At 45.0% G+C, this 142,679-nt stretch overlaps 4 protein-coding genes across 5 annotated transcripts; 2 read left to right on the top strand and 2 right to left on the bottom strand.

The window, feature by feature from the left end:
- The first annotated feature begins 21,618 nt into the window (after window positions 1-21,618).
- On the top strand, window positions 21,619-40,615 carry OPTN (optineurin). 2 transcript variants are annotated; one of them, XM_069869840.1, is made up of 14 exons: window positions 21,619-21,680; window positions 22,955-23,134; window positions 24,533-24,732; window positions 27,327-27,485; window positions 28,767-28,843; window positions 30,848-30,982; window positions 32,136-32,220; window positions 34,366-34,481; window positions 35,161-35,310; window positions 36,354-36,447; window positions 37,104-37,262; window positions 37,942-38,072; window positions 38,995-39,074; window positions 39,306-40,615. In XM_069869840.1, exons 2-14 carry the CDS (start codon window positions 22,969-22,971, stop codon window positions 39,425-39,427), a joined length of 1,674 nt encoding a protein of 557 aa, XP_069725941.1. In that variant the 5' UTR covers window positions 21,619-21,680; window positions 22,955-22,968; the 3' UTR covers window positions 39,428-40,615. The 2 variants fall into 2 exon arrangements, with proteins under 2 accessions (XP_069725941.1, XP_069726021.1); XM_069869920.1 differs by having other exon boundaries at window positions 30,851-30,982.
- A 6,043-nt stretch (window positions 40,616-46,658) lies between these two features.
- On the top strand, window positions 46,659-64,249 carry MCM10 (minichromosome maintenance 10 replication initiation factor). Its single transcript, XM_069872275.1, has 19 exons — window positions 46,659-46,707; window positions 47,519-47,839; window positions 48,612-48,716; window positions 49,295-49,429; window positions 49,957-50,131; window positions 50,949-51,114; window positions 51,876-52,043; window positions 53,439-53,555; window positions 54,349-54,548; window positions 55,558-55,658; window positions 56,694-56,795; window positions 56,902-57,019; window positions 57,855-58,083; window positions 59,028-59,187; window positions 59,866-59,984; window positions 61,025-61,138; window positions 61,862-62,007; window positions 62,219-62,261; window positions 62,648-64,249. Exons 1-19 carry the CDS (start codon window positions 46,701-46,703, stop codon window positions 62,729-62,731), a joined length of 2,610 nt encoding a protein of 869 aa, XP_069728376.1. The 5' UTR covers window positions 46,659-46,700; the 3' UTR covers window positions 62,732-64,249.
- An 11,022-nt stretch (window positions 64,250-75,271) lies between these two features.
- On the bottom strand, window positions 75,272-88,824 carry PHYH (phytanoyl-CoA 2-hydroxylase). Its single transcript, XM_069868461.1, has 9 exons — window positions 88,613-88,824; window positions 85,827-85,882; window positions 85,321-85,431; window positions 85,051-85,216; window positions 84,311-84,392; window positions 82,562-82,743; window positions 81,620-81,769; window positions 78,806-78,937; window positions 75,272-76,300 (listed from the first exon to the last, which is right to left on the bottom strand). Exons 1-9 carry the CDS (start codon window positions 88,784-88,786, stop codon window positions 76,247-76,249), a joined length of 1,107 nt encoding a protein of 368 aa, XP_069724562.1. The 5' UTR covers window positions 88,787-88,824; the 3' UTR covers window positions 75,272-76,246.
- Window positions 88,825-98,386: 9,562 nt separating this feature from the next.
- SEPHS1 (selenophosphate synthetase 1) lies at window positions 98,387-124,160 on the bottom strand. The gene is made up of 9 exons (XM_069868581.1): window positions 124,055-124,160; window positions 120,075-120,334; window positions 116,765-116,868; window positions 111,928-112,035; window positions 110,893-111,047; window positions 110,027-110,117; window positions 106,591-106,690; window positions 104,904-105,116; window positions 98,387-99,731 (listed from the first exon to the last, which is right to left on the bottom strand). Exons 2-9 carry the CDS (start codon window positions 120,265-120,267, stop codon window positions 99,517-99,519), a joined length of 1,179 nt encoding a protein of 392 aa, XP_069724682.1. The 5' UTR covers window positions 120,268-120,334; window positions 124,055-124,160; the 3' UTR covers window positions 98,387-99,516.
- Window positions 124,161-142,679: the final 18,519 nt, after the last annotated feature.

The raw sequence follows: 142,679 nt of genomic DNA on the forward strand, positions 1-142,679 counted from the left end.
GTGAGGGGACTGGAGAACAGGCCTTATGAGGAGCGGCTGAGAGAGCTGGGGGTGTTTAGCCTGGAGAAGAGGAGGCTGAGGGGAGACCTCATTGCTCTCTACAACTACCTGAAAGGAGGTTGTGGAGAGGAGGGTGCTGGCCTCTTGTCCCAAGTGACAGGGGACAGGACAAGAGGGAATGGCCTCAAGTTCCGCCAGAGGAGGTTTAGGCTGGACATTAGGAAAAAATTTTTCACAGAAAGGGTCATTGGGCACTGGCAGAGGCTGCCCAGGGAGGTGGTTGAGTCACCTTCCCTGGAGGTGTTTAAGGCATGGGTGGATGAGGTGCTAAGGGACATGGTTTAGTGTTCGATAGGAATGGTTGGACTCGATGATCCGGTGGGTCTCTTCCAACCTGGTTATTCTGTGATTCTATGATTCTATGAACATCATATGGTAAAACTATAGAAATAGTGACAAGAAAGAAAAAAAGAAAAAGGAGCTACTAGAATCCTAAGGCTCTTTTTTTTTTTAATGTGGCCACTGACTGGAGGTGTCTAGTGCAAACACCGTCAGAAACACCTACATTTCCCAACAGGAGCTGTCAGCCCTTCTATAAAACCGGGTTTCACTCACCAGTCTCACACTGGCCAGCTTGCATCACCTCTTGTCAGGCAGAAAGCTGGACTGAGCATAAGCATCACGTCCTGCCTCTCAGCTGGTCCCCACACTCCTGAGCTGCCTGCAGCCAGAGAGCTGCTCTCCCTCTTCCCCCATGGCCTCGCCACCATTCCCCCTTTTGTTTCATGAGCATCCCCACATCTACTTGGTTTTCAAGGCAATTTTAATACCAAGAGAACAAGAGAGGTGGACTTTCTTGTCTGGGGTGACTTTAAAAGTTGTGTCCCTGGCAGTGCAGGGTTATAGGCTTCCCACCAGCAACTCACATGAGATGTGCCTGCTCTCCACAAACCACCTATTCCCTGACCACCAGGCATCAAGTTGCTCTCTTTAACTGCTACCAGGAGGGCATCAAACCATGTAGACAAAATTCATGAAATGACTCAAGGCCCTGCTCCATTAGCACATGGGCTCTGTATTTTTCTGCCTTGAGTAAGTCTTTTTTCTTCTCGTTTATGCTTTTGAATAAGGTTTTCCAGGTCTTTGACACAGTTGCTCTGTTCACAGAGCAGCTGACATGAAAGCACATCCCCCTGCCATTGTACAGGTATGTTTGGATTTTAGAAATTGCCCTCAGCAAAGGATAAAAAACCTACGCTTAACACAGTGAGTTAACCCAAGCACGCAGCCAAGGTAATGAAATGGGCTCTAATCCAGCTCCCTCACTGGAGATTCCTCCCTACTCTCATGGCAACAGTTGGATCATTGCTGAGCAAAACTGTTCTCCTGATTCAAGGGAATTTCTTCACCTAGGAGCTGGGTTAGCAATGCCACCTGCATTCATGAGGGATTCACTTGAATGCCAGTGATGAGGACCATGCTGCTAATGGGGAATTGCTGGTCATTTCGTCATGCTCCCAACTTCCTTGGCAATAAGATTCTCCCACACACCATCAGCAATATTTCAATATTTTTTTCACCATGGAAGGCAAAAAGCAATATCTTGTTTTAATTGTGTTAAAGATTGTGGTCCTGTGGGTAGAGGCAAGATCTTTACATCTGGCTGAAAAGTGGGGATGGAGAAGGAGATTGACTGGAAGGATAAGGACCAAAAAGCTGAGCCTGGTAGGTCACATAGGTACCAGCTTCTTACTACCTAAAGGGATTGTGAATTCACAACCATTAACAACTTTGTGACACTCAGACAATGTGGTGACAAGCATCACAAGAAAGCCCATGCAGGTGTTAATAGTTCTGCCTCTTATATCCTTAATGATTCCAGGACAGAGGATTTCAGGATGTTTGCACACTGAGGAGTGAAGACAAAATGTATCTGCTCCCAGGGAGGGCACAGTCCAAATTGCCACTAGGGGTTCGCTGACCTGAGTGAAGGTTTAGGAGACAGCTGTCGTTCTTGTGCTGCTGAAGATTTACCATTACTCATTTTTGTCTGTGTGCATGTAGCACTTGTTGAGACACCAGTTAAGACCTTCTCTGCTGTTCCCAGTACAGCTTCTGTACTGTTCCCAGTACAATAGTTAGAGATGAGATGTCTTCTGGAGACGCCCTGCTAAAAACCCTGCTGTGTCGAAGCTCACTGGAGCTGGGCACAGGCACAGCCTAAGGTCTTCCAAGGGTGTGAAGCACTTAGGAGGGGCTTTCACAATGTAGATGGCCCAAAGAAGTTGTCCACATTACTTGGAGGGCCAATACATTGCAGGAATTACTAGACATTGCCTTCCCATTGCAGCCCCTCCATCCTTTTATCATGAGGTTCAGCTTCAAGCCTTGTCTGCTGCACAGGTCATAACACAACCAAAGGAGGAAGGAAAATATCTGTTTCACAGAGATGCACATTAATCCCAGTTGCTAGGAACAGCTGAGAAGGATTTTTTTTTTTCCTTTGCCTTTTTCAAGTGTGATGCATTCCTGCTCTTCCCCATCCCCTCATGAAGAGGAGAAGAGGAGGGTTGGATAAAAGCCTTGCTCCAGGGCAAGATAAGATCCTAAGGGCAGCTTTGCATAAATCTGTCACTTTGATTCCCCTAAGAACAACTGCAAACTTGATAAATGGCACAGTGAAGCCGGCACAGGTGTTAACTCCTCTTTATTAATCAGTAAAAAAAAAATAAAAGCAGTGAGAAGAAATTGTTGCAAACAGCCCCCATAACATGACTTCTTTCACTCAGCTTTGCGATTCATTAGCTCTTGCAGGTCTGCCTTTGTGTCAATAAAGCCTTATTTCTACATCAGAAATGGAATGGGGCAATTGTCCTCTATCAATACATGCAGCAAAATCCACATTAACTGCACTGTGCTGCTTTTGTTTTTTTGTTTTATGCTCTCCCTAGAACAAGTTGTGTAGGGGGTTTTACTCTCTCACTTTTAAGTGCTAATGCATCAAAGATTTTCTGGGTTTGGCTTGGGGGTGGGAGGGCAGCCTCTGCGGCTCAGTTATGTCTTTCACCCCAAGGTCAGCTTTGTATCCTGCATTAAATTTGGCTCTTTTATTTGAAACAAAGAAACATTGTTGTTATAAACACTTCTCCTCAACCCAAGCACTTCCATCCCCGAACACTTCAGCAACAAGTGGACAGGTTTTGCTCCGGGAAGCAGAGGCGTCCGTAGGGGCTGAGTTCATCTTTGCTTGGGCTCAACACAGCAATGCCCTGGTTGCACCCCAGGAGGACCCACAGCACCTAGGAAGCCTGGAGGCAGGGGCCACCCTGAGAAGAGTGGAAGGAAGGAGAACCATCCACATTAGGGATGTGCGGTGGGACCCCCAGCTGGCAGGGGTGGCACAAGCTCCCCTTGCCTTGCCTAGATCTCCTCTCAACCCCAGCCACCCCACAGACTCCACCCCAGCTCCACACCCCTACCTTTGTCCCTTCATCTGTCGTGCTGTCATTAACCTGGAGGAGTTTTCATTAAGGCTCTGTTGTAAAGAAGGAAATTGCTTTTGCCACTGCAGTCCCAAGGGCTGTACATTTCTCAGGCAATTAGACCTTTATCAGGCTCTACACTGCAGAGATAAGGCTTGCTGAATATGTGTTGGCTGACACGGACTGACACAGACACAAAGCTTAAATAATAGAAATTAAATGCTTTGAAGTCCTTTTCTTCTTTTTCCATGGCTGTTTGCTTGTTGCTTTAAGTCCTTGCCCAGTTCACTGCTGAAGCTATGTTTGCAGTAAATGAAGTAAAAATATTTAGGACTGTGTTGGGTACCACCAGTGACAGTGTCTAAGCCTGGCAAGATGCTGTCTCCTGGCGTGATTGACTTGGTGATCACTTCTCTCCTGTAACTGTCTTGGGAAAACGACCTGATGGGACTGGAGAGACCACCAGTTTTCCCATTGCTTTCTCACACCACACCACTCCAGGACTTGTGGCACTAAGCCAGAAGACTCTTGCTCTGACTGTGGGGGAAGATGCCCACACAAGGACAGCTCTAATCCTACTGAGGTATAATCTGAGAGCATATGGAAAATGGTTTTACCCACCAAGGCAGTTTTGCATTTCAGCGCTGCACTGCTTGTGTTGGAAGCCAAATTAATAATAAGGTTTGGCCAAGTTGGTCGGGTTGAAACCTGACTTTTGGCTCAGCTTCTGTCTGACAAAGAGCAAGATTTCAGCATTCTCATCAGCAACTTTGCTTCTGAGGCTGTCACTCCCATTCCAGCAAACAAACCATGGGCAGCTTGCTTCCAGGACTGAGGCTACCTGTGCATCTTGTGAGTTGTGGCAGGAGGGTGACACAGGGTTGGGCTTGAATAAGTGCAGAGCCAGAATTCATGAGGGTTTTGCAGCTTATGCAATTAATTCACAAGGACAGAGCCAGCGTGAATTCCACCACTGCAGGACATGGCTGTGCTTGGGGACATGCAAAAGTTCAAGCTAACAGACAGCTCTACCTGCTGTGTGGTGACTGATGGATCACACCGAATCATACTAAGAGTTGTGCTGGATTGTGCTTGGAGTTTCTCATTTTAATAGTCTACCAGCCCTCACTGAAACAAAAGAGAGGCTGAAACTGATGTTTATAACGTGCAGTGGGTTGGCTGTTGAAATTTAACGTTATTTGAGATAATTTCTCTTACATTCTCCCCCTGAGATCCAAGAAATTTACTGTGGATAAGTGCTATCATATGTAGAGATAATGAATATATAACAGGATTAATACTCCACAGTTCAGATCAGAGTTCAGCTCTCTCTTAAGCAAAAGGTCTTTTTCCATCCAATATACAGAAATGCCAAAAGAAAATCCCCTGAGAGGAGTCCTTGATTCTTCAAACCACTTTCCTCTCGGTTCATCTGGCCTCCATGGCATTTCAGAAAGTGATGAGTCCTGCATGGACTGGAAATTGCAGAACATTTTCTGAAAGGCAATAGAAATGCACCGGAAGACAGTAAAACCAAGCTGGCCGAGCAAGCAGGAACTTGAACTTGGGACACCAAAGTGTCATTCCCTTTTCTGCCACTGGCTTCTTGTGGCACCTTGGGCAAGTAACCAAAGGCCAGATACTTAAAAATGTGAGTCTTGATTCCATTTGTAAACTAGGGATAATGGATAACACAATTTTCTTTGATGACAGTGGAGTGGTGGAGCAGAGATCCTGGCACATCACCATATTGCAGTAATGGAAACTGCACAAATAAAGCTCATGTTGTAGGAAGGGCTACTAACAAAGAATTTATAACTAGCAAATCAAGGAAAAGAAATACAGCAGTGAAATGCTCAGTATTGCTAACTGTGTGTTTAAAGGCTTGGGAAAATGCCTAGAGCTCCAAGTAGGTGCCAGAGAAATTAATTATGATAATAAAACTTCTGGGAAGAGGTGGAAATGCTGGAATGATCAAATCATGTGTAATTATAAGGAACATTTTCTGTCTTCTTGGTAACACAGAGCAGTGAGGAATGCGTGTGTTGCCTCCAGAAATGTTAGGGGCCAGGATGTCATTCTTGCAGGAACAAAACAGGCAAGAACCAAAAGGAAAAGGAGAAAAAAAAAAGGGGGGGAGAAGAAAAAGAAGATAGAAGCTAAACCAAAAAATGCCTCACAGGTCATGATGCAGCAGACAGAGCTTTGAGAGGCAAGCAGGGGAAATTCCCTGAGAAGCTTCCCTCTGCTCAGGTAGGAATTCTTCACCCCTAACCTTTGTTCAGATCAGCTGAATCATGTTATATGGCTTTGTTTCTCCCTACAGCCACACACCTCCAGTCTGCACACACTCGAGTGGATTATCAGTGACAAAAAAGCCTCTGCTCTTCCTTCCTTTCCTCCTGCCCTCATGTTCATAGTTGGAGCTTCTTTTCCAATGTAGCTACCTCGGGAGGCAGTGCTTGCTGCATCAGTCAGCCGTGTGATCGCTCCTTCACTGACATGTTTAAAGGCAACGTTTGACAAGCTCATTGCAAAAAAATATTCATAAAACCCCAGCCCTGATGGTAAGTTGGCAGCACAACTACCTAAATTCTCTGTATAGAAACTCCAGGTCACTGATGACTGTTTAAGGCTGTGCTGTTTCAAGACAAATTAATTGCCTTCTTGGCTTCCACTAGCTCTGAACGTCTTTTCCTGGATTCATATCCACTGCCAGCTGCTGCACAAAAAGCCGGTGGGGAAAGACAAGGCTGGGAGAAGAGATATAGATGGGACCTGTCTAGCAAACCTTCAGTTTCGTTGCGTTCTGAACCCCATGGTCTCTTCATGCTGCAGCTCTTGTGGCACTGCTGGCCATTCAAAAGAAATAATGAAAATAAACATTGCAAGACATGAAAAAGAAAAGCTTTGATCTTGCTCTGTTGTTTGGGAGAAAGGCTAAAGGCAGCACTAGCTGAGCTTCTTGGAAACTCACAGATTTCATTGAAACTACAAGCGGAGTCCACAACTGCAGTCTGTGCTGTCCCTTTAAAGAAGGCTTGGATACACAGTAGTGGGATTCCTGCACACGTCAGTACAAAAGATTCTCTTGATTCTTATCCCTTATAGAAGTGGCATGTAATTCTTATTCCTTATAGAAATAGCATGGAATTGCCTATGAAATACTTGCTTTGGTGCATCAGGTAGCTTGCCCTCAACATGGTATCTATAAGCCCTAACACAGTGAATGTTCAGCATCATCCCAGAGCAATGTCCTTGTAGAGGATCCCATTGCTCAGCAATATTTAAACACCTTTAAATCAGGCTGCCTGCCTCCTTGTACTACTTAGGATTCAGAACAGTCTTCCTGGATGCTCTGCAGAAGGATCCCTGGAGATCCCACGAAAGAAAGGAAACCTTTACATTGTATTTTTTCTCTGCTAGCCTTGCTATGATGCTATCACATATCTTCTGGATTGCTGACATCTTGACATTAATTCTCATTGTATTTCTTTGCCTGCTATATCCCGATGCGTCAGATATGATTTATGCCTTTACTGACAAGCCACTGATAGACAGTCTACCCAATTAAAACAAGAATACAAACCTGAAAGAAGCCTCCTGTTCTCAATATTTATAAGCAGGCTTGATCTAGAGATTCCCACACCTAGCACTTTCAAAGAACGCACCAGAACACACCATGCAAGCAACTGCCATCTGTGAGCTGCAAAAGCCATTGGGGTGGTATGACAATCTGATTTGTCATCCTAATTGTGCTCCTTCCCGATGGCTGACTGGGATTAAGAAAACCTATCCCTTAACTACTGTGTGATTTCACCAGGGGTGTTAGAAGTTTATGGCAGTCTTTTCCAACAATGACAGCATTTCAGCAATGTGATCCTGTGGAGCATCATATTCTAGTAGTGTTCTCACCTTGCACTGTGAGAGTGTTCAAATGCCCTTCAGAAATGCCTCCAGCAGTGTGTTTACTTCCTTTCTCCTTTTCATTCCCCAAGTTAAAAGCTATTGTTTGTCAGCTCTTTTCCTCTTCGTGTACTTTATATGATCAGTTCTCAATAAGTGCATCATTTAATCTTCAGGATGAAACCTGCAAATAGCACTTAGACCCCTGGAGAGTTCATTCTTACAAACTAAAGATGCTTTCAGACCATTCTGCCTGATTGCATCCTGATACCAAACGATTCAAGACAGCAATCCTTATCCACTTTTGTTGCTCCTTTGGTGAAAGCCATGACAGCACGGCAGAGAGGGGAGCAGGCTGTTTGGCTTTTTTTCATTTTGGTGGTTTTATCCCATTTTCCACCTCATTCTACACGTAATTCTCAGATATGTTAGCTCAAGCTAGGAAGTAACTGCTCTGATTTCAAGTGAGATGGGGTTTACTCAGCTGGCTGCCTGCTTTGCTCAAGTATTAATGTTGGAGCACTATTGATTTTGCCTCCCTGAGCCTTGTGGCAAACAAGTGCTGAAAAATGGAAGCATCACACCAAGAAACAAGGAGAAAACAGCACCCACTTCCAACACTATTTAGTCACCTGAAATCCAAGTGGCCCATGAATTATGTTAAGCAGTGAAAATTAATTCCCTCAGTAGTTATTTTTTCCTTCTTAAATTCCTCTTGTACCTTCCACTCAACAAGGTACACTATCAAAACTCTTCGTTTCCTGGGTTCAAGGATGAGGTGCTTTGTGGTAATGGCCTTGGGCAAATGATACCTTTACGTGAGCTGGCTGTAATCTAGGAAGCTCTTTGAGATTTGGTATGTAGATACTGCACTGAATCACTTGCAGGCAAAACAAGTTAGAAAACCTAAGTAACACATTAGCCCAGCGCTCACACTCAAAGACAATTTTCACCTTCTTAAGCCCTAAGTGTACTTTACTGGCTGCAGACTCAGGCAGTCCAAAATCTTAGATAGACCCCTGGCTTTCAAAGAATAAAGAAAAGAAAATGCCTCTTAAGAAGTTTGCCTTCATGAGCTCTCCCTGTCCCAGCCCTAAGCTGCCCCCATCTTACACATTCTACACAAAAGTCCTCCAGGACTCTAAAGCATCCTCCAACGTGGCCTCTCTGCCCCGGGACACACTACTGCTGCCACCAAAACCCACCTTGTCCAGCTGGGATTCCAGCAGTGCCTGTGTTAGAGCCTAGTTTTGGCCTCAAAGAGGAACTACTGGCATTTTTCAAGAGATTTATAGTAAATACCCCCCCAGAGCAGGGGTTGTTTCAGAGGGAAAGTTATCAGGTCAAGCAATAATCTTTGCAGAAGTCAGAATTGGCCATGTATGTATAGATCAATAGGGGTTTACCATGCTGTCAGGGGGAGCTCAGATACTACAGTGGGGCACTACAGAGAAAACTGCAAGTAGAAGCAACCGCTGAAAATGAAACCCTGTTGGGAATGGTGCCAGGTCTTTGTGATACTTGACCCTGGGCTTGATTCAGATTTTTTTGTCACAGGTTCATTTCCTGGGGCTAAATCAAAGCAATGAGACCTGGACAGGAACTCTGACTTTTGAGCCCTACTCTGACATTGCAATGCTAATAAATGCATGAGGTAAAAATAATATGTCAATCTAATAATATCTTAAATGAGTATCCAAACACTTCAGTGAGAACAGATTCCTCAAAATCATTACATTTCCTTCCCTTTCCAGTGTCTCTTGCATATATAATGCCCATTTAACAGACAGAAGCTATGATTGCATTAGCAACAAATATGAGCCTAACTTTTCTTTTTCTCCAGTGCACACAGCTGAGGCCAGGTACCCCTTCTCTTTTGTACCTTCTAACCCAGTGGCCAGCCAGTAAAATCAAGCAGCCAGGGAGAAAGGAAAGATATTAAAGAGATGGCTGCAAGTGAAACAGTGAACACCATAGGAATGACTGCAAAGAAGTTGGCTGAGGTCCCATTCGGGTCTCCATCACATCCTGTGCAACTCTGTTCACTGTGGGGGAGCTTAGCAAACAGAAGTGACCACATGTGTTTACCACCTGTACACCATATTCTCAATAAGTGACTCAAAGAAAACAGTATTTCTTTAGACAAGAAAGCAGGGGAACAAGTGAAGTAGGAGGAAAAAGCAAGAACCAGCTCTGAGGCTACAACCTTTGGGCTAACAAGATCTTTTAATAAGTTGTTTCTCTCTCCTCGCAGAACTCTGCATGTCTAAAAACACATTTTTTATAGCTGGCTTTCTGTAACATCAGCTTGTTCTCATCTCTGTAACTAGTTTATTGCAGCTATGATAATAACTGATCAGCTTGTAAACCTAATTATAAAGTCTGCTCCCTCATCTGCTTTGTTCCTTGGCTGACTCTTGCTTTTGAAAGCAGCAAAGATTTACAGTGGTGGCTGTCTGCAGCATCCATCCCCTCCCTGGTTTGCCATTAACACTGCCTGGTTCGGGAAGTGCAGTCTGGCTCCTGTGGAGCAGCTGAGGACGTCTGGTTACAGAGCCTCCAGCCATTAACCCCACCTGAATCCGGTCCTGGCTGAAAAACAAATATCAAAAATGTGGAGGGAGTCAGAAAGGCTGGCAGAGGAGAAGAAATGCCTCTGTCTTGTATTCTAGCATCCCGTGGTCCTCATGGCTTGTACTTGTGAGACATTGAACTGCAGAAGTGGATGCCCTTCAAACAGTCTCTGGATTTGACAGTGACACAGCTGCCTAAGGCACTTGAAGGCCAAAGATAGACAATATATTAAGTAGAAGATAGATATCTGAGAGGAATCACTTGCTACTGGGGATATCCACAGGCTATTCCTTGAGAAATCCAGTCTGAATAACCCCCAGCAGAGTAGGCAGGCGGAAAGTGGATTCAACAAAGGTTTTGACATCTGGCTATCAGTCTGTATCTCGTCAGGAATCTTGACCTGATTTCTGCATGCACTGATGTCTCTCCCTTTAAAGCCCAGGTACATCCTTCTGTGGAGAAAGCAGATGGTTACTGCACTGCCTGGCTGTGCTACAAGGAACTTATGTGTTGCCAAAGCCATTTTTTTTATCTCATTGGAAATGCTGAAATGGGTTGGGAATTACAGATTATGAGTACTGAGAAATTATGTTTTCTCAGCACGAGAGCACCGGGACAGGAAAGGAGAGCTTTGCCATTTCTCCGCTGCACTTCAGCCCTCAGCGGGGAAACCATGGGGTTGGGTAGCCCAGGAGCCAAGTCTCATGTTCAAGCGTGAAAGGGAAATCCCACCTAAAGGCCCCATGCCAGCTACAACCTGGATCTGTGGTCAGACCCCTCATGCAGACCAAGGAGAGGAAGACATTGTTCCACAACACAACAACAGAGGGTCTCAGGTGTTGGGGCAGCTGAACGAAGTGAATGAGTTTGCCCATGTCTTGAGGCTCTGCACAGCTCAAGTTATAAAGAACTATTACATTCACATTGACATAAATTAACCTTAAATTCAGACAATTTATTTCCCGATGGGAGGAATTCACCATGCACACACATACCTAAGAAAGATGAGATAGATGCCCAATGTCAACTGCCTTTGGAAGTAACGAGCTCTTTAGTTTAATTAACAGTGCTTGAAAACCCAAACCAAAGTATCTGTGAATGAAAAACATGACAACTGACTTATATCAAAATCCTTAACTTTCTAAGCCAACATGTCCCTTCAGAGTTGAGACAAGTATAGAAAACATTGCTATGATAACTAGAGTGATCTTTCTTCTCAAGGACATAAGGTATCCAACTAAGCAAGACTTGAGTAACAGCAATCACTTGACTTAAATAAAATAAGTGTATGTATGAAGTGTATTTCAGCAAAATACATTGGTTTTCATTCATACCGTTCGTGGTAATAAAAATGCTTAACAAATGAGAAGCATTGTTTCATGTTCTGAAGAGCTTTAGAAGCACTAAGGAATTAAGGATTTGCTAATAAAGATTGGTGAATAGACAAAAATTACAGAAGGATTTCAAGAAGCCTGCATAAGTTACAGAAATCAGTGGAAGAAAAATGAGAGAGAAACTCAGAGAAAACTGGTTTGTAGTAAAAAATTCCTAAAACCAATAATGTAACATGGTCTGGATGAAATGAGGTCAGTGTATCTCTTTCCAGAACTGAACAGATATACCTACAACACAGAACCCAACACAACAGAGGTCCTTTTCTTGGGAAATTCAGGACATATATTGATGATGATCCTGGGAAATGGTGTCATGCCGAGAAGCAGATCCCAAAGACAAGGATAAAATCAGGATGAGAGAAAACTGCAAGAAGACAATCAAAACATAAATGTCCAGGTATATTAGACTAACATCTTTTTCCACTTCTACTTTTGTGGAGATATTTGAAATCATAAGAAATAAATAAAACACTGCTGCTTCAGAAGAGGAAATCTGTGATCAAAGAGTTCTTTCGAGGCATTCTTAAAGTTAAGGCATTAAATTTGTGCTCGTACTGAAGCACTTAAGCAGCTATTTAACTAGTTCTGAGCCTTTTATTTTTCAGCTGTTGGCAGTGTTAGAGTCTAAGCCCCTGCCCAGGCTTTCCTCACTAACAGCACTTATTTGATTCATGCACCAGTACATTTTACTGCTGTGTCTTAAGGCTCAACCCTGTAAAACCCCAGCTTCACTCAAGAAGCGCTGAGCGCCCTCACCTGCCTGAGAAACAGATTGTTTTCTGCCAGAATTTCAAGTCTGCGTTTACTGCCTTGAATACGCTTGGAAAAACTCTCTTTCTGCTCTTTTTCTTGCAAACCAAATTCTTCCGAGTGTTCACCACTCTCCCAGGGACAGTGCAATGGAAGGCCTCTCACTCTAAATCCCTGTGATCATAACAGCCTTTCTTGATCCCACGAGTTGTCTCTGCCTTGGCATTCAAGGTCCTCAAACACTCCGTAGTTTCATGCAGAGTTTATGGTGGCATAAATGAGCACAGCTGCTGAAAGAAAGAGCGCCTTGAGTTGGAAGGGCCCTTTGAAGATCATCTGGTCCATGCCTCCTGCTGTGGGCAGGAATATCTTGCGATAGGATCTGGTTGCTCAAAGCCCCATCCAACCTGCACTTGAACACTTCCCATGATGGGGCATCTACAGCTTCTGTGGGCAACCTGTTTCAGTGTCTCCCATCCTCAACATAAAGAATTTCTTCCCAATGTCCAATCTAAACCTACCTTCCTTCAGTTTAAAACTGTTGCCCCTTGTCACTGAATCACAGAATAACCAGGTTGGAAGAGACCCACCGGATCATCGAGTTCAACCGTTCCTATCAAACACTAAACCATATCCCTCAGCACCTCATCCACCCGTGCCTTAAACACCTCCAGGGAAGGTGTCCTGTCACGACAGGCCCTGGTAAAGTCTCTCTCTACCTTTCTTATAAGCCCTATTCATATATTGAAAGGCCTCAATATGTTGTCCCCAAAGCTTTCTCTTCTCCAGGCTGAACAGTCCCAACTCTCTCAGTCTTTCTTCACAGGAGAGGCATTCCAGCCCTCTGATCGTTTTCATGACCCTCCTCTGGACCCACTCCAACAGGTCTAAAAGCCACTTCTTCAGTCTTCTGCCAAATTTGTGTGAGCATGTGGTGAGCCAGCAAAAGAGAAACTGATGCAGGTAAAAACTGATCCAGGTTAAAATCTCTGGTCTGGCTCCCTCTGTGCAGGCTGTCCATGTATCTCCACCTGGACTTCTTTCAATGGCAGTGCTGTCTTACACAGGTTCAAACACTACATAAAAGGCACCCCATTCCTCCACGGAGGAGATACATTCCTGGGTATGCCGGGGTATTCCTACAGCCATAAAGGGACAAGCCAAGGCTGCAACGTGAGAAGATTCCCTAAGTGATCAGAGAAATGCTGCAATTTGTGAGATGTACTTGCAAGCTTCATTTCTACTCAGAAGCAGCCACGACATCTCAAGAGCAAGAAGAGGATACAATCCCATGCTGCATCCTATCAAAAATGCCAGTGCAGCTCAGTTCACCACAACAGCAGTACCTCCCTCCTTCAGGCTGTGTGAAAAGGGAAATAGTGATGAATGCACTTACGTAACCCAGGAGAAGTAATATTTCCCACACTTACTAGGAAAGCAGCTTGTGGAGTCAAAGAGCCCTTCGACCAAAAATCACAGCAAGACATTTGAGGTAAAAACAAAATAAGGGGCATGTATGATTAAAAATATTAAAGGGGGATTTTCTAAAGGATTTCAGTGGTAAAATTTATGAAGTATCTATTTGCTGGGCTTTAGTTGAGAGTTATGCCTTATAAAATAATATTACGCTTCCACCAAAATATTTCTGTTTTGACCATCTTTTTGTAGCCAGAAAGTAATGTTTCTTCTATGTTAAAATGTTTGATGGGAGCCTGGCTCATGTCTCCCCATGGCCCATCTGGTTGGGCAGAGCTGCAGACACTGTTCTCTTTTAATTATGAACATGGATGCACTTCAGGATAAAGAAAACAGTACTATCTGTGAGAAATTTTTGCCACAGAACTTTCAGAATAAAGTCTTCCTCAGCCCCGTTCTGCCTTAATTTACTCTTCTTAATTTACTGCTTTACAGAAGCACTGCAGATCTTCCCTACATGGAAACATTGAGTCATTTCTTCTAAGGGGAGCATGCTGTGTTTGACAGACCACTGCTTTCCCTCAACAAGGTACATGGTCATTAGTCCTTGGCTGTCCAAAACTTCTCCATCTGACCTGGAATCCCCATGTTTTATTTTTCTCTCTCCATGGCTCTCTAATTCCTTCTCAGTAATCCTCTAAAATAGTCCCACTTTCACTTTTGACCATTCCTAGGCAAAAGTAAACCTCCCTCCCTGGTCTCCTAGCCCTAGGTCATGTTTGCTGGTTGATTTGCCTGTGTTTTCCCAGCATGGCTGCAGTTGGCAGCAACGCCACATTCCAAGGGCTTCAGACATTTTCTCAGTCTGATGTCTTCTTGGTCCAAATACCACACTCAGAAAGAGCAAAAGAAAAGGGCAAAGATGCCTGTGTTTTTCAACAGAATTCTGGAGCTCCTGACCTGTTCAATCCATGATGAAAGAGAATTGGTGCCATCTATTGGAAAGAGAAAACAAGGACAGTTGTCAGTTTGGCTTTCAGCTTTCCTACACGTGTATCCATTTTATTTTTTCCTTGTCCTTTATCATCGAGGTTATAAGGACAAAAACACCTGCTGGCATGGCAAGTGCTGCTCCCCAAGTGGACACCAGTATCTGTTGAGTGGTCAAGAAAGAAGACAGCCCAAACACGGATCCTATAGTACTGTCAATGGCTGTTATTTCACAGTTACAAGTCAGTTCATCTCTCCTGAACTGCCAGAGACAGAATCACGAGACCACCAGCCTTGCGGTTAACATTTTGCTCTTCTTCTCAGCAAAATGTCTGAAGCATCCTACTGACAGGCAGAAAAATACTTTGTCATCAGGGATCCTAACACAGGGCCATCTACCTAGAGGAAACAGCATGGAGTGCTTTTCTTGGTTGTAGTTGCGGCTCTTGATAGACTGAGAATAAATAGGGACATTTTTACCAATTTGTCTCCAATCACTAAATTTATTAGAAAAAATAATGTTGTTGACTGGTGACAGAATAAGTTTGTTTCAAGAAAGAAATCAGAGCTGCTGGTGAGGAATTCCAGCAAATTGGCACAATCAAACTGCAACTTGTTTGAGAAAGGAAAAAGCTGAAAAGGAAAATTGTTACATTACAATTTCTCTACATATCAGCAAGCTCTGAACTATATCATCTACAATCTGTGCTAGAGGTACTATTTTTATTCTTCTGTGTCATTGCATAGGGATGTTATATAATTGCAGTTGTAAAAGAAGTTATCTGTTAGGCTGTATGTGGGAGGGAAAGTGGTACACGACACACTGTATTAAACTGTGCAGAACGGGCCAAAAGCAATTAGACACATTCTTTGGCACTACTTTTGCTTCACATATCCTGCCCACAACAGGGTTATCAGACTTAAAACATTATATTGGGTCACTTTTTTCTATTTTATTTCTGTCGTCTCTTGGCTTCCTGGATTTCACATTTCATGATTCTCCCCTTTGAAAGCAATAACAGTACTGATAGCAATACGTTCGATATTGGACTGATAATCAAAAATCACGATGATCCCTAATTTAACACACTATATATCTGTTAATGGCAGACAAACATTGGTATCATACACCTGACTTTCATGCTCTTTGTAGTTGTTTTACTGTAGATGATAATCTAAGGCCTGACACTGTTTAATGTAAATTTTTACTAGCTGGCTCTGAGCCCTCTCCAGGCCACAGTAGCATTTAATTGTTGGAAGAAATGAATGCATTTCATTATCTTACATCTCTCTAGGTTATGGTGACATTCATCACACAGTACTGCTGACTACAGAATTTGGATGCACTTCATAACATCCCCTCTCCTCCACTTAATCTGCTCATGGCCTGCAAAAAACACATCTATGTGGTGTTTTCAAATTACCTGTCAATTGGAAATTAAGCTTAATCAGCAAATCTGAAGTCACAGCAAACACTCCAGCATTTACATTGGCAAGAAGCCCAGGTATTAACCAAGGGTAGTACTCCTTCCATGGACCTGCAGATACCTCTATGGACAGAATAAAGCAAAGTCTCTTTAGGAACCTGAGCTGCTCAGAGGAGTCAATCTGGTGTTGTGCATATTCACAGGGTCCTGAGACAGAAGTCAGTCTTTGGGCTACATCTGTGCAGCACCTATGGGATCAGGAGTTTCCAGCAGCTACCACAGCAACAGTCAGAAGCAAAAGACAATGCTGAGACTAGAAAGACAGGAAGAGCAGAGCCAACTTAAGAAAGTCAAAGGCAGCTTGAGTTCCACATAATATAAGACAGATAAAACTTAAGCCCTATGTGTATATACACAGACATTCTTTGTATCAAAGCTTTCTGAAGTTCAAGCCTTTCTCCCAGCTTTGTTAGATTCTCAGGGTTCAGTTCCTGGAAAAACAGAATCCAAGCTGTTAGCCCAGGGCGATGTGAAGATAATTCAGTACAACCTTCCACCATTTCAGACTAAGCTAAGCTGCATTATCTCACATTTGGTAGGGAGTAAGGGTGTACACAAACACTGTTTCCATGGTTCAGCTGCCACAAGGGAATTTCTTAAGTAATTTTACTGAAACTGAGCCCTCAGACCCAGAGCTGATACAAATGCTACGGAGTGGCTTGGGGAAAGCTAGACACTTTTATACCTCTTGCCGCCAAATATTTACCATCTGTGCAGCACAGCATAGATAGACGAGCTACTCATAACTCAGCCCAGCGGCTCAGATCACTCACAGGGAGAGTCAGAACAGAAGTTTCCTTCCTTCACAGAGCCAAGACACTCCACGCCTGCATGTTACCCGTGACTTACAGAACGGAAAAAACAAATTCATCATGACGGGCTGTTGTCAAAAAGAAGACTTGAATAGGTGGGCCCAAACAATTGTCTTCTCCGTTGTATTCCCACAACACTGATGTGTAACAAAGAGTTTTGTGCAAATACTTCAACATTCATAGAATCATAGAACCACTAAGTTGGAAAAGACCTTTGAGATTATCAACCCCAACTGTGCCTGTCCACTACTAAATCATATACCTAAGCACTTCATCTACCATCTTTTAAATACCTCCAGGGATGGTGGCTCAACCACCTCCTTGGGCAGCCTTTTGCAGTGCATGATAACCTGTTTGGTGAAGAATTTTTTTCCTAATGTCCAATCTGAACCTCCCTTGGCCATCCCTTCTCATCCAATTACCTATCACTTGGGTGAAGAGACCAACACCCACTTCCTTTCAGGTAGTTGTAGACCGTGATAAGGTCTCCCCTCAGCCTCCTCTTCTCTAGGCTAAACAGCCCTAGTATATAGAAGCAATTTTTCATTTTGTGTAAAAAACTTATACTGTCTTATTTTTTTATTTTTCACAAGGCCTCTTTGGTTATTTCTCTCCCTCCCCTACCTGCAAGGACTTGAATTTTTCTTTGGCTTTTAAAAAGCAAAAAGTTTTCCAATTAGAATCAGATGTACCGCTTTGGATTCCCAGGCAGCCCCTCTCTATCTTATAACTGCAAGCAAGGACTGTTCTGGCATTTAGATCTCTTCGAAGAACTGTGAGATACATTGATTTTATTGGCAGTGAAGCATACATCAAAATGTTAAATTGCTCCCCCCAAACTTGGATATTTGCTGTCTAAATAAGATCTGTTTCCAAAAATTAATTCTGTGTACTTAAACCAGATCTGGGACCACTGTGGGAACAAACAGCCATCAGAAGTGTAATAGAACAGCAAATGCTTCTTTAAATTGCTCTGACAAGTAGAACTGTTGATCTTTCTTGCTCTTTTGCCGTTGCTGCACACATGGCAAGGTCTTGCAGTTTGCAAGAATTTAGCTCAGAGCTCAAGTAAAAAGCCATGGTGAGCTGCTAGTATTTCTGCTGCTTGTTCTCAGAGAAGTTAACCCGTATTGTCCCTCTAGGTCCCATGCATTCATGTCTAACACATCAGCCACAGATGCAATGATGGGAGATGACAGTAATTCAGAGACCTCACTCCCACAATCGGAGAACTCAGTGTACCTGTAAGGAGATGCATTCTGTTAGCAGTGTAAGCAGAAAGCACATGGACGGGCTCAGCATGCATAAACCTGCTATCAGACCTGTTCTTTACCATGTAGGGAGTCCCAAATGTTTCCTGGTTTTATTTCTAGGGAGATTTGTAACCTGAACACTTGGCTTGAATGGTGAAGTTCCTCAGCTGTAAAAGGATTGCTCCCTGCCACTGTTCACCATCCACCATGCACCTCTCTTCTCTCTTTCATGCTGGGGAGTTTATGGCTGTGGCACTCTGAGGGTAGCTGGAGAGAACATCCACAGAAAGGCGTGATTTCATTAAACAGCAGACAGTTCTCAGCTCCTAGGAGATACCAAAGCAACATTTTCAAATCAAAAGAGATTATTTTCAGGCCAGGCATTTATTTAACAGAAGGTTGGTATTTTCCACATAGAAAGATGACATTTTAGCTAAAATGACATTTTTCCCATCGAAAACAAAGGCACCAAAATATCATAGCTGGCCCCGTTACCTAAGAGCAGGCACTGTGGGGTACTTCCAGTCCAGCATTCTGCTAAGGACAGTTACTAGGCACTAGGACTGTGTGGGATGAACTAACTTAATTCCTGGGAACCATGTAGACATCCCAGTTCAGACATTGCATCCAACCATGACGTTTGACAGCCATTAATGGACTACAGCACCATGACATGGCAAACGCCATCCTAAATGATCTGATCCCATGGCAACAATCACTAAGAAGTCCTGCCCTGTGGATAAAGTGTTCCCTTTCACTTGCCTGACATCTATTGTGTGATCCTGACTTTTATGTCTTTTGATACTGCTCCCTGCTCCACCATATCCTCTAGTCTTACTTTCTTCTGCTATGGAGACCCATGATTTTACATCTTAATGGGTGGTGTGCTCCCCACATCACTAGTGACTTTGCTTCTTCTTAGAGGATTTCCATAGAAGCATAGAATCATTTAGGATGGAAAAGATCTTTAAGATCATCAAGCCCAGCCATAAACCTAACACTGCCAAGTCCAACACTAAACCATATCCCGAACCACAACATCTACATGTCTTTTAAATATCTCCAGTGATGGTAACTCCACCACCTGGGCATCCTGTTCCAATGCTTGATAACCCTTTCAGTGAAGAAATTTTCCCCAATTCCAATCTAAACCTCCGCTGGTACAACTTGAGGCCATTTCTTCTTATCTTATCACTTGTTATTTGGGAGAAGAGACCGATAGCATCTCACTACAACCTCCTTTCAGGCAACTGTAGAGAGTGATCAGATCTCCGCTCACCCTCTTCTTCTCCAGACTAAACAACCCCAGCTGCCCCAGCTGCTCCTTGTAAGACTTGTGCTCCAGCCCCTTCACCAGCCTTTCTCTGGACATGCTCCAGCACCTCTGTCTTTCTTGTAGTGAAGGGCCCAAAACTGAACACAGGAATCAAGGTGCAGACCCACCAGTGCTGAATAAAAGGGTACAGTCACATCCCTACTCTTGCTGGCCATGTCATCTCTGATTTAAGCCAGGAGGCCATTGGCCTTCTTGGCCCCCTGGGCACACTGCTGGCTCATGTTCAGCCGCTGTCAACCAACACCCCCAGGTCCTTTTCTGCTGGACAGCTTCCCAGTCACTCTTCCCAAGCCTGTAGTGCTACATGGGGTTGTTGCGATCAAAGTACAGGACCTGGCACATGTCCTTGTTGAACCCTATACAACTGACCTCGGCCATCGATCCAGTCTGTCTAGGTCCCTCTGCAGAGCCTTCCTGCCCTCAAGCAGATCAACACTCACACTCAGTCTGGTGTCATCTGCAAGTGACTGAAGGTGCACTCGATCCTCTCATCCAGGTCATTGACAAAGATGTATTTTTGCCCTCTTCTCTCATGAGACCCCTCCTGGAGTACTGCGTTCAGTTCTGGAGTCCTTGGCACAGGAAGGACAAGGACCTGATGCAACGAGTCCAGAGGAGGGCCCAAGAGGATGATCGGCGGGCTGGAGCACCTCCCATACGCGGATAGCCCTAGAGAGTTGGGGTTGTTTCACCTGGAGAAAAGAAGGCTCGGGTGAGACCTTATAGCAGCCTTCCAGTTTTTAAAGGGGGCTACAGGAAAGCTGGGGAGGGGCTCTTTGTCAGGGAATGAAGGGACAGGACAAGCAGTTATGATTTTAAGCTGAAAGAGGGTATATTTAGATTACATATTAGGAAGAATTTTTTTACTGTGAGGGTGGTGAGGCACTGGCACAGGTTACCCAGAGAAGTAGTGGCTGATCCCATTCCTGGAGGTGTTCAAGACCAGGGTGGATCCAGGTTGGATCCTGGTCTTGAACTAGGTCTTTGAGCAACCTTATCCAGTGGAAGGTGATCCTGCCTATGGCGGGGGGGGGGGGGGGGAACTGAATGGGCTTTATGGACCCTTCCGACCCAAACCGTTATATGATTCTATGATTCCATTACTTTATGGTTTTGATTACATTATTCTGTTTCTACAATTCCATGATTCTATGTTTCTATGACTCCACGATTCTACATTTCTACAATTCCATGATTCTGTTATTCCATGATTCGGCCATTCCATGATTCTAAGTTTCTATGATTCCAGGATTGTATTCTACAACTCCATGATTCTGTGATTCTGTGATTCCATTAATCTAGGATTTTATGATTCTACAATGCTGATTCCATTATTCTATGTTTCTACTATTCTATGACGCTACTATTCTACAATTCCATGATTCTACACTTCCATGATTCTATATTTCTACAGTTCCACGGGTGCTGGCCTCTTCTCCCAAGTGACAGGGGACAGGACAAGAGGGAATGGCCTCAAGCTCCGCCAGGGGAGGTTCAGGCTGGACATTAGGAAAAATTTTTTCACAGAAAGGGTCATTGGGCACTGGCAGAGGCTGCCCAGGGAGGTGGTTGAGTCACCTTCCCTGGAGGTGTTTAAAGGACGGGTGGACGAGGTGCTGAGGGGCACAGTTTAGTGTTTGATGGGAATGGTTGGACTCGATGACCCGATGGGTCTTTTCCAACCTGGTGATTCTATGATTCTCTCCAGTTCCATGATTCTAAGATTCTATCACAGAATCATAGAATGGTTTGGGTTGAAGGGACCTTAAAGATCATCTAGTTCCAACTCCCCCTCCACGGGCAGGGACATCCCACCAGCCCAGGCTGCTCAAGGCCCCATCCAACCTGGCCCTGAACACCTCCAGGGATGGGGCAGCCACGACTTCTCTGGGCAACCTGGGCCAGGGCCTCGCTGCCTTCAGAGTGAAAAAATTCCTCCTTATGTCCAGTCCAAATCTTCCCCCTCTCCAGTTTATACCCACTGCCCCTCAGCCTATCGCTACAAGCCTCTGTGAACAGTCCCTCCCCAGGTTTCTTGTAGTCCCTCAGGTACTGGCAGGTCGCTCTAAGGTCTCCTCGGAGCCCTCTCTTCATTCCATGAATAAACACAACCACGGCCAGCGTCGCTCCTGCCCCCGCGGGGCTCGGTGGGAGGGAAGGGGGAGGAGGAGGAAGAGGGGGAGGAGGAGGAAGAGGAGGAGGAGGAGGAAGAGGAGGAGGAGGAGAGGGGGGCGGGGCAGCGCGGTCCGTGAGCCGCTGCCATGGCCGCGCCGTGACGGGGTGAGCGGGGCCGCGGGGCGCCGGGCGGGGAAAGCGAAAACGAAAGTGGAAAAATCAGCTGAAACGGAGCCTCGCGGGGAAAGGCGGCGCAGGGGCCGGGGCTGGGGGGACCGGGGGGAGCTGCCGGCGTCCTGCTGTCGCGGAATCGTGGGATGGGTTGGGTTGACAGGGACCTTAAAGCCCATCCAGTCCGTCCCCCCCCCCGCGCCCTGGGCAGGGACACCCCCCACAGCCCAGGCTGCCCAAGGCCCCATCCAGCCTGGCCTTGAGCCGCCCGGCTATCCGCAACTTCCCTGGGCAACCTGGGCCAGGGCCTCACCACCCTCATCGGGAAGAATTTCTTCCTAATCTCCCCCCTTCCAATTTAAAGCCGTTCCCCCTCGCCCTCTCACTCCATGCCCTTGTAGAAAGTCCCTCCCCGGGTTTCCTGTAGCCGCTTCAGGCACTGGAAGGTCGCTGTAAGGTCTCCTCAGAGCCTTCTCCAAGCTGAACAGCCCAAACTCTCTCAGCCTGTCCTCGCATGGCAGGTGCTCCAGCGCTCTCGTCATCTTTGTAGCCCTCTGGGCCTGTTCCAACAGCCCCGTATCCTTCTTATGCTGGGGGTTCCAGAACTGGACACAGGACTCCAGGTAGGATCTAAGGAGAGCAGCGTACAGGGGGAGAACCACCTTCCTCGACCTGCTGACCAGGGAAGAGGGGGAGCGTGGGTGAGACAGGGGTTCTCGTTTCATCCCTGCTTCCCACTGCCCTGTGGTCAGAGCTGGCCGGGAGAAAGGGGAGTGAGACGAAGGTTCTTGTTTCAGCCCCACCTCCCACAGTCCTGTCCGGCTGCCCACGGCCAGGGATGACAAGGGAAAAAGGGGAGTATGAGAGAGTTTCTTGTTTCATCCTCACCTCCTGCAGTCCTGTCTGGCTTGTTTTGCGGAATCATTGCTGCCCATTGCTAGGGCTGGTGAGGGAAAAGGAGGAGCGTAGGTGAGACGGAGGTTCTTCTTGTTTTGTCCCTGGAGAAATGGGGTTGGAGGAAGGGTTGGATAGCCCAGGAGATGTCTTGGGGATCAGTTTCTTTATTTGTGCAGTCCTGTGTGGGGTGAATGGCACATGGAGACTCACAGATACTCCTGAGTTGCTGGGTGAGGGGGGTTGGAAGGTGCCTCCATGCTAGGACAAGATGTGTGCCTTACTTTTCTGAATCAATGAAGCTAGGATTATATTTTCCTTGTAAGCATTTATTAGGGAAGAAATCAAGAATTTTCTCTTTGTGAACCTCATAGTAGATGCTTCAGAGATGTCCAGGAAGTTGAAAAGCCATTCTGCTGAAAATGGAGAGCATCCCGAGAGTAAAATGGAAAATGGAACAGACAGCATGGCAGCCCCTGCTCTTAGTACCTACACCCCAGAAGAGATGGTGCAGCAGATGAAAGAACTAATCACTGAGAACAATGAGCTAAAAGGTGAACGTGAATGTGAACCAGAAATGCCAAAGTCTTGAGGCTCTTCTACAGGGTATTTTGTCCTACAAGTATGAATTTAGTGCTCATTTGCCCTTGCTGGATAATATTTTGTACCGGGGTAGCAATTGCTGTGTAAATGAGTCTGCAAGTGGCAAAGCCAGTTTGATAGAACACATTAAATTGAGTCAGTATGGAGGATTAGGGGGAGAACATCGATAAGTTTCCCTGAGAATACCTAATGAGTTGAACCTTTCAGATGAGACAGCTTTAGTTCTGGATCTCAGGAGTTTGTGTCAGATATGCATTTTACTTTCCAAATAGGGCAAAACCCAAAGGATTGGGGAATTTTCTGTGTAAGACAAAGGTGCCTTACTGTTTATATGGCAACAGAGCATGAAGTCATATACTTTTGTGGCTGTGATTTTGTACTAGTGTTTAAATTCCACCTGAATAATTTTTGAACCTGGTCCAGGCCTTGGAGTCTCGTGGGTATCTGGCAGAAATGTTTCTAGAAGTGCCTCTGGTATTTTGCTGAAAGGTCCTATATCATGTAATATAATGTTTCAGGACCATAATTACAGCTGCCATAACTCATACCTTGCAGAATCATTCTCCACAGCTACATTTATTTACATAGCCTGAAGGATTTGTTGGCAGTTTAATAGATGACATCAGGACATAATGGAAGTTAACGGAAAATACAGTGTATAAAAGATTTTCAAGCAACTGGCTTTGAGTTTGTTGCTTTAAAAAAAAAGCAAGCCTGAAATAATTTCATTGACTCTTCCTAAAAATCTTGTAAGCATTTTACAGTGATAAGGCTGATGTCATTACATACTTAGTTACATACGCATGACTTCCCAGCTAGAGGAAACTGACTTTGCTGTAAGTTTGTTGGGTTTTTTCGATGTTTTCAATGAAATCTTAACCAGCTGTTCAAATAGAGCATTGTTGGGCATATTTGAGACTTTAGAGTTTATGAGATCTGTTTTCATGCAGCAATTTACCAGTCTCTGCAAAGTCTCAGTAGTTTCAGAATCTCAGTTCAGCATTTTCACTTGGGCTGATCTTGTAAATAATAAATGCATCAAGATACTAAGTGCCTCTCATGAACAATACTTCTTGCTTGTACTTCTTGGTTTAGGAATAGGTCAAGAAGTGAGACTACAGGCATGTGATTTCAGCGGTGTATTTAATGCTCTTTATTGTAGTGCTAACGGACTAGGATAGGTTTGGTATTTAAGGTATACAAGAAGGAGGTTTGCATTTCCTACCCAGTTATTGCTAACCCATTTCCTTACCCACTGGAGAATCCTGAGCTCAGTGCAGTGGAAATCTGATGTTTCATTGACAAGAGTATTAATGTGAATCAGTGTCCTGTTTCTTGCTGTCATTTAGAAGCCATGAAGTTGCATAACCAAGCTATGAAGGACCGATATGAGGAACTTTCCATCTGGCGAGAGAAGCAGAAAGAAGAAAGAGAATTTTTCGAGTTAAAGTTTAAGGAAGCTAAGCAGTGCTTGCTAGCCAAGTGCATTGAAAATGAACAGCTACAGCAACAACTTCAGAGCTTAAAGGAAAGAGAAGGAGCTGAAATGGTAAATAAGGAATTGGTTGGGTAGACATGGTTCTAAATTGAAAGTCTGGAACATTTGTGTCCCTTCAGTACGCTTGGAGGTTCAGAGATTTGTCAATGTCTAACTGATGTTGGCCTGACTTAGTTTATAAAGTGAGTCTTCTCAGAGTGTGATTGTGCCACACCTGAGGTAATTTACATTTTAATTATTATTTAATTAACAATAATAATTAAAATTCTTGATGTAAGAAGAAACTAACATTTCTTTTAACTTTTCATTCTTTATTTTGTTTAGCATTGGGTAACTTTACTTTGTTCTTCCCTTTGCTTGTTAGCTTATCAGTCTCAAGATCATTTAACTGCTCTTGTATTTGTGTTTCCAGGGAGGAGTTGTCAAGTTAGCAAAAAAAAAAAAAGACCTGCCATCTATTTTTATTCTGTCATTCTCCTCTCCTGAAAGCTCTTTTGGTGAGGTCAGATTTGATCGGTACTTCTGCTGCCCCATTTGAGTCTGACTTTCTCCCTCTGTATTGCCTTTGGCTCTGTAACACATCATTTCTAATGTTGCAGGTGATTGCTTAGCAGCCAGGCAACACTTTGCAGGTAGTACTGAAGACATTTATGGAGCAAGCCTGTTAACAAACCCTACTTTGTGTCGCACATGGTCATGTGAGTAGATGTTTAACAAGAGGTTCCATACAGAGCCAAACTGATACATCCTGGTATCTGGTACCCATGTGGATTTTTTGTTGCTTGATGAAGGATGAGTGTATTAGTCTTTTTCTCAACGGAGTCACTAGTAGACTCTCCTTTCCTCTCCCAACTGCCCATTTTATGGAACTCTTTTTCAGCATCTAAATCAAAATTGGCCAGTGAGTTCAGAAGTTAAAAGGGGAAATAAAATCTTGTATAAATAGTGTGATTGTGGTATTTTCAGCATGTAAAATAAAGATTGTGTAAGTATTACTTAATCTTTGCTTATTAGTCTTTACAGGCTGAAAGTTGTGTTTCAGGATTGTCAAGGAAACTCAGAATTTCGTAAATCTGGAATAGTTCTTATGGGGAAGTAAAGGATTTGTTCTGCCTCAGCCTGTTTCAGAATTTCTTGTGTTTTGAATACTTAAAATGTGTTATTGACAGAGGTATCCAACCTGCTTGAGTAATCCAGCATCTGGATAAGTAGAAATAATTATCTTCTAATTACCTCTTATCAAGAGATTCATAGAGTAAGCCTTGGTTCTTCTGTGATTCTTTGCAATTTTATCAGCCAGTGGTAACTATTATTTAGACAGCAATTTTTTAAATTTCTGTTCACAGCTTTCAGGCTGACTGTCATTTAAGCCAAAATTACTTTCTCTCTTGAATGCTTTAGTTCTACTTTAATCTTTTTTTTTTTTTTAAATTATTTGTTTAGAAAGAGCAAGACAGAAATGCCTCTGACAGAAATACTAATTTAAAATTAGTCCAATTTCTCTCATCTCTGTGTTTTCCTGTTAACTGAGATAGACTATATTCCATTGCTACCATTAAGTGATACCTCTGTTTCACACAAAGCAAAACACAGGCATATTGTGTTGCCTCCCTTAGTGGTAAAACAGCATTTATAGGAGGGTTTCTCTCAAAGCTGTATCACTGTTAGCACAGGTTGCTGTAAAACTCTCTCCTCTTTACTGGAGCTGACTCTTAATTGCATCTTCTTACAATCTTAAGCACAAAAGCAGAGATGGCAGCAAGTCAGGTGCGTAGGGAGGTACTGCAGGGTGAGAGACACTGTCAGCATAGAAAGAGTTTGGAGATGTGGCATGACTGATAGGTTACAATGTAATTGTCTGGAATTTACACTGATGGTATGTGGTGTAATAAAAGGCATTACCAAGAGGTGGAAGGCTTGGATTACAAAATGAAGAAGAAACAAACTCAAGGGGAAAGTTTCTTAATGGAGTGAGGCGTCTAAAAGAGAGAAAAAAATGAGGCTTCCTGGTTATGTAGAAATTTGAGAGGGTTTTGAGTATTCTGGGAATAGGCAAGAGGTAGAGGGTGAAGGAGGCAGGCATGACTGGAACGAGAGATTAAGTTTGAGGAGAATCTCAGAGACAGAAGCCTTGCGGAAGGGAAGGGATATAGGGAGAGATCTGAACATGGAGATGGGGAACAGAGGAGTTGTGTATTGGGGAAAGGCTGAAAGTGAAGTTTGTGGAAAAGCTCTCTGCCCACTGGTCTTTTATCCCTAGAATGTTGGGTACATTTGGGGAAAAAAAGGAATAAGGATATGGGTGAAAAAATACAATAATTCTGGACAAGAATTCTGTAGGTTGGCTGAGAACCTGTATGGGAGGCATAGATTCAGGCAAAGGTTTACATCCCCCGTTTCTGTGCATTCAGAGAAGCAGGACCATGTTTTCCAGAAGAGTGATGCTCATCATTTGATTTACTTGGTTTCATGTTTTAGACCTGCTGCCGAGTGGACCAAAGCATGATTTAGGGATCTGTGCACTGGGTCTTTCCAGGCAAAGCTAAACAGAGAAGGGATGCAGGGCACCATTCTTATGTTCTTGCTCTGTGCTCCTTGGCTGCTGTTTCATTTTGGTTGGCTAACGCAGGGTCTGTTTATCCCAGGAGGGCTGTGTGGCTCCTGAGAAGGAAGTGAGGCAGCTGAAATCCCAGGTGCAGCGGCTCCAGGCTGAGAAGGCAGATCTGCTAGCTATCATTTCAGAACTGCAGGTCAAGCTGAACATATCCTCAGCGGAGGATTCCTTTGTGGAGATCGGGATAAACGTAAGTGAAAAGAGCACAGTGACCCACAGCCAGAAATTTTTGTTCCATCTTGGTCCTCCTTTTTGTGCAAACTGAATTTTCTTCTAGGCTAAATGATGGGGAAAGCAAATATCAGTGTAATTAGGGCAACAGAGTTTTCTTGGTGACATTCTGCTGTGAGGTAATTAGCACTCCATCTTCCTTTTGTGGAAAAGGTGAATCTATACCTATGCCAATGAAAAGTCCATGCCTTTTTGTGAAGAAACAGCAAACTGCCAGCAACAGCAATAATGCAGAGAGGAGTTGCATGGTCTCTTAGATTACCTGACATGGAGCATTTGTGTGCTGCAAGGTGTAGCGGTAAAGGACTTGGAATTTATTTTCATCCTTCCACTTCCATGCTCAAAGTAAATTCATATCATAGGTGGCCTTTATCACGCTATGAATTTTTTTTTGAGAAACCAGCGTGGTCCAAAAGGTGACTTCTGACTAATTCAGTATATTAAGACTCTTGTCTTGGTTGGAACTCCTAGGAATATCTGTGCTATATGTCGTTAAGGGGTAGCACCTGTGCATAGAGGGGGGCATTTTCTTTGGAGAATGGGACTTAATTTTTACTGTCAGGTATGCGTAAGACATAGGCAAAAAAAAACAAATGCAAAGCCGAGTATTCCCTAGAAGCACAAAAATCTGCTTTTTCTACTGATTAGAAAAATCTTCGTAGGCAAAATGTGAAAATGTGGATCTTTGCTATCCCTGTAATAGCAGGTCCCTCTTTGGAAAGTACAAGTGCAACAGAAAATTAAGAGAGTTTAATTGCAGCATGTTTAGAGTTGTCAAGGGAAGCTTCATACTGCAGGAAACCCTCAAGGATTTGTTCTCTGGGGGGTTTTTGCTACAAAGATTCTCCTTTGGTCTACAGATATCAAAGAGTGAGTTTTGTAGTGGGAAAGAAAAGTGGTGTTTAGATTTATACTTGAAGTCACCTGCAGTGATGCTGGTTGTTGCTGTGTGATGCCCCATCATCTTGATAAGAGAGAATGGCTGTGAAGTTGCTGTTGAAAGGAGGCCAAATCCCATTGTTGTTCCTCTTCTCTGAACAGTCCAGAAGAGATACAGAGAAAGGCATGTGAAATATTTAAGTTAAGAATTTCCAAACATGAAACTGATCTGTAGGAATTTTGTGATTATTTATTTTTATTACCATTATACTAGTTTTCCCTGCTTTTCTTCCTTCATTAACTCAAGTAAATAAAACTGCTTCATCCGGATACTAAGCTAATAGTGTTTTTTCTTTCCTAGGAGGGAGAAATAAATAGAACTGCTAAGGAACATCAAGAGAGTTCTGGTGAAATGACCAGTAACATTGCACTCTACGTGTATGTAGGTTCTTGTGTGATGTGTGTGATTAAGAATTTTGCAGTGTTTTTTGTTTTCAGTGTGAGGGAACTTTTTTTTATGAGGAATGCGCTAGGAAATCCTGGGGTTTTGTGTCCTTACATCCCTCTGTTGCACTAGTTCTGGTTCCTACCATGTTGGAGAGATCTTCAGCTCTCTGGCATTTTTCCTTCCAATTTTTACTAGCTGGCAAGAAGCATATTCTGGCCAGTTGGCCAGGCGTTTATGTACCTATTGACTTGCCAATTTTTCGGGCTTTTAAGGGAGGCCGAACAGAAAAGATAAAGCAAGAGGCTGCAGGGACTGCCTCCCTTCTTGTCACTGGAGACCATCTAATCGAGTATCTGTCCTCCACTCAATTATAATGACATTGGTAAAATCAGAGGTCTCGTAGTCTTTCAAATCTGAACCCTGTCTGTTCTATTTGTGTGTGGTTGGTATAAAGTGTATCACAGTGGGGTAAACAGGCAGTGCAATAACATAGTCCTTATTTTTTCAGGTTACTTGGCTTAAGATACCAGCATTCTGTTTAGGCTACTTATCAAAATTTGATCTTTACATCAGCACAAGGGACTTTCTTGCCCTTAGCTGAACCTTAACTCCTCATAGACATAGACAGCTGATACTGTTAAACTCCCTCTTTTTGGATACTGCCCAAGTTAGCAGCTAGATGGTTGTGGCTGGACTCTTGTATTTACTTTGTGGACTTTGCTTTTGGAAGGAAAGAATATAGAAAATGGTAAGTGCTTAGCAGGCCAGAAAGCTGTGCTCCATGTGCAGGTTTTCTCTTAAAACTCTGTCACTCCCTACGTCACTGCAAGGCAGAACAACATGTTAATGTAATGACACAGAAAACTTGTCCCTCAGAATGTAGTTAAGAAGTTGAAAGGTGAAAAAAACCCGCTATGGTCAGGGATGAAACTGAGAGAATTGCTGACCACAGACCAGGCTGCAAGTATTCAGCTTGTCATTAGCAGTGGCTTGTGAGAGCCCTCTGATTATGAGAAGACGTTCTCTGTGGGACCTGCTTACCTTTAGATGGGTATCTGGCACTTATCTACAAGAACAGGGGTATATGTACCTTTTAAAATATTTTGTATCATCGCATGTCTTTGTCCAGCATTGAAACTTTAGACTGGTGCTTGTTAACAGGTTCAGAGAAATGCAATCCGCTCAGGATGGGTTTATTTCTGTAAGAGTAAAACTGTGCGCTAAAAATCCCCTGATAAAAGTTATTTACTTAAAATATCCTGGCTGAACACTGTCTTTGGGTATTGAATTTTGCTCAGTACAGATTTCTAGCTCTCACAAGCACATAAAAGGCTGCTTTACTTTCTGTTCTGAACTACAAAAGCAGTTTTAAACACATGCTGGAATGGAATGCGAGATTTTATCATCAGGAAATTAAATTACCTTATTTTTCTGGCAGTTTTGTATTTGGTTTTGATTGGCTTCTACAGGAGCATAACATGATTTTGAAAAGAGCGATAGAACATGAGGGAGCTGAAACACTGAGATTTTGTCTGAAAAAGAAGGCAATTTCTGATGACGGTTTTAGTGGAATGTGCCTTTTTTTTCCTGGAAAGGAATGAGGCAGAGATAAGAAATGTTGCATGGTTCATCAGAAAAAGAAGTTATTTTGAGAACAGACAGCAGCACTTTGCTGAAGGGACTGCAGAGTAGGTTAGAATAGATGCACTGGAGTTTGTATCATCTTGACTACTTTTCTTTTCCTTGCTTAAGTACTAAATTGTTCCCCCAGCTTGACAGGGGAACACAGTAAGGACTGCATTTACATACACAGGGACTGGGGCTGGTGGCTTGTAGGCAGGTCTTGGTTCTTGGGAATGAGCCATTTGCTCAGAATGTTGGGTTGCACCACTGTGTAAAATAGTGGCCTCTCAGACTGGATCACAGAACTAAGGATAAGGAAGGGCTCTACTAAATTCACAGCTGTTGTTATTTACATCTGATTTGGTTTGAAGCAGGAGCAAAGCTACAGATGAACTGAAGAATTTGGAGTCTGAGGAGCTAACTGTGAGCCAGCTGCTCTGCTGCCTCAGAAATGAAACTCAGAAGAGGGAAGAACTTGAGAAGGAGCTGCAGGATCACAAAGAGAGGTGTGAAGGACGTGTACTGTAACATTTGGAGCTGTTCTCTTTCGGAGCTGTTCTCTTTCAGGGCTGTTGCAGGTACCAAGTCCATGGCTGAACAGAGACAAGCTGAAATATCAGTGTGACTTGGATGGGGAATTTCCTGAGCACTGAGTAGCAACAGACTATTTTTGTGATAGTTCTTATGGGGATAAACCACAGGTTCTCTTCTGTGGGCAAAAGAGTTTCCATGTTTTTATCATTATTTCCTCTAGCAGCACAGATAAGACTATTTAACCATTTCCTCTTGGGTTTGGACTTTCCCCAGGTTATGTCAGAACGATCTGATGACTAGTTGAGGATGTTCTTTCCACTTACTCCTCCATAGTTATTTCGTTTTGTATGAATCATCTGCGTGTGGGGCCTTAAGCAAATCACTGTATAAAACAGGGATTACAGTCCTCTTTGTGATACTGGCAGGCTACATTTAGCAATGTGTGAACTTGGAAGAGCTCCTTAGAAATGGCTATAATAAGTTTAATTCCAAACTTACCTAAGAGTTTTTCCAGCAAGAGCTGCATAAGAGTCTGTCTCAGCTCAGTTTTATGGGTATAAATCAGAATGACTGTTTGGGTGTGGAAAATTGCCCAAACAGCAGCCATTCCAAATCCTCACTTCGCAGAGACAGAGTAAGATTTCCTAGACGTTACCTACTCTGAAAGGTTGGTGCCACGGTAATTGCTTCTATATGGTATTCCTAGAAGAGGTAATGAGCCATAGCCAAATGATTCTTAGAAATTGCAGCCTCTGAAAATATTGAAGGAAGATAGAGTCAATGTTAATTACTGGGTTCAGGGGACAGACTGATGCATGCATTTCCAGAGGGTTAGCAGTTTTGGACTTTACTAAAGATCAATCACTGTGGACTGAATGTTGCTGTCCTTCTCCACACCTGCAGACTTATACATCCATTTTAATTAAATATACGTGCTGGGTGTTCTGTGTTCTTCAGGAGCCCCACTATTGTGCTGGCTTTCCTGCATATTGGTGCTTTCAGTGCTGCCTCTCATTTGTGGCTGTGATGTTAGAGAATACATCACTTGCATGAAATCCTTGAATAGTCACGATCTCACTTTAAATATAGGCCAAATCCATATTGTTGGAATCTTCTGTTTTCCAGACTGTCAAAGCTGGAGAAGGAAACCAGCAACTGCCTGGAGAGAGGGACACAAACTGAACAGGAAGAAGTGGAGAGTTCAGATGCTGTAAGTACCTGTGCTCCTGAGGTCAGATTTAACAACATACAGCTTATTTGTTGAGGTCAACAACCTCGGGGCATGGATTTCCCCTTGTGCAAAGGGAACAAAGGACAAATATCTTGAATAGGGTATGGAAGCGAATTTTGAACTCTCCAATCCATATCTTAGAGGTGGTTCCAAATTATCCCAGCCAACAAAAAAGGGTGAAATTGGTCACCAAGAATTAAGGAAGCACAGCGTAACTGCAGGTTAACGTCATTACCCTGGCAATGCCCACTACACAGAGAGAGATGTAGCCATTTCTAGCTGCAGAGAGTCTTCTAGACTGGGTGAATTTCTTCAGTGCTGACTAGATCGCCTTTTAGATCTGGATCCAGTGATACCATATGGTAAAACAGACTTTAAATGTGGAGCTCATATGGCACGTGGTTTGGGTTTTTTTTCATGTTTTTGATGACATGTATTACAGTGGTTGGGCATAACTATCTTAGATTGAGATACAGTCCCAGGCAAACTGTTGACTGTTGTTTGCGGTTAAGATTTTGGATAGATGCTGGGATTCAGCCAGATTCACCCACCTAAACTTATGTGCCTGCCATCTCTTTGTGTGGTAGGTAAGTAAGTTCCCATAGCAGTGGAGATCCATTCAGTTTCAGTGCAGCTGCATAATACAGGAAACCAAGAATGCCTGTAGATGAGGCAGCATGTGTTATCTGAGGTGCTGCATGGGGCTAGCAAGTATGCTGTGGGATCTGCTGGAGACCTGTGGCCATTGGAAGGCCAGGACAAGTATTTTAGGACAGGGCTGATATAGTTAAACAAGACCAGTTTGTGGTCAGGCCAAAAGATGTTCTTTCTGATGACAGCAGATTTAATTCAGATTTAATTCTCATTTAATTCTTTCTAGTATTTTTATCTCAACATTGCCTGAGTTACAGCTTGAGCCACATGCTCCTGATCTAAGTGCTGATATTGAGCTCAGACTAGTTACATGCTTGTGATGGCAGCCATTTCCATTTATATGCTGTTGGATTTCTTTGGGGGGCTCTTATCAGCAGAGGGGAGCTCTTGTTATCTTCTCCTATTGTAACGTGTAGATCTTTAAAGAAACAATGTGGGTGTGCAGCGTGGATCGTTTGAGGGCTCTGCATTTGAAGACATCCTGGGAGAGAAGGAAGAGTTTTTCAAATTTGCTTTGACTCTGGAGAGTGAGGAGTGGCTGAGGGAAAGGAGGCTAGAGCACATCCTATGCCAAAGAGCTGCAGGATACTAACACCTCCCACTGGATCCAGTGGCTCAAGGCCTCACCCAGCCTGGTCTGGAACACCTCTAGGGGTGGGGCATCCATGACTTCTCTGGACAACCTGTTCCAGTCAAGAACTGAAGTGTTCCAGACCTGTGGTTCTCATGCATGTGGTATGAGAGATCACTGTGTGTAGGGAGAGTGTCACTGGCTGGATGGGTTGCATGTGTAATAAAAATAAATAATAATGCATAAAAACTAGTTTTCTGCTTTCCGTGCAAAAGCAGAATATAAGATATTAAAATGGAACAGGTAATGCCAGTACAGGATATAACTGGGAAAAGAAAGGTTAAGGTTTTAGTCTGCCTCCTCTGCTTCCCTACTTTTAAACTGTTTCTTCTGAGTTCTAACTGCTGTCACACCTCTTCCTAAAGAGCACACTGATGCTAGTGGACTGGTAGCCTACCTAGGGACAGATCATTTGTTTCTGTCTCTTTGACATCCTAACTGTTGCTTAGACTGGCAGTAATCACTAAGGCTGCCCGCTTTGCTTATGTGTGTTTTAAATTGTGAACTCTGAGAAAGAAACTGTAGATGTGTTTCCCATCTGCATGAATTGCATTCCAGCCAATGTTGGAAAGTCAATAATAGTTTTGTCTTTTGAGTCACCTGGATTTTATGAAAGTGTTAAGTCCAAATGAGATTCTGCCATATTTAGGAGTAGTTGGTAGCTGTGAAGCCTTGTGGACAGGACTCTATTAATGAGTATACAGTGTAACAGTGCAGACTGACTTGCACTGTTTTCTCTAGGGAAAGAATGAAGCTTACTGGTTAGATCTCTTAGTTAGCCTGCAACTTTCCTGTCTGGGATTGTCCATATGTAATTTTCCTTATTTTTTCTCTGAAAGGTTGGCAGTGAAGTAGCAACCCTGAATATGCAAGTTTGTGCTCTGTTTAAAGAGCTTCAGGAAGTCCATGAGAAGTTAAAAGAAGCACAACTGATTCAGAAGAAGTTTCAAGAAAGGTAAGGTTCCAAAGAACAAAAGTTCTGCCGTGACACCCAGTATATAATTGTATGACAACTCCCACCTTGGGGAACTCACCAGCTCTACAAATATCAACCTAAATACCTGTTTCACAGAAATGCTGTAAAAGATTGCTCCTCCTTTGTTAGTGGAGAGGAAAGGACAGACATACAGTTACTGTCAGAAAAGCTGAGCTGCTAACCCAGTTCTACAAATAGAACTCCAGAGCCTTGAATTTTAAGATTTGGGTTTTAACCCCTCCTGATGTAAAAGGCAAATGTTTCCTGTTTTCTGCTTCATATATTTAATCCCTGCTCTAGTTTTACGGAAGGAAGCTAAGGGAGCTGGTTATGACCCTTTTCACATGAGCTGTCTGTGCTTTTGAAGACTAATTGTGTAGGTTATAAAAAGTGGTTACAAGACCCTCACTTCATTTGGTTCTTTTTTGTCAAATTCCAGTTCTTTGAGATTCATAATAGTAAGAAAGTAAGTGTTCGTTTAAGTAGCTTTGTTTTCTGATGGTTGTGTGTAGATTATTTTTTTCCTTTCCTTGTTCTTCATCAAAATAAGCCTTTAAAGTGAGCCACACAAAGATTTTTCTTGTAATATGTCTAGTGCACCAAATCCATCAGGAAAACATGAACAGAAGAGATCAACCTTTTTTCCTTGTTCTGTCAGATGCCAGGTACTTGAAAGAAAAAGCTCGGCTGCTGCATCAGAATTGGAGGAGAAGCAGCAGCTAATATACACAGTCAAGAAGTTGGAACTTCAGGTGGAGAGTGTGCAGGCAGAGGTCAAGCTGGAACAAGCCAAGACACTTGAAGAAAAGTGAGTATGACTTGGGTTTATATTCCAGGGAGGTATTGTTGGTGAGGAAGGGAAATCCAAGGAAATCTGGCCGAAAGGGAATTGCATCTGAAGTACTAGTCTAAGTGTTCTGCACCCTTTAAAATCGCATTGTGTCTGTAGTGTCTGAATTAGAAACTTGCATTCGCCTCAGCATCTATGTCACTTGGAACCTGTATTCTCCACATTAGGCCCAAACTGTTCCTTTTGTCTAGTGAACCCCTCACTTGGGAAAGTTTGAGCTTATAAGCTCCGACTTGTATCTTCTGTTTGTCAGAGCTGGAATTGGGTCAGGTATAACATAGAAGCAGAGGAAGCAGGAAAGTGACAACAGCTATCGCATTGACTAGCAGGGGTAAATGCGTATGCATCTTGGAGGGTTGGCACAAGTCAGGTGGTGACAATGATGGAAAGCTGATATTAATGAAGAGGTGTACAGTCCCTACAATACATTTGCAAGTGGGAGAGGTAAGTATGCAGTGAAGCTGAAGCGAAGCGACTCGCTGTTTTGCTCTGGCTCCCTACTTCCTTTCATGTGGAGTCCGCCTAAGGAGTGAAGATGTCAGTCCAAGCTGTACAGAGAGGCTGAACTGCCTGAAGGACCTGGCTTCAACTGCTGGAAAAGCTGCTTATTATCTTTGGAGTCTGGTTCTTCTGCTGATGAATTCTTCTTCACTTGAAGTCTCTCAGTCAAGGCTTGGATATCTTCCTAAGAGAGGTGTTACATTTTGAACAGAATTTCTGAGCTTGATGTAAAAATACTGAGTGATGGATTCTTCAATCTGAAATGCAGACAATCCTTAAGGACATTTGTTTGGACTCAGTCCAAGGATAGTGGCAGTGCACAGCTCATGGGAAGAGAGATGTTGGGACGTGGAGCATGATTTTTTCTCATTAGAAATGCAGATTCATTTGCAAGGAGCTGGAGGTGGTTGGAGTTTTTTTTTCTAAATGTTGACATTATTTAGATTTCAAATAATGTTTTAAGTATTTCAAACTTTCGCCGCTTTTCTTGTCATAAACAGGGCAAGATATAATAGTTTGCAGGATACATATAGCAAACTCGTTCCTGAACTCACTGAGGCAAAGAAAACAATTGATGAACTGAAACTCAAAGAGGTAAACTCATCGCAAAAAGAAATCATAATTAATTAGGGGGAAGTGGGAAGGGATGGTGGAATGTATCTAGAAACAAACTTAGGCAGTAAACAGCTGTCGTCCTTTCTAATATAGCATGCAGCGTAGCAGCAATGCTCTGATAAACATGGATCCTGTGCTGCCCCTTATAGACGACATTATCCAAACATCCATACTTCCATAGTATTTCTAGATAAGATCTAATCTGCAGTGCAGTATGGAGTCCAGCCCTTAGTGATCAGTGATGTGCAAAGCCATACAGGTGTTCCTGCACCATATTTTGTAAATATGAGAAGGTGGACCTCTAAACATTTTTGTAATCTTGAATATAATTGCCTACCACAGTGAGGTCCTGCTCATAACTGAGGCTTCTTGGAAGTGCCAGATTCTTCTGTATAATTTTGAGAAGTTTGAGAGTATCTTTTGCAGGGTCTGTTTGGGAGTTCTCTTTTAACATGGTACAGTGTAGTTTGAAAGCTAATCTTTAAATTAAAATATCAATCACCACTGTTGTCTAAGTCCAAATTCCTTTGATGAAAAACTGGAAGCTTTTCTAAGGGCAGGAGGAATAAGAAGCAAGTTTTCAGTTCAAGCAGTGTATTCTGAGTTCATCTCATAATCGTAGTTCTTCCTTGCAGCTGAACAGAGTGGATAAAGTTGTGGTAGAACAACTGAATGCAAAGGTGGAGTTGGCAGAACAAGCCCTTGCTGCAAAGCAGCTCCAGATAGATGAAATGAAGCAGATAATTGCTAAGCAAGAGGAGGACCTTGAAACCATGGCTGTGCTCCGTGCTCAGGTATCAGCTCTTCTTCAGAAATGGGCAGTTGCCCCATCCAGGCTTCAGAAAGCAGATGGAACTAATTAATGGCTCACTCTGGCTTACTGAATACACTTCCTCAATTCCAAAGCATAATTCCCTTACTCCGCCTGCCTTATGGATCCCTGCAGAGCCTTTACCACCATATCCTACGGTTCTGTAGGAGGAACTGTGTATGCTAGAGTCTGGCACAACAAACAAAAGTTGGGAGTAGATGTATTTGTATATTTAAAACCACTGCCTTAAGAATCACTGCATCTGGTTTAGGGATGATTTTACTCAAACAGTGACTAAAAAGGTTCTGCCTCACATTTAAGTTACAGAACTGTCATCTTGCCCAGTTCCAATCTCTGTGCCGCAGGCTTGACTGTCATCAGTCAAATTCCCTCTTCGCTGCTTGTTTGTACCTCATTTGTGCCTCTGTGCACCAGAGGGCAATAGCACTGTCCCAGATGACAGACTTAATATCTTATACAGAAACTACTGAGTCTTCTCTGCCTTGTAAGTAGTGCAGGCCTTCACTTTGCAGCATGTAGGTGCTGCAGGAGTGTTCGAAGTAGATGCAGGCTGTGATACAGGTGGGCTATTTTGTTATATAATACATGACTGATTCAGTGCGAGATAAAAATTCTCAGGATAATTCCATTTCTCTGATCAGATGGAGGTTTATTGTTCTGATTTCCATGCTGAGAGGGCAGCAAGAGAGAAGATCCATGAGGAGAAGGAGCAGTTGGCCACCCAGCTGGCATACATGCTAAAAGAGCAGCAAAACCTTGAAGATTTTAGCCGGTAAGAACAGGCTTCAGCTGAGCTGCCTCTAGACAGTCTTGTTACCTGGTGTGCTGAAGTTGACCAATGTTGTCTTGGTAGCACCTCAGTAGAAAGGCAAACAACTTTGCAGACATTTATTTCTTGGCTCATTTGAATTTTAAAAGAGAAAAAATAAATTACTTGGCTGACTTCTCATTTTAATTTTGTGGTAGAATCTCGGTAAGGTGTGTTAGTTCTTACTCGGTTGCCTTAGCCAGATTTCACTTTGGATGATTCATATTTGGTAAATTTTCCCTGCTGATTCATTTGAGTTTCTTTGAGTTCTCGCCTTAGTTTCAGCGGTGAATCTGCAGCTAAGCTTGCTCTGCCTGTGCCTGCTGATTCTCCAAGTGTCAGTGCTAAGTGCTAAGTTGAGTACCTGCAATTTCAAGTACTGTGATACCCTGGAATTGCACCATTTTAGCAGTCTTAGCTGTAAAAGAGAAAAACAAAATATTAATTGTGTCCTCCATTCACCTTGTGGAAGCCACAGGTATGAGAAGAGTGACCAGAGTTTGAAGAATCAAGTTGCATTTCATGATAAGTGTGTACTGAACCATTTTTCTGGTATAACTTGCTTTTCTACTTTAGTCAAATTTGTGGTTTTCCCTGAGAGTCCTTGGGGTTTTCCTGAGGAATGTGCCCCAGGTGCCTAGGTGTGTGGCTGCCCAAGTCCTGCTGGTGTCAGTTGCATGACACTGATTTCAGCAGGACCTTGGCACAATCTCTCAGTGCAGCAACATTTCTCTGAGCAGCAGTTGTGAACTCCATGCATGACCATTTGACATGATTTACCTGCCAATCCTTTGATTTATTTTGACTCCTTTTACCTTTTCTGGAGGCAAAAGGAAGACACCTCTTGCTGAGTCTTTGGAGCCCTTAACTTATTTATTCTCCGCAGAAACTCTTTGGCGGAGATGCAGAATCGCCATGGAGCCAGGCCACCAGACCGGGAACACTCACCTCGCCTTGTCCAAAGAGGTACTGTAAGCTCATGAGGCCAGGCCTTGCTGCAGTCAGTTTAAAATAACTTTGCTTGGCTACAAGCAGCTCCGTAGCTTCCCTGTGGCTGTTCTGGCTGCTGGGTAGCTGCAGAGAGCATGATTCTCTGGCTTTTAGGAGCGAGCCACCAATCCTCTTCCAACTGCTCCGCAAAAAGAGTAGAAAAATCAAGTAATACAACAGGTAATCAGTTATCTTCTTTGCTTACAGGAAGTGGTAGTCAAGACTGGCCAGAGCAGCGGAATATCTCAGTTTATTCATGTCCCAAATGTGAAGAAATTCTACCTGATTTGGACACATTGCAGATTCACGTTATGGACTGCATTAATTGAGTGATGCCCTCCACTTCTTTAGTTTTCTAGAATTTCACCTGTCAAACAGATTTTTTTCTTCCTGCTTGAATAATGCTCACCTCCTACATCCAGTGAAGGAGGTTTTCAGGGGTTTCCCCATTAATTCAATGGGAAAAGGGTAAAACTCTACCTTGCCCTGTACTCACTAATCTTGTTTTAATCTGCTTTAGGAAAAGAATTTTTATAGGTTAACAACATGGATGCTTTAAAGAACTCCCAGTGTGTCTGCTGCTATGAAATCTTTAAGGAACATTCCGCCTAGTGTGCTGTGCTGGTATGGCTATCCCACAGAACGGAGCTGAGTCACTGAAATTAGAAGGGGGATGGGGTTGTTTAGCCTGGAGAAGAGGAGGCTGAGGGGAGACCTCCTGGAAGGAGGTTGTAGAGAGGAGGGTGCTGGCCTCTTCTCCCAAGTGACAGGGGACAGGACAAGAGGGAATGGCCTCAAGCTCCACCAGGGGAGATTTAGGCTGGACATTAGGAAAAAATTTTTCACAGAAAGGGTCATTGGGCACTGGCAGAGGCTGCCCAGGGAGGTGGTTGAGTCACCTTCCCTGGAGGTGTTTAAGGCATGGGTGGACGAGGTGCTAAGGGGCATGGTTTAGTGTTTGATAGGAATGGTTGGACTCGATGATCCGGTGGGTCTCTTCCAACCTGGTTATTCTATGATTCTATATATACTGATCAATTACAGTACTGTGACCCTGTAACTATTTCATCTGTCATATACTATAGAGCAGGAAACGAGTACATTAAAAAGCTGTTTGAGAAGCTTCCATCAAAATGGAGTAGTGCTGTATTCATCAAGCATTTGAAATGCAACCTGCTCTTTCTCCAGATTGCGGATTTATTGCTGCCCTTTGTGACCATACTAATCTGATGTTAAATTTTTGGTGGCTTATGTAACATCTTGCTTTAGGCAGATGGGGGTTCGATTTAAAACAGATCATTGAGGTCTGATATATGTAGCTCCGGTGTATCGAAGTCACTTGGTTTTATAGAACTGCTCATTTTTAAGGTGTTGTGTTGATTGTTCTTGATTGTAATGAATTCATGTGAACCTGTACAGTACTGTGTGAGAAAGAGCTGAGATGGATGTAACCTAATTTAAATAGAAGAGTATAATGGAGTTTCACATCTCAAAATAAATCTATTGCAAGTATAGAATTATCTAAGCCTGTGAATACTTTAAAGGTTGAAACAGCATTGCTCACATGTCTTTCAGCAGACCCAAGCTCAGTGCTGTGACTGGTGAGGGGAAAGGGCATATTCATGCATCTGGAGGAGGGGTTCTGTTTTGGTAATGGCTGTTATAGCATCATTGAGTACATGGAAAACTCCACCGGGCCCCCTGGCTTCAAACAGGGTAACACAGACCATTCCCAAGGAAAGTAAGTCAAGCCATGGTACAAAGTCCAAGTGTTACTGGTGTGCATCAGTGCTGGCTGATGGAGAGCAGCACAGCTTTCCAGGTACGGCGGCAGGAATGCTTTTCTTCGAAACGAAGGTAAAGATTGGGTCACATGTGGCTGATCAACGTGCTTCTGTATTCTGAAGTTGGGAATATTGAAAGGATGGTACAACCTGTGAGAGATAGGCTTCTGCAGTAAAATTAATATCTATAGCTCATAGCGTCTTGTGATGTTGAGCTAAGGAGAACAGAACAACTCTGTAGGAGAAAGCGTCAGGGATGTGCGATACCACAACTGAAAGTGTAGAGTCATAGCAGATATTTTGTACTTGCGCATGACAAATTCTCTTGTCACCCTAGTTCTATAAATAAATGCTTCTCCAAATTGTCCTGTAGTTGAAATCCAAATCACAGAGGAGAAAACACACTGAGCAGATCAATGGGGGAATGAGAAATACAAAAGTTTGGGGACTCAATATTTTGCTTCAAACTTGAAGTAGAAACTACTCAAGAGCTGATTAATTCAAAGCACCAACCTCAATAGTGTAAGATTTATATTTCATTCTCAGCAGATAAGTATTCTTAAAATATACACAAAGAAAATACCTGCAAATGTTTCTTGAGCAAAAGAAAATCTTCCTTCCCTGTGTTTTTCATGTCACACTGTCAGTGAATTCTCAGGTACCAATATCAGGAGAAACAATCCCTTTTTTTGCCCTTGTAATTAAAGTGAGGAGTTGATTTTATTTTGCTTGTTGCCATTGTGTTCTAATTGCCTCTTGTAAACTCTGGATTCTACTTGTCTGTCGGCTGTAGCTCATGTTCTCACACAGCTTCATTCATTATTTCAGGTAATGCAAGAGCTGACTTAAATCCATTGTGAAGAGGTATTCGTCTGCTTGGTTGCTACCTTCTTCATCAATTACAAGCAGTCCCAGCAGATGCAATCTCTTATTAGCTTTTAATTGGTTCCTTGCGATGATAGGATTTATGGGCTTTTTTCCCTGAATCCAATTTTATCATGGAGCTTTGTGGTAGTTTTTACAGCAGCTTTGTAGATATGGATTCTGCAATGATCAAAATCTGATGAAAATGCGATGAGGCCAAAATCAAACTAATATAATGATAATAGAGCTGCTATCATCTGAGGAGCACTATCTTTAATGAAAACACAGGAAATCAATGTGAAAGGCCAAAGGAGGAATTACTTATGCATCCACCAAATAAAAATTAATCATTTTAAGAGGCTTCAGAAAGAGAGGGGAATGTAGCACAGGAATACTAATAGGATGGCATGGGCGTTAGCTGAAGTAGATCTTTATAGGAAGATACGATACTAGGTCTAATTGTGCAAATCAGGAGGGACAAGGAACTGCACAGAATAAACCCATAATGCACTAAAACCTGTTCATGCAATAGGGAGGATTATTTTTCTGTTGTTGTCATCGTTAACTGCAACCCTGAAGATAGATGAGCTATCTTAACAGGCATCCACGGCCAGCAGACGCTCATTAGCACAGGTTTAAGAGAATACCCCCTTTGTTTTCCCTCAGACAAACAAGAAGATAAAATGTATTTGTGTTTTAAAGTGACTAGAGGTTACATGTCCATGAATTACTACTTGCCTGCGTTTTTAACAAAGGACATTCTTGGTGTAGCAGCATGTCCCATGGTCAGCACCCTGCCTTGATATGGAACAGAAACCAGAAGCAATTCATTCCCTTTCAGATTTAAAATCCAGACTGAGAAGAGGTCAGAACAGTCGTGTGGGGTGGGCTTGAGATTTGCGAGCAGGAAGCTATCTCTGGATTTGGTCAACCATGGGAACACGCTGCCCAAGGAAGCGGTGGAGTCACCATCTCTGGAGGTCACAGAATCATAGAATAGTTCGGGTTGGACGGGAGCTTAAAGATCATCCAGTCCCACCCTCCCTGCCATGGGCAGGGATGCCTCCCACCAGACCAGGCTGCTCAAGGCCCCATCCAACCTGGCCCTGAACAGCTCCTGGGACAGGGAAGCCACAGCTTCCCTGGGCAACCTGGGCCAGTGCCTCACCACCCTCATTGTGAAGAATTTCTCCCTGATGTCTGATCTAAATCTTCCCCCTTCCAATTTAAAGCTGTTCCCCTTTGTCCTGTAAAAAAGCTGTTCCCCCATGTCCTTCTAAAAAGTCCCTCCTCAGGTTTCCTGTAGCCCCTTCAGGTACTGGAAGCTGCTCTAAGGTCTCCTCGGAGGCTTCCCTTCTTCAGGCTGAACAACCCCAACTTTCTCAGCCTGTCCTCATAGCAGAGGTGCTCCAGCTCTCAGATCATCTTCATGACCTTCTCTGGACCCGTTCCAACAATTCCATTTCCTTCTTATGTTGTGGGTTCCAGGACTGGACATAATACTCCAGGTGGGGTCTTACAAGACAGGAATAGAGGGGCACAATCAACTCCCTCGAACTGCTGGTGATGCTTCTTTTGATGTAGCCCAGAATACAGCTGACCTTCTGGGTCATGAGTGTACATTCACGGCTCACGTCGAGCTTCTCATAAACCAGCACCTCCAAGTCCTTCTCCACAGGGCAGTTCTCACTCACATTGTCCCCTGCTCTGCACTGAAACTGCAGATTGTCCTGATCCAGGTGTAGGACCCTGCACTTCACTTTGTGGTGATACTAAAAATACTGTCAAACTCTCTGACTCATTTTAGAATTTTAGAAAGCAAGAATCCTTTATCAGGCCTGGGCAACATGCGGGAATGATCTCTATCAATCATGTGCAGTGAGACAAGAATTGGGGACAGGATTTATTTCCCACTCACATGTATATGCATAAATTTTACCAGAAATGTTATGCATATTCTATTGCTTTCCAAGGACTCATTTTAATGTTATTATGAACTTCACAACAGTCAAATCTCTTGCCAATTCGGAGCTTTGGAGGCAGCTCTGCCTGACCTTGCATTGGAGACAGGGATAGACCTCAAACAGAGGTGACTGCAGAAGACACACCTGCTCAGCACAGATCAGACTGAGCACAAGATGTTACCATCTCCAAAGAGTGAACAGCGTCTGGAAAAACACTGTTTGAAAGAAAACACCCCGTCAGGGGGACATTCTAACTTTCAAGAAACATGGTTACTTAGATTAAACTTAACTCTGCCTTAGCTTAAATCAAAAATATCATCGAATCACTACGCTGGAAAAGACCCACTGGATCATCGAGTCCAACCATTCCCATCAATCACTAAACCATGTCCCTCAGCACCTCATCCACCCGTCCCTTAAACCCCTCCAGGGAGGGTGACTCAACCACCTCCCTGGGCAGCCTATTCCAGTGTCCAATGACCCTTTCCGTGACTTTCTGTGAGAGTAACCGCTTCCTGTGGCAGTGGAACCTCTCGAGGGTCACACAGCCCCCTCTGCCGCCCCCTCCCCGCGGTCCCACTCAGCCCGGCCTCTCCTCCCTCTCCTCCCCGCCTCCTGCCCACAACCAAGATGGCGGCGGGCGGCGCCGCCTCTGCCAGGACCGGACGCGCGCACCCACCGTCGCGGCGCCCGCGCGTGCGCGAGAGGGGGCGTGGCCGGTTCGGGGTTTTGGCGGGAGCGGCGCAGCGCGCGCCAGGTGGTGAGTGGGGGGAGGATCGTGTGTCCCTGTGTCCGTGTGTGTGTCCCTGTGTCTGTCCGCATGTGTGTCCCTGTGTCCGTCTGTCCGTCCGTCTGTCTCTGTGTCCCTGTGTCCGTCTGTCTCTTTGTCCCTGTGTCCATCTCTCCGTGTATGTCCCTGTATCCGTCCGTCTGTGTGTCCCTGTCTCCGTCCGTCTCTGTGTCCTTGTGTCCGTCCGTCCATGTGTGTCCCTGTGTCCGTGTGCGTATGTGTCCATCCTTCCGTCTGTGTCCATCCGTCTGTGTGTCTGTCCATGTGTCCGTCCGCCCGCCCATGTGTCTGTCTGTCCATCTGTGTGTGTCCCTGTGTCTCTCTCTGTCCTTGTGTCTCTCTCTGTCCTTGTGTCTCTCTCTGTCCCCATGTGTCTCTCTGTCTGTTTGTCACTGTCTGTGTGTCTCTGTCTCTGTGTGCGTGTGTGTCCCAGGGTCCCACTGGGAGCAGGGATGGGGCCAAGGAGGGAGGGCAGCTGTGGGAGGAAGAAAGATCCTCTGTCTGTCTGTGTATCCCTGGGATCTAGTGGGAGCATGGTTCAGGTCTGCTGTAAGCACAGGATTAGAGCTTTGGTTTGTGAGAAATCCATGCCCAGTGGATTTTGCTTCCATTTTCCCGTTGGCCGGGCCCAGAGAGTGGTGGGAAATAGAGTTAAATCCAGCTGGAGGCCAGTGACAAGTGGGGTTCCCCAGGGCTCAGGGCTGGGTCCAGCCCTGTTCAATGTCTTTATCAATGACCTGGATGAAGGCATCGAGCGCACCCTTAGCAAGTTCGCGGACGACACTAAGCTGGGTGGAAGTGTCGATCTGCTGGAGGGTCAGGAGGCTCTGCAAAGGGATCTGAACAGGCTGGACCGCTGGGCAGAGTCCAATGGCATGAGGTTTAACAAGGCCAAATGCCGGGTCCTGCACTTGGGGCACAACAACCCTGTGCAGTGCTACAGACTAGGAGAAGTCTGTCTAGAAAGCTGCCTGGAGGAGAGGGACCTGGGGGTGTTGGTTGACAGTGACTGACCATGAGCCAGCAGTGGCCCAGGTGGCCAAGAAGGCCAATGGCATCTTGGCTTGGATCAGAAACGGCGTGACCAGCAGGTCCAGGGAGGTTCTTCTCCCTCTGTACTCAGCACTGGTGAGACCGCTCCTCGAATCCTGTGTTCAGTTCTGGGCCCCTCACCACAAGAAGGATGTTGAGGCTCTGGAGCAAGTCCAGAGAAGAGCAAAGAAGCTGGTGAGGGGGCTGGAGAAGAAGTATTACGAGGAGCGGCTGAGAGAGCTGGGGTTGTTTAGCCTGGAGAAGAGGAGGCTGAGGGGAGACCTCATTGCTCTCTATGACTACCTGAAAGGAGGTTGTGGAGAGGAGGGTGCTGGCCTCTTCTCCCAAGTGACAGTGGACAGGACGAGAGGGAATGGCCTCAAGCTCCACCAGGGGAGGTTTAGGCTGGACATTAGGAAAAAGTTTTTCACGGAAAGGGTCACTGGGCACTGGCAGAGGCTGCCCAGGGAGGTGGTTGAGTCACCATCTCTGGAGGTGTTTAAAGGACAGGTGGATGAGGTGCTAAGGGGCATGGTTTAGTGATTGATAGGAATGGTTGGACTCGATGATCTGGTAGGGTCTTTTCCAACCTGGTGATTCTATGATTCTTCCCTTGGCCATTTCTGTCTATGCTTGTTATTTTTCATGGACGTGTGTCTGTGAAGTGGAGGAGTTGTGAGAAATGTAGAACATAAGTTTTTAAGAATAAGAACTGTGCTATCAGGAGAGAGACAAACTCTGCCACCTTCTTCCATGTGCAAATGAAGACTGAATCCATTTCAGAACATTTGGTTTATTTAAATGCTAATTACAATTATAGCACAGGACTGGTGACGTGGAAATGTTTATTATAGAAGAACATAGCGGTTGTTTCTTAAAATGTGAGTCTATTATGGGCTTTTTTCTAAAAGTAATGTCCTTACACTGCAGTGAGCTCAGCATAACTTTGGATGTAGAAAATATACATGAGGGTTTTACGTTTAATGGAGTCCTCATGTGCAGCTGTAAACAAAAACAAGCCAATGGTTTGCAAATCATTAAATAAGGACCCTGAACACAACATGTGTTTCTAGATGAGCTATATCTCTTTTAACGTTATATGTGTTGGTTTTTTTCCGTAACAGAATATTCTTCCTTGAGGAGGTCTTGAAGAAATCCTGGTGAAGTCATGGATGGTAAGAGGGAAAGTACTCTTCTACTTTCAGTAGCAAAGTTGTCTTCTGACCAATATGTTAGTTATTAAGTTCAAATCAGGAAACTTGGTAAATACTTTAGGAAAGGAAATTATGTTGCACTGACTTCACTTGCAGAGGCAATTAAGGTTGCCTTCATTGTCCTTACTTTTCTGTGAGGCTGCTCTGTCCTTCCCCTGGTTCAGCAGCAAAGGCTAAATAAATTTCCTGTTTTGTTCTGAATTTCAGTTCTACTCTGTCAGCCCCATTCCTCTCTCTCTTTCCTTGTTTTTCTTTTTTCCATGATTTGTCTCCATGATCTGTGTTTCTCTGTTCTTTGGTTTCTTACTTGAGCAAACCATATCTGGGAATATGCTCTACTGCCTGCCTTGCATTTTCCTCTTCACCTTCCATTGGGAAAAGTCACCTGAGTGTTTCTGTAAATGTCCCTTCCAACTCAGCACATTCTGTGATTCTATGATTTAGAGGTCCCCAGGCTTTTCTTTATAACATCAGCTACTGTTCAAGCAACTGCACAGGAGAAAAAGCCAGTAGACTGCAAGTTTTCTTCTGACTAGCCAGCCTGAATCACAAGCTGAGAGTGTCTGTAGCCGCATTTCCACCTGACCAAACAGCAGGAAGCTGCTCTGTCTTCCTTTAGCCAAAGCTGAAGTGTGTTTTGAAAATGCCACTTGCTGCTCTGGTTTGGTTTCAGTTGCCATTAGCTTGTAATTAGAGTATTTTGGATGTTTTAATACATGGCAACTTTTTTCTAACTGGGTGAAAATAATGCTGAGTTTAATTTTTGCCTTAGCTGATGATGACTTGGATCTGTTGGCCTCCCTCCTGGACGAAAGTGAGGCAACTGAGGAGAGGAATTCTCCTGAGGAGGAAGATGCTCCAGACGATGAGCAGGGAGAACCAGATGAATATGATGAACTATTTGACGGAGAAGATGATGTATCCTACACTGAGGAGGTCAATGCTGAGGACAGCATGATTGATGAGCAGAAAGAGAACCTGGCTACACTGTTTGGAGATGTACATGACCTACTGGAAGAGGAGGAGGCAGAGGAAGCTCTCCCCGCTTCACCTCCCAGTCAGGCAAAAGAGAAGACCAATGAAGAACTGCAAGGTTTCTCTAACAGCATCTTTTATCTGTTTTATTGTATATATCTTGCCTCTAGAGAGCTGACACGCAGAAGGTAGGGCCTGCAGCTTCTCAGTTTAAAATGGTGCCCAGAGGAGGAATACAAAAAGTTCTTGTGAAAGTTTCTAAGTCTGGTTTTCAGGGCTCAATGGCTAAACTCACTAAAGCTGCTTTCCTAAAAGAGAGAATCAAGGGAGACTGGACTAGCTCTGGTGAGCAAGGTAGGGAAGGTTGCCTGTCTATCTGTGCCTTGTCTGATGAACAGCAATGTTGTTTCAGTCTTCATGGCTGTCAGCCTGACATCTTTTACCAGCACAGCAATCCCTTGCTCCTCAGAACTTCTTGGCAGGAGGTTCTGCCATGCCAGTCAGCATGGAAGCAGTGCTGGCTTTCCTGCGTCCAGGCCACATATTTGATTATATTAGAAGCATTTATTTATGCTAAGGGTTGCAATAATCAGCCATTTAAATTGTCTTATGTTCAGTAGGAAAGTTGTATTCAATATGGCAAGGAACATAACACAATCAAGTAAAATATTCACATATAAAACAAGTCAGCTCCAGGCTGCATGGAAAAGTCTCCCTTCACTGTCAGCTGTATAGAATCAAGTAAATCTGTATTGTGGCTTAAGTCTTTGCTTTCTAATTTCCTGTGATGTAGAAAAACTGCCAGACTTCCAGGGATCTCATAAATCCCTCTTTGCAGTGGCTTCCCACTGTCTTCATTATTATCCTTTTTCCTCTCCTTTCTTTCCTAGCTGAGCTGAGAAAATTGCAAGAACAGATGAAGACATTACAGGAGCAATTACAAAAGACTGCTATTGGGCAGAAATCCAGCCCAGTCCCTGAGAAGAAAACCCCTGGTAATGAGACTAATTAAATGGGTTTATGAGTTGTTGGCCTACCAATGTGCAGTTTGTAGGCAAAGCTCCAGATAATACTAAAGTGGGCACTGAGCAGCAGGAGGGAATGGTGGTGTGGTGTATTCCCACACAGGTTGCTTCCTGTGTGCAGTTTTGGTATCTGCATCATAGGTTGATTCTACATGGGACAGCTTTCATGACCAAAGTGCTCCAGGGTCTTCTGGAAATGTCCTTTCTTACTGGCAGATGTTGGTATACCCAGAAAATGCAGCTGTTTGTTGCTGGAGCACATTGTGTGTACTAATGAAATTACATTGGAAAACTGAAATGGGGATGTTCCTACCTTCCACAGCTTTATGGTTTCGGTGACATCCAAAGTTTTAGATCATCATGGGGGAGAGGCATTGGGGTTTTTTTTCCAGCTGTTGCATTTCAGGTGCTGGCAACATAGCTGAAAGGTTTCTATGTGGAACACTGACTTGAGCTTGTTACTCAGAGAATTACACAGTTTGGAGCAATTCTTAGTGTTTGAGTCCAGATCCTGAGATCTCTTTTTTTTTTTTTCTTTCCTTGGACAGGTAAGTCTCCCTGTCCACCCTTAAAGGAAAGGAAAGTTCAGAAGCTGCAAGAGTCACCATGTTTCTCAGCCCAGCTGGGCAATCCTTTACCACCAGCCAAGCGAGGAATCCAGAAATCAAAACCATCCTCAGCAGGTACCATTCTTGGTCTGCCTTTCACTGAATCGCACTGGGCTTTTATCAAAAGCCTCTCTAGTTCACAGCAGTGGTGTAGACACATCCAGGATAGACTTACACTGGTCTGTGGACCAGTAGTGATCTGATCACAGTGGGATGGAGCTTATCACTGAGTTCATTATTTTATTCTTTGCAATGGGTGCTGTGCTCTGTACTGCTACAGTTAACTTGGACACTGACAGCAGTCAGCCTTGCCTCTGTGTATTCTACAGTTTAGCTTGCCTGTAAAATGAAAATTCTGGAAAGCTCCTCACCAGGCATAACTCGTTGCTTGAGTTACATGTGAGTGATCTGGAGCTGTCAGTTAGTTCCCAGCTGTCTGGAGACCAGTTGAGTACAAATAAGTCAATGTTATGCCTTTTTCTTAAGTGTGTTATATGAGATTGCTGTCTCTGGTCAGGTGAAAGTTAGTGCTATTTTCATTTAGAAATTTTCTTTCATTATAAAGATTTTTTTCTTGTTTTTCTTTTTACCTCCTGCTGAAGAGAACACGACTCCTCCTCTACGGCAAGTCCTCAGTCTGGCATTCCAGCCTCTGAAGACTGCCACAGGGAACACGCCCAGTAAGGTGACCAAAGACAGGACTCCTCACATGCCTACGTGCTCCAGTGCAACCACTCAGCCAGTGTCTGTGGAAAAGTTCTCAGGACTGAGATTAAGGTCAGCAGCCCAGCACGGAGCTCTGTCTGAGAATGTCACCTTCCAGTAACGGGAGAGAAAGTGCAATCAATCCAATGTCCTGTGATGCTTGTCACACAAGTGGTGAGCAGAGGACTGGGTTGCTGATTTGCTGTTTACATCATTTAACCAGGTCGGATTAGTCAATTGTCATTAGCGGGTGAAACACAAAGCCGCAGCATTGGATGGTTGGAATGTAAATAGGGTAACATTGACTTTTGACTTAGTACTGTGTTTGTTTGTATATCTGTTTTCATCTTTGCTCTTTCCTAACAAAAAAAAAAACTTTCATCTCATTAGTGCTGCCTTCTGTGGAATGTCCTCAGTGATGGAGGGAAGCCGTGTGGATGTGCAAAGTCCGACTGTGTTCAGATTAAGCAGATTTTGCTCGACACCCAGAACCCTCATGAGCCATTTTTGGTCCCCATACTCGATCTGGCCACAAGAGGTCCCTGAATACTCACGCTGCCTTTCCTCACCAGAAACCATGCTGGATTTCCATGCAGTGCTCAGGCAGTTGTACTGAATCATTGCTGAAATGAGCGGAGTTAACACAGGCTGGGAGCTAAGTTGCCGTGTAGCTTTTTGGACAAAACCCAGCGTGATCAGTAGCTTTCTGGTATTTGTACAGTCTCCTCAACTGAAGGGTTTTGTTTTGAGTGAACTCAAGGTGAAATATAGCACAGAGAGAATTTGCAGTGAGACGTAGTCTTCCCAAGGAGAATGCTGCATGGTTTTGTCTCTGTCCATTTATGCCAATAGAAATGTTCTCTTTCACATGTTTTTTTGCTTTATCTAGAAAACCCCTTGTTTCATCGGCTGAAATGGACAGGAAAATGGCTAATCGGAAGCTCATCAGACTGTCCCAGCTCAAGAATAAACTTGCTACTGAAAATCTGGAGGAAGTGGACTGGGTGACGTTTGGAGTCATAGTGAAGAAGGTCACTCCTCAGAGCACAAGTAACGTAAGTAACTTCATTACATCCCTTGCTCAATTCAAGTGCAATGCTGGTCTTCTTCCCTGATAAACTAATTAGGTCTTCAACTTAATCAGCCAACTCAATGTAGTTAATGAAAAGCCACTATATTAAAGATCTTGACTCATCTGGTTTCATGCATTAATGCTGCTTTTAGTCCTCAGGTTGAGCCCTTAGATTATCTGGCACAATTGCCCGGGCAAAAGTACTGGCTAATGTAACCATGGCATAAATCTGTCTTAAATGTGTTCATCCACTGTTATACGTTAAATGCCAGTGTGAAAAAAAGACTGACTCTTAGTCTTCCTAGACAACCCTTTTGTTTTAAATATGCCAACACATTGTATTTACATCATTTCCCTAGAGGTCATTCTGCCCTAGATGGTCTACGTGCCCTATAGGAAGTCACTGATGAAACAGAAGCCTGAGTATGCCTTAGTTTTGTTTGTTCGGTGGGGTAAAAACCTCTTTATTCAGCAAGCAAGAGTGCGGTCCAGCTTTAACATAAGCAGGATTGGTGGTAGCAGTATTGTTGTTCTATTTTGGCCTTTAAGAATCCCAGAACTGGTTGTGTGGCATGGCTGCATATCTTGTATCTAACATCTTCTGAAGTTACAAGTGGTGCTTTTCTAGATCAGGAAAACCCAGGGGAAAAAAAAGGCAGAATAACTCTTTAAAAGCAGAAGCAAGAGGGGATACAGTCTGTATCCTTGCTGAGAGCTGAAAGGAAAGCAAAATGTGTGTTCCAGGGCAGAACCTTCAGTATCTGGCGTCTGAATGACCTACAGGATCTAAATCAGTGCGTCTCACTCTTCTTGTTCGGTGATGTCCACAAAGAACACTGGAAGACAGACCAAGGCACAGTCATTGGGCTGCTCAACGCTAACCCTATGAAACCTAAAGAAGGCTCAGATGAGGTGAGAGGATTTTTCATGTGCTTATCAGCTGTAGATAAAAACCCATAGCTGAACTTCGCATCTGCTTGAGATCTAGCTGTTACACAAGTTGAGGCTGGAATTACAGCAGTCTGCCTGAACAGTTTGAATTGCATTCAGATATTCATGTGGTGTGTATTTGTTCCTGGCCTTCTGGAAGACCGGACTTCAAGAAGTCCTATTAGGCATCTAAAACCAGAGTTTATTCAAGTGTTTAATCTGCTTTCAGCAGCAGTCTGCTCTTCCACAGATACAGGGAGTGTAGTTTCATTTCAGTTTACTGTTTACAGTTTACATTTCAGATACTTCTGTGCAATACCTATTTCAGCTTTGAGGTCTCTCAAAGATGAAAAAGATAGGGAAGCTCATTTCCTTCTTCTAATTTAAGCATGAGATGTGATTCCAAAATGTTTTCTGGTTCCAAAATGTTTTCTGCTTCCAAAATCATGATTGAGAAGAAGGAATATTTGATTGATTAAATAAATGATGCATAATGTATAGTAAGTTGATACATAGTAGTTTGCTTGTTTAATTAATTACTTATAAATGCAGAACATGATTAATTATTTTTCTGTGTGTATAAAAACATTTAAGGTGGCTTTATTTTGCTAATAAATTCTTTTTTTTAATATCTTTTTTAATGGCACTGGAATGGAAACCATTTTTACTGCCTCTGTCAAGGGGAATTTCAATCTAGTAGCTAGTGACATAGTGTTTTGCATTTTAAATTTTCCAAATGGATAGATTAAGAATCTCATTAATTGTCTATTAAGTTATATAATTGCTTAAATTAATAAAAGCAAGCAGTAGAAAGTCCTGTCGGTAATTAGAAAGGCATACCAGATTTAATGTAAGGGCTGTGTTTAACTCTTAGGAATGACTCTTAGTTAAATGTACACATTTAGAACTACATTAAAACTGACTTCTGAAAATGTTAGCTATACATACAAGTCCCAGTATCTTTGGGTGGTGTGAAGATTATACTCTTGTTGTATCCCAGGCATCAGCTTTGATTGAACCTAGGGACAGATAGCTCTGTATCTCCTCTGCCCATCCAGTGCTGAATGTGATTGCCAAACAGTTGTACAGGACCATGATTTATAGCACAGCTAGATCTGCCTTTGCTGGTCCTTGGTTTCCTGAGGCTCTAAGGATATAAATCCAATGTCTTTCATCTCTTCCTCTCTTTGGGGAAAGAAATTAACTCTTTGTCTTTTTAACTGAACCTCTTCCCAATCTGAAAAGGACTTGTGGCTTTCTTAAAGTGCAGGCCTAGTTTAAAACTACATTGCTAATACCAGCTACCAAACTGGACCAGAGCCAAACTAGTGACATCTAGAGGGAAGCCCATCCAGGCGTGTTCTGATTTCTTTCTAGGTGTGTTTGTCTGTTGACCATCCCCAGAAAATCCTTCTCATGGGTGAAGCTCTGGACATGGGCACCTGCAAAGCCAGGAAGAAGAATGGTGATCCTTGTGCACAGATTGTGAACCTGGTCTGTATCTCAGTAGTCAGGACATCCTTAAGCTGTTGGTAAAAAACTGGCTGCTGATTTCATACTGATGCTCTGACTCTTACTTTTTTCTGGATCTTAATTTGTAACTCACTAAAGTGGGTGGGGAAAGAGAAATGAAACCCAGAGGAGCTGCTTCTGTGATGACACTGTAGCAGCAACTGGGTAGTTCCCTAAACGCAAAGCTTGTGCTGCAATGAAGAGAGATGGCCTCGACCCATGACTGCCACCATCTCCACACCCTTTCATGTTCTGCTGCACTGGTGCAAGTTTCCATGCGCTGCACTAGAGAACTCAGCCAAGGGGAAACAATAGCAAGTTAGAAAAGTTAGAAAAGCATTACATACCAACAAGTGAAGTATCAGTGTTTTTCTTATAGTAAACACAAAACACAGCACTATACCAAGCTACTAAGAAGAAAATAAATTTTATCACAGCTGAAACCAGCCCAACCAGTAAGAAAATTGCATGAAGTTCAGAGTCAAAGTTACAGAATCTGGGCAAGAGGACCTGGGACATAGTTGACTTGAGCCAAGGAATAGCCGTGAAATTCCTTGACACAAAAGTTTTTTCCCAGTGAATCAGTATGGGCAGCTTTAGGTTTGTTTTTTGTTGCTGGAGCGTGGGTGTATGTTTGCTGAGTTCATCAAGTGCTGGAGTACTACAACAGGAATGTTACTTCAGTATAGCTGTAGAAGGATGCATGTGGGAGACAGGTATGAAGTAAATTGTAATTGTTAGTGTTCTGCAATAGGCTTCTTTCATTTCTTTGCAGAATGACTGCGAATATTGTCAGTATCACATACAATCCCAGTACAAGAAGCTGAGCTCAAAGCGGGCAGATCTGCAGTCCACCTTCTCTGGTGGCCACATTCCCAAAAAAGTTGGTCGGAAAAATCAGAGTTTGAAGGAAAAGCTGTGTCAGGATGGATTTTACTATGGAGGTGTCTCTTCGGCAGCATATGCAGCCTCAGTGTAAGATAAACCACTTATTTTCCTTGCTTTTGAACAGAAATTCTTTCCAGTATGAAAGTGACTGAAGCTATCTGTAAGGTGTCTATTTAGTTAGGCATCCCTTTGACTTAACTGTATTCACCAAATAACAATAAATGCCCTGTGTTTGGTGTAATCCTCCTGGCCCCATGGAGTGACAGAGCTGCTACAGAAATTTTCCTACAAAAATTTCTACAGTCACCGCTAAGATGTGATAAGGGATGTTTTTACATCTAATAAGGGGTGTTTTTACATCTAAATTAGTACTGTGTTGTGAAGCCAGGCAGCATTGTTTCAGTAGGTGAAGTGAATTTTATCATGAGATCCCAAGCATTTGGGTGTCAGAGATGAGTATTTTTCAGTGCCATTCCCTTACCATATTCTGTTATGGCTCATTGCATTTAATCCCAGACTCAGTGTATTCTGTATTTCCTTCTCCTGTCTTCCTTGACTGAAATAATACAGTATCACTATGTGTTAATGAAGAGACAGTATTAAGTGACCAAGGTCAGTAGATCAGTATGCATCTCATAACAAGCATGGCGGGGCCAGGTCCTTCATCCAAATCCCCCTGAAGGCAGCTGAAGAAATATGAGTCACAGCTGGATCAAGCTCTGTGCTTGCACAAGGCTTTCATTCCCTTACCACTGCCCTGTGATAACTGCTGTGACTCCACAGTAATTAAACAATTCCGGCTCATCTCCATCCCTGGAACTAACCGTGAGCAAAGCTTAGCCACTACCTATGTTTAGTTTTCTCTCAATGCATAGGAAATACATAGCTCAACTCAGGGAGAAATGGGAGATCCTAAACATTGTGCTAGAATTTTGATTTAGATCCACATCCTTCCCAAAGATAGACAGATTACAGAATAGAGGCACCCCTTGGGGTGGCTGGAGTTTTGTTGAAGCACTGGGCTAACAATCAAGCTCCTGCCTTTGCTCTAAGCATCGGCAAACTCTAATGTTCTGCTTTTGTTTCCTCTTTCTAGTGCAGCAGCTGCCGTGCCGAAAAGGAAAATTCAAACCACTCTCTCCAATTTGGTCATGAGAGGAGTTGATGCAATTGTCCAGGAAACCAGGCAGAAAATTGGTACCTAACTACCCATGTAGTCTTGTTACCCTCCAGATACCGCCAGCTTGATGTGTAGCTGTGTCCTAGGACCCTGATACTCACTGAATGAATCTGGCAATTGGCTTACTACAGGGACAGCTGTTTGCAGGCTGCTTTCTCAGTTGATGAAAACTCGTCTTCCCTCTCGAGACTGCAGCTGCAAGGCGAACGTAACTAAGCAACTGTGTAGCTCCATGCATCTTTTTTCATCAGTGCCCCTGAATTAAGTCTCCTGTTCTGTCTTTGGACAGTGACAGATGATCTTTGCCAGATTAATGGGAATTGAAAATTTTTAGAACTTTGAACCAGAGAGTTTATTTTATTTGATTAAAATAAATTACTTTGGTCGATCTTGAAATCTTCCAAGGAATAACAAGTATAAATCAGTAATATGTGCAATGCAGGGGACCTCCTGAGTACCCAGACTGTTTCTAGTCCTTTTCTTCTATGATTTTCAAGGCATGTTCCTTCCATAGCCTTTGGGATATCACCGATCTCTCTGCCTCCGTTTTGTTTCTGTAAAACACTTAATATTATGTCCTCTTGATGTTCGGTATAGAGCAGATGACAAATTATTCAAACTATGTGCTCTAGATGCCACTTAGATGTCTTATTCACATCTTCTAAGTCCCTTCAGTTGCCTCTATGTCAGGCAACATAATGTGTGTCCTGTCTCTAGCTTTTCGCTGTTCTTAATTCTCCACAAATAAGATGTCAGGGTTGTTGGACTTTTTAAGCGTTCTAAAAGTGGGAGCACCATAGACAGCCAAGGCTAGGGGGGAACTGACTGGATGATGAAATTGCTGAAGGGGCAGGAATGTCTTCATGATGTGCTCTGTGAGAACAAGGCCTTGAGCAACCAAATATAACAGAAGTTGGACTTGCTTTGGAGGGGTGCTTGCTCAGGTGACCCACGGGGGTTTCCTCCAATAAAGGCTTCTCTACATCTCCGAAGCCAGGCCTTCTTCCCTTCCTGGCTTCAAATCTGTTGAATTTCTGCTTCTTCTGCTCCAGGTGCAACAAAGAGACCCATGCAGTGTTCTGAGGAATTCAGGGAACTACTGGCGCAGCCAACTTTTGGAGCAAGAAACCTCTGCAAACACTGGACCAAAGCAGGTATTGTCCTTTTGCCTGAAGGAAAACCCAGTCCTGAAAGCACTCAAGCTCCTTCTAAGTAAACATTAAGGGCTTTTTATTTTATGTTGATTTGTTTTTTTCCCAGATGCTGAAAAGAAGCAAGGAGCCAATTTCCAGTCTGTCTCTGCTTCTGCACTGCTCAAGCAACAGAAACAAAAATTGCTGGAAGCCAGAAAAAAGCGATCTGAAGAGATTCAGAGGCGGTAATACACACTGACCTTTGTGGGAAGGATTCTGTTATTGTGGCCATAATGGTGGAGGTGTTTAGCTGTTTTAATAAAAACTTTATTTAAATAGAAATACCCCAGTATTCATTGGAGAACCGAATGTTCCAGCACAGTGCCCAGCAGCTGGAAGGCATGATGAGAAGAGACTTATTAGAATAGGAAACTGGAGTCAGGACTCCTGGTTCTGTTCATTGCTTGCTTTGCAGGGTTCTTCTGAACCTTAAGATTTGCCAAGTGTTTTGTGTATATCTTGTTAACAAACCTAAGAAGAACTTACGCACCTTAATGATATTTCCCCAAAATACTTTTCCAGCCTACAACGCTATGTATTTTAGGGACTTTCCAAGCTAAAGGTGGTGTCTATTTCAATATTGCTTAAGGGATTTTTTTCCTCCTTGAACCTGTTCAACCTCCATTGTGACCTGTGTAAAACTAAGCATTTACGTGACTTCTGTGACAAGGAGTCCCCTTGCTTAACTACCTGCTCTGCAAAGAAGCCCAGTTTTCCAAATTTTTTTAGTTCCTGCTTCCCAGCTTCATTTGTTGCTTCTCTCTGGTATTAGTTTTGAAAGCAATTGGTTGTTCACTCCTGGTGACTTCAAGTCACTTGATTTCGCCAGGCGAGTGAGTTTCTCACCAGTCTTGTTTTACTCTCCTGAGTGCCTAAATTACTGCATGTTTTCCAAACAATAGAAAAAAACAATTAGTGAAAAATGAAAGTCTGCATCCTTTCCATTCCTGTCTGTGTCTCAGAGCTTTCTATCTCTTTGACTTATGTCCGTCTTTCAATTGATTATTCTTGTCTCACAAGGTTTCTCCAGAACACAAGTAAAGCCGGTAGCCCTGGTGTCCCATCCTCCTCCAGACAGTCCTCTCTCCATTCCCCAGTGCCTGGGGCAGAGTTTCCCAAAGCTGCAAAAATGTCAAATCCTCAAAGGCCCAGGCTGGGCACTGGCTTCTCAGAAGGAGAAGATATCCTCTTCTTTGATGGGTCTCCACCTCCAACACCAAAACTAGACAGCTTGGCAGAAGCCAAAAAGGTAAGAGCTCTTTGAATCTTAACTATTAAGAAGGGGAGATTAAGGGATGATTAGTTTGTGGTAGTAGGGGCGTCTTTGATCAGATTAGGCCAGCTCATTTCTGATGTTGGTGAAGTTTGTGTTTTATGAGATCAGGCTGGGCTGTATTACAGTACACAAGAAACCTGTGGTGCCTGGCAGCTGTTAGTACCAAGGTCCGTGCTGCCATGTGTGACTTTTGGCCACAGGAGCTGGCATCAGATCTGGTGTCTCTCATTCAAAACCCCCCTGAAATGGTCAGAAGTGAGTTGTCATTGGAAGGGGCAGGAAAAACTTTGTGCTGAAAATCCTTGGAATGCTAAACTGTGCATGTTTCTTCCTTGGCTCTGCTAGTGCAGTATTGTGTATGTTTGCCATTTGCCAGGTAAGCAACAACGAACTAAACTAGGTTAGCTGCGTTGTGTCATGAGTTTGGATAATTTTGCTTTTTAGTCAGAACAGACTGGATCTTTCCATGGCACAAATCTCTTCCCATGTTTGTCAAAGAAACTTTTCTCTTCCAGCAAGGAAGGAGTCTTAACATTCTGAGAGTATGAAAAGGAATAGTTATATGCAATTTTCTATTAGTTCCCTATTATTAACAACTTATATGAAAATCTCATGTGATTTGATTCCTCTGGAAAACTTACTGATTTGTGAAGCAGTTAAAGCACAACTGTAGAGATACCAAGCATGGTAACTCCCCTAAAGCAGTGATTTTATGGTTTGTGAAGTCATGAGAGGTTAGGTGATGTTGTGAATTAGATGTACTGCAGAGCTGGGAATTCTGCTGCGCCTCTCTTTGGCCAACTCTGTGCTCAGGCCTGTCTCCTCTATTTGACAGACTTCCTCTGCCACTTCTGAAAGGAGGAGCAGGAGAGCCAGACTGGTCAAAAGCACGTTCAATGTTCTTTCCTGTTTTCTAGCTTGCTGCAATACACCGACTGCGAGCAAAAGGCCAGATTCTTGCTAAAACTGACCCAAACAGTGTCAAGAGGAAACGAGCTGATGTTGATAATGTCCTAGAAATTGTTGAAAGAGTTGAGAAGAATATCACTCAGACACATGATAGGGAAGCAGAGAATGGTATGTAATGTTATCTTCTAGAATAGAAAAAATATGCTAATGGCCTGCTGAAAGGAGCATTATTTGCTGGGTTAAAGACTTAGTTGCTCTGCCAAAGAAAGGTCAAGTTCGGTCTGTTTGGAACTTAAAGGATTTGTTGCAAAGGCTAGACAATCTCTAAACCTGTGGAGAGAGTGTGAAACCTAATCTGAGACACCTCCCCGTTGTCATCTCTGTTCCCTTTCTTCCGGCACCTGAGCATATGCAATGCATGGCTGACTTAACCAAGGCAAACCAAGCAATAGTCCCACCTGGGAAGGTATCTGAATTTTCTGTGGGAACTTGAGTTTGCCTACTGGTGATTTACTATGTGATCTTGGATGAATTGCTTAATTCCTTTTAAAGCTTCTCCATCGGTCAGGGAGGCAACACTGCTCACTTACTTGGGAGTAATGTGAAAATTCCTAGTACAGTGCTTTGAGAGGAGATGCAATGTTTCTTGAAGTGCTTTTATTTTTTTCTAAAATTATATTTGAACTTGGCTTCATGTTCTCCTGAACTGTGAATGGCTGCTGTTTGACCCGAACATTTGCCTGAGAGGCCCGAGGCTTCAAAAATCTCCTGCAGTGATCATGCTTAGAGATCACAACCTTGTTTTGAACTTGGTCTCTGTAGGACTGAGCTTTCGTGTCTCCTTAGGTATGGATGAACTGGAGCCTGCCCAAAAGAAACGGCGTGAGCAGCTGGCCTATCTGGAGTCAGAAGAGTTCCAGAAGATCCTGAATGCCAAGTCCAAGCACACAGATGTCCTGAAAGAGGTACGGTCTCAATCCAGGCATGACTGAAGGCTCAGAACTAGGGAGTCTGGACTTATCATAATGATTTCAGCAGGAAGCAAGCACCTAGACATGTCATAGGCACCAAATCGTCCTGATGCGTGCAGTCAGGTGTCTTTGAGCACACAGGAAACAGTGCCTGCAAGTCAGCATTATTGCTATGGACATGATCATAGAATCATTATAGAATTGTTTGGGTTGGAAGACACCATGAAAGGCATCTAGCCCTTACCCTCTGCAGTGAGCAGGGACATCTTCAACTCCATCAGGTTGCTTGGAGCCCCATCCAATCTGACCTTGAATGTTTCCAGGGATGAGGTATGTAAACATGGTAAAGTCAAGTTGCCATTGCCTTTTTTTGCTGTATTTGGAAGAATCCATTAAGTTTCCTGGTTAGTGGGTGATCAAAGAAATCCCTCTCTTAAAACCAAATTAGCTGTGTGCCTCTTTTGTCCCTCATTTCTTGACATCTTGGCTACATAAAGACAGCTGCCACCTTCACCTATGATTCATGTAAGTTATGATGCCTGTGAAATGCTAGCAGTTGCCTTGAAGAGCTAAGAGATTGGGTTCATCCCATCATCGTCTTTGCTCAGCACGTTCCCAGGGGATACAGCACCTCCAGTGGCACAGGGCTTTTATCTTGGACACATCGTATTGATATGAAGTCCTAGTTGTTTTAAGGTCTTCTGAAGAGTAGTATTTTGGCCGAGACCAAATTCCATCCGTTACCTCTGCCTACCTGACCTCTCTCTGCAGTATCTCCATAGGTACGTGCTTATTGCAGTAGTCCATGCTGTTAAACCTTCCCACTCACACATCTCACAAGTGGCTCGTTTCAGTGTTGGTGCAACTAGTACAGCACATGCTGGATTTTTGAATCAAGAGATAGTTGGTGTTGCTCTGGTTCCCAGACTGCAGCCTACTTCAAGCAGGCCCAGTAGTTATTTGCCCTAAGGCCATTTATGGAGTAGTTTCTCACATCTTTGTCTCCCCACAACCCTTTCCTTGTGCCCCCACAGGTTGAAGCTGATCTGCAGGAGCAATACTTTCAGCCCCTGGTGAAAAAGGAGGAACTGGAAGAGAAGATGAGGAACATTAAAGCAATGAAATGTCGAGTTGTGACATGTAAAACTGTGAGTGAATGAAAACCAGAGTGGCAGCAGGGGAGTAGGGTGTGGATTGCACAGAGAGGTGCTGGACCATCCTGCACACTCCTAATTAGTCATGCTCTTGGCCACGGTCCAGTGCAGGGATCAAATGGAGAATGCTTCATTCCTTACGACGGTCACTGAGAGCAGCGCAAGGCAGGCTTTAGTGCTGTACTGAGCACCTCAGCATCATGTTTATGCCAGTGGGTTCCTTGGGTCTTGGTGTCCTGAAGTGCTTTGTACTGCAACCCTCGGTTCCCCACATAACATGACAAAATAAGTGAAGTACCTTGAAAACATAACACTGGGTGTATTACCTCTATCTGTACTTCCAGGGACTTTGCTATCAGGAAGAGAAGTGGAGCTTTGCTACTATCCTAAACATGCTGTGAAGGGAGGAGTTACCTCCCATTCCTGAGTTTCAGCCCCTGCTGGACTTCCATTCTCATTACCTTTCCTGTCTGTTTTGGGGCTGCACAGAGGGCCACTGTGTGCCTCTTGAGGCACTGGGAGCAGGGCCACGAGGTGGTGGCAAGGAGGGGAGGATAGCATTTAAAGGAGCAGCGACAAAGCCTGGAGCGATGATCTCAGACTGGTGGGCTCATTGGGGTGGGAGAAAACGGCGGCGCTTTCCTCTGGATGTCAGTCTCTGACACCAGTCTCACATGCTGGTGAAGGGCTCACAGCTCTCTTTCTCCTCCCTGACAGTGTAATTACACCTACTTCAAGCCTCTGGAGACATGTGTGCAGGATAACCACGATTACCACTGGCACGATGCCATCAAGCGATTTTTCAAATGTCCTTGTGGCAGCCGAGCTATTTCCCTTGACAGACTCCCAAAAAAGCACTGCAGGTAAGAAATAAACCTCCTGAAATAGTGGCTGGGGCTTTTCTACTGTCCAGTCACAAGTAGCGTGCTGGGAGTCTCATACCCATATCCTAAAATGAGAATGTTAGCCCTGCTGCTAAGCAGTGTGGGAAAGGTGTGGGATGAGTTTTGGACTCCCTCAAACTGCAGCAAACGCTCACCACAGTGTTCCTCACCTGTCATCTTCATCTTTCAGTACCTGTGGCCTTTTCAAGTGGGAGCGAGATGGGATGCTAAAGGTAAGTGTGAGCTGGCAGTTTCTGAGTATCCTGACAGTCTGGCTACTTCTCTTGTTATTTTTGTCCCACGCTTTGCTTCAGTGCCTTTACGAGCACCCAGCAAAACTAGGCTGCTCTGCATTTTATCGGGTACATACAGGTACCCGCAGGCTGTGCTTTAGTGGACTTTTTCTTCTTGCTTTCTTTTCTTGAAGCTTTGTTTTATTTAACCATGGAGAATTTGCTTTTGACCAAAGTTGTAAGAATTCAGAATGTCAAGGTTCCTAGAGTGTCTGTTAATATTTAATCACATAGTTCAACCCTACCATAACTTCTGACAAAAAAAGGTGTTTGGGAGACATCTTGCCATATGTTTAACTTCATTTCCCCATGGTTCATGTTTTTAGGAGAAAAAAGGTCCGAAGATCGGAGGAGAAACACTTCTACCAAGAGGGGAAGAACAACCAAAATTTCTCAATAGTCTTAAGTGACCTGGAGTTTATTTTTTTTTTTTCCACAACCTATGGATTTCTCTGTGTAAACTACACATTTCCCTACTGGAATGCCAGTAGGGAATGCCTACTGGATTCTGATTTTAGGGATGAATGAGCAAGGGAGTCGATTCCTGATAGGAATGATATCCATAAAGTCTCTGCCAGGCCACTGCATGGATATTCAGCTTTGATCTTTTTAAAATTGACTGAATAAGGCTGCATGTGAAATACACATTCATGCCTGTTTTTTATTTCCTAACAACTTGTTTACAAGATATAACTTAGACATGTAGAGAGGAATTTGTACCACAAAATCCCTAGAGATCTCACAATTTATGTTGAATGGCTGTTGTCAAGTGACCTCACTCGTGTTTTTGAGTGACGAATCATGAACTGGGATGGACTGTAGATTCCGTAAGCACTTGTGGAGTTAATACTGCAGAGTATAAATGCCAGCCTGTCAAGGCTTTTCAGCTGTTGGCCGAAAAGGTGCGAGAGGGTTGTAGCTACAGAGCAGTCTTTCTTGCCTCCAAAATTACTCACTTTGAACCTTTAAGAACAGATGTCAAACAGTTTGAGTCATCTTCCTGGCTTATGTGTTAAAAAAAAACCCTTTGGTGGCTTCAGCACTGCAAACTTGGCAGTGTTTACAATGCAGACTGTTGGGAGCTCTTCTGAAAGCCCTTTCCCTATCACACAGCCCATACTGGCTTCCCAGCACCATCCACACTCCAGAGCCTTTACAGCTACAAACCTGCAGCTCCCATTTTGAAAAGGATTTTAATGAATCTGGCACCATTTTATGAGTGGTTTTAAAGAGCTGAGTGATTGCATTTAATACCTTTTACCCTTTTTCTGGCATTTTAAATTTTCCTGAAATCTCTCCCAGTCATCCCCATGTCAACCCTGGCTGCTGGCACAGCTGCCTGGGAGACAGTAACTGTCTCAGACCAAGCAGAACGATATCTCTGAGGGCTGGATCCTGAGAAGGATCCTTATACAGGCATTTTTCTGAAAGCACATCTCTGTAGGGATGCCTGTGGCATGTGACCAGCTTTTCCTGGGCCTGATCCTTCTGCTGCCCCCAGCTCATGCCCAGTAGAATCACAAGGTATCTTTAAATGCCTAAACCCCCTCAGCGATTTGGCGAAACTGGCACCCACGGTCTCACATGTCCCAGTGGCTTTGTCAACACGTCTTCTTTTCTTGCACATGGGCTGGAAACGAAATCTTTGCTGTATTTCAAGCAACTGGACAGATTTACCTCAGTATCCTGCAGCCTTCATCTCCTACACGTGCTTTTGCTGGGCAGCTTTACTCAGCATATTGTATTCATTCCAGTCTCATGTCGATACCTCTTGATGAGTGGGATGACAATGGTATGCGACTAAATATGTAACTGTGACATTGCTTGGCACTGTCTCCTCTTGATTACTCATTCAGAATAAATACAGTGCACAATAAAACACCTCCTGGGTTTGTATGGAACTATTTCTCCGAGGAAGAGGATGATTTTCTTGCTCAAAATCTTCATTTGCCCAAGAGCTTGGTCCTGAATCACCCATAAAGAATTGGTTTGTGGTCTGTAGCTGCCACGCTGATTTCTCATTTAGACCAGCAGTAGTTTCTCACCTAGTGTCTGCAAAACAAACATAGAATCTCACGTTGGCATCAGCCTTCAGCTGGCACATTGAAAGCTTCAGGCTTTTTCCAGTTCCTGTCTCTTTGGCCAGTGGAAAGGAGGTGTCTGCAGAAATTAAACTGTCAAAGGTGGAGTAATGCTTTATCTTCATAAATGCTCCCAGGACTGTGATGTGTAGGAAAGGTATGTGCCTCCTCGGGAGGCAAGGAGTGAAAGCAATACTCTAATTCATCCTTGCATGCAAAAAATAGGATGAAGAGACAAAGTCCAATTGCTTTGCTTAAATCCTAGCAGTAAACAAGGAGTGGAGAAGATTGATGTAATGATTTTATGTGCTTCAGTCTATTTCTGGAGACAGTTTTCTTATGCTAGAGATGGCTCCAGCCCAGCAGAAGCAGGCAGGAGCGGAGCTACCCACCGGGGCACAGCAGCATGCGTGCACAGCCCCAGCACAGTGCCAGAGCAGCCTGTGGTGTCTCCAGTCCATAGAGCCAATACATTTCTACCAATACTTGGGAGCAAGAGCAGAGGCAGAGACCCACGAGAGGCAGCTCAGGCATGACATGACAAGCCCAGCTGTGTCTACGCTGTCACTGAAGCTGTCCCAATTTTGGGAGCAAGATACGAAGACCTTCAGCCTCGCAATGAAGAAGCCTGACTGCGTGCCAGACTTTACTAGCAAGAGAGCAGCCAGCAGGTCGAGCGGTATGAGTTTGCCTTAGCAGCACCAGTGGGTATAAGGCATTAAAATGAATTAATTTGACAGAAACGGCTGCTGCTGTTAGCATCGCTGGTGAATCAAGCCAGCAGTGTTGCTGAAGCTGCTATGTCTCTTACATTGTTAAGTAAAGCTGTGTTGGAAATGTAGTGCTGAAAGCGCATTCTTAGAGCCATTATTAAGATTTGCAGAGTAGTAAACTGAGCCAGCCAGGAAATGTTCTGTCTGCAAGGCTGCCTTTCCAGCTACAAAGTTCCCTGTGTATATATGAAAATGGGCAGGAAGATATCCAGCTTCTCTCATAATAACATCCTATGAAATCAGGCTTGGGTTTCAGATTCTGCCTCTCATCAGCTGTCAGCTGTTACTGAAAAGTTAATTTAGAGTGTCTCGCTGTGCTGTCCCAAGTTATCTTTCCTTGGATTTTGCAAACACTTTGAGGAAAAATTAAACCTTATTGTTTTCTCTCTCTGTTCTAACCAGGCTAGGTCTATTAACTCTCAGTTAAAATCAGCTTAATGACAATTAATTAGCCCTTCACAATAAGTACATTACTAAAGGACCTTTCCGTAAGTGTTGGTCATACACTCACACTTTGGTGATAATGAGCTGGATGGACAAGGAGGCACCAACTGTGGATGAACTGGCCAGAGGGCTGAAACTTCCGAGTGCTGCCAGAGGAGGTGACTTATGCTGAAGGGGAAATTACCAGAAAATGAGAAGCAATGTGCTTGGTTTACAGATGGATCCTGTCACATTGTGGGAAAACATCAAAGATGGAAGACGGGGTGTCTTACACAAGGTCACAGAAGCTGCTGAAGTCACGGTAAATTGAGTCAGTTTGTGGAAGTGAAAGCCATCCAGCTGGCTTTAGATACTGCAGAATGAGGAAAATTGCCAATACTTCATCTGTATACTGAGTCGTGGATGGTGGCATCTGCTCTGTGGGGGTGGCACCGCAGAGGTAAAGCCATCTGGGCTGCTGAATTGTGGCAAGATAACTGCTGCTTGGGTAGAGAACCTGCTTGTAAAAGTAGATGACACGGATGCTTATGTACCCAGGAGTCAGGCCATTGAAGAACATCAAAACAAGAAGCAGGTGGATCTGGACTGGGGACGTAAGGGTGAATTACTTATAGCTTGATGGGCCCATGACTCTTCAGGACATTAAGGAAGGGATGCAAAAAAAAAAGAGCTGAAACATGAGTATGGGGAAGCCTGGCTTATTGATGATATCACACTGCCACAAGGCTGCCACGGCAAGCACCGTGTACTGAAAACAGTGGAAGCAGCTACTGGGTGGTTGGATACGTACCCTGTGCCACTGCCCGGAATACTACCTTGGACCTTGAAAAGCAAGTTTTAAGGCAACGTGGCATCCCAAAAGATCTGAATCAGACATTCATTTCTGGAACAACCTCCTAAACAACTGGGCTAAGGAGCGCGGCTGTGAGTGAGTGTATCCCATCCTCTGTGATGCCTCTGGGAAAGCTGAACAATGCAATGGGCTGTTAAAAACTACTTTGAGAGCAATGAGTTCTGTACAAGTATTGGGATAAACATCTAGCAGAAGCCGCTTGGCTAGTTAGCAGTAGGGGATCCACCAGTCAACCTGGCCCTGCCCAATCAAAACTCCTGCGTGCTGCAGAAGAAGGTAAGATTCCTACGGTACATATAAGGAACTTGTTGGGAAAACCAGTCTGGGCTATTCCTTCCTCAGGGAAGGGCAAACCACTTTTTGGAGTTGTTGCTCAAGGGCTTGGGTGCAGTTTGTGGAACGATGGGGTAGTCCATTGTGTAGCTCAAGGTGATTTAATCTTGAGTGAAATAATCCATTGTTTGAGTTGATTTTATGGGAGTTACTGTAACAGCAACCACAGAAACCAATGCAGGACAAGTCTTACAACAAGGAGTGCAAGTGCAGCAGTGACCTGACCTGAACTGACTTTGGTGCCCACAAACTCCACGTGATGCACCACCTTTCCTTTCCTGAGTGACCACCATAACAGAGGGAGCCTAAAATCATGGATTAAAAGAACTCAGTGGAGATTCCGTGGACATTTATGGACATTCTATAGAGGTTTCACATGGTTGGTCTGTACACTAAGGGAATGATATCTGTGTGTTGTATCAAAGGATGGGAAGCGGGGGGTGACAGTAATGAGGATGTGTTGGATAGTGTGAGTCCTGAGAATGGCGTAAATGATGTAGAATAAGAGTTGGAGAATGCTGGTTTTGGCTGGAGTAGAATTAGTTTTTTTCATAACAGCTGGTATGGGCAACATTTTGAATTTGTGCTAGAAACAGTGCTGATTACCCAGGGGTGTTTTAGCTGTCACTGAGCAGTACTTCCACAGAATCAAAGCTGGTTTTCTTCACACATCACCCTTTCAGCAGGTGGTCTGGGGGTGCACAAGAGATTGGGAGTGGACACAGCTGGAACAGCTGACCCCTAACCAACCAAAGGGATATTCTTTATCATATGACATAGCAGATAAACTGGTGGGAAAGTTGACCCAGGGGGTGCTCCATGACTGGCTGGGTTGGTTGGTGGTGACTAAATGGTTTGTTTTTTTCATTTGTATCACTTGTCTTTCTTGGGTTTATTTCTCTCTCTCTTTGTAACTTTCCTTTTCATTATTATTATTATTATTATTATTCAGTCATTAAACTGTTCATATCTCAAGCCACAAGTTTCCTCTCTTTTACACTTCTGATTTTCTCCCTCATCCCAGTTAGGAGAGAGTGAGTGAGCAGCTGTGTGGTGCTTAGTTGCTGGCTGAAGTTAAACCATGGCAGTGGGACAAGAGGGCAGGCAAAACTTTTCTCCTGATCTTTTATCCTCATTTCCCATGCACAGCTGAGTTGCAAATCCCTTTTCATTTTACCCCCAAAGCAGCCTTGCAATGCCTGCAAGGGAGAACCTCGAAGTGCCACGGGGTCCTCTGCTGCTGGCTGAAAAAGCAGTGATCAGTGCTCCTCTATATTTACATGGCTAAAAGTGACTAAAAAAAGGCAAAATAACCCTCATCCATGGTCCCCTAGACAAAACCTCAAACCCTGACTTTTAGAATGACAGGGAAAAGCAGAGGGAAGGGAAATCCCTAGTGTCCCTGGGGACTTGCCTTCTCCAGGACAATTGTTTTCACTATTAAGTTTGCACCTTGTTAGATTTCTTCCAGACTTTCCTACCTGGCCTGGTGTTTGCTTATGCCTTTTGTTGGCTGCCTGAGAGCTCTCAGTGCAGGCAGCTGAACTTGCTGTCGCATCAACCTCTCACACAGCGTCTTCTCCAGTGTGGCTGCTTGTATTGCATTTTATTGTGTGTAGACACAGTCTTTTTCATAGACTTACTCAGAGCCCAAAGAGGAACAGCACTGGTTTGGAGGTACCAGCATTGCTTGCACAGACAAGGAGCAGAAGAATAATCAGAGCCAGGAGAGAGGGACATTTTGCATGGAAAAGGGTAATTACTCCCCTTTTCTCCCCACAGCAGCTAAGGGCTGGAGAACAGATGTGTCTGGGCTGGTTATCCAGGCACTGAGAGGGGCTGGGAAAGGCATGTGTGCAAACCTTTGTGCAGGCTGCCGTGTGCCTGTGTTGTAACCCCGAATAGCTCAGCACATCAGCTACGTGGCTTTTAAGAGAGGGCATGCGACACTGAACGTGAACAAACATAAAATTAGCAGGTTCTCCTTTCCCTCCAGAGCTGGAGCAAATAGGGTTGCTTAGAGAAGGTCTGATTCCTGAAATCTTCCTGTGAACCACAGAATTTCTGAAACTGAATCTTTAAGGAAAAAAAGAACCATAGCCCATACACAACCAAACATGTAATCAAAATCGCAGAGGAGCCAGCGGGGGTCAATACACTTCAGACCACTTGTGAATTAGAGTAACCATCAAGGCCAAAAACGCAGCCAAGGCCTATGGATATACACGGACCTGGCAAAACCTCTTCCCTCCAGCCTCAAGGCCTGCGCTTCAGGGCCAGACGACATTGAGAGAAGGTGTGTGTCCTTCCCTCAGGGAGCATCACCCTGTGCGCCAGCAGGACAGGAGCTGGGCAGGATCTAGGACAACTCTCTGCAGCCAACGCTTCATGGGAAAATCTCCACGGGACACCTCTAAACCTTCCTGGACTTCAGTAAAGCCTTTGACACAGTTTCTCACAGCGTTCTGCTTGGGAAATTGTCAGCCTCTGGCCTGGACAGGCGCACACTCTCCTGGGTGGAAAACTGGTTGGCTGGCCGGGCCCAGAGAGTGGTGGGAAACGGTGTGAAATCCAGCTGGAGGCCAGCGACAAGTGGGGTTCCCCAGGGCTCAGGGCTGGGTCCAGCCCTGTTCAATGTCTTTATCAATGACCTGGATGAAGGCATCGAGTGCACCCTTAGCAAGTTTGCGGACGACACTAAGCTGGGTGGAAATGTCGATCTGCTGGAGGGTAGGGAGGCTCCAAAGGGATCTGAACAGGCTGGACCGCTGGGCAGAGTCCAACGGCATGAGGTTTAACAAGGCCAAATGCCGGGTCCTGCACTTGGGGCACAACAACCCTGTGCAGTGCTACAGACTAGGAGAAGTCTGTCTAGAAAGCTGCCTGGAGGAGAGGGACCTGGGGGTGTTGGTTGACAGCAACTGAACATGAGCCAGCAGTGGCCCAGGTGGCCAAGAAGGCCAATGGCATCTTGGCTTGGATCAGAAACGGCGTGACCAGCAGGTCCAGGGAGGTTCTTCTCCCTCTGTACTCGGCACTGGTGAGACCGCTCCTCGAATCCTGTGTTCAGTTCTGGGCCCCTCACCACAAGAAGGATGTTGAGGCTCTGGAGCGAGTCCAGAGAAGAGCAACAAAGCTGGTGAAAGGGCTGGAGAACAGGCCTTATGAGGAGCGGCTGAGAGAGCTGGGGTTGTTTAGCCTGGAGAAGAGGAGGCTGAGGGGAGACCTCATTGCTCTCTACAACTACCTGAAAGGAGGTTGTGGAGAGGAGGGTGCTGGCCTCTTCTCCCAAGTGACAGTGGACAGGACAAGAGGGAATGGCCTCAAGCTCTGCCAGGGGAGGTTTAGGCTGGACATTAGGAAAAAAATTTTTCCCAGAAAGGGTCATTGGGCACTGGCAGAGGCTGCCCAGGGAGGTGGTTGAGTCCCCTTCCCTGGAGGTGTTTAAAGGACGGGTGGATGAGGTGCTGAGGGACATGGTTTAGTGATTACAGGAATGGTTGGACTCGATGATCTGGTAGGGTCTTTTCCAACCTAGTGATTCTTTGATTCTATGATTCTGTATCCCAGAAAGAAGCTGTCCATCGGTTCCACACGCATGCAGGCAAACCCATTTCATTAAAGTTTGCTTCATTCCCATTGCTCAACAGAAGTAAAAGAACACCTCCCCATAAAAAGCATGTGTGCTGTTTTTCCTTACACAACAAGTTGTCCTTAGGCCTTCAGACGAAGCTTGTTTTATAGTTCACATCATAATCCCTTAAGACAGTTGGCTTTTAATCACTGACACAGCATAACTCAGCTACTGCTGCACTGCTACCCTGATGTCCAATAATTTAGCTATAATGGCACAGAAGGCAGGCCATGGGCTGGCACTAGGATGCTTATGCAGTTAAGGAGGGGAAGAGCAACTGGCGGGTGGTTTGCCTAAAGTGGTTTCCAAAATGATTTAGGCATTGCCATATCTATGAGAAAAGACTATATTAAACTGTCACGAAACACCTGCTAGGATTTAAAAGTAGGAAACACTGGTCTTAGCTCACAAGAAGGACATTGACTTCAGTTTTAGTGTAAAGACTTGTAACTGCACTGGAATATGGTGCCCAGGAAGTACCTATCAGCCCCTGGGGATCATAACATGTCCTGATGACTTTTTGAGAAAATAATAGAGAATAGCCATCTCCAAACTGTTCCCCAGTCCTGCACCCCGCACTGGGAGGGCTCAGAGATGGGAGCGCCAGCATTGCTCTCAGCTGCCCTGCCCTGTGCCTGGGATTCAGTTGCCTGAAGCATCCTGCAAGACAGGCAGGACACAGGCAGCTGTTATCTGGTTTTTGGGTGACTCTCAGTTGCAGAATCCTTGTGTTTCTTTCAGGTCAAACACCTACCGTCCTTGGACAGTTTTATTTGGTTATTCAGCCACACACATCACCAGAATTTCTGAACTGTAGAATAATATAACACAGCCTCCAAACATGATTTTGCTCTAATATAATCTTCATTATTTAAAAAATAAATAAAACCCACTCCATGTCTTGTTCAGCTGTACTGTGAGCTCACACTGACGGCTTGCACGAGACTCCGATTCACTGTTTTACTTTGCATGAAAAAGGATGTTAAAAACCTTAAAAAACATAACAATGCATAGAATCTTATAAGATTCATCTCATCTAACCATAGTATTATAATTTTATTAAGATTATTAATAACCTTACATTAACAGAGCATCAGCCTGAAAGTATATTGAGAGAGGCACTAGAAGAAAATAATCAAGAAGTAAAGCACACCATCATTTTTCCTTGATTACCTTAAATAACCACAGCAAATTTGGTTTTGTAAGTCAGCTTTTCTTGGAGCTCTTTCTTTTGTATTAGCATTAAATGGTTTTGCAGTGCAATAATTGAGTAAGTTTCTTACATAAAGGGTAAAAAGTACATAACTCTACCTACTCAGAAACTGATGGTCAGGCACACATTCTCCATCCTGGTCTTTAGAGGCTACTTTAAAGATTAAGTCTTTTCCCTTACATGACCTTGCTTGCTTCTTCCAAACACCCTGTGTTAAAAAGAAAAACAAACAAACAAAACCAAACCACAAAACAAAACAATACAAAACCAACCGAATAAATACTTACATCTTTGGATGCAGTATTTCCTGCTTATTCCTGGCATGAGCTTATCTGTTTGGCCAGGTATCCATAAAAATACTCATTAACTTACGAATTGTCTCTTCAAAGTCTCCAACAGAAAAGTACAGACAACACTAGATGAAACAAAGTAAGTCCTACAAATCCCAGCGCACAAACCCACACTTGAAATAAGCCAAAAGGCTCATTGGATTGATGTGGTTTGCAGAGAAGAAACCACAAATGGGTACTAAATAAACTGTGCCCTCCTGTTCTTGCTTATTCACCCAAAGAGCTGCAGGTGTAAGTTTGCCCCACCTGGGCATGAAATCAATTTTGGGAGCCCAGAAGTGAGCACGGTGATGAACAGAGCTGGAGGAGCAACTAGCAGAGCTCCTCCCCTTCTTTCCAGAGACACGAAGCGGTTGCATGGAGAGCAAGGGCATTTTTCCAGCACAGGCAGCCCGGCAGCAAGAAGCAGCCTTATCAATCAAGGCCAAAAATGCTTCTGAGACACAAGAAAAGGTCTAAGATAAGGTTACCTCAAGGCTTGAAGCAGAACTTATTTTTTATTTTGCGTGTCCAAATTCCATCACTTCTTTCCGCAGGTGCTCTTGCGTCGTGTTCTTGATGTCAATGTGGTAGCACCCTGAGCTGGCGAAGTGGCAGCTTCTACTCTGCATGAGGAAACTGGGCAGCATTCACTACCACACTGATTATGAATGACCAGTGGAAAAAACCTTGTGTGTCCCGGATTGGGGACACACATGACCTAAACCAATACTTCACCTCCTTGATCTCAGATTACTGTCAACCAGAGTGGCAGTCAGAGAAGTCAAGTCAGAGCAGACCTGTGTGTGCAGTAAGAGTTCTTGCTCTGCAGCCAGACAGTCACATTAATCCCCTTATTTTCACAGAATCATAGAATAACCAGATTGGAAAAGACCCATCGGATCATTGAATCTAACCATTCCTATCAAACACCAAACCATGTCACTCAGCACCTCGTCCACCTGTCCTTTAAACACCTCCAGGGAAGGTGAGTCAACCACCTCCCTGGGCAGCCTCTGCCACTGCCCAATGACCCTTTCTGTGAATTTTTTTCTCCTAATGTCTAGCCTGAACCTCCCCTGGTGGAGCTTGAGGCCATTCCCTCTTGTCCTGTTCCCTGTCACTTGGGAGAAGAGGCCAGCACCCTCTTCTCCACAACTTCTTTTTAGGTAGTTGTAATCATTTTTGTAATCATTTCTTAGTTAAGAAGACTTTGGTGGTGCTTAGCAGCTAAACAAGTATTGACAGTTGTATCTGGAGATGATTTCCTACCTTTTGGGAACCTGACGTCTTGTTTGCTCCAGAGCGATGAATAAGCAGGGGATGGAAGAACACTGTGTCTCCCTTCTCCATGGCAACGTGAACCCAGAGACTCTACTCATGGTAATCCAACACCCCATGGAAAAATTTGATCAACAGACTCCGGATACCAAGGAAGAGTGGAAATAATTCAGTAAAATTAGAGTAACACCAGATTGTCAGTGCAAAGAGATGCAAAGGCAGTTACTTGTTGTCCTTCTTGAAAGTAAGACATTCAGTATACCTGATGAAGAGGAAGCACGTTTGTTTACTAGCTTTAGTAATCAGTCACCTGCCTGGCATGCCCTAATCAGCCACACTGTGCTACTAGAAAACCAAACTGGAAGAGATACACAGGGTTGTGGTTTTGTTTTTCCCCTGAAAGCTGAGTGCTGGAGACTCAGATGAATTTCTAACTGTGAATTTCCATTGATGGGGCATGTGCTTTGGAAACCTGTGACTGCAGAAACTCTGCTGTCTGGGATGGGTGGGAGAAAGAACAGGAAAGTACTTACCAGGTAGACCCCTCACATTGGCAAGTCATATTTACATGAAATGATGAAGCATCCTTTGGACTCTATCCCTTGCTCAAATACCCTGAGAGGAAGTGCTTGTAGATCCTTATTCTTTCAGGAACATGGTCCTGCACCCGTGACCATGTAGGTTTGCTGGGAAGGCGCTAAGAAGACCTGCTGAGTCTGGGTCATTTTGGGAGGCAGGAATCAGACTCCTTGACACTGCTAGGATGAAGCTGAGCTAACCTGGCACACAGTTGAGGGGACATTACCTAAGCTTAGTCCTCCCCACGCTCTGGAGTATCCTCAACCTGCTGTAGGAAAGAGTGAAGACACGAGTCTCTCATCAGGTAGTATAACTGTTGAATTTAGATCATCTGTGAGGTCTTTGATTATTTTGTTCTTCTGAGAGCGGAAATTCAAGCCCCAATCCGTTGGCAGATATTTGCAAATTTTTAAAAACAAAGCTAAAGTTCTTCCTTCCCTTCTCCCAGCGGTAGTAAGAGAAGTTCACGGTCTGGAAACTCTGGGAATCTGATGGACAGCTGTAGCTCTTCTCTGTGGTCACAGCTCCCTCTGCAGTCAACACAGCTCCACCAATAATTCCAGACAGCGGTCTCTCCATGAATACTGTGTCGTGAACCAGACGGGATACTTCAATTCCTCACAAAAATTCCAAGGAGGGCACCAGCTGGGTTGTGAGCCAGAGCTCAACAAAGTAAATAGAAGAGCCTCCAACTGACTGGAAATCATTCACTTGGGCCCATGCAGCAAGCAAAAACCAGCCTGAGAAGGTTCAAGCCTGGAGAAACAACCTGACAAATTTCCCAAAAAGTGGGATCGGGTGCCAGAGTCATATAGAGGGCATGGGAGGAGATGCAGGAACAAGGATACTCAGAATCACCCATTGAGCAGTGCTAGAGGTCTGTCCTAAAGTCTCCCCCTCATCAGACTTCTTGGCGTTGTGGTCAAACCAAAGGCTACTAAAAGGATATGTCTGTCTCTAGGTGGAAACCACCAGCCAGACACCTCATCCCACCACCAAGGAGGGTTTAGGACCAATGCTACAACTGTGCTTAAACTGCACCTTGTTTAAACATCATACAACCCCCCGAGAAAACCTATAGATGCTGCAGGAAGATGGAGAAGCACAAAACCCTCCTCTGCATTATGTTGTCACTTGTCCCCTGCAAGGCAGTTCCCCTGCTGGAGAAGAGTTTGAGCCTTGTGGGTGGAGGACTGGATTGCACCTGATCTCATGTCTCCACCAAGTGACCTCCTGAGCCGCAGGATAAAAGAGCAGAAGGAGCCATGAAAGCCTGTTTGTGTAGCCTCTGGTGATGTTTTGGCACCTTCTTCAGGTAGAAGGGACAAGTGGAAAAGAGCTGAGGATTGACATTTTGCACTGGGCTATTCAGTGATGCATCCACTGCCAGAATTTCTAAGCAGCAGAAATAATACAACACAGCCCTCAAGTGCAGTTTTGCTCTGATTTAACATTTATTTCAAAAAATAGATTCTGAAATCAAAAGAGTCTTTCAGAAAGCAAAGAAAATCATTGTGAAAGCCAAGGATCATTTCAGTGTGCCTTGCTCCACCCTGCCACCAGTGCATCCTGAGGAGCATCCAACCACCTCCACAGCATGGCAGCACCAAAAGGCACATTTTCCCAGACCCACCAGACTCCAAGGAGGCCTCCTGCATTTCACACAGCCTTGGATCACTTATGCAAGGCCAACAGGAGGCTGGTTTGCTGGCCCAGTACTTCCCAACCGTGTGAGCCACACATATGACTTGTGCCAGCGCTGCTCGGTAAGGTATTGTGCCACGCCAGGTCATGTTTGAGGAACTCTACTAGTGATCATATTCCAGCCCACGAATCCTATTTCCCCACCCAAGTGGTTGCTGCTTCACCTTTATCCAGTTCCTTACACCATTGATTCTGCTGGTACCGATATTCGCATCTTCGTTAGCTGTGCTAATCACTTCCCATGTGAGCTCACACTGACGCCTTGTGTGAAACTAAGATTCATCTCGTTTGCATAGAACAGGAAGTTGGAAATGTTAAAAAACATACCCTTGTATAAAATTGCACATTAGTATAGCATCATTCCAAAGGTACGCCACGTGGGAAAGTTTTAAAAAACAGGAATGAAACCATCAAATAAAATTAAGATGATCTTTCATGACCTTAATTCTTCAATTGTCTGATATAACCACAGCAAATCTCTGCTTTTCTAGGCTAGAAAACAGCTTCTTCAGCTGTTCAACCTCAGTGCAATTATTTTGTATTAGCATAAAATGATTTTCGATGCAGCATTTTGCTAAATTACCAATACCAAGGTCAACAAAGCACACATCACTCTGCCTGCAGAGGCAGGGCCTGCACTCTCCAGCCAGAGCAGCTCATTCTCAGGCACATGTTTTCCATCGTGCTCTTCAGAGGCTGTTCTACAGGTTAATTCTTTCCCCTTGCACAAGCCGTGCTCGGAAGCTCCAAATATCCTTCAAAACAAAAATGAGACAAAGGAAAAACTTTAAGGGCCAGCAAAAATGGTGACAGGGATTTCAGTTCGCAGAGAGGGAAACAGATACAGCTTTCTCAGGCTAGCTACCTACCCATAAAAACATACCAAAACACTCACTGAATGTGGTTTGAAATCCTAAGTACTAAGAATAAAAACACAGCCAAAACTAAGGAGGAAGTGCAACTACCCCCACCCCCAAGGGAGAGGTTATTTGCAGATGTTACACGGATGGCAAGATGCCCATGGCTCAGTTCTGGAAAGCAGGAGAATAGGAAATATGAGCAGCACCAAGAATATTACGCTTGCAGAAGTCACCCTTGCCTGCTTGTGCACACAGGGCCTTTTTTGTGTGCCTTCGGGTGATCGGAAAAGCTCATGAACTGCCTACACCTTGCAGGGAAGCTCCTACTTCAGCATCCCTGTGTGAGGATTACTTAGTTCATTTCACTAGTCTTATGAGGGTGAAATATAAAAGCCAGGGACTGCCCTGGGTGAAAGCTCCAACTCTGGTTAGAAAATGCTTAAAGCTAAATGACAACACACAGACTTGTCTCAGGTTGTGTGGGTTCACGCTCCTTTCCACTCACAAGAACAGGAGCACCTCACTAAGCATCACTTTGGATTTCACTGCATACCTAAGTAAGGAATCAAAAGTTGAGAAGCTGCAATTTCACAGACAGTATGTGAGTTCAGGCTTAAAAAACACACCTGGACACCCCACCATTTGGGGATAAACCAAACCAAACCCCTAAAGGTGAAAAAGAAACTCCCATCCTCCAGAATGCCCTTGATATTGCAATATCTGCAAAATACGTGCATTTTAAAAGAAAATTGCTACCTGTTACATCTTACTGCCCTGATTTACTGCCTATGTTTGGGAAGCGTTGCAGATTTAAGAAATTCAGAACATATCCATCCTAGTAACAAAGCTTATTTTTCTTTCAGTGGCTGAATCCCTGAAGAACTTAGATGTGCTTTCTATTCTACACAATGGTTTCAGTTATTCAGCAGGAGTCCATTACCCCTCCTTTTTTTGAGGCAGACGTACACCGTTGCTGACAAACCTGCTGTAGCCTCAAGTCTAAGCAAGTCAAGTGGGATTATATTTAACTAAACAATTCAGTCTCCTGTTGGAGTCAGAAGCAGCTACGTGTTCTAAAAAGAAAATCCACCCATCATTAGAAGGGGAAACTGTAAAAACTGTGGGAATACAAACTGTGGACAAGCACTGAATTTATTGCATCTTCTTAAACTTGCGAATTCAGGGCAAGAGACAACCACACTTTCCTATTTCATATTTCCACTGCACAGCCTGGACATTAGGAAAAAAGTCTTCACAGAAAGCGTCATTGGGCACTGGAACAGGCTGCCCAGGGAGGTGGTTGATTCACCTTCCCTGGAGGTGTTTAAGGCACGGGTGGACGACGTGCTGAGGGACATGGTTTGGTGTTTGATAGGAATGGTTGGACTCGATGATCCGGTGGGTCTCTTCCAACCTGGTCATTCTATGATTCTATGATTCTAAATACAACTACAAAGAGCTCTCGTTCAGACACAACCCCACAACAAACCATAACTAAGAGATGCAGTGACCCATAGAATAGTTTGCGTTGGAAGGGACCTTAAAGGTCATCTAGTTCCAACCCACCTGCCATGGGCAGGAACATCCCACTAGATCAGGTTACCCAAGGCACCATCCAGACTGGCCTTGAACACCTCCAGGGATGGGGCAGCCACAACTTCCCTGGGCAACCTGTGCCAGCGCCTCACCCTTCTCATGGTGAAGAATTTCCTCCTTATGTCTAGTCTAAATCCATCCCTCTCCAGCTTACAGCCATTGCCGCTAGTCCTGTCACTACATACCCTTTTAAACAGCCCCTCCCCAGCTTTCTTGTAGCCCCTTCATGTACTGGAATGTCGCTGTAAGTTCTCCTTGGACCCTTCTCTTCTCCAGACTGGACAAGCCCAACTATCTCAGCCTGTCCTCATATGGGAGGTGCTCCAGTGAAGGGCAAAGCTTGCAGACTTCACTCTCTTTCTGCCTTGCCATGCTAGCCCTTCCTTCTCTTCTCTTATTCTACAATATCACTCACAGCCACAAAATGACGTGCTGGTATAATCTGCTCCAGTTCAGCCAGTGTGCCAGCACTGGAAGGGATCAAAGCATGCTCACAAAACCCATTTTGACACACAGAGCTGAAGGAGGAACTTCTAGAGTTCAGGAGATGTGAAGAGGATGCCCAGAGAGCAAGGCCAGTTCTCCAAGGTAGCAAGAAATCACCCTTCTAAACAAAAAGGTCATTCAAAAGCCTGACTGGCAGGTCATCCACTGAACATCAAGTCTTTTATTCTGCCAAGCAACTCTGCTTGGCACAGCTTGATCTGCCAGACTGAGTACACCAAAAAGCACAAATCGGTCTCATGGGACTTGGGAAAGGGAACAGACCGAGGTGCTAACAAATGGCATTTAGCCAAGCCTTACCTTGAGTTCCACAGAAGTTGTGTTGTATTTCTTGTGAGCAATTTCTAGCACTTCTTTCTCCAGGTCCTCTTGGGTCGTGTTCTTGACATCAACGTAGTAGCACTCTGAGCTGGCGAAGTGGCAGCTTATACTCTGCACGAGGAAACTGGGCATCACTCAGTACCACATTGATTACAAATGACTGGTGGGTATGAAATCTCATGCACCTCAGTTCATTAACAGCCCACCCCTTCCTTACAGATCATGTCAGCAAATTCCTTCCCCCTTTCTGAGCCCTCCTGCTCTCCTGAGAGTGTCTCCTTGAAGATACACTCTTGGGGAAATACTTTTGCTAGCTGATGTGCTCTTGTTACTTCTCTTCTCTCCCAAACACTCCCCAGCATGAACTGTACTGCTTGATCTCAGAATATCAGCATCTAGAGTGGGAAGAGGGAATGTCAGGGTTGGAGCAGACCTGTATATTCAGGAAGGGTTCGTACTCTCTGCACCCAGACAATCACATCAACCCACTAGCACATGCAAGAGAACCGGGTGATCAAGCCCAGTCAACGTGGGTTCACAAAAGGCAGGTCCTGCCAAACTAACCTGATCGCCTTCTATGACAAAGTGACTCAGCTGCTGGATGAGGGAAAGGCTGTGGATGTATCTTCCTGGACTTCAGTAAAGCCTTTGACACAGTTTCTCACAGCATTCTGCTTGAGAAACTGTCAGCCTCTGGCCTGGACAGGCGCACACTCTCCTGGGTGGAAACCTGGTTGGCTGGCCGGGCCCAGAGAGTGGTGGGAAATGGTGTGAAATCCAGCTGGAGGCCAGTGACAAGTGGGGTTCCCCAGGGCTCAGGGCTGGGTCCAGCCCTGTTCAATGTCTTTATCAATGACCTGGATGAAGGCATCGAGTGCACCCTTAGCAAGTTTGCGGACGACACTAAGCTGGGTGGAAGTGTTGATCTGCTGGAGGGTAGGGAGGCTCTGCAAAGGGATCTGAACAGGCTGGACCGCTGGGCAGAGTCCAATGGCATGAGGTTTAACAAGGCCACATGCCGGGTCCTGCACTTGGGGCACAACAACCCTGTGCAGTGCTACAGACTAGGAGAAGTCTGTCTAGAAAGCTGCCTGGAGGAGAGGGACCTGGGGGTGTTGGTTGACAGCGACTGAACATGAGCCAGCAGTGGCCCAGGTGGCCAAGAAGGCCAATGGCATCTTGGCTTGGATCAGAAAGGGCGTGACCAGCAGGTCCAGGGAGGTTATCCTCCCTCTGTACTCGGCACTGGTGAGACCGCTCCTCGAATCCTGTGTTCAGTTCTGGGCCCCTCACCACAAGAAGGATGTTGAGTCTCTGGAGCGAGTCCAGAGAAGAGCAAAGAAGCTGGTGAAGGGGCTGGAGAAGAAGTCTTACAAGGAGCGGCTGACAGAGCTGGGGTTGTTTAGCCTGGAGAAGAGGAGGCTGAGGGGAGACCTCGTTGCTCTCTATAACTACCTGAATGGAGGTTGTAGAGAGGAGGGAGCTGGCCTCTTCTCCCAAGTGACAGGGGACAGGACAAGGGGGAATGGCCTCAAGCTCCGCCAGGGGAGGTTCAGGCTTGACATCAGAATAAAATTTTTCACGGAAAGGGTCGTTGGGCACTGGAACAGGCTGCCCAGGGGGGTTGTTGATTCACCTTCCCTGGAGGTGTTTAAGGGATGGGTGGACGAGGTGCTGAGGGTCATGGTTTAGTGTTTGATAGGAATGGTTGGACTTGATGATCCTGGAGTCTTTTCCAACCTAGGGATTCTGTGATTTTGTAATCAGTTCTTGTTTTAGCAGAGTCTAGAGGAAATAAATAGAAATGCCCCAATGGAAAAAGCTGTTCTCTCATTACATAGGCCATGCCAGCTGCAAGAGAGATCACGCCAGATCTCTGAGGGTGCTGAACCATAGCCTGGCTCAGAGAGCTCCAGGATACTCAGCAATTTCCCCCAAAGACAGACAAAGTGCATCTGGCACAGTATGAGGAAGCTGTTGTATTCCCGCAGGATACTAAATAGGACCATTTCTTCTCCAGCCAGGAAAGAGCCAGCAGAGTAAACTCTCAGTACCTGAAGCCCTCTCTGCTTTCAGGATTGCAGGAGAAAGGAATTCCACACCAGTAAACTGCTGCTGGGGCTGAAATATTGGGCCATACAGCTGTCAATGCAGGCAAAACAAAATAAAAATTGAGCCACCCGTGTTGCAGTGCATGAGGAGAAATATCTGCATTGCTACTAGTGGCTACACTACAGACTATAGCTCCTTATGTGCCTGGCTGAATCCACTGCTGAGAAAGAATCAGGCCTCCAAGGGAGGGTATTTTTGCCTGTTTCAGTTAAGTAATAATGATGCAAACCAAACAGATAATGTGTAATCAAATCATTAATAGAAAAATGGGTCGTGTTATCAAATAAATAAATATTATATACTGGAGGATGGAGGCTTCTGCTTATCCAGAGATGAGATACCAAGGAGGCAGGGGGAAGAAAGTTAGAGAAGTTCCTGATACTTGGGACAGTTGGAAGGGAACTACTGGGAAAGCAAGTACAGCCAGCCAGGCTTCAAACACAGATTGAACATGTAATTTCTACTCCTGCTCTGTTTATCTCAAGCAGCCACAGGATGATCTTCTCCCAAAAGTCAGAGATGTTTAAATATAAAAAATAAGAATGTAGGAGTATGTTAGGAAGCTACAAAACCAAGAAAAGTTCATCCTCATATTCATGTGCTTGAAAAGGAGGCAAATAATTTGATCAGTTTTAAACAAACCACAAATATCAAAAGCTATATCAAGAGATTGTTTCCTACCTTTCGGAAACCTTGTGTCTTGTTTATCCCGGAGCCATGAATGAGCAGGGGATGGAAGAACACCGTGTCGCCCTTCTCCATGACAAGGTGAACCCTGGGACTCTTCTCATTCTCATCAAGCAGCCCATGAAAAAGTTTGTTGGTTTTACCCTAGAAAAAAAAAAGGCTGAGTTGAAATCTCTCGGTTAAAACAAGATCAATCATTGATTCTCACTGTGAGGGGCAGCAGGGATGGCTACTGCTCTGCTTTCTTCTGGACAGGGTGTTCACTATATCCAACTAAGAGCTTGTCCACTTGCCTACAAGTCTTCCTACTCCAAGGCTGAGGTGCAGAAAAATAACACATTTTCTATTTTCTGAAGTTGGTTTCAGAAAATTAAGAACATTTCTGGGCTAGAGAGAACAGAGAAGAGCCCTAGGGAATCCTACAAGCGTGGCCAGATGCCTCCACCGGGGTCCAGCCTTCTTGTTCCGGTATAACCATCACCAACACCAGGCCAGCTCAGAAAACATCCATCCCTGAGAGGAAGATATTACTTGATATTTAAATCCATTCGGTTTTATACTATCCTATGCCTCCTCTTTGGGGCAGTACATGCTCACCAGGCAGGAACAAATTCACAGGAGAAGAAATAGTCCCCAAACTTGGCAAGGGCAGTGGAAAATAGTTGGATGGGTTTATGCTATTAGGCCACGATGTGCTGGACAATTTCTAGGTGAAGGTGGGAACAGGAGCAAATCTGCCGAGGTTCAGGAGAGCCACCATTGAGTCACAAGCAATTCTCTTCCAAAGCAACAAGTTAGTGACTGCTTTTAAAGAAAAACAGTCACTGAAAACTTCAGCTTTGACCTGCACATCATCCTTCCACAGTGACCTCCCTCTCCATTCAAAACGCGTGCCCCCCACGCATGCCCTCCCCAGTCTTCCCTGTGCTGCTCTACCTCCCACTTTGGATAGCTGTGAGGTTTCAGGGTCTCGTTATGTGTCCCTGGCTGCACAATGAGGCAGCCGTTGTCCTCGTCAGCCCTCTCCATGGCGGTCCAAGAGCACACGATGCGGTCCGCAGGCCGGAAGGGGAAATAGTGCAAGTCCTGATGCATGGGGTGGAGAAAAGTCTGCTTATCTGCAACACAGGTTCAAAACCTTCAACTTCATTAAATATGACACAGCCTTTTCCTTCCCATAAACTACTGAACTTGTAACGTGTCCTAAGAAGCTGCTGCTTGCTACTGGAGAGACTTGGTGGACTCAGGGTCTTCTCCAGCCCACCACTACCTTAGCTTACATCTTATCTCAAGACGGACCAAGAACACAGAGGTGGCTCTTGGGTCAGCAATGGCTCAGGGACACAGTGAATCCCAGGAGGCTGTGCAATCTCTCAGAAGTCTCCTTTCACTGGCCTTCACCACCAGCAACCCCTTGTCAAGTTTTCACCATTCACAAAAGTTTATCTGGCTTTTTTTTTAAATAACAATAAAAAAGCCCAATTTATGGACTGCAGCCTCTCCTGACAGTCTACCTAGCACTACACCAGCCTTTGCCCTCAAAGCTTTTTTCCATCAAGTCCAAACAAAAAGAAATGTTTCTGAAGTTTTGCTTGTTACTTCTTTCCCCACTATGGAAATGGAAACATATCCACACCAGAACAGCCTGTTATATTTTATTTATATATTTATTTTGCCATGGAGTTTACTCCTTAGATCAATACAGTTAGGATGTTTCCACTTGCTTCATTTGCCATATTATATAGACTTTGAGTAGCGTCAGAAACTCTCCCGAGAGCTTCACCTCTCCTAAAGTAATCCTAAAGTGGAGACCTTGCAAATATGGAGCAGCTTCCCATTTCTTGTCTATTATTGTTTGATTTTCCTTTAAAATACAGGGTCTCCTGTTGAATTTCCAAACCAAAATGATACTGCCTGCTGTGGAGTATTTAAGATGACAAGACTTGAACAAACTCAGTATTTTAATAACTCAAGGTACCAAGTACCTGCTTGGAAGCCGCACACCTGAGAATAAGAAACACAGCTCAGGTCTCATCTTCACTAAACCACAACAGCTTATGCAAAGTCGAAGCTACTTTGAAAAACTACAATATGGTTATTTCTTCTCTCTTTGTCTCTTCTTGCCTGTCACCTCTGTATAAATTATGATCTCAGTTTCGAGAAACCAGGCTTCAAAAATCTTCTTTTGGCACCTATTCAATTGTCTTCACGTCAAAGCGCTGAGTGTGCAGTGAGATCAGGAGCATATAGACCCCAAGCAAATGATGATCTCTGTATTTATTGCATTCTACCGAGGGCCATGGAAGCACTAATTTTCAATGTATTTCAGAAATTGAGCTTAAAAAGCATGGCATGTTTTAAACCTGGCCTTTATACAAATCCGGCCAGCTGAAAGGGAGCTCACTTGTCCTCTTTGAACACAAGTGGTGCAGCCACGACCACCACCATTTTTAGCAAACAAACATTCCCTGAACATTAAAAGACAACGAAAGTTCTCATTAAGCCAAAGTTAAAAGAAAACAAACAACTATTACCAAAGTGCCCTCGTAAGTTTTCAAAGTTCTTTGGTCTTAATTTGTCTCATATTTTTTTTAAACAGCTTTTCCAAAAAATAAAGTTCGGTTTTGGCCAGACAGACAGCATACACCAATTTATCTATTTTCCTCTTATCCAAGTTTTCCTTACCAGAATCTGGAAGTTTGTTTATCAGCATGGTGTGCATTGCCATGATGTTTGGCCCTGTGAAGCACTCAACGTATCTGAGGACCTACAAGGAAGAAAGCATTAGGAAAAAAAATTAAAGACATGAAAGACAAGAGGAAAGATTGCTGAGGGAGCACTGGGATCAGGATGTTTGGGGGTGGACTAGGATACAGGAGGAGGATGTTGGGATGGAGACATGCAGGTTCTGGTATGGTACACAAAAGAGGATGGTGGTAGGAGCCCCAAACAGAAGATGGTGCAGCAGGCTGCTGAGCAGGGAGGGTCCTAATTCCACAAAGATATAGTTTGCCACCACAACATGAGTATTGGCTGCAAAGCTGGACCTGCCCAGACAGATGATTGCCTGGATAAAAGACATTTAGAAAATATTGCTGACCTGTCCTACTAGCCCGATGCAGTCTGGGTTAGCTACCTTCCCGACTGACTCACGCACCACAGGAGCAGACGAGCATTGCTTTAGGTCTTCTGCCCTAAGCACCATCCATCCTGTGTTAACGCAGAACAATCTTAAAAAATGGCTTGATATTCCTTCCCCTCATATATAATTATGAGAGTGACGTATAAGGGCTCTAAGGGACAAAGGATATAGTTTAGCGGAACCAAAAAAATCTTCTTCATATACCCACTAGAACACAGACACACTCATATAGGGTCCTCCCACCACCATCCTCTTTTTTCCTGGTGGTTTGGGGTTTTTTTACCTCTGGCAGAGTACAGTATCGGAACAACTCTTCATCTTCCTGGAAGTCCTGTACTTTATTAACTACTTTTTCAGACTGACCATACTGGGATCTCAGGGACTCGTTTTTCATAATCATAGCTCCTGGTGGCTTCACCTCTCTTTTACAGATCCTCACAAATTCCTTCCTGCAAAGCAGAGGGAACATCTGTGTTGGGAGAGTCCAGATTCCTCCAGCTTCCCAGCGCGCCTTTGGGATGCTGCTGCGCACACCTAGGCAAGTGCCCCATACCTGAAGCGCTCAATATCTTCATCAGAAACGAGCTTCTTAATGAGCAGATACCCATTGTCTTCATAGAACTGCCTTTGCTCTGTGGTGAGGACATCGTTGTCCAGGGTATAGCTGAGACACAGAAGAAAACCACATTAGTAGGGCAGGACAGAACAGGAGCAGCAAGAACCTGGCAGAAAAGCAGTGACATGCAGCAGATCAGCAGCTGACGAGAAAAAAAGATGAGAAACACTCCCCACTTGCTTGTCTACCTCAGCTCTGCAGGTGTGCCCTGTTTCCCAAGCCACAGCAGAGCCAGGATGGTAGGTCAGGAATAGCCTCTGCAGTCAGGTTACCCACTCATACATTTCCAGATGTATGAGCTTTTTCCAGATGTTAAGCTTTTTCACTAAACTACAGTTAAATGAAGAAGTGTCTGGTGATCAACCTGTGTGCTAGGGTGGAAAAAAGAACTGAGTTCTGTAGGTTACTATTTTTTTATCTTTATGAAAAAAGATACAGCTTACCGAAACTTCCCTGGCTGAGGAAGAGCACTAACTAGTGCTGAAGTAGGACAGCTTATCTGGGATGGAAATTAAGGAATATACACTCAAGTACAATGGAGTATACATATACACTTGTGTCATGAATCCTGCAATGTGGTTTGCCTTAAAGATAAGTGCTGTGCTGGACAATTAATCCATGTTCTTGTTTATTTTGCTTCTAAAAATATCTTTCCAGCCTCCAAAGTACCACATCTGGCAGAGAAGTATAAAACAGCAGCATACTACAGCCTTGTCTGCTTGTATAGAAAAGTCAGTATAAAATGCTTGTAGTCCCCAGGCCTCTATTCATCTCCCAGAACATCAAGACTCTCGATGAGATGTTCAGCGGAGATGTTCACTTGCCCAATTGCCCTTTCTTTGCCTGGAAGAGCATTGCCTTCTGGGAGTGCTTCTTCACCTCGCCACCTCCACCTGCTCATTGTAAGGAAAGCAGAGTATTTACACTTTTCCCCTCACACTCTCTCACACACACCAGAACTAATGTATTCACAGACATGTCAGACAACAAAGCAGGCAATAAAATACTTTCACAGAGACCAAAGCAGGCACAGGAAGGTTCCAGATCCCCAGAAGCTTTCCCAAAGCATCTCCCTGCAGAGTCTCCAGGAATGGTTCACACTCTTGTGTACCTACGGCAAGGACAATAATCTTGTGTAGTTCTCTTAGAAATCACCTCACAGACACCTGGTGAGATGGTCCTGACCTCACAGCCACCACTCTGCCAGCATCATCAGGGTTTGACCAGAAGCAGCCAACCTCCCAAATGACTCAAGTGGAGCAGTTGCTTTCTGAATCTTCTGAGTTTCCTGTTTGCCTGCATTTTGAGTAAAACTTCACTTCTACAGTTGGTGTGCTGATTTTTCCCCACTGTGTCCCAAACCAGGCAGCAGCCAAGGTGAGTTCACAGCTGTGGGAATGGAGCTCTTCTACAGGCTCTTGCGCACATGGCTTTTTCTCAGCTGCCTTTCTGTAAGGAGATAAGTGCTGCTGCACTCCCTTCCAGCTCCTATACCAAGCTCCCAGAACAAACCTGCTGCATTTCATCTTTTACTGCTTCTCCTGCATCACATTTACTGCATCACATGGATGGACACTGTGAAGGCAGTTTTCCCACTGTTGTATAGCAATAACTCATCTTCCAATAAACCAGTACAACCAACACACAACAGTCTCTAACACACTGATCCCTAAAAGCAACTACAGGAGGAAATGAGGTATGTGCAAGATGGTATTAAACTCTCTATTACGCAAGTTTAATTTTAAATAAACAGAGAGGATTAGGATGCTCCCTCCTCCACGCTGGGAAGATCAGAGCCTGGGCTGAGCCAGCAGAAGGCAGCTAACCCCTGCTGTAGGGTTAACTGAGCAGAAAGAAGTAAGTGCACACATCTGCACCCCAGCAGGGCAGCACAGGGAGCCCATAGGCTGCAAGTGGATTTCACATTTTATTACCCTGTCAAGGCATTTCTATTAAGACATTTCTTCCTCTGTAAAAGCAGAGGGATTTTCTGGAAGGAAAACTGACTGTTCTACCCCATTCACCAAACCAGAGATCACAACAAACCCGCTGTACTGAGGTGACATATCTCAAACAAATCCATTCTTACTAGATTAGATCTTTTACTTCACCCACATGCCTTGCTTGTCCCAGCACAATTTAGTCATATTTTTTGTCCAACTTCTCTGCATCAGGATCATTGTAGCTGGATTTAGAGACAAAACAGCTTGTACAGCACCTCTCCTTACTCTATCCTTGCAACCAGGGTGCTTTCCCTAGCATTTATTTCCAGTTTTGTGTTCCTACCTGCACCTGTGTCTTATGGCAGTCTGAGTCAACTGCTATCCACCAATCTTCATATTTTTAATATATTTGAAGGCTCCTACATGCTGTTTGATCACATTCTCTTCATCAATTTATTCTAATTTAGTGGTAACATCAGTGTTTAGCTCTCAGTGAGCATCAGCAGCATATTTTTTTTTTTTAAAAAGGAAGATTGATGGCAGGAGCTTTAAAAGTACTGTCAACAGGCAGTCTGCATTTAACTGTTGGAAACATGGGACAGACCAATGTGAAATATTCCTTCTGTCAGGATTTCCTTTCTTTGAGCTATCATAAAACTGGCAACCTCCAAAATTTCCACCTCATTTCCCACTTATAACCCCAAACTCAATGTTTTTCCTGCTGCTCTCCCCAAAGCCCAAGAATTGCTGTGCAACTGTTAAGCCTCGTAGAGTTTCTCTCCCCCAAACCCACGAGCCTCTAGGAGGAAAATTCGCTAGAGGTAACTCGTGCTCAGTGCCAGAGGGGCTGCCAAGAGGCTGCTCACCCTTCAGAAACACATTCCCGTGCCTGACAGGCTGCAGGACTGAAGCTCACGGAGAAAGCACGAGGCAGCAAGAGGCTTTTGGGGTTGGGTGCGTGCTGACTTCAAAACACCAGCGAGTTCTGCCAGGGGAAGCGCTGCCCTTGTGCATCCCCCTTGCCAAGGGGCTGTATGGGTCACTGCCCCCCTGCACCTCCTCCCCGCCCCACAAAAAGGGCACAGGGCTGGGACACTATCTGTGTGTCCTTCCCAAGCAGGGTGTCCTTGTAGGGCAAACCACCCCCAAATCTCTCCTCGGTGCCCACGCAAACACGCGGGGAGCGATGCACAAAGATTGCTGGGGTGGGGTAAGCAGAGCCCTGACCCAAATGGAGCCAACATCCCCCTGTCCACACACACACACACACAGAGCAGAAAGGATACAGGAGCAGGGAATGCTCCCAGTCGTGGGGAGAGGTGCCGGAGGATGGTGTCCAACCGAGCTGCTGGCCCCGACTGCTTCCCGAGCTGCTCCATCACGCCTGGGCGGCCAGAGCTCTCTGGTCCCCGGCCTGACCCTACAAACACGGCCGGGGAGGAGCAGGGCCCTGTTGGCATCTGCAGCCTCTGCCTCGCTGCACATGCGCCAGCAGCCGTGCATGCTCACAGAGGCCGCAGAAACCCTGCGGTGAGCCAAGGGCTGGCAGGGTTTGCGGATGGGAGGACCTGCTGGAGGCTGGGCTGTACACGGGGAAAGATCAGAGCACGCTTCTGCGCGACCCCCCGCTTCCCATGTTCCCCCTGTGCTCCGCCAGCAGTTCCTCAGCTGCGAGGATTTCATCAGCCCTGTGCAACGCTCGGTGGTCTTGGGCAGAGAACACAGCTGGGACCAGCAGGGATATTTTCCTTATCTCCTGTCTCTAAGGAGACAGGTCTTACGAGGGAGCGGCTGAGAGAGCTGGGGTTGTTTAGCCTGGAGAAGAGGAGGCTGAGGGGAGACCTCATTGCTCTCTACAACTACCTGAAAGGACGTTGTGGAGAGGAGGGAGCTGCCCTCTCCTCCCAAGTGACAGGGGACAGGACAAGAGGGAATGGCCTCAAGCTCTGCCAGGGGAGGTTCAGGCTGGACATTAGGAAAAAATTTTTCACAGAAAGGGTCATTGGGCACTGGAACAGGCTGCCCAGGGAGGTGGTTGATTCACCTTCCCTGGAGGTGTTTAAGGCACGGGTGGACGAGGTGCTGAGGGACATGCTTTAGTGTTTGATAGGAATGGTTGGACTCGATGATCTGGTGGGTCTCTTCCAACCTGGTGATTCTATGATTCTATGAGACTGTCAGGGCTTGCCTTATCCCTCCAGGAATTGGTCTGTTGAGATTTTTATGGCCCCACCATCACCCTGGTGTGGTGGACCAAGTATTTCATTTGCACTGATAGAAATCTGGGATGCCCGCAGACCGCATCAAATCTGCACCAGAGGGAGGGTGTTACGCTGCGTGGGATTTCCATCCTGGTGCTTTTGAGTAAGAAAAAAGGGGAAGGAGCGAAAGGAGTCACAATGCAGCACTTAAGGAGGAGGGAAGGGAGGAGAAAAAGCCCAGAGGGAAAAATCTGGGGTAGGGAGCGGGGGAGAAAACGTAAAAAAATGGGCAGCTGCAAACAGAGGTTGCAAAAAAATAAGCTGTAGAGGCTTGGTATTCTTCTGAAGGTGGGGTATGCTTAGAAGTGGCATATTCAATATACACTGTCCTCAGTCCACTCTCACCTGCCTCAGTTAACACCATAAGTGCATTGACTGACACATTGAAGGAGAATAATATTGAGGGACTGAAAACAGCCCCATAACTAAGACCTGCAGCCCAGTTCAAAAGATGATTTTGGTCATCTTTTCACATGTCACTGAGCCTCACGATATCTGCAAAGTGAACTTCAGGCCCTCTGTGTCCTGTTCAGACTAGCTTGTGCCATCGGTGTGACACCCAGTTCATCCTTCAAGCTCTATGTTGTGAAGTAGATGCTTCTGGAAGTGGAGTATCTGTTGGAATTCACTATCCTTCATCTTTCCCCTTTCCCTGGGCCACGGGGATTAATGTCTGACCAGGACAGGGCAGGGAGCTGGGGACAGAAGAGCTCTGAGGAGGATGGAGGTGGGAGGAGGGCAGTGTGCTGCCTGCTCCAGGTCCAGCCTTCCAGGCTGCTCTCCCACCTACTCTCCCAGGAGATGGAGAAGTTGGGGATCTGGATGAGAGAGCTGGGAGAGCAGAGAGGAGTGGGAAACTGAGGGCAGCAAACCCAGGAACAAATACACTGTAATAATAGATGCTGGAAAGGGGCATCAGGACTAGGAAGAAATTACACTAAGAATTTGCATTATATTGCCAGCCCAATATATACAAATAAATCTTCACATCTCCCAGTTTGTTCTTAAACCCATTGCTCATGATCAATCCAGCCAGGCTCTGCTCCCAAAGATACATCTCCAAGAGTAAGTTCCCTGTCACTCCATGTGTTCTCATGATGATTGGGTGTGCACCAAAACTCTGCATCACAGCTACTTTGAGAAGCTTAACTCTGTTTTGCAATAGGTTTTTCATAGAATTATTAGGTTGGAAAAGACCTTTAAGACCATTGAGCCCAACTGTAAACCTAACACTGCCAGGCCCACTGCTAAACCATGTCCCTAAACCCCATCAGGTTTCATGGACCTGACTGCTCTGGTCACAGTGATGACTAGAAGTATCTGGAGTCGGTTACTCTGCCGGGGGTCATGGAGGCCACATAAATCATATGGTGTTCAGGAGCCTTCAGAGGAATTTGAATGTCTCGCCTATTAAAATCCCTGAAGTGGTTTCAGCCATAGCCAACCAGCCATCTCCTGGGCTTTTGTCATAAGCTAGCACAAGCCAATGACCAATCCCAGACAGCTTGCATGGGGATTGCTCTATTCTGAAGAGGAAAAGAGTTTGATAGCATGAATGAGGCAGTTGTAGGTCATCTGGACCAGCACCTCGAATTTCCTTAACTATCTAACCTAGGCACAGAATCATAGAATCGCAGAATCATAGAATGGTTTGGGTTGGAAGGGACCTTAAAAATCATCCAGTTCCAACCCCCCTGCCACGGGCAGGGGTACCTTCCACAGACCAGGTTACCCAAGACCCCATCCAACCTGGCCTTGAACCTCCAGGGATGGGGCAGCCACAACTTCCCTGGGCAACCTGGGCCAGTGTCTCAACACCCTCAGCGTGAAGAATTTCTTCCTAATGTCTAGGCGACAGGTCGATAGATCAAAAACTCAGCTGTCAATATACAGTGCTACAGATAAACAGAAGCCGAGGCATGGATAGGATTTGCTTCTGAACTTAACCTGTCTTGCAAAAGCTGAATCTCTTTAAAACTCGGTGGTAAAACACGCAGCGGTTTAAGCAAACGTGTACCAGAGCAGGTTTACACACTCTGTTTGTGGCAGCTGCCTGGGGTGCATTCCTGTTTATGGCTCTCATGGTCAGTGGTTCCACAGATGCTCAGTGGAGTCGCTCCCTTTGGGAGCTACAACAAAACATTGGCTCTTCATAAAAGCAGGACAAACAAGGTCAGGAAAAAAACCTCTCAAAATGATTTGATGTAGTCACAGACAAGCATCCAGGCATTATTAAGGGACAACTGGCAGCAGCAGTGACTGCACCCAGCTGTTTGTCACCAAAAAATTCAGACCTTTGACTCCTGAACTATATGAATACCCTTAGTCATAGGTAAACAGAAAGTTAATAAAGGACCTTCAAATCAAATTCAAGTGAAGGAAAGGAAAAAGCAATCAGAGTAATAGTTTTATTACCGAAGTCCTAATTATAACTGCACTGAAAGGTCTATTTATAATTCAGAAATGCACTGCAATTGCTTTCACAATCGAAAATGAAACACAGACCTCAATAAATCTTCATCCATTTCAAAATTCAGGTAAGAATCCCACCAAAAAGATAAAGCAGAACAATACTGCACATGCAAACTCTAACACAGACCTGTGTGCAATACAGATGTTTTTTCCATTGGTATTTGGTTAACAGCATCTTGTGCAAAGGCATCTTTCATAACTGAAAAAAATAAACAAGAAGTAGTTAGTGTTTTTCCTAATTTAGGAGTTTGAGAACGAAGATGTTTTTATACACACATAATACACTCTTACATGCACATATATACACTCGTTTTTAGAGCAGAAGAGCCTCAAAACCCTAATATGTCTGTGTGTTGAATACAATTATTCCTTTTAACTTGCTGCTTCTCTGGTAATCTTGATAACACTTCCAGTAACGCCCAGCAATACTGGCTTGTGCAGTAACTCCCACGTTACGGGGCCACCCTGTTATATCACACCCTAGGAAGATTCAGGATAACTCATCTACCTTGGCACAGAGGACAGGGTGGTTGAAGCAACTGCCCTATATTTGTACCCTTGTGCTAAGAGGGTCATAGAATGACAGAGGTTGGAGAAGACTCCAAGATGATCAAGCCCAACCATCAGCCCAGCACCACTGAGCCTCCTAAACCATGTCCCAAAGTGCCGCATCTGCGTGTTTTTTGAACACCTCCAGGGATGGAGACTCCACCACTTCCCTGGGCAGCCCATGGTCACGTTTAAATACAACAAAAGATTGATCTCAGTTGTTGCTGGCCCCTCTCTGGGCTGTGGTGCTGAGAACCATGCAGTGACGCTAGCAGCGTGGCAGTTGTTTGTGGGGCAGTCACACACTCATGTGGACACACATGAAAAACCCTGTCTTTTGCAACTTAATCTGATTTTTATAAAAAAAAATCCAAACCCAAACCAGTCCAGAATGAATAGTTGTCAAATCCATTGATACGCTCCACTAAAATACTAACTGAATCTCATGAACGTAGGCAAAGAAATGAGGGATTTTCTTTGTTAAGAAACCTGATGGTGGCATTCATCTTTGTATTAAAATTAACGGTATTTAAGAGGGGCTGTGTCCTTGCAAAGTATTTTTACAGCTATTATCTGTCAGTTTCCTGAATTTTATAGAACACTTTTATACAGCTGTTTTGCATTTGGCTTTTAGTTTTAATGTTTTCTGTTCATTAAATCACAGAACTAATAAAATCTAAACGATCAAGATTTCTCCAGCAATACAGGAATGGTCCTAATGCACTGTGTTATAATTTAATAAGCATCTCAATGGACTATTAAAATCCACATTATGATCAGAACTGTAATTCCAAAGATGAGGTCTTCTGAAAGCTTAATTTACTGTGGTGGGAAGTGGCAGCTGCTCCAACTCAGCAAAATTAGCTTTTTAAACTTAGATGCCAGGGAAAACAGATGTAGATGATTCAGTAGCAAGAACAACAACAAAATCCACCGCCAACATGCGGGTTCATTTCTCATCCTCAGAAGATTCAAGAATACAGAATGTATAGATAGATTAATAACGAAAGGGAGGCTAAGGAAAGCGTGGAACCAATGGAGAAAAAATTAGGGGGATGTAGTGATAAAGAACATGGGAAAGGTCAAGGGTATCAACAACTACTTTGCCTTGGGCTTATGTTCTCCTTGTCCCTGTGCTAAGCAGTGGAGTCTGGGGTCAGGGAGCATCACCCACACGGCAGAAGACTGAGCTGGAGACCACAGAAGCAGCCTGGGCATTTTGGAGTCCATGGGATCATATGGGATTTACCTGTAGGAGCCAACTTGACTGCAAAGCTGCTCTCTCTTCCAGTGCCAGGAGAGGTTCCTGATGACTTGAAAAAGGAAAATGTCTTCACAAAGGGCAAGAAAAAGGATCTGGGGACCTTGGTCTCCAGAAAGATTATGGAGTAAGCCCTCCTGGACTTACTGTGTCCAAGAAGAAGAATATTGAGAACACTGGCAAATTGGTCCTGGCCAATGTCCTTGCCTTCTGTGATGGAAAGGCTCTGCAGACTAGGGTAGGGCAGCCTACACCTTGACCTTAGGAAGGTTCCTGCTGTCTTGGGACAGGCAGGCCGTGGAAAACAAGCTCAAAGGGCTGCGATCAGCAGTACAAAGTGCAGTTGGATACTAGTAGCATCCCACAGCATCCAGTAGCAGAAGCGATGTTGGTTGATACCTGTGTTACAGACCTGGACAAGGATGAGTCCTCAGGAAGCCGGCTGATGACACCAAGCTGGGGAAGCAGTTCTGACTGCTGGAGGGCAGTGCAGCCTCTCACAGGAGCTCCTGGAAGTTCAGCAAAGGCACCTGGCATGGAGTGACCCCATCCCGTGGGACAAGCTGGATCCTGCCTGCCTGCAAAGCTGCTCTGCAGGAAAGGACTCAACGGACAAGCTGAATATGAGCGAGCAGTGTGCTCTTCTGGGCTGCATTGGTGAGAGTGCAGCCAGCGTGAAGGGCAGCAGTTCTTCCCTTTTGCGAGGCAGTTTGTGAGATGATATCTGGACACTGTGTCCAAGTTTGGGGCTCCCCAGCACAGACATTGGCATCCTGGAAGGGGTTCAGTGGGGAACCACTGGAATGAAGGGGCTGTGGCACATGATGCACAAGGAAAGGCTGAGAAAACAGCTCAGCTTGGAGAAGGCTCCAGGGAGTTCCTACAGCTGTCTGCAAGTACCTAATGGGGGAGAGCTGGAGAATCATAGAATCATCAGGTTGGAAAAGACCCACAGGATCATCGAGTCCAACCATTCCTATCAAACACTAAACCATGTCCCTCAGCACCTCATCCACCCATCCCTTAAACACCTCCAGGGAAGGTGGCTCAACCACCTCCCTGGGCAGCCTGTTCCAGTGCCCAGTGACACTTTCCGTGAAAAATTTTTAATTGATGTTCAGCCTAAACCTCCCCTGGTGGAGCTTGAGGCCATTCCCTCTCGTCCTGTCCTGTCGCTTGGGAGAAGAGCCCAGCTCCCTCCTCTCCACAACTTCCTTTTAGGTAGTTGTAGAGAGAAGACAGCAAAACTCTTCCTGAGGTTTACAGTAAAATTTAGAGACACAAACTGCAACACAAAAGATTCCAGTCAGATGTAAGGAGAAAATTCTGCAGAACAGGGATGCTCAAACACTGAAGCATGGGGTGCAGAGGAATTGCGAAATTTCCAACCCTGGAGATATTAAAAACCTGGCTGCACAAAGTCCTGAGCAACCTCACATGACCTGGAGGTCATCCCTGCTTTAGACCAGGAGACTGCAAGACACCAGTTCCAAACCAGATTATTCTGAATTCAGCTCTGGCAGTAGAATCATCACCTGACCCACTGCAATAATGAATGTATAGCTGTACAGAAATATATTTTTACCTTGGAAATATCAGGACCATTTTCTGTTGTTACTATTTCCCCCTCTCTGAAGGAAGGAGATGTGGGCCAAGTTTTTTTCATGCCTTAAAAAATTACAACAGGAAATAGATTTTTTTGCAGGCAAAAGCACCAAAATGCACTGGTTAGAACGTCAGCATTAGCTTAAATATGTCGGGTGACAGTAGGAAAGACGTAGTGGGATGGTCTGGAGATGGAGCAAGCAACAGATTACACGCCTGGAATCAGAGTATGGAGCAGTTGAGGCGCTGAAGTCTAAAACTACTGCTGCTGCTGGAAGCGGGGCGAGTCAGATTAAAGCTATTATGGTTTGGACACGCTTAGAGAAAATCCTCCATGTGGAGGATGTGTGGTTGTGGTGCAATTCTAGTTTGTCGAGAGACAAGTTGAAGCGCATTGCTTCCCATAAAAGCAAAGCCCTGCCCCTAGTTTCTGGCCTCTGCTGAATTCCAAGCTTTGGGCAACCCCTACCCACCTACTGAAGGATTGCAATCTGGATTCCCTCTCCAGCCAGCCAGGACCACAGCCGTCCCTAACTTCTGAGTTGTCAGTGCCCACCTACCCTGGATCCATCATAGCACGCTCTGAGCACTAAAAGCTTAAAAAAACCCCCAAGCTCTTCCTGCAGAGTTGGCTCTTGCAAAGCCAGCTGAGCTCAGCAGTCAGTGAGCTGATACACAGAGTCTCCTTCACAGAGATGTTGCTCCTTTTGAGGTCCTACAGCTCCCCAAAGGGATCCTCTTCTCCCTCATGACCATTCAGCCAGGGAAAAAATATCTACCTAAAGGCTGAATAAAGAGATATTTTATCACTTTCCCCCTCTTCAAGCGCTGGCCACAGAGGTTGCCATCACACTTTGTGCTTAGAATGTAGATGTCGCCCCAGAAGGTGACTCTTCCCTCCCCTGCCAGATGTTCAGTGAAAAATCAATAAAACAATAAAAATCAATAAAAGCTTTGGCTATTCTGCCCATCCCTGCAGTCACTCAGGTTTGCTGCCCCTCTCACTGCAGTATTCACATTAATTCTCTTATCTCCTAAGCAGAAAAGGGGCAGTCCTGAATTACTAGCAAAACATGAAATCAAAATAGAACCTAAGGGGTGGGGGGAAGAGGTTTACAAGCTTTTTGATGCCAGTATCTCAAAAAAACTTCATCTGAAATATCTTTAAGTATCTTGCTTAAAGCCACATGTCTTTGGACTCACTAGCCCAGCAAAATACACCCTCCCCTACAGCTAGATCTACAATCTCTTAAAAAAAATCATAAAAATTCATATACAAGTGACTGCACTCCTTATCTTATCAGGTGATGCTAACAGAGGACTTCCCAACTCAATAATCACCCACTCAGCAGCAGATTTCCCACATTTCCCACTCAGGTTTCAGCTGTCCAAGCCAGGAAGCACATTCAGATGTAAATTCCAGCCATGAGGAGAGGCTTCCACCATCAGTTCATTGAGAGGGATTTTCCTCATAGCTGGCTTCAGCAACTGCGAAGGGAAGCTTTCCTCTGAAAATCCAGACAAAAAAGAATTTTCACTCACCTTGCTGGCCTGGAAACCTCTCTCTGCACACTCTTCCCCTTGAAGATGGACCTTCTGCCATCCTAGGGAAGGAGAAGTGTTAAGTTTCACACCTGGCTAATGAATCATCAACATAAGAAGTAAATGACCCCCCCAATATCTACCAAATAGTACATTTTTCTGCTCAGGGTGAGCTTACACATACCTAGCACAGTTAAAATACAACAGATTGTAACAAATACTTTCAGGCAGATGTACTCAACTGTTTTGCACACATTTGGTTTAGTTAGGGGAGTTTAAAATCTCACAGAATAATGCATGTAGTGACAGTCTTGTCCGTGGCTGCAAAGATGACCATAAAGAAAAAGAACAGAAGCCAGCTCCACAGTTTGGTATCAGGATACAGAAAAATCTTCACAAAAGAGCAGGAAAAAAAAAGGAAATTAAATCAGTATTTTTGGTACAGACAACTGGTTTGTGATGCTTTATTTTCAGAACTGTTGTGAAAAAAATAACAATTCCATTTTTTTCCCAAAGCAAAGTAAAAAACCTGTTACTGCTTTCAGGTTTTGAAGTGAACACACTACTGGCAGAGGAGTTCTCCGAGAAAAAGATTGGGAGGTTCTGTGTGGTTTAGGCCACTCACAAGGGGGAAAAAAGGAAAAGCATTCTAGCTTTGCAAAAGGTGTCTGTTACAGAGAATGCTACTGAGTGGAAATAAGATGAGCCACTTTTTACCAGAGTCTTCACGAGGAACAAGACTGGAAATTTAAACCTTGCATGACGCCCAGGACTAGTTCATCTTTAGCAACTCCTTTTTCATAGACGGAAGCCCTTGCAACTCTGGCTGGTAGCAGTAGCAATTATCCAAGATTTTCTTCTTCCTAATCTGAATATCAAGGAACAAATTCCACCACCTGGGAAAAGCTTTGAAAGAGCTGGTTCAAGTGAAGCGCACTCAGTCCTGTTCCGCAGAACTGCCTGGCGTCTCGGCAGAGCAGAGTTGGCAGCGAGTCTGCTGCAATGGGGCAGCTCATCGTGCTGTCGGAGAAGAGATGGGCTCCAGCATCCCTTCCACTTGAAGGGCTGCTGACAAACCCTCAGCTAGGAGGACTTGGAGAGGGAATAATTCAAAACCATCGCATGCTTTCTGCTGAGAAGTAAAATAAACAAAATGAAGTGGATAACACACTTGGAGATAATCTACTTTCCCCCAACTCTGGCATGCAGGCGGAGATCGTCTAGATTACCACTGGACATCACAGCTTGCAGAACTGATCAAAGGAGTAATAACAAGTGTCAATATAATTATTCTTGCAATGAAATCAAAAAGGAGGACTTGTCCCCTTTCAAGTTTGTACTTCATCTAGGAATCAAAAAAGTTCATGCACTTATACAAGAGCAATAAAAAAAATTAAATATTTATTTTGAATAACAAGCTGAAGTTCAAGCCGCAATGTTGGCAATGTAGATTTTGAACACAGATCACAAAAGCGTGCACAAAAATGTATTTGAGCAAAGAACAAAATAATACTAAGAATTATACTAAACAGCTGCTGATTTTAAAGAAAACAAAAAAGGCCTGTAATCACTATACAAAATATAAAATGTATTAAACACTACCATCCACAGAACAGAGGTTTATTTTAGTTTGATTATATTTAAAAATTATTTGTGTAGTTATTTATATGGTGAATTGTAAATGATTATTATACAGTAACCTCCTTTTGGTCTGCAAAACCTTCGTTGCACTATAGCACATCCAATCACATTGCAAAAAAAAGGAAAAAAAAAGTAGAATTATTTTTCCTTACTATCAATAAAGAAAATGATCATTGATAATACAGTAAATATTGTCAGGTCTACAAATAATGAAATTAAAAATGACTCCTTTGCCTCTGAAGCGCTTTCCATGCAAAGTCAGTACTTGCTCATTTAAACAGAGTGCACTACCAAGCAATGTCCAGGGTTGTAGACGTGCTTGGCAAGACTAAACCTTAAAAAAAAAAAAAAAAAAAAAGTAGAAAATCCAAGATTGAATGTAATCATGCAACCCTCTTACTACGGGGTACACCCACCGTGTCGCCTACCAATTTATTGCCTTTCTGGAATATCACTCAAGGCATCAAAATTAGACTTATGATAAATATACATATAATGAAAGGACACAAACTGCTATTCGACACTACTACTGGTAATGTCTGTGCTACGTGAAAGCACCTTTAAAAAGAGCCTATGCGGCAAGAGATAAGTGTCTAAAGATTCAAAATGAATCAACAGTATTGGATAACAATATAATTCTCAACTCAGAAGCTGCCTCAAGATTAGGTGCATCTTCAGTTAATGTAACAGGAAAAAAAGGCAATGGACTTTATTTTATTAATTGTATCCACTCATAAACTGACCTAAGGCCACCAGATGTGCAGACACAACAAGTTTTCTTTTCTTTTTACAGTTCTTTAAATTGTAGGATGATAAAGGAAATAGATCTATTTAAAAACAAACTGCTATTTCATCTATATTAAGAGGTGGCACCAGGCGTTGGGTTCACGTTCTGAGTGGCCACCTGTGGTGCGACTTCAATGATTCGTGGTTTGTCTATAATTCTGGCCGTGCGGTTGCCCTTCTCTACAATGCCGATAATCCATGCTTGGTGACCTTCACCGTATTTTGGAGACTTGATCTCTGCACAAAAACGTGCTGCCTGTTCTCGTGGTAAACAGATGAGGAGGCCTCCTGCAAAGAAAAAGAAGCAGAGTATTTAAAGGTCTGATGGCAAAGCATTTCAACCTTCATCCAGCAAATCCCTCTTTAGACATGCCCTTGGTGACTTCAGTGGATTCTGTCAAACTCCAAGACAAGACACGGTGGAAGCCTGAGCTCTTGCTCTACAGAAAGAAGTCTGTGCCCGAATTTAGCATTTAGTGAGTATGTAAATGAAGCCGAGTACACAGAGAAGATGTTGGCAAAAGGACATCGTACTGATGCCAACAAATGACATACTGAAACAACACCAGCATTGTAAACTTCCAACAGAAGACTGCAAAGAGTCTCTACACAGAAACATCTTGAATAAAGGTTGTATTCAGATACCTATAACCACATATTTGTAGCAGCTGGTTCTGCAAGTACTCCCATTGCCTCCAATTAAATCATTCATAGTGGGGACTATCACCAGAGGGCCCAAAAGGCAGAACTTTAAACACAGGTTTGATCCAGTGCTCCCTGTGACAGTTCTTTTGACCCCTTTGTTAGGGTATTTTCTACCTTTTTTTTGGCCTTTCCCATAAGATTTCTTTTCAGATATAACTGAAAAATATTTACTAATGAACACTTTCCAGAAGCACAGTAACGAGTTAGCAAGCTTGCCCTTCAGTTATTAAACCTAAGAGCACTTCCATTTTAAGAATCAAAAAGCACTGAAAAAGGTGGCTCGGTGAGCGAGTTACTAGAATGAGTTTCATTGTCAGCTGTGGCACGAATTTCCAGAGGCTATGGACAAGGATTAAGTATTTTGTTGCTATCGTTCATTACTAGAGTACTCAGCTTTTCTATATCCCTTAGCTTTTTTACATTTATGCTATGTTGCAAACATGTGAAGCACTACAACATCAAGCAGCAAACTCATCCGCAGATGCCTAATTAAACCTCAAAACATTGTACACTATGAGCAGTTTGCACAGCTCAGGTCTGTACATTGTGCTGTATTCTGACACATAGCAGCCTCTTGTAAAGGATGTTAAAATATCATCATGTTTGGAGAGCAGACATAAGAGTACATTCATGCAAAAAGAAATCTGGGCACATGCTAAAGCTTAAAGAGTTATTTGACCCAGTCTTCTTGCCCGGGGCGAAGGGCATCAGCCAGCACCACAAATTGTGTCACCAGTTCTGAGACAACCCTGAGGGTAAAGGGCCACCTGGTGAGCTGGCCACTCTGGGATGGGTGCTACCTACTCCTCCTCTGCATCCCTTGGACAGCTTCTTAGCACCTTGGGCACATTTATGTTTGCTTTCCCAAGTGAACAGTCCTCTCAGTGTTGACTAAAGACACTTCTAATTTACAGTCATGAAGAAGAAGCAGCTACTGAACACAAGGATTTGTTTATAAGGATATGTGGAACTGTCAAAGTTGTTTTTTTAGGTTCTATTATACATGAAGCAAATAAGTGGAACACTCAGGAAAGCTCCTACCTCTCTTAGATGTCTCAGAACATAACACCCGGGTACTTCCATCAAAACCACCCCAGAATCTCAAAAGACAACATTTAAACTACTCCACATGCAACAGAAAAATCAATTGCAAAGGAATTGTGTGTCATTCCCATGAAAGGCTCTAAATCACATTGAAGAGAAACCTATGTCACAGTGTGAGTGAGCTGGGGGAAGAGGTTTACAAGCGGTTGAACAGAGAATGTGCTAACTAGTGAGTAGGGAGGACTAGAAGTACAGCGAAAAACAAAATAACAAAGAGCACAAGGATAATCTTCACTCAATTATCTTTTCCCCAAAGGCTCTCTTTCTACAATTTTGTTTCGCTTGTACACAAACCTTGTTAACGTTCTTTGGCAAGGTCAGAAAAAATATACAAAATACCAATTTCCAATAAAAAAAAAATCACCTCCCACCTGCTGGCTGCATCCCAGTCTGATCAATAACCATTAACAGAGGCTACAGGCTACTCACAGTCAGTAACAGGATTTGTGTCTGCAGGGATTATACTTATTTCTTTGCCAGACCGACCAGCCACCTTCACCCTTTGGGCAAGCCCTTAAGGTTTCCCACTATGTATTCTAGTCTGGTCTATGTTAGTGGTGTTTGCTGCTGCTCCTTTTTTTGTCCTATGGACAACTACAAGAAGTCTTCATCTGTGCAAGGCCACAGCCACCAGGCATTTAAGTTGCTGCAACGTGGAAAATGAAGCAGCAGAGCTGCTCTATGCCGAACCAAGCAGCATTTCACGGTGTATGAAGTTTTTCAGGTCTTTGTCAGCCACCGCTGAAGACAAAGCAAATGGGCTGCAGATGGAATGAACAAGTAGCCACAGCAGTTTGAGAGTTTGCTGCACGCTTCATTTGGGAGTTGAAAGGATGTCGATACTTGGTGTTTGTCCTGGCCTACCCTTTAAAAAATGTTAAGGGTTCTTTTTTTTTTTTTTGTAAGACAGTTTGAACATTGCTGGTTTCAACAGCTGTATTGCAAGCAGGGAAATGGACACAGAAACCTTCAAAAGCAGACTAGGACAAAGCTTTGCAATTAGGAGCAGAGAAACAGTTCATGAATCCAAACCTTGCTCCAGCTAATGGCTTTCTCCCACAATGACCAACACACGGATGGGATCATTAGCCTTGCCCCTTGTCAGGCATTAACACAGTCCCTCTTTTCTAACCATCTGCTTATTTCCACAAAATCTGCAGAAACATCAGCTTGCTGAGATACCCCTACCACACACACTAAAAGAGTTTGCAACCAGGCAACAGTTTATTAGCAGAGGACAGACAAAAATACACACAATAGCTCTTGTACAGTAACTTTGGAACAGCCAGCCTAATAAACAGAATTGAGTTTGCTTTAACTTAAATGCCCAACTGCAACTTTAACCTTTACCTAAGAGTTATCTAAAAGAGAGCAAGGCCATGTAAAACTGCGATTTTAACAAAATACACCATCAGCAACAGTGCCTGGAGGATGGAACAGATGATACAATAGATCTTTCCAACACTGACTTTTGTCAACAGGTGCCCAGCAAACGCGCACTGGAAAAAAAAAGAAGTCAACGGTCTTAAAAAAACCATTCAAATAGTTTTCCAGTAAATTTCTCATTGCCTGCCCACTCTGCTGAAAAACATCTGTTCACAAACGAAGAAGCTACAGACAGAGCGTTTCTGGAAGTTAAATAGAACAGAGAAAGCGTATCTATATTACGGTATGAACAGCCCTGAGCAGCCCCCAGAAGACATCCTCACAACTGGATACAGGAGCACAGCAAGACAAATGCGTAAATCAGCCCCAGGATGCAAAGTGCTAATGAGGCATCCCAGCACACCATGCTCAAGCTAATATACACTGCTGCGACATGTCACGCTATCCAGCATAAGCCTGAAGCATATGGGACTTTTCATACAGCCCTCAACCACAGCTACTGCGTCCACGTGGCTATAGATGTTTCTAATATTTGGCAGACACTGCCCTGTAACAAATCCCAGTAGTCACCTCTAATGCAGGAAATGCATTGCTATGATGAAATCAAATATACATGTTTAAAGATACTTAAAAGTTCACAAGCAACCAGATGTGTCTTGCTAGTTTTTCCATCACTATCATCTATGTTCAGCATTTCTTGCTCTGAGTCCCAAAAGAGATTCTGAAGTCAACTGTTTCCCACTTCCAAGTACTCACAGCAGGGCGCACATCCATACCGTTTCACATTCCTTCAGTGAAAAGACAGAATTGCATATCCCCAGGGTGCAGGATGGGCAGCTCTGAGGACTCAAGCACTTGGTTTGCAGCTAAACCATTTCCATGCCAACTGCTATATAAACCTCTGCTACAGTCACTCACCTGAAAGCACATCTTGCAGTTGCAGCTGTGCCCACACTGTTTTTTGGACTTTCTGCAACTGATACAAATGCTACTGGCACTCTGGTTATGTGGGCTCCTGAGTAGTAAGAAACTGGTACTACCAACTTTCCTGACACAGTTTGCCAAACTGCCAGCAGATATTTCTGGCCTCTGCTTTCTGACACTGAATTTGAACTCTTGAAAGGGTTCACGTCCCATATCCTATTACACATCATCTGAGCCATAGTCTCTGTAGGACAGAGCGTCTGAAAACAGATGGCTAAGGAACAATTCAGCAAACCGTGGTAAGTTGTGTATTCACTAGGGGAAAAGTTTATGGCTCTCAATATGATCAATATTTCCAGATTTTTGGACTGTTCTGCTTCAAGGCCCCTCCCTGCTCTGTTGTGAACTGCGGAGAACTTGGATAATACTTCTAGACAGCAGGAAGAAGGTGGAGAAATGAGACAAAAGAAAGGTTCATTGCTACATCTTCTCCATTTCCCAATGAAAAAGAAAAGCTTCCAGAAAAAGATAAGACCATGCTAGTTAGCAAAGTGGCCTACACTTAATAACAAAGCAACTTTCAAACATCGGATGTTCTTAACACCTGAAGGCTGTTTAAATGCTTATCTGAAATCAGCTTGGTGTCCACAGCCAGTGGACAGTACTGATCTGTTGTATTCTCAGTACTCACCTGCTGCATTCATTGTTACTACAAGTACAGTTTTATTAAAATAGAAAATTCATGTAATAAATGGGTCAGAAACCAAATTTTGTTTTCCTTCCTGCTAGTCACAGGCCCTTAAAGTCAGACTTCATATACATAAGGGAGAAATCTATAGTTTTGGGTGTCTCTGTGGACAGAGGTTGCCAAGATTGGCCCATTGAGCACTGAACTTCACAGATATTCATAACGAGAAACAAAACAACTCATTTGACTAGCAAACCTACTGCAAGTGGCTTTACCTTTGAGAAAACTGTGTCAGCTGCGCTGGGATTTTCAGATATTCACTGTTCAGGAGTTAACAGCTAAGAGAAAAATAGGTTTCAAAAGCATTCAGAATCATCACTAACTTCTAACTACAAAATATTCTAGATACAGCAAGGGTTTCTATAATTGTGTTCCAAAAGGAAGTCAAAAGCATCCAGAATAGGATGGTGGTTTGTCAGTTAGGCTGAAGAAGTTGATTGTGAACAGTTGTGTGGCTAATGCTCACCAGCTTGGCTTTACACCAAACCAACTGTGATTTTGAACGCAAAGCACATGATTTGTACATCCAAAGTATTATTAAATTTTACGGTGGTGGTGTAGGGAAGGAGTAGTGTGGTATAACTGTCACCTACCTGAAGTCTCCGGACAAGTCCCGTGCATGAGGCCAAACATATTGCCACAAGCCTTACTGACAGCAGCCATCTTAGCAAGAACAGGAAGGTTATGAATAACAAAGGACACCTCATTTCGCTGCTGCTTGGCAAGGTTTTGTGCATGCCCCAGGATTCCAAATCCTGTGATGTCTGTAGCTGCATGTGCATTGAAAGTGTGCATGAGTCCAGCGGCTGGAGGAGAGGGAAGGGGGAAAAAAATCAGAAAAAAAATATCAGGAAAAGCAATACTTCAACAATACTGTGCACAGTTTGAATGAAGTTGCATACCTGTAATCTGAATTAGGTTGGGCGACTGTTTAAATGAGTAAAAAAATTAACGTTTGAAGGAACTGGAATATATCAATACTACAAATAACCCTTAAAAAAATCCAACTTGTGTTTAAGGTAAAAATACAGCACCAAAGTTGTACTTAGGAGCATACTTGATTAGACACATACTAATAACTTATATTAACAGTCTAAGAAACAGGGGTTTGCTCCAGATGAAAACTTCCTAACGTCGAGGGCCAGACTGATTTTGAGTTCAGCTTTGCTTCATTAATGGCAGGAAGCAGACTCATCCTGGGTCTGTTTACTCATCTTTCCCTGCCACATCATAAAACTATCACATCAGAACTTATGTTCTGGACTCATAAAGTTTAAGAACTTAAGATCAAAGCCTGCAGGTTGTGGAGGAAGGGTTCCAGCCTTCCCACCTATGCATTCATGGAATTCTTGGGCATTTGCAACTACTGAGCCGTGGTTGGGAGCAGTGCACCTCTGCATGCAGGACAATAGCTCCAGTTAAGAATATTTAAGTGTTGTTAAAAGTGTCTGACAAGAGTCGGTGAAGAAAAACAAAACCAAGAAAGCTTTGCCCTTTTTGGTGCTTCCCAATACAAGAGCAGGCCCAGTGTTCTCTTCCATAAGATAATTCTAGTAATTCAATTTTCCTGGAAGACTTTGTGAAAGAATGAAAAAACAGTGGAATGCCATAACAAATGCCAAATGAAAACTGAATAGATAGGAGAAGAGATATTTAACTATCTCTGTTCTTTCAAATGAGAAGGGAACATTTGTTCAATTATCTGCTACTCCAAAGATACTTAAAACAAAAAGGGAAATTCTGGATTAAAATTTCTAGGGTAAAAGCAGAACTTTCCCCCTACCAAAATTAAACAGTGAGAAAAAAGCCCAAACAGAAAAGAATGTGCTACATATTCCACACTTTGGGAAGCACATCACATGACAAAACTAAAACAATAAAAATTTAAATTGAAGCATACAAAAATTAAGAGCTTTTCCTTTCTTATTCTATTCTGAATATTTTTAACCTTACTACAGTATGGCACAAGTTCTCTAGGCACAGAAGATATGGAACAAATCCAATATATTTCCCTTTAAAACGTCCTCTAACTCACTGGAATGTTACTCACAGCACTCATATGAGTCATAACCATCTCCAGCAGCATTTGTGTTTTTTCTGTGCAATTAAAAGAGGGCGATTGATTTTAATTTGCTTGCTTCACAAACACTGAACAGCACAAAGACAGGGCAGAAGGAAGGGAAAAAGTGGCTGTGTCATATATCCCCATGGAAGTGAAATGAAATTAAGTACGGAATTACAAAGCCCCACCACCTCCACAACACACACATCTCTTCTTACCTGTTCTGTTCAGTCGCGCCATATTCATCATTGCTTCCTGGTATGCCAGTTCTACATCCTCTTGCGTTACCACTAGTTTGATTTTATTCCACTTCTCTGGCTAATGGATGAAATAAAATTTTTTTTCTTTTAGATTTTCAGCTGTAGACTTTAAAGCAAACCCTTCCTTCTTCAAAAATCCTTCATCCAAAATATACTTTTTTCCAAACTCAGTTAATGAGGGGCAAGTCTTCCAACAGTCAGAGGCAGCGCCTTGCTCTGCTGTAACTAAGTGAAGTTCATTTAAAGATCTGTTAGGCACTAAGCACCTCAAATCTCGCTTCCAGCAGCTGACTGGAGTGGAATTACCTACCCTAGAGCAAAGAACTCCTTCCATGGCAATTCTTTGGTTGAACTCCGCAGCCAAATGAAGAGAACTTTTTTGCTGAATGTTGAGATTTGTAATCTCTGGCTTCTTGGCTTTGGAGTTTTTGTGTTTGGTTTTTTTTTTATATGAGAAAATTCTTGATTTCACACCTGGACATGTTGATCATGAAAGGCCACTAAAATCCACAAGTTCAGGTCTGAAGGTCCCACGCTAAGGCAGGATGCAATCACTCTAGCAATTTAGGATTACAGCAGCTTCATAAACTGCCTTTACCGTTTAATATCAGCATACTTCCACCCATTCTCCAGTGCCTTGTATGGACTCATGCCTCCCTGACATGCTAAGCAATGTTCTTCATCCCAAAAAGGTCTCAGAGCAATTTAGGAAATGGTACCTTTATAAAGGACATTGTTTCAATCAAAGCTGAAGTAATTCCAGATCCAGAATGAAACAAAGCAACCATTTAGCTGTAAAGAGCAACACTACAAACTGGTTTAATTTTCTTCTTTTTTTTTGCAATGGAAATAAAACTACTGAGAACTGACAAGTAAACAAAAATAGGATTTTTGAAGCCACAATGTGCCATTCCACAGTATAAATGTGTGGAACAAACTTATTACTAAACTAAAGGTGCAAAAATTACTAAGAATTGGTACATGATGCTGCACTCGGGGAAGGATCTTGTCAAAGAGGCTCTTATCCTTAACAAATGAGCGCTGACTCTGAGGGGTACAAGAGAATCCAGAAACAGAAACAAGGGTAAAGAGACTGGTCAGCCGAAACAAATCATTTGTTAAAGAGCAAGGGTATAGCTGTAAGATCAGAGCTTCTAAATTAGGTTGAACTGGGTCTGACCAATTAAATAAGAGAGCGAGCAAGTAAAACAAAAAATAAATGAGGCTATTAGAGAGGAGACAGAATAGTGATTATTTTTACTGTGGGTATGACTGAGAAACCTGAGCAGTCTTGGTGTCTTAGTTTTCAAAAACACAGTTCTGAGGCTGATCATAGGATGGAAATTGGTCAGATGATGGGAGTGGAAATCACAAATGAGGTGGAAGCAGAACTCAAGGCTGAGGCTAGAAGAGCCACAAACACAAGTAGGATACAAATTAGATGCAAAATCCTCTCTGTTCTAGCAATCAGATACTAGCGTTAGTAGAGAAGAAACAAAGGCAGACAAGTTCCCAAGCTTAGATTTCCAAATGGGAAGGGTCTGTAGACAACAGCAAAGGCTACAAAACCCCATCTCAAAGGGTATATCACAGCAATTCCTTTCCTGCACTTCTACTGACAGAGGAAAAGCCAAAAGGATGCTAGTTCCCAGCTGTGGAGCAGCTTGATTAGTCTACATAATCAGCCTGGCAGTCAAAGCCACAGCAAACAGCTTCATCGTCCCCAGAACATCCTTGACCTGGCCCTCTGGGGCCTCGACGGGGCCCAGCTCCCCACAGACTCTCTGTGGTCTCTTCCTCTGCACCCTGTGCCAGCTACTCCCAGCAACACAGCTGGGGCCTGGCTGCAGCAATGCAGGCAGCAACCAAGCAAGGAGGTCAAATTTTGCCTCAATTTGGATCTTCCTTTCACTCATCACCAGGAACTCATTTTCTACTGCTCTGTTTAAAATACCTTTAGCTTTTAGGTTGGGTTTTTTTATTTGTCTTGCAGCCACATCTCTCTGCACTCCAGTTCTCCCTTCTTGCCTATGCATAAACTTGCTGAACTACATACCTTCTCCTACATACTTTTCAATACAAAGTCAAATTCCCTACCAAGATTCAATTTATGGGTGGATTTGAGGTGGGCAATTCTAGTTTCACCTGAACTACTCCTTCAAAAAACAAAACTAGAGAAAAGGCAGCACAGCTACTCAGAAAATCTTCCTATCACAATCAAAGATATATTCTGTTTATGTGTAATAGGAGGATCGATTGCCTTGCTGCCCTCATTTTTCAGACTAGAAATTGTTTCTGGTTGACAGTCAAGGAAATTAGAAGTTTCTGAAGTACGTGGAAGTTCACCAAGTCTGTTTGTCAGTACAATAACAGATATGTTAGGAAGTAATATTATGGCCAGAAAACATACTATAAAATTGATGTCTTGTTGTTTCACTTCATTTTCATATCAAGATTATCTGAGGCCCTGATCCTTATATTTGATTGGAAAATTCAGGATTCTGCAGAGGTCAAAACTGCTAGGCCAGATCCTATGAAGAAGGAGAAAAGTGGGGTTTTTTTGTTGCTCACACTTCAGACTCCAATAAAAGTTTAAGTTGGTTCTCTCCCACTTTTGCCAACACAAGCTTTGTAATTAGAAACCATCTGACAATGCAGTGGCCAACAGCCAAGGCAAAGTAGATTCCAGCTCACTCCTCTGCCAGTCCATTGGCTCAGTACTCCCAAAAGTAGAAAAGATGCATCTTTTTAAAGTGTAAATTGAGCAGTTACAATTCTGAAGACACGCACTGAGAGCCAGACAACATAAGCAGATGCCAATTTTGCAGTCACTTTTCAGTTCAGTAGTTACATTTCTGCCTGAAGTAACAGATGGAAGTATATCTACATACATAATGTTGCTAGAAATATTCTTATTGAATGCACAGGGTAATACATGTGAAACGTAGATATATTTCCATGTACACAAGCAGAAAGCCCATGAACACAGACAGCAATCTTGGCCTAATTGCCATCAATAAGCTTTTGCCAATTACTTTGGCAGGTGGAGTAAGGCATAATTTTACCCAGGGTGCTAGTCTGTTGTTCTGTTAGTAAACAATTTTGTTTATTACAGCAATGCCTGAGAACTAACTAAGAATTAGATGTAATTAAGATGGGCTCACTAAACACAAAATAGTAAGCAGTCTCCATTCCAAGAGTTTTGCAAGTAAGTATATGAGGCTGACACACTGAGGACGAAGGAGGAGAGGGAGGTGGTAGATCATTCCCAACTGAGATCTCGGTGCACTTATTACATTGCTGTACTTTGTCACTTTGAGGTTTTGAAGGAATAAGGAAGGTCACAGTTAACACACAGTCCTTGTCCCAGTTTCTTTTTTCACAGTGTACTCACAATATCTAGCCACTGGTGGACAGCTACAGCCACTTGCGTTCCCAAGGGTTTAGTTAATACAAGCACATCTCCTGGCACTGCATTGTCTGGCCTGAAAACAAAAAATTCATATATTAATTACATAGTGAGATTCACACACGTTATTAGGAATAAGTGCTGATAATTATGTTTTCAGACACACGTCTCTTGTTTCACAGTTAAAAACCTGAGTAATTGCAGCATCACCCTTTGGGATTCATTACCATGGGATATAGTGAGCAAAAAGCTGCAAACTTATGCAAAAGTGCTAGTTCTTCTTTCTTGGAATATTACAATGCTTGCAGTCGAACACACACAAAATTACAAGTTTTCTTTCAATTTTCTGGAGACATAAGAGTAGTAAAGAGAAAAAAAATTGACCTTTGTTAGTCCAGGCACAAAGTAACGATCACTAGGAACACGAACAAGTTCATGTGTATAGTGAAATGTGCCACAGTAGGACATTCAAAATCAGCTTCTGTTAAATGTACAGAATGCTGTAAACACAATTCCGTAGTTCTCTACAGCCAATAATAGGATAATTGGGAGATGGATTAAAATGCATGTATAAATGACAGAAATTTGTGTCCCGAAACATTCTTCAATACCTTTAAAGGTTAGAAGCTGGGGCGGGGGGTGGGAAGAAGAAGACGGACATCCTGTTTAATAAAAGCAAATATGTACAAACGAGACGTGGCATCTGTTGAGTGCTAAGGGCAAATGCAAGCAGGAGAAGGTACTGCTTTATTCATCAGGAGACAGATCGCAAGATCAGAACACGGTATTTAAAGGATTTTTACTGTATCCCTTCAGACCAGTGCCTTTGATTGTTTAGTGATTTAACTTACATTATAAATTCATTAGGCTGACAGACTGTCGTGGCCACTCCTCCTAAAACAATCCAGGGATTTAACACTGTTTGGCCACCAGTAACAGATGTTCCTGCCTCTTCTGCTGCATCTTTGAAACCCTGGATAATTAGAGGCATCACTTTGTCTCTTTCCTAGAGATCAAAACAGAAGTCAGAGTTCCATACACAGCAGTGCTAGTCATTTCAAGACTGGTCCAGGGCTTCTAATCACTCAAGCCAAATGCCCTCATGGCAAATAGTTAATGAAAGAAAAGCCAGCCTTAGGAAGAGGTTATCCTCCTGAAAACTGCATTTTATCCCATTTTACAGCTCTTACAAAGAGGTGAAGAGACATTATTACACTTAAGAAACATTCTTCAAAAGGTCATATAAATGTAAAAACAGAGTTCTGGAAACTCAGAACAAGTATCCTGCTGTTCTAATCAGGTACAGCCACAGCAGCACAGTGCATTGTGGCAAAAGTTAAATCAAGATGCATTTGGCCTCCACTAACCTGCAAAGTTTCAACTTATTTCCTTCTAAGAATAAACAGCCCTATTTCTGCTACAGCCAAGGAAACATACATGCAGGTCACTTCCACAGGAAAAAAAAAAGAGAAAGTAAAAAGGAAAAAAAGAAAAGCTACCTATTTCAGTTTCTTCTGCTTCAGAGAAATGTTACAAAGCTGGCATAAGCAAAGGAGAAGCATCTATCCAGACTTATATATCAAATTGTAATCAACTGCTGCCTTGAAGCACAATTGTAGTGAATTGACAGAAGCAGGGACCGCATTTTGGTGGAGATGAAGGCATTAGCAGCAAAAGATAACAATGTCACAGAAAAGTGAAATTTTAGCAAATGACCTCAGCACGTTTACAAGGCAAGACTCATACTACAAACTGAAACATTCAATAAAACCTTCTCTTCTTTAAAAGGAGTCAAGCTTTGAGGAATAAAAGACTAAAGGTCAACATATTCCAAGCACGTTTAGTTGTTTGGGTCTTCCTTCAAACTTAAGTACCAAAAATCTTACCCTATCTGTCATTTTATTGCTGATTCCAAGGAGCATCAACATGTTGTCGCATTCTGTGACCCCCATAGCATAAAGGTCACTTAGGACATTGGCACATGCTATCCGTCCCTGAAAAAGAAAGGAAGACAAAATAAAATCTGCAGGATGGTTTGTGAATGTTCAACACCTGCTGTGAACGTTCAACACCTGCCATGACCAGAACTTCCAGCACGAGCCTGCAGTCCAAGAGAGCCGCTTATTTCACAGGATCCCGCATTAAGAAACCCAGCCAAAGATGTGGTATGATCCTTTTCATGCAACATGCCCATCTAGGAGTGCAGATATTGGTTCCTCTTACAGGTAAGGAGCAAACTCATCACACCTGTCTTGGTCAACGTCCTCTCTCATGGACTATGTGAGACTCCCACAGAGTTTAGACTGGATGCCTGATTTTAGAGATTGAAGTTAAGCTCAACAACCTCTGGCTTCTATAACAAGCTCAGTTTACTTAATCTGATATGTTCCCATTAACTTTATTCAGCACAGAACTGTACACACTGATGAAGATAACTATGGTACATAATCCACAACTGCTAGGAAGCTAATCCAAACAGTGTATATTGCTGCACCTCTTCTGCATTGGAACATGTAGAAGACAGGGGCTTCAATGAGAAACCTCTGTTTATTCCTCTGTGCTACCCTGGAGGCCACATCTACACTCCTAAATTTTAGGACAGTACTCTCCTTCCCATAGGACACAGCTCTGCTGCCAGCACATAGCCACATTGAGGAGCTTTTTCCATCAGGATGTCAATAAGAAACCATTGGCAGAAGATAGGTTGTGCCAGGGTTAAGGCACACAGGGCTCTTAGAAACCGTCCTTGTCACTGCTTAGGAGCTACTGCGGGGAGATGTCTGTCCCCTGCCACATGTATGGTGAGGAAGATGTGCTTAATCTTGTAACTTGTTCATGTGACAAGGCCGAATTTTGCTACAGTACATTCATTTTTACTATCGTGTGCGTGAGCACCTCCACTAACAAAATTCTGTCCAAGAGACCTGGCCATCTCCTGAAGATTCCTCTAAGAAATCATGAAGCTGACCGGACTGAGAAGGCATCACTTGTGTCACACGAGCTTAGTGACCCTAGTTTTACTATATCAATAGATCCAAGTCAGGATATGTTAGGGTGTGGATCCACCACAGACGAGACATTTATTTTCCCAATGAAGACGAAGAACTTTCTAACACAGTGTGTGCCCTAAGGGAGAGCAAGATAAATTTTAATATATGGGACAAATTCCCTTATGTTTCTCTAGAAGACTCCATGCATTTTATTAAAACTGTTTTAGGTTTACAGCTGTAGAACTGGAACCAACATCCGGTTTTATGATTTTAAATCATAAAGTTCAGAGGCAACACCACCATGATAGACACATCAACATGCTTATTCAACACAATTTCAACTACAGAAATACACTTTAGCTGGAAGACAGATTTGGCAGGGGGAACAGCGTTTAAACACCTTTTCACCATCCCCAAAACTTACAGCCTAATCACACAAGCAGAACTTTGTCCAAAATCAGTATTATCAGGCAGTTACCTCACTTGTGCATGACATGAAATAATTCCTCCAAATAACAATTAAATATAGTCTAGTTTTTCATAATCCAAGAGCTTTCAGTGGCATCAGGGGAATCCCTTATATTTGGAACTGGAATATGATTTAATCATTTAAATCTTAAAACTATTAGGAGCGAGCTGCATACTGCATGGTTTGATGGATATTGGCTGCTAAATTTCTAGATGTTTAGGAACACTAAAGCTTGGTATTTTCCTTTCCTGGAAGGGGACTATCAAATCACTCTCCACTATCTTCAGTGTTTACCAAGCAAACTGCTGGTCCATGCCCTCTTAGGAATGACAGATAAGTTTTTAAAACAATACCAACAACAGCTCTTTATCCAGGTAGTCAAGAGGTCAGCCTAACATCACTTCTGTCAACTGGGAAAACCACTAAGACAACAAATTCGGGGAACACAAGGCTCAAGTCTGAAGCAGCATTGAGAATAACACATGCCTTGTGAACACTGATAAATATGACAGGATTCTCAAACAGGGGGCAGCCCCTAGCTGGATCCTACATGCTACCCAACTATTTAGTCACACTAAGAGCTATATACAAGGACAAAGGATGGAGTATCAGACTCCTGCCACCAGTCTTGAGCAAAGGCTCTTCTTAAAAGGGCACAAAATGTGGGGGGAAGAAAATCCACCATCAAACTAGCCAGTTTCCAGCTCCTGTATTCAAAAAGGTATCTTCAAAGTGTCACAAAGAAAGCCAGTATCAAACCTACCATCGGTGGCTTAATAATTATTATTGTTATGTTCAACTCTTGTAATTTTTCCTACATCAAACTATTTACGCTGAAAATTCCTATGCTGCATAGAGATTTACAGGTGTGCATCCTGTGGATACTTCAGACAACACAGACGAAGTGTTTGCATGGAAAAAGCCAAAGAAGAGGGGAAAAAGGAAAAGAAGGAAGACGCTTTTGTCTGTAGCTGCAGAACCTGGTTCTAAAATAGGCAGTGACAGAGTGAGAGAAAGCTGTTTTCTAAAGCAGAAATCTAAAGTTCAGCTGAGTCCACAGGCAGTTTTGCCTTCCTCAGCCGTTTTCTAATCCCTTCAGTGACAGCTTCCAGCTTGGAGTTCATTTGCACTTTTGGCTTCTGTCCACCTAGGGAGGGGGATCAGATAAGGAGCTGCAGGTAGACACTGTGCACAGAGCAACAAAGAGACTCTAAATCAGGGAACACACACTCAAACAGGTTAAAATTGACTAGGTAAAGAGATGGAGCAGAGAAGCAAGAAACAGAATGTATACTGTGTGTAAGTGATAATGAGAACAGAAATGGGTAACAACACGCATGGGTGAGTGGGAGTCTAGACTAAAAACGGGGGAAAACAGCAGGAGAAACAGGACAGCAGCAGTCTGTCTTGAACAGAGAAGTCGAGAGTGCACTCCTTTATACAGCTTGGACAAAAAATTCCTAAGTCTCACCACTCCTCTGCTCTTAACCACCACCCATAAATGTCATGGCAAAATGCATTTGACTGTCCTCCAACTGATGTTGGTTCACACAAGAAAACAGCAATCTACGTTTCCCCCAGGTACTCTAGGAGGCTCAGAGAGAGGAAGGTGTAAGTAAATGCTCCTGCAGCTCCAACCCTGCTGGATCATCACTGCAGGTATCAGCAAGAAGGCTTGTGACAGAATCCCTGTTCTTGGTTAGCTTTTAAGAAGAAATACACATCTATAAACCGATTAGGAAGCAGCAAGCCACCACATTAAAACAAATGTTGATAAGAATGAGAAGTGAACAACTTGAGAGTTAGGAAACACCAAAGTTACAGCTGCTGATGCATGTGGATCACAGTACAAACTGCAAGTGCACGTAACCACTAAAGCTGGACTAAAGCCAAATTTACATTCCTCTCCTACCACATTAGCCTAAATCTCATCTGGGCCCAGGCGCATCTATCCACTTCTGCGGTATCTCAAACCCTCTGTATCTCCCAACAAAACAACCCTCTCTCTTCACCACAGCCTTCCCACACTGCCCCTTCACAAGTTTTTGTTACAAGGTGAGAAAAGAATTTCTCAGCTGATGAATTTGAATACAACTCCCCAACAGCATAAATGTATTTTTTTTTCTCTGGTCCCTGACAAGTTCCCACATGATATTAGAGCAAGCCACTTGAATAAAATTTCTGAAAGACCGGTCAACAACTCTACAGTACAGACGCCAGCCTGAGATCCTGTCTGCTCAGTTTGTAGAAAGAGAGCTCTTCTGGAACAGAAATCAAAGGATCCAGGCTTGCATCTGTGCACAACACCTGGTCAAGCATGCTAAAAAAAATTAGTCTGTCCCAATCTCAACCTGCATGTCCAAAACCTACCCAACAGGTCTCACAGAACAAACAATGAAACAGCAACAGCAAATAAAGCATGCTGCCATATAAATAGCAGTAAAAGCATGCCTTAAAGCAAAGGAATCCTATTTAGACCACAGGAAACAAGAATTCTAGCATTTCTTAACTTCCATTTAAGAAATACCTCTCGCTGAATTCCTTACAGCTTCACTAAGTCTTTTTTTAAAGTTCACTTATCTACCCATGACCTTCTCTTCAAGGCAATACTGATCACCGCCACATTTATCACCACAGAGGAATCTCTGCTGAGGTGGGCTAGATGAAATATGGACACAGAAGGAACCAAAGTCAAAGTGCAAACGACTTCCAATAAGTCATTTAAACTTATCTACCTGCAAGCAGAGGAGTACAACAGGAAAACTGGTGCTCTCAAAGCACTGCACTCTGAAGTTGCCAGGTGCTATTTATTGCCAACTACTGTCATTACTGGCATTTCCAGTTCTAACATGTTACCTGGTTATTTCAGAACCTCAAAAAAGGCCAATTACAATGTAGTTCTGCTCTTAAGTGACGTTTACTTTCTGGTGCTTCACAGACAGGTCTTTTTTTCCCCTTCGTGCTTTTCAAGCCAAATCCCACAGAAAAACAGATGGAGGGAAATTTGAATTAAAGGTGGCAGCTCTCCCAGCTTCCACCGACAGAAAGCAGCACTGCAGCATTCCTGGCTGACATGGAAAATATTACAGGATGAAGCTATGCCTTTCCCTCTTCACGTGTTTTTAGGAAAGACTCTGAATGCAGTTAATCAAACAATTAGCACTGCACATCCAGAAGAAATGGTCAAAATCGCCATCGGATCAGTAAGTGATAAGCACAAATCAAATCAGCATTACAGCTAACAGATAAGTTTAGCCAACTTACCATCATATAAGGATCATCCACAATAGGATAAATATAATCTGTCGTCTGGACCAACGACAAACCTCCATGTCTTAGTGGAATAACACAAGTGTCCATTCCAATTCCTGCAAAGACAGAAATCCATTAGTGAGGTAACTCTGCTCTTAATTATTTTAACAAGAGAACTTATAAAGCATGTTGCTCTTAACAAGAGAACTTATAAACGATGTCTGTGAAATACAGTTTGCTGCCTAAATAGACATGGCAAATTCCTTCCTTCCTTAGAGAAAGCACACAGTATCAGTAAGAGGAAAACCAAACAAAGAATAAGAAATCCTGATTTAACAAGTGTAAATGGCTGAAAGCAGGAACTAAACTACCTGGTTTTACAGTTTGCTGCCGCATAATAACCATGCATTGCTTTTAAGAACATCTGTGCTTTTATCTATGCACATTTAAAGTTAAGAGGAATTACAATAATTCATACTGTTGAAAATAAACAGGTCTTCTTGTCACTTCCACCTCAACAAGAACATACTGCCAGTTTTGAAAGAAGACAGCCTCTCACAAAGGGCATTCCCTCACTTCAGAAGGAGCAAAAAGAACACCACAAGTCACATCCTAGGCCCTTAGTGAAAGATGATTCACCCACTTGGAGGATTTGCCACAGTGTTAATCTCACCTTACTTTGCAACTCTGAAAGACGGCAAGATGACCAGCTAGGCAGGGACACTCCTTTGAGAAAATCACAACTCCAACTGTAGCCTGTTCCCTGATGATGGGTATTTCTAACAGAATAAATGATACTAAACCCACTCATTATTTGCTGTGATGCAAGGGCGTACGCAAAAGCGGCTGGTGACAAATCACATGCTAGCTGAGCTGCGCTCCCTGTTGATATCCATGTGCTTTGTGCCAACAGCAGACAGTTTACCTCCTTCCTGTGCTGGCAGCAAGCTGCCTAGAATTACTCTGCATAACTCACAGGGCAAGAGTCTTCAAACAGCTAGTTTTCAAGAAGCAGATGCCACATTAAGTTTATGCCATGTACTAGTGAAACACTAGCAAGATCTACAAGCAGTACTTGGCAGCGTGCTGTACAGGGATGGAGCAAGATGCTGCCATCTGAGGTCCTACTGAGGACAGAGCAGGTCTGCCAGGCAGCGGGTATATAAGTGGAGAGGATCTTACCTCTCCTACCTACCAAGGCCAAAGATCTTGCTTCAGGAGAAGGAATACGGACAGAAGCTCATGAGCAGTAATTTAAGGTTGCTCACACTCTGCAGAAGCTACCAAACCACTATGCATGATGACCAGTGTCTTCAAGCAAGTGCATGTAAGCAGTGATAGAAAAGTGACACGTGTACAGGAGCCGTTTTGCCCTCAATTCACCTATTCATGCTGTAATGCTGCAAGACTCATTTCACTTATGCCATTTTCCACAACTTCAGCAGGATAGACAGGCCAAGGGGCCATGACAGTCCTTCTGAAGCCACATTTCTGTTCCATCAGAAGAGGACTGAATAAGTAAGTGAATATGTTCAGAGAAGTGGCTGAAAACAGTGATTTCAAGGTTTCTAATAGCACTGAGAATTTATTTCAAACTTGCAGTTTCTTACTCATGGAGGTACTCACAGCTATAATTTAAGCACTAACAGCACTTGCAGAACTAAAAGGGAGTGAGGCCGTGACTGCTAACAGCAATTTCCCTCTTGACTGCACCTCAAAAGCATGGAGCATATGCACAGGCTGTCAAGGTACCTGTCCATCCCTTCTAAGCACAAGGCATCAGAGGCAAGTAACATCAAACTTAACCAACAATTACTCTCTTAAAGTAATACTCACCATAAAAGAGTATTTTTAAGAGACCTGAACTCCTCATCATCTATTATTAAAAGATTTCTTGTTATATAACATCACACCTACATATTGACGGCACTAGTCTGCTTTTTTACATATTCATATAGCTGGGGAAGAAAAATCTGTTAGCAGTTCCACTAAGGTTTAGAGCCTGTAAGTTTGTAAGAGAAAAAACTCCCAATGGCTAGATAATTAAATCTAAACCAAACTATTATTTTAAGAAATTTTGCTATGTTGAAATGCTGTTGTGAACAACTTATTTCATTTAGGAAAAATTTTTATAAATAGCAATTCGGGGACAAAAGAAGCTGGAAGTGTCCTTCATTAGGGAATATTAAATTATAGTGCCACCCCAGCTCCACACACAATTGCTGCTTAGATATTTCATACAAAGATCACCATTGTTCAAGCAAGAACACAGGCTACTTACTAATCACTCACTGAATTCAATCTCTACCAGAATAATGGGTTGCAACCTGTAAGCCTGCTAATAGACAATTAGCAATGTTAAAATAAATTTAAATAAGGTTATTGGACACTAAATTGATAATTAAATAACTTCAGAATAAATACTACATTGATATTCCTAAGCTGAGGAAAAAATCCTTTCTATATTGCAGAGCAAAGACTGAATATGCAGGACTGAGTAAATAGACAAACGGAATTAAAAGTGTCACTAAACACATTATCTGCATTAATTTATCTATATCAATATTAGATACAGTATCTGGTATCAAAATACCTACATTGACCCTGTTCCCCAGGTGGGTGGCTTGTGCAGGTCATTTTCCCTTATTGCTTGCATCACTATGCAAATGTCAAAGCGAAAGTGAAGCTGGCAAGAAGACAGAGGTCTTGGAAAGACAGCCTTTCCCAGGCAGCTTCTACAGGTGAGCAAAAAAGTTAAGAGTGGGGCACAACAAAAGGACTGAAAGGAAAAATGACAACTGTGAAACGAATCTGCTCCCAGCCTCAGCTGAAGAGAAAAAGTTTTTTCTTGATCACTTTCTCTGACCCCAGAACAGAGGGGAGGGGAGGGAGAGGGGAAACCTCACTTGCAAGTAATCTAATTGCATAAAATTAATTGCTTTTGTTGCATAAATTTCCAAAGGCAATGAATGTTTGGACTTTTAATATTAATAAACTGATAAAACTTCAGTTTGCAAAACATCTACATGGGAAAGAGAGGAAGAGACCAACTCCTAAGCATGTGCCTATCATGATGGCCATTCCTGATCTTTTTTCCCTAGTAGCTGAGCGCACTGCAGGATGTTAAATAATTAAAATAATATTCTTGTATTCCAGATGCCAACAAAAGATGACGTGAGATTCATTCTTCGCATTTCTGGATGCTATGCATGCATTATACAACACACTATTTTCAAACTGTTTAAACAAACTCCAAATGAGATCATGTCACTCAGCAGACCAAACAGAAGGGTCCCCTGTGTCTAGCAGAACAACTACTTACCCAGCCTCGGCATAACTGCCCCCAGGAACTGTTCATCTTCCTGAAAATGGTTTTCTTGTAGGGATTCGAGCAGTTTCTGTAAGACATCCTGAGGCACTTTGCAACCTGTGCCTTTCAGTTCAGTGAATCGTGTCAGACGGAAGCTCTTGTCCAGTTCATAACTTTCTGGGTTAAATGTCTCCCGAACAGACATGGTTCTCTCGCAGACTGCTGGCCTTTCCCACCCCAGAGCAACGGTACCAGCTTCTCCACCGATCAGTCTAATTTAAAAAAAAAAAAAACCAACCAAAATTTGGAGCATTAGAAAATCCTAGGACCTGCAAGACAACAGGCTTTCCACGCACACGGAGCAACTTAAAAAGAAAGAGAAAGCACTCAACATCAATCCTTCACTTGTTAAGACAGGTTGGCACATTTCACATGACCCATTTCTCTAAGACAACAAATGGACAACTCCTCTTCCTACCTTCCAACATTTACAGCTATGCCAGATAAACCAGAAAATTAATATCTTTTCCAGATACGCTGCATAAGTTTTTCATTAAAAAAAAATTCTAACACACTTGCCGACCTCATTTAACATAGAAGTAATGAAAGAAATAATAGTTCCCAGAGTACTGAGGCTCATTTCCAAAAGGTAACCTGGGCCCTCATCCTGCAACATGCTCAGCAGAGACATTTGTCTGCACTCAGACCTATGTGGGGGTCACAATTTTAGCCATTACCATGTCAATCTCAAAAATAAGATACTTCTCAAATAATGGCGCCACTTCAGTTCTGAGCTAAGGAGCTGAAACGCCATAATACACCTGTTCTCCTTGGAGGAAAATGCATTCCCAGCGTTCTGTTAGCACAGGTAACAGAAGAACAAAGAGGCTGTAGTTAGCCAGACTGGCTTACCTACAAATGTGCCAGTTTACCTTTCAGTATGTTCGCAGACATAAAAATGATGCAAAGAAAAGTTTCTTGCTTTTCCCGCCCTTTTTTAGTCAACTGAAGATACTGAGAATATAGAGAATCGCCCATTGAAACGGTAATGTAAAAAGAGACTGATGCAACTCATTTAATAAAATTCTTAACAATGCACGGCTAATTTTAGAACGTTTTTCCACTCTGACTCACGTACACCACGCTCCAAAACTAATAAGAGGCCTAACTGAGACACTGACTTCTAAACAGGAACGGCTGTGACAAAATGAAATTTATCCTTCTCTGAGAAGAAATTTACAGGAATTACTAAAAATGACCTGCCCCCGGCAGTTTCTTAGAGAGCAAGGATCCTGCTTAACAGCAAGAAGAACAGAGTTCAGCAGCATCACTGATAAAATCTGATGATGATAGTCATCACGCTGTGAGGAGGTTAAGCTGGAAAGCAAAAAAATCAAATGCAAGTGACTGGTATGCACCAAGCTCAACAGCGCTAAATGTAAAAAAAAGAGTAAATCTACAGGCTGTGGAAATGGTTTCCTCTATAGGGCTCTGATTAACAAGTACGTTTGTTCCATAAGCCTTTATGTCTACTAATATCTCCAATATACTTTGTAGGAGTCAAAGTTTTAAACTCCCTGAGAGCTTCTGATGTGGAGCCCAACTCCCCTTTACAGCATTTTCCCTCCTTCTCTGGGAGGCGTGGCACTTATTTAAAACAAATCTTCCAGGCTCGGGCAGTAATCCAAACTCTGTTACAAGAACGTGTCTTGGATGAGCAATGAATTCAGTTCCTAGCTGTTGTCTTTCAATGCAAGACACTAAGCGCTTGCAACCAGAAAAAAGACAGTGTCTGGAAAACAACCTGTCAACAGAAGGGAGACAAAAGCTTTTCAAGGAGGGAGATTTTTTTTTTTCCCTTTCATTCTTTTTTAACACTTCATTCTAATTAATTCCAGAAATTTATGAAAAGCAGCTTGCCCCACAAGAGGAACATTTTACTTCATCTAACTGGTAACTGCACCATGCTCAGCACCCCCTGCCTACTTCTACAGGAAAGGATTCCGAGGCCACAGCTCACCAGGAACTTTTTGCAGCCTTGAGGACTGTAAAGGCACAGTTCCCCGGTTTGACAACGAATGTTGAAACAAACAAGACGATTTTATTTAATGGGAAACATCCAGAATTGCAAGATCACAGTGACTTTTTGAATGAAGAACTGAATAAGGCTGCATGCAACCACGGATTTTGCAGCCTTCCCTGCAAGATCCAGTTTCTGTGCCTGCTGCCAGTCGATGCAGGCGTGCAATCGTTAAGCAGAAGACAACACCTCCTAACCAAACGTTTCTTACTTTAAAAGAACAGGATAATAAATATTAAAAACTACAGGTTAACCCTTGTCTCCCCAAAGAGCAGGGAGAGCAGAGCACAGGGGGAAAAAAGGGCAGAGCGAGGAAGAACCAGAGGCAGGTACCTACCCAAAACAACCCACAGAGCCAAACAGCCCCGAGGTGGGGCACCGCGACACTCAGTTGTCCACGGAGAGCGGCGAAGCATGGCTCTGGGACACCTTAAAATTCCCAGCCGCTGCCTTTTAAAGGCAGGCCAGCCGGGGTCCTGGCTGTTGCTCTTTGTGCAGCCGGAGAGGAGGAGGAGAAGAAGGGGAAGGGGGAAGCAGCCTGGCTCGCTGGGTGCAGAGAGGATGGACCCCGCGGTGAGGGCATGGGACACACACGCACCCCCAGGCTGAGGGGCAGGGACCCCTGGGTAAGGAGAGGGGGCATCCCCCCCAGGCTAATGGGAGAGAAAACTGACACACAGAGGATGGGAAAACACATGCCCCCAGGCTAAGGGGGTGGGACACCCATACACATCCCCCTCCCAAGTTTAGAGGATGGGAAAACACGTGCCCTTAGGCTAAGGGGGTGGGACTCTTGCCCACCCACAGGCTGAGTGGATGGGACTCCCACCCCCAGGCTGAGGATATGGGGGACACAGAACGCAAGGGGAAGGGGCACCCCCTAGGCTGAGGGGATGGGAAAACACCCTCCCCACCACCACACACACACAGGCTGTGAGGATGGGACACCCCCTCCACCAGGCTGAGGGGGTGGGACGGACAGACAGACAGACAGACACACACACAACCCCAGGCTAAGAGGATGGGAAAAGACCCCACCCCCCCACCCCAGGAACATAACCCAAACCCTCCCTCAGGTTAAGGGGATGGAACACAACCCCTTCCCCCAGGTTAAGGGGATGAGACACAACACACACACACACCCCTCCCCTCAGGTTAAGGGGATAGAACATAACCCCTCCCCCCTCCCCGAGGTTAAGGGGATGGGACATAGTCTTCCCCCAGGTCAAGGGGATAGGACATAATCCCCCCCAGGTTGAGGGGATGGGACATAAACCTGCCCCAGGCTAAGGGGACGGGACATAAGCCCCCTGAGGCTAAGGAGGTGGGACATAAACCTCCCCCCGGTTAAGGGGATGGGACATATAACACCCTCCAGGGCTGAGGGAGTGGGACGCCCCCCAACACTAAGGGGATGAATGGGACTCCCCCACCCCACCCCCCACGCGGGACGCACGTGCGCGCGGGGCCGGGGCGGGGTTAACCCCTTGCAGCCGGGGCGGGATGGAGGGGCAGGGTTTGCACGGCGACGGGAGCGCGCACCCTCCTCCTCCTCCTCCCCGCGATGGAGGGTTTGGGGTGGGGGGGGGGGGAGGGAAAGGAGAGGCGGAGGGGTAAAAAGGGAGTTAAAAAAAAAATAAAATGTCGGCGGGCGAAAAATTTAACGCGTCCGTTGCCGGTGTTTTTAAAAGCAAACATACACACCCCCCCCAACTCGCACACCTCCCGCCCCTTCCCCCGGGTTGGGGGAGGGCGGGCGGCGGGGCCCGAGCCAGGCGTGCACCCCCCGCGCGAACGGCGGCGAATTCCCCTTTAAATCTCCCCGCCTTGCACACCCCCCCCCCACCCCCCACTCCTCCTCCTCCTCCTCCTTCCCTCCCTCCTTCCCTCCTTCAGGTCTACCCTCTCGTACCGGCTCGCCTCCTCGCCCTCCGCCTCCTCCCGCGAACGGGACTCCCAGCCCAGTCCCACAATGCACCGGGCGCGCCGGGCTCCCTTCCGCGCCGCCTGAACAGAAATGCCGCCGCCGGGCGCGAAGGGGTTAAACGTTCTCCCTTTCCCGCCCCCCCCCCCCAGACCCACCCCCAACCCCGCGCGCAGCCCCCGCCCCTTACGGCGGCCGCGCGCGCACGCTTTCCCGCCACCGCCAACCCCGCCCCCCACAACCGCGCGGTCCCTGCACCCCCCCCCAGGGCATCGCTCCTTGCTGCATCCCTCTACCCTCTTCTTGAACCCCCTCCTTGCTGCATCCCTCTCCCCTCTTCTTGCACCCCCCTTGCTGCACCCCCTCCCCTCTTCTTGCACCCCCCTTGCTGCACCCCCTCCCCTCTTCTTGAACCCCCCCTTGCTGCATCCCTCTCCCCTCTTCTTGCACCCCCCTTGCTGCACCCCCTCCCCTCTTCTTGCACCCCCCTTGCTGCACCCCCTCCCCTCTTCTTGCACCCCTCCTTGCTGCATCCCCCTCTTCTTGCACCCCCCTTGCTGTACCCCCTCCCCTCTTCTTGCACCCCACCTTGCTGCACCTCCTCCCCCCTTCTTGAACCCCCCCTTGCTGCACCCCCTCCCCTCTTCTTGCACCCCCCTTGCTGTACCCCCTCCCCTCTTTTTGCACCCCCCCTTGCTGCACCCCCTCCCCTCTTCTTGCACCCCACCTTGCTGCACCTCCTCCCCCCTTCTTGAACCCCCCCTTGCTGCACCCCCTCCCCTCTTCTTGAACCCCCCCCCTTGCTGCACCCCCCCCCCCTCTTCTTGAACCCACCCCTTGCTGCACCCCCCTCCCCTCTTCTTGCACCCCTCCTTGCGGCATCCCTCTCCCCTCTTCTTGCACCCCCCTTGCTGCATCCCCCTCTTCTTGCACCCCTCCTTGCTGCACAACCCTCCCCTCTTCTTGCACCCCCCTTGCTGCACCCCTTCCTCTCTTCTTGCACCCCTCCTTGCTGCATACCTCTCCCCCCCTTCTTGCGCCCCCCCTTCTTGCATCCCCCTCCCCTCTTCTTGCACCCCCCTTGCTGCACCCCCCTCCCCCCTTCTTGCACCCCCCCTTCTTGCATCCCCCTTGCTGCACCCCCCTCTTCTTGCACCCCCCTCCCCTCTTCTTGCACCCCCCTTGCTGCACCCCCTCCCCTCTTCTTGCACCCCCCCTTGCTGCACCCCCTCCCCTCTTCTTGAACCCCCCCTTGCTGCACCTCCTCCCCTCTTCTTGCACCCCTCCTTGCTATACCCCCTCCCCTCTTCTTGCACCCCTCCTTGCTGCATCCCTCTCCCCTCTTCTTGCACCCCCCCTTGCTACACCCCCTCCCCTCTTCTTGCACCCCCGCTTCCTGCACCCCCTCCCCTCTTCTTGCACCCCTTCTCCTTGCTGCACCTCCCTCCTTGCATCCCTTCCCTCCTTCCTGCACCCCTCCCCTCCTTGCTGCACCCACCTCGCCTCTTCTTGTTCCCTCCCTCCTTGCTGCACCCGTGTCCCCTCTTCTTGCACCCCCCCTCCTTCTTGCATCCTCTTCCTCTACTTGCACCCCCTGCCTTGCTGCATCCCTTTCCCCTCTTCTTGCATCCCCTCCCTCCTTGCTGCACCCCCCCTTCTTGTTGTCTCCCTCTTATTGCTGCACCCCCTTCCTCTTCTTGCACCCCCCCTTGCTACACTCCCTCCCTGTCTTCTTGTCCCCCCTTTATGCTGTACCCCCTTCCTCTTTGCTGCACCTACGTTCTTGTTGTGTCCCCCTTCTTGCACTCCCTTCCCCTTGCTGTACTCCCCCCTCCTCATTGCACTCCCCATTCTCGTTGCCTCTTCCCCCTCACTGCACCCCCACCCCTTGCCATGCTGACCCCCCCTTTGTGGCTGTGTGCCCAGGTGGGCTGCAGGGACAGAATCACAGAATAACCAGGTTGGAAGAGACCCACCGGATCATCGAGTCCAACCATTCCTATCAAACACTAAACCATATCCCTCAGCACCTCGTCCACCTGTGCCTTAAACACCTCCAGGGAAGGTGACTCAACCACCTCCCTGGGCAGCATGTTCCAGTGCCAAATGACCCTGTCCATGAAAATTTTTTTTCTGATGTCCAGCCTGAACCTCCCTTGGTGGAGCTTGAGGCCATTCCCCCTTGTCCTGTCCCCTGTTGCTTGGGAGAAGAGGCCAGCACCCTCCTCTCTACAACCTCCTTTCAGGTAGTTGTAGAGAGCAATGAGGTCTCCCCTCAGCCTCCTCTTCTCCAGGCTAAACAATCCCAGCTCTCTCAGCCGCTCCTCATAAGACCTGTTCTCCAGCCCCTTCACCAGCTTTGTTGCTCTTCTCTGGACTCGCTCCAGAGCCCCAACATCCTTCTTGTGGTGAGGGGCCCAGAACTGAACACAGGATTCGAGGAGCGGTCTCCCCAGTGCCGAGTACAGAGGGAGAATAACCTCCCTGGACCTGCTGGTCACACCGTTTCTGATACAAGCCAAGATGCCATTGGCCTCCTTGGCCACCTGGGCACACTGCTGGCTCATGTTCAGTCGCTGTCAACCAACACCCCCAGGTCCCTCTCCTCCAGGCAGCTTTCTAGACAGACTTCTCCCAGTCTGTAGCACTGCACAGGGTTGTTGTGCCCCAAGTGCAGGACCCGGCATTTGGCCTTGTTAAACCTCATGCCGTTGGACTCTGCCCAGCGGTCCAGCCTGTTCAGATCCCTTTGCAGAGCCTCCCGACCCTCCAGCAGATCAACACTTCCACCCAGCTTAGTGTCGTCCGCAAACTTGCTAAGAGTGCACTCGATGCCTTCATCCAGGTCATTGATAAAGACATTGAACAGGGCTGGACCCAGCCCTGAGCCCTGGGGAACCCCACTTGTCACTGGCCTCCAGCTGGATTTCACACCATTTCCCACCACTCTCTGGGCCCGGCCAGCCAACCAGTTTTCCACCCAGGAGAGTGTGCGCCTGTCCAGCCCAGAGGCTGACAGTTTCCGAAGCAGAATGCTGTGAGAAACTCTGTCAATTGCAGGTTGCATTGCACCCTCGTGGGGTTTACGTCTAACCCACCCTGCCAAAAAGAGGGGTTCATCCCCTTGGGGGTGGGCAGGTGCTGCTCCCTGCTGTGAAGGAGCATGGGTGGCTTGCATGGTGGGGCCATGCAACACTCCCCCAGCACAAGTGTTTGACCATGCTGCAGATGTGAGGCTGGGCAAGGGTTGGGGGATGCATCTTGCTCGCCCCAGGGAGGAAGCATGGGAAGCAGAGCAGTGCTTAACTGGGGGTTAAAATTGGTCTCCGTGCAGTGAGGACAGATCACAGAATCACAGAATAGTTTGGGTTGGAAGGGACCTTAATGATCATCTAGTTCCAACCCCCCTGCCATGGGCAGGGACATCCCAAGGCTCCATCCAACCTGGCCTTGAACACCTCCAGGGATGGGGCAGCCACGACTTCCCTGGGCAACCTGTGCCAGTGCCTCACCACTCTCATGGTGAAGAAACTCTTCCTTCTGTCTAGTCTAAATCTGCCCCTCTCCAGTTTATACCCATTGCCCCTCATCCTATCACTACAAGCCTTTGTAAACAGCCCCTCCCCAGCTTTCTTGTAGTCCCCTTCAGGCACTGGAAGGTTGCTGTAAGGTCTCCTTGGAAACTTTTCCAGGCTGAACAACCCAAGCTCTCTCAGCCTGTCCTCATAGCAGAGGTGCTCCAGCCCTGTGATCATCTTTGTAGCCCTCCTCTGGACCTGTTCCAACAGTTCCATATCCTTCTTATGTTGAGTATTCCAGAACTGGACACAATACTCCAGATGAGGTCTCATTAGAGCGGCAGTTACCACAACAGGCGTGCATCAGCTGGTGACTTATTTCCCTCAAAATCCGTGTTGAAGCACACTTTGAAAACAGTGCAATGTTGGTTTTAAGCAGGTGGTGATGAGTTCTGCACTGCCCCAGAAAGCTCCACCCTATTTAAAGTACTCATACAGCCAGGATATCACTTCTTGTCTGAGAGCATTGCCTAAGTCAACCCTTTTCACGTCACTGATTTGCAAAGCACCCCATTTTTTCCTATGCATTTAATACATGAATCACTGGAATCTGGCATATCTTTTACAAGTCTGATTTCCAGCATCTTCTCAGTTTGCTTTTCTACCTGGAAGTGGTTTGTATGCTTCTAAATCCCCTTTGCACAACTGGGTAAAGCCAAAAGTCAAATGATTCTCAATTAAAACTTGTGTTGCTTTATGTGCGAGACAAGTTTTCCCCAGAAAAGAGGGGATTTCAGTGTTACCAATAGTTTTACGTTGCCAAATGGATAAAAAAGGCAGTTTGCTGCTTGTAATTTGCAATTAAGTACCTAATTAAGTAATTGCCTGTTAATTCAAAGACTGCCTTTGAAAAGCCCATCTTTGAAAAAGTCCTCCCTAAAAGCAAACAGAAAGAGAAGAAATAAAAATGTTGCTTTTCTTGCCTGATTTTAATTACTCTTTTTATCTCCGAGCTCACACAGTGCCCCTGGACCATGGTGTAGAGGTCCTGAGCTGCACCGAAGCTCCTGGCAGTGAGGACCTCTAGGAGGTATATATATATAATTAATTGATTTTTCAGGCTTCTCCATGTTGATCTCTGCATTTCAAGCTCCAACACACAGAAGCTGTTTCTCTGGGAGCAGTTACGGGGTGTTTGACCAAGTAGTTTTGACAGTAGAGATGAATGGAGGATGCAGCGCCCGCAGTCTTGACCTGGGATTTGAACTCATCTTCCTCCCTCCTCTTGGAGGCAGAGGGGATGGAAGATGTCAGGATCTTCTGATTGCCATCGATCTGAGCAGATTTGCAGAACATTGGCTTCATATCATGTCTGCGTGCTTCTTGATAGATAATTTCAATCTGACCCCCACCCCCAATGCCACTAGCGTCTTGATGAGAAGTGGTAATTGGATGCTCAGATCTAACATTTCTCCAGCTTTTAGCCATTGACTCGATTACCAGCAACTCATTCAAAAAAATAAATCATGAAACATAAGGAAAACCATGAGATAAAAGAAAATATGAACGCTGCTGATTTTTAAGCCCTGATGTAGGTTTTATTCCTTTCTGATGTTTTTTGAGGGCAGCGGGAACTGAATCATATTTATATCTTTTTCCACATCTATGACAGCTAGATGATTATTTCTTTAATACAGGGATAAATAATAAATTGAGATTTCCAGGTGATAGCATGACCAGAAGAAAATGTATTCATACATGGAAATTCATGCTGAGGTGGTGAGGTCTGGTGACACTGCCTCATGTCCTGTGTTACATGCAGGAGTGGGAAGGAAGTATCTGCCACGCAGGTGCTGTGCCAGGGGCTGTCCCTGTCCCTTCCCATGGTTTCTGGGGGTGGGGTGATCACAACTGAAGACAGAGATGTGGAAAGGGTCTCCAGGAAGGAAACCAAGTGCAGAGGTATCTGTGGAGCCCATTGGTACCGGTGTGGATGTGACCTTCCAGAGCTGAAACTAAACAGGACCAGGGTATGGAGGTGGGTACTGTGCATAATTGATTGCACTGATTAATTAGAAGCATACTTCTTGGCATGGATGATGGTGGAGAATCCTCAGGTAGATCTGCATGTGTCCCGGTGGACATGTGCATCAGTCCCTCCTGCCTGCGCTGAGGTGAGTCTTTGCGTGGGCAAGCAGCAGGCAGGAAGGTGGCTTTGCCAGCAAAACAAGCCAAGAGGGAGCAGCAAGCCACATCCCCGTTGCAGCTTCAGGTCACCGTTGCTGCACCCAGCACACACGTTCCCCATGCTTCTGCTGGGGCCTCACAGCTGAAACAGCTGCTGGAGGACATCTGGGATCAGAAAGGGAATCCTGTGCATCCAGGGGAATATCCTTTTGATGCGGGATTGTAAGGAAAACCCTAAAAGAACAGCGATGGATCCAGCAGCCCTGGGGAGAGCCTGCACTGCTGGAACCACCTGCTTCATCTAACATTTTCCTAGAGTTAAAGATGGATTTTTAGAGTCAAAAATGGATCAAGCACGGAGTGGGGTTTTTTGGGGTTGGTTTTTTTTTCTCCCAAAGGCTTTTTCTTCATCTGTGTGAAATCTCCAGCAGAAATTCCATGATCGGTAGTGATTTGGTCCGATGCCATGAGAACAGTCTGCTCTGCACACCTTAGGAAGTGCAAAAAGGAAAAAGAAAAGGAGATTGAGCCCTCTGTGCTGTGGCCCCAATTGCTCATCCACATCAAAGCCAGCTGCCTCCAGTGCTGACACAAGGATATGACAGATGCCGTTAACCTTTACAGGTGCAGGGCCTGCATTTCTTCAGTCTTTTTATTTTGGATGACTTGGGGCATGGATTGTTAGCAGCTTAAGTTTCTTTGGCCAAAGTGATTTGCATCTATTTCCAGGTTAAATGAAGCAATATTTCTGATCCATGTAGGCTTCTGACTTGGTTCTGCATCTTTGGCGTTTACACAATGATCCGCATTTGACCTCTCCCTGTGCTGTTTCTTAAATGTCAGCAGAAACTTCTTTTTAAATAAAACAATGCTGCCTCCCCATGCAATGTCTGTATCCAAGAAACTGTGGCATCGTGAGAGCAGGAGAAAACATTGCTGATTAAAACCAGGGCACGAAATGATAGCGAAAGTGATTTTTTTTCCCCCCATTGCAGAATACACAATGAAGTGGCTGGTAAAACGGGACCAGCTGGTTCTGCCCCGCCAGTGCTGAATACTGGGTTTAATGCACTGAAACTGCTTCCACCGGCATGTGGGGCTGGTCTGATTCTTTGGTTAGAAAACCTCTAACTTCAATGTGATAATTCCAGTTCTTGTGTGGTAAAGCACATCTCACAGCCTAGCTTTCCCTCACCTCTCTCTGTTTTGCAAAAGCAAAGTAAGTTTGTGCTATGGTCGGCTTTTCTTGCCTTGTTTTTCTCTTCTTCTTGCGTCTCATTAATACATAAACAGTATTAAATAATAATGATGCCAGTAGTGGCCTCTGCTGTGCCTTGTTGTTTGCTCCTTTTTGCTTCGAGGAGCAGATGTTCCCTGTCTTTGTTTTCTGTCACCAAACGGGGACTTTGCCCCTTTAACCTCTGATAATGTGCTTTAATAGTCTGTGACGTGAGATTTTATCAAAAGCCTTGGCAAAAGCCAAATAAATTACACCTGCCCAGCAGCTTTTGTTAAATGTTTCCATCGTGTTTTACAACAGCATCAGGAAGTACAGTTTCCCCTGTGTTTTTGCAGGCTGTGTTTATCCAGTGCTCCCTTTGCCAGGCTGCCCTCTCCCCAGTCCCCACGGGCTCAGGTTGGGCTGAACCCCCGTTCGCCCAGGTGAGCATCTGCCGTAGAGGGAGCACCCATGAGCAGAGGTCCTGACCAGAGCTCTGCAGACCTGGGTGCCGCCCCAGTGCCAAGCCCTAACCAAGCCACAACACAAACTGGTTTAATGGGGTGATGCTGCTTACGAACAGTTGATGCGGTCCAATTAATCTCTCCCAGACCTTATTTTCCAACGGCTGATGATGCAGTGTAGGGAGAGTGGCAGGTAGGTGAGTGCTGCTGGGGTCTGGATGCTTGTTCTCCTCCTGCCGCATGCCCAGCTGGCGCTGCTGGCTGATTTTACACTAGCAGTTCAATGCCATTTCACTTTAAAGCTGCTCTATCCCTTCCTCTAAAGAAGCACCTATCTCTTCCTCATCCCTTTTGCAGCGTTTTGTACCTTGTTCCTGCACTTGGCTACCCCAAAATCCCCAGGGGAAAGTCCGTCTCCTAGTTTCCAAGTATTTATTTGCCTAGGCTTCTACATAGCTGGTACTAACAGCCATCACCTCGGGGCTGGGGTGGTGAGGACTCTTTCCTAGGTGGGCAGGCTGAGCTGCAACTCAGGTGGAAATGTGCCTCTCTCTGGGAAACCTTGTGGGCCGCTTGGGAAGGTGGCATTTTGCGACTGAGACCTGTGTGTTCTCTCGTGCCCTCCTGCAAGAGCTGCTTGCAGTTTTAGGGGTGGCTTCTGCTGAATCCCCCTTGGTCTTACCCACATCTCTCCAAAATTTCATTACATTTGATATCCTCACCCCTGCCTTTGCTGTCTCAACCTGTTGAACGTATTCACCATGTCACATCTGGGGAACCCCCACTACTTCTGTCAAGCTGGGCAGGGTACAATGAAGAGCTGTTCTTTGTTACTGGCCATTTTGTCACTGCATGTTAAATAAAACGAGCACCTGGGGCTGCACGATGCAGCAGCCTCTGCCGTGCTCCCTGCAACACCACTGCCCAGCCTACATGTGAGCCACCTCCTTCCTCCTCTAGCCCCAAATGGAGACCTCATTGCTCTCTACAACTACCTGAAAGGAGGTTGTAGAGAGGAGGGAGCTGGCCTCTTCTCCCAAGCGACAGGGGACAGGACAAGAGGGAATGGCCTCAAGCTCCGCCAGATTTAGACTGAACATTAGGAAAAAAATTTTCACAGAAAGGGTCATTGGGCACTGGCAAAGGCTGCTCAGGGAGGTGGTTGACTCACCTTCCCTGGAGGTGTTTAAGGCACAGGTGGACGAGGCGCTGAGGCACATGGTTTAGTGTTTGATAGGAATGGTTAGACTCGATGATCCGGTGGGTCTCTTCCAACCTGGTTATTCTATGAAATGTTCATCCACGATTTGGTGGGAAAGCCTCATGCCTTGCATCACCTGCTAGGACACTCTGTGTTCCTTTGGCCTTTGTAGGGCCTCATTTTTCCAAGCCACATCCCACCGCACTGAGCCTGGGCATCCCCAAAAATCTGCCATTCCCCTGTGCCGAGAAAGCTTTGGCAGGGACATGCCCTGGGAAGAGCTGCTTCTGCAATGCCGATAGCACTAGCACGACCACATTATCACCATCGTGGGGCTGCTTCGGCCCCAAACAACCTGTGCTTTTCTACGCCAAGATTCTTTCCAAGTCTTGAGCCTATAAATAATCCAGGAGCCGCGCCTTCTGCCTGGCTTTGCACACCACTACCCTGCTTTGTTTCAGAAGGGGCTATTGGATCCCACCAGCCAGACTTGCGGTCACTTGATATGGGCTCTCTTGGGATGAGCCTCAAACACTGGCTTCCCAAATTACCATCAGGAGCGATGGTTGCAGCTCAGCTGAGCCAATGATCCTATTCCAGCTGCTGGCTTTTGCCAAAAAATCTGCCTTGCCTGCATCGTGCTTGTTGATGGAGCTGTGAGCAGCTCTCGGCACATCATTTGGGAATATAAGTTGAGTTCCTCTGAGGTGGAACAACCCGCTGCAGATAATTTCTTTGGCAAGGAGTCTTCGAACTTACTCTCCATCCAGGATTTTTCTGTTTCCCATAGCTGCTAGCCCTACCCAGTAGCCATGGGGAGTTGGTACTGATGGGTAGAAGTTTAGGTGGATCCATGGGGGAAACACTGTTCTGCTGTTGAGGTACTGCAGAAGGCAAACACTATTTAATTCATGGAATCGTAGAATCACAGACTGGTTTGGAGGAGGCCTTTAAAGATCAGCAGGTTAAACATCCCTGCAGTGAGCCTCGATCACGCTGCTCAAAGAACTGTCTGACATGACCTTGAATGTTTCTAGGGATGAGGCATCTACCACCTCTCTGCGCAACCTGTTCCAGTGTTTTACCACCCTCATTATAAAAAACTTCTTCCTTATGTCCAGCCTAAATCTACCCTCTTGCAGCTTAAAAGACCTTTAGGGTCATCCCAGGAGGCCTCCCAGCAGCACTGAAGCAGAGGTGCTGGGCACCCAAAACTTGAGCAAACGGTGAAAATTGGTTTAGACACACAATTCCTCCCTTGGGAAATAGTATCACAACATCAAAGTGCTCTCAGAGCTGCAGGTGAAGTATCCTAGAAGAGGTGACTTATGCTCAGTGCAACTGCTTGTCTCCACAGGAATCACCACTGTGCAATGATGTATTTTTCCCTTTGGAAAAGCAAAAAGAAACCAAGCTCAAGCCCTTAGGCAGGGGTTTGGTGGTTTGCTCTCCTTGAGGGGCTGAACATGAGCATGTTGCCATAACAATCTCACAGCAGAGGAGGAACTTAAACATGCCTCTGGCATCCCATCCAGTTAGCTGGGGGAAAGTGAGGTTTGCTGAGCTGAGCCCACAGGTAGCAGCACCTCCAAGAAACTCCTGGAAAGCCCCCATTTACACACAGCGAGAGATGTAAAGGTTGTTTCATGGGATGATCAGTGGAGCTGCTGGGATGTGAGACCCCTCCAGTGGAGCTGGACCTCCCACCGTGCTGGGACATGGGGATGGATGGAGGGCGTTGAGGCTCTGCAGCCTCTACACCCCTACAAGCAGCCCTGCATTCAGTGGTGGGAAGTGCTGTGATGTGCTGGTCCACATCTTCATAAGGGTCTTTTCCAGCATTTAGAGGATAAAAAACACTGAAACACACAGGGAAAACAATGATCATGCTGTTAAATCTTGCCATTTATCCATTTGTTTCCCATGCCCTGCACCCCACTGCCTGCCCCCAACCCCACTGCAGCCAGTTTTGAGTGCATTTTCCCAGATTTGTGCCCAGGACTGGCAGCCTCTGCCTGTGCAGGACCTCACGCTTGAGCAGTGGGATAAGCCAGTGGAAAAGGGCAAATTCTCAGGGCAGCTTTGGGATCCCTGGGGAGAGACATACCTCTGGGTGAAGCATTTTTCCGTGCAGATGGGAAAGTAAAACCAGCCTGGGGGAAAGCAGCAAAGCAAAAACCAATGAACAGCCCCAGCAACAGCCGCTTTAATTTCCAGAAATGCAATTAACACCTGCCCTGATGCAACTCCGTGCCAGAGAGCAAACCAGTGGGAAAGAGCCACTCTTCCCAAATGCAAAACACTGCCCCAAGCCCTCTCTGCTGCTTGCTTGAGTGATGCCTGCAGAGTCCAAGGAGTCACTGCAGAGCCAAGTCTGAGCACTGTTTTTAACTCAGTTATTTCATAGAATCATAGAATAACCAGGTTGGAAGAGACCCACAGGATCATCGAGTCCAACCATTCCTATCAAACACTAAACCATGCCCCTCAGCACCTCGTCCACCCGTGCCTTAAATACCTCCAGGGAAGGTGACTCAACCACCTCCCTGGGCAGCCTGTTCCAGTGCCCAATGACCCTTTCTGTGAAGAATTTTTTCCTAATGTCCAGCCTAAATCTCCCCTGGTGGAGCTTGAGGCCATTCCCTCTTGTCCTGTCCCCTGTCACTTGGGAGAAGAGGCCAGCACCCTCCTCTCCACAACCTCCTTTCAGGTAGTTGTAGAGAGCGCTGAGGTCTCCCCTCAGCCTCCTCTTCTCCAGGCTAAACACCCCCAGCTCTCTCAGCCGTTCCTCGTAAGACCTGTTCTCCAGCCCCTTCACCAGCTTCATTGCTCTTCTCTGGACTCGCTTTAATCCAAGGAGTAGAGTCAAACCTTGCTACGACTAATATTTTTAACACTATCCATACGTCTACAGTGTAACTGGTGGGTCAGGGAGTAGATGTGGGCTCCAAAAAATGGGGTGGTTTAATCTGGGTACCTCTGTAAAAGTTGTTGTGAACATTGGAGTGTGAAGATGGATGTGGGATGGGTGAATTGCAGCACAGAAACATGGGGGGCTGCTGGCAGGTCTGCTTGTGCTGCTTGAACTGCCACCAAACACCAGCCTCATGTGCACCTCCTGGCACTCAGCAGGTAGAGCCAAGGACAGAGCAGTGAACCCAACCCAGTCTTACCAGCGTAGACGAAGACTGTAGGCACTGGAATGGCTCTTGCTCATAGAATCAGAGAATAGTTTAGGTTGGAATGGACTTTTAAACGTCATCTAGTTCCACCATCCCTGCTGTGAGCCGGCACATCTTCAACTAGACCAACCTTCCAGTACCTGAAGGAGGCCTACAGGGAAACTGGGGAGGGACTGTTTACAAGCGCTTGGAGTGATAGGACGAGGGGCAATAGGTGTGAACTGGAGAGGGGCAGATTTAGACTAGACAGAAGGAAGAATTTCTTCACGATGAGGGTGGTGAGGCACTGGCACAGGTTGCTCAGGGAAGCTGTGGCTGCCCCATCCCTGGAGGTGTTCGAGGTCAGGTTGGATGGGGCCCTGGGCAGCCTGATCTAGTGGTGACCCTGCCCGTGGCGCGGGAGTGGGACTAGATGATCGTTAAGGTCCCTTCCAACCCAAACTATTCTATGATTCTATGATTCTAAATTGCTCAGACGCCTCCAATCTAACCTTGAATGTTTCCAAGGACGAGGCATCTAACACCTCTCTGGGCAGCCTGCGCCAGTGTCTCACCAGCCTCATTGTAAAAAAATTCCTTCCTTGCATCTGGTCTATCACACCCAACGTCATCTTGGTGGTGCGTAACACAGGCTGGTCAGAGTGGTCCTGCATGTCTGGCGATGCTGTCTTGCATTGCACCCCCAGCATCCCACGCAGGGGGACCATTTGCACCACTGGGACAGGCAGGCTGAGCTCCAGGGGACTCCCCACTGCCAGGAGACCCCTGCAATGCTCATGACACAGAGTCCAAATATCCTTGTTAAGTGAGTCAAGTGCTTCTAGAAGAAAGGCTAGTATTTTAGAAGAGATCTAGAACAGGAAACGATATTCCAGCAAGTTATAGACTTAAGAGGCAGAGTTTGGGGTAGAAAATTACTTTTAAGTTCAGCCATTTAAAATATTAGAGAGTTTTGATTCTAAAACTTCGCAAGTGTGCTGAAGAATCACCTCACCCACCCACACTCACTAAATATTTAGTCATTTTTAACAAGTTAAACAAAGCCCTTTGATTGGATTTATGCTAATGGCTCCTCCGTAGGCATTTCTGATTCATTTACATTTCATTTCAAAATTGCCTGTGTACATTGCTGATTCTCACCGACACCATTAGCAGATAAAAGGAACAAGTAACGGGTCACAGACGCCACAAGATGGCAATAGTTGAAGAGCAATTTATTTCTGAAGGAAGAGATCTGGGGTTTGGTCTCTGGAAGGGCACCACGCTGCCTGTGCATTAACCTTCACACTTGCAGAGGGGTTTGTGTCATAAAATCACAGAATCACAGAATAACCAGGTTGGAAAAGACCCACCGGATCATCGAGTCCAACCATTCCTATCAAACACTAAACCATGCCCCTTAGCACCTCGTCCACCTGTGCCTTAAACACCTCCAGGGAAGGTGACTCAACCCCCTCCCTGGGCAGCCTGTTCAAAGCAGATTGTGCACAGGGTGGTGGGTTCATATTCCCCCATGGAAACAGGGATGGAGGAGGATGGGGAAGACATGAGAGTTGGTCAAGGGCAGCCCAGCAGCGTCCTGCTTCCCAGTTTCATGGAGCAAAACTCGCAGTGTGTAACTCAGGAGATTTTCATACCTGGGGATGGAGTTTCTGAGTCATGGCTAGGGGCACAAAGGTTGGGGTTTCCTGGGTCTGAGCCTCATGGGCAGGTGGCTGTTGGGTGCGTTGCGGTGCCGACATCCTGCAGGCATCTGCATTTGCAGGGTCAGGCAAAGAGGTCTCAGTCTCACAGCATCCCCAGACCCAGCACAGAGTGGGTTACAGTGGATGGGAGCATCTCTGACTCTGCGACAAGGCTAAGACTCTGGGCAAGACAGACTGCTACGTGATTTCTTTTCAGTGTTACATCCTACATGACTGACAAACTGCAGAGGCAGTGTTCAAGGCTTCTGTAAGGCCTTTGATATGGTCCCTCAAAACACTCCTGCCTTCAGTTTGAAGAGATACGGGTTTAAGTGTTGGACTGTTAGATGGAGAAGAAACTGGCTGGATGGCTGTATCCAAAAAGTTGCACTCAGCTTTTCAATGTCCAAATGGAAACCGGTAATGAGTGGTGTCCCTGAAGGGTTCATCGTGGGACCAGAGCTGTTTAATATCTTCATTAGACATAGACAGTGGCTCCTAGTGCACCCTCAACAAGTTGACACACCTGAGGGATGGGATGCCACGCAGAGGGACCTGGACAAGCTTGAGAAGTGGGCCAGTGTGAAACTCCTGAAGTTCCACAAGGTCAAGTGCAAAGTCCTGCGTCTGTGCTGGGGCAATCCCCAGAATTACTGTGGACTGTGAGATAAATGGACTGAAAGCAGCGCTGCGGAGAAGGCCCTGGGGGTTCTGGTGGATGAAAAGCTGGACATGAGCTAACAATATGCCCCCCAGCCCAGAAAGCCAACCACGCCCTGGGCTGCATCACAAGAAGCATGGACAGCAGGTCAAGGAAGGTGATTCTGCCCCACTACTCTGCTCTGGTGAGACCTCACCTGGGCTACTGAGTCCAGCTCTGCAGCCCTCAGCACAGGAAAGACATGGACCTCTTGGAGCTGGTCCAGAGGAGGCCGCAAAAATGATCAGAGGCTGGAATGGCAGAAATTCTTTAAGAAATTCTTTACATTGAGAGTGGTGGAACACTGATTCAGGTTACCCAGAGGAGCTGTGTCTGCCCCATCGTTGGAATGGTTCAAGGTGAGGTTGGACAGGGAATTGAGCAACCTGTTCTATTGCAAGGTGATTTGGACAAAGGTGAACTTTAAAGGTCCCTTCCAACCCAAACCATCCCATGCTCTGGCCCTGGCTGCGCTAGTGGAGCTCTGGCTTCTGCTCATGGAAAATATGTGCCCACCACACAAAGTGTTGTGAATGATAACATATAGCCCAGTGTTGGGTGTGTGGGACAGAGTCCTCTTCAAAGAGCTCTGTCTCCTCCAGGGCTGGAGCTAACCTAGCGCTGCTGAGCAGCAAAGCTCCAGGCTGAGACTTCTGCAACATCCTCCTTGAAGTGACATCCCTCTGCAGCTTGAGCTCTCGCATTCCCTCGGTTGGGCTTGTTTGATTTTCTGCCTAGCACAAAAAGAATTGCAATTCTTTGACTCAGAGCAGGGAAGACGTAAACCTTGGTCATGAACCTGGGCTTTCTGCCTACACAGCAAGAAGTGGAGTTACCAGAAGCTCTCCAAAAGAAACCCTCAGCTGTAAGAGATTTTATTCTGGAGAAAGCATTCACCGCTATTCATTAAAGTGAATGCTGGCTCACAGGGAAAGCCTGGCAGCGCAGGACAAGGACTGTGGCTGCCTTCCCTGGGTTGGCATCACCTGCTCCTCCCTGCAGCTCCTCCGGGGAATAAAAGTGTCATGGATGGGGCAGCAGAAGGTGCCCATCGTCTTCCTGGCAAGTCCATCACACCTGCAGCTGCATCTTCAGCCCAAGCTTTTCCCCACCAACCTGAAGAGGTGTCCCCTCCAGCAGCCAGAAGGATGGGAGAAGACTGAAATGAAAAACAAGGGAGTGGCAAGACATCCTGGAGAAAGAGGGAGTCCTCTCTGCCTTGCTCCGGCCATGGGGCTGGATGGAGATCCCAAGGGACAACACACCAGTGGAACAGGTGTTGGGAGCCTGTGTATGGGTGACCTGTGGCAGAGGCAGAAGTCTCTGCTGCACTAAGGCTTCCCCAAAGGGACATTAAAAGAGAGATGGGGGGTGATACATAACCCTCAGTGAAGGGCAGCGAAAGAACCACGCAGGAGGTCGTTGCTTTAATAAATGTTAAAGGCAAATCTATGTTATTGCAGTGGGGCTTGGCACAATTCATGCTTTTGAGGTGATGAAGCCAGAAAGGTCATGCCCTTAAGGGCAGAAGAGCCAGGAAAGGGAAGAGCTCTTGCAGCAGCACCCAAAACTCCACCTCCATGGGATGCAGCACTTCTTGCCATGCCCTGGGTCCCCTCCCTGGGGACCTGCAGCACCTGGGCATCCAGTTAAATTTTATACAAACAAAAGATGTTTCTAATCCTGAGGCATAGAGTGTTTCTGCCAGGGCATCCAGCCCGGTCTGGCTGTTCTTGGCTCTGCCCTGTCGTCAGCCCCGTCAGAACAGGGTGGATGGAGAGGTTGGAAGCAGGTGCCCCACCGGTGGCAGCATCAGGCAAGGCAATATGTGCTCCAGGGAGGTGGAGGTCTGTGGGCACTGGGGCATGAGCCATTACCAGAAGAAACAAGTCAAGAAACCCCAGGGTGGATGGTGTCACCATTCTCAGCAGCCAAAAAATGAAGTTGGTTGCTGCAGGCAGGACTCACGCCGCGGCGGCAGGAGGCAGAGATGTGGCAGTGGGGAGAGTTGGGGTCTGAATGCACACGCAGGAGCTCAGGGGAAGGAGGATCACCTGGAAACAGAGGTCCAGCTAAGAGCAGAGCAGTTTCCACGTCCCCTGTGCTGCAATGAATGGAGACATGAGATACAGCCAGTGAATCCTGAAATCTCTCAGGATTAAATGATTACATTAATCTTTGCTTTCTCTAAGCTGCGGTAATGGCAATAGCCACATGCTGGTTCCAGTCCAGATCCCTCTGTGCTAACTTCACAAGGACTCATCAGGGAGTTGGCTCGGGCTCACAGTGCCCTGACATTCGGATGTTCCCCTTATCTCCCTCCAGCCCACGCTCACTGTCACCTGGTGCCTCCAGGGCAGTGCCCGGCACGGGGCAAAACCGGAGCAGGGATGTTGCAGGACGGGAGCCCTGCTGCCAACAAGGTTCTTTTGTAAGTCTTCCAGACTGATTTTCCTTGCTGGAGCACAGGATGGCCCCCCAGCGTCAATGTGCTGTCCATATGATGGTTTGCTGAACCGCTCCAGGGCAGGTAAGGTCCCCAAGGCCACTGAACATCAGTGGATGGCAAAGAGATGAAGGCTGGGCTTTTACATCCACCTTGACCTGTGTAGGTATAGCCTGAGGTTGACATTTCTCCTAGCTGTGCTGGCGATGGACGTAACCAAGGGACATCCCTTGCCACAGTGGTGGTTTCCTCCCCAAGTTGAGCCACCACAGTCCTCCTAACCATGATGGGTCTCGCTAAGCAGCGGTAGGTGAAGGTCTTCACTCCATGCCAGATGGCACCTTCGAGACCAACCATGGTGGTGTGAATGCTTTAATGAAAAGCTGTGCTGGGACAAACGCCATGGGAAAGCAACCATCAGCAGACCATTTTTCTCCCCAGATCTTCTGGAAAGGTTATAGACCAGGGTGGCAAGTTTTGGGCCCAGGGTCCAGCTAATGGCATGCTACCCACCCTACCCACTGCATCAATTCATAATCCTTGACAAAGGTCCTTCCAGAGGCTTTCACAGGGCAAGGGCGAGCCAAAGCAGCTCCTTCTTGGCCTTGGCACGATGTTTCCAGCCATGGGGTCTTGCACACCCCTCGCAGCCATTGCTGATGGTTGGATTTGCTTTCCAAGGGATGCTATCGCTGTTTTGCAATGATTTTCCTTGCTCTGCTGTGGTGAGGTCTTCCACAGCTGGAGAGCCACGAGGTCAGCTTGAGGTGTGCTTGGACACACTGTAAGGACTCCTTCTGAGCGCAATTTTGGGGCAAAACAGCTCATCTGAAGGCAACTTCTAGAATGATGAGATGGGTGCTTCCTGCGGAGAAGCCAGTGCCTGCATCCACCCAAGGGACTGAGAGGAGTGAAGGGGAGAATGTGGGTCACAAAACGCAGCCTCCTCTCCTCTTACCACTGTTTCTCTGGTCAACGATTAACTTGCCATTATAAGCCAGAATTCCACCTTCACCCCTAATTAGCTGCCTCGCTCGTCCCAGTTCCTTTGCACTTCTGAGGACCTGGGTGGAGGAAGGAACCAGTGCAGAAACACAAGGAGTGTGTCTCCCTGGTTTCCAGATTCCCCAAGATTCAGCTCTTTTCTGCCCCTGTTAGCAGTCAGGCACTAATGACATATGCATTGAAGGGAGGGCGAAGAAGCTGATGGAATTATTTCATTTTTTTAAAGCTCAGAATCAATGTTTACACACCGGAGCTAAATTATTTATACACATAATGTTATAGGTTTCACATCAGTGGCTTTTATTAGCACTCGGCAGATGAGAAATCATACCTGACCTACTTGTACAAGCCCCTCACATGTCTCTCCATGATGACAGCGTGGCAGGAAAGGGGTGAAGATGTTCACCCCAGGCTGGCCATGAGGACACTCGACCAGCGGGAGAGAGAGTGGAGGGAGAAGGGACGTCTTGGCACCTCCTACAAGGCATTATGCTACTTCAGATTAGGGGGAGAACATGCACAAGAGGGTAATTTTTTTAAATTCTTGCGAAGTCCTGATTACATCTGTCTCTCTGGGAAGATGTGGCCTCATGTTTTTTTCTAGAACTCTGCCCCCTGCCTTCCCCAGCGAAGGAAAGACGGACTTCCTAGTGAGGCATCGTGACCTCAGCAGAGGGTAGGTTTGGGGTAGAAGGTTTCTCTCCAGGAGGGGCGGCAGCGTCAGGACCACCCATCCCCAAACCACTCCGACACGACAGTGTGCGTTTCCCCTGAAAGCTTCAGCCATTTCTAAACCAACATGTCACAGGCGCTTGAGATGACTTTCTTCTTGTCTCGCAATTAATGCATTTTTTATAAAGCCCAGGCTTCAGTTTCCTTTCATGTTACCAGCAAGATATCCTTTTTCCTCTTAAGCTTTAGAAGGATTTTTTTCATGTCAAGCGTTCCTCCCTAGTGTCCTGTACACCAGACAGAGGGAGGCACTGGCTGAATGGTCCAGGTGGGA

Source organism: Phaenicophaeus curvirostris, chromosome 1 (assembly GCF_032191515.1).
Source record: "Phaenicophaeus curvirostris isolate KB17595 chromosome 1, BPBGC_Pcur_1.0, whole genome shotgun sequence".
NCBI lineage: Eukaryota > Metazoa > Chordata > Aves > Cuculiformes > Cuculidae > Phaenicophaeus > Phaenicophaeus curvirostris.

Coding starts and splice junctions, on each gene's coding strand:
- MCM10 (XM_069872275.1), top strand. Junction 56,796..56,901: donor CAAACACTGGACCAAAGCAG/GTATTGTCCTTT, acceptor TTTTTTTCCCAG/ATGCTGAAAAGAAGCAAGGA. Junction 61,139..61,861: donor GAGTTGTGACATGTAAAACT/GTGAGTGAATGA, acceptor CCTCCCTGACAG/TGTAATTACACCTACTTCAA.
- OPTN (XM_069869840.1), top strand. CDS start 22,969: ATGTCCAGGAAGTTGAAAAGCCATTCTGCTGAAAATGGAGAGCATCCC. Junction 32,221..34,365: donor AAGTGGAGAGTTCAGATGCT/GTAAGTACCTGT, acceptor TTTCTCTGAAAG/GTTGGCAGTGAAGTAGCAAC. Junction 36,448..37,103: donor ATGAACTGAAACTCAAAGAG/GTAAACTCATCG, acceptor TCTTCCTTGCAG/CTGAACAGAGTGGATAAAGT.
- SEPHS1 (XM_069868581.1), bottom strand. CDS start 120,267: ATGTCTGTTCGGGAGACATTTAACCCAGAAAGTTATGAACTGGACAAG. Junction 116,869..120,074: donor GGCAGTTATGCCGAGGCTGG/GTAAGTAGTTGT, acceptor CTGTCTTTGCAG/GAATTGGAATGGACACTTGT. Junction 110,118..110,892: donor CAGCCTAATGAATTTATAAT/GTAAGTTAAATC, acceptor TTTTGTTTTCAG/GCCAGACAATGCAGTGCCAG.
- PHYH (XM_069868461.1), bottom strand. CDS start 88,786: ATGCCAACAGGGCCCTGCTCCTCCCCGGCCGTGTTTGTAGGGTCAGGC. Junction 84,393..85,050: donor GATACTGTACTCTGCCAGAG/GTAAAAAAACCC, acceptor TCTTCCTTGTAG/GTCCTCAGATACGTTGAGTG. Junction 81,770..82,561: donor ACAGCTATCCAAAGTGGGAG/GTAGAGCAGCAC, acceptor TTTTTTTTCTAG/GGTAAAACCAACAAACTTTT.